Source organism: Lactuca saligna, chromosome 8 (assembly GCF_052625555.1).
Source record: "Lactuca saligna cultivar CGN05327 chromosome 8, ASM5262555v1, whole genome shotgun sequence".
Lineage (NCBI taxonomy): Eukaryota > Viridiplantae > Streptophyta > Magnoliopsida > Asterales > Asteraceae > Lactuca > Lactuca saligna.
Genome location: NC_136424.1, coordinates 205,034,629 through 205,178,807, shown reverse-complemented (window position 1 = coordinate 205,178,807; position 144,179 = coordinate 205,034,629). Strand labels below are relative to the sequence as shown.

The following is a 144,179-nucleotide window of genomic DNA, read 5'->3' as shown; positions in this document are numbered from 1 at the left end:
CCGAAAAATCCATTTAACAGCAAGTAAATGAGAGAGTTTTGGATTAGCCTGATAGCGAGCACATTGACAGACCGCAAACATTACATCTGGGCGACTGGCAGTCAGATACATGAGTGATCCGATCATTGATCGATAATGCGTCTGATCTACGGATTCACCCTCAAGATCAGGGGTCAGTAGAGGTCTTTCCACCATGGGTGTAAGAGCAGGTTTCGCGTCTCGGAACCCGAACTTCTCTACTACATCATCCACGTACTTTGCTTGATGAATAAGGATTCTGGTTGAAGATTGTTGGACCTGAAGCCCCAGAAACATGGTCATTTCCCCAAGTGAACTCATCTCGAACCTCTTCTTCATCACTGCTTCGAATTCTTTGCAAAGTTGTTGGCTTGTCGACCCGAAAATAATGTCGTCCACATAAATTTGAACAAGAATTTGATCTGGACTGACATGTTTGAGGAATAAGGTTTGATCAATGGTGCCTCGGGAATAGCTGTGATTAAGCAAATGTTGAGTCAGAGTAGCATACCAAGCTCTAAGAGCTTGATGCAGTCCATACAGAGCTTTGTCTAACTTGTAGACATGGTTGGGAAGTTTTGAGTTAACGAAACCGGGTGGTTGATCAACGTAAATCTCCTCCTTGACCTTGTCGTACAAGAAAGCCATCTTGACATTCATTTGGTATACGGTGAAGTTCATATAGGAAGCATAAGCAAGGAAGATACGAATGACTTCCAAACGAGCGACCGGAGCATAAAGTTCCATATAATCAAGACCCTCAACTTGCCGAAAGCCGCGAACCATTAATCTCGCCCTGTTACGCACAATTACACCTGAGTCATCTTGTTTATTCCAAAAGACCCATCGAGTGTCAAGAGATTTCTTTCCTTTTGGCAACTCCACTAACTTCCAAACCCCGAGCTTCTCGAATTGATTAAGTTCATCATGCATGGCATAAACCCAGCTGGGCTCATTCAGAGCCATTTTGGCAGATTTGGGCTCTACCTAAGAAATGAAGCAAGAGTAGAGGCATGTGTTAACATCCCCACTCTGACTTCTCGTTTGAACGCCGTCGCCCAGCTGGACAATGACATTTTCTATTGGATGGTCGCGCTGAATGCGTGCAGGGATCTGGTAGCTGATATCATTGATAGAGACTGGAAGAGTAGGAATGTTGACCACTCCATCATTTGTTGTATGATCCATAGTAGATGAACAAGGTTCATTTGGAGGATCTACTACAAACTCTTCAGCAATGCATTCTGGAAAGAGAAGTTCCATCAGATTTGAAGTTACAACGGAAGTCTCTTGGTTCATGAACTGTCTTTCCACCGGAGATAGAGGAGTAGCAGCAGCATCAGGAGAAGGTTGTGGAGGAGAAGACTCAGAAGATACATTATGAATAGATGGCATCATTGGAGGATCGGAAGAAACCAGTGGTGGTCGGTAGACAACTTCGTCTTCTTTATCTTCAATAATGATCTTCGAATATGACGTAGACCCTTCTTCATTATCTGAGGACACATTAAATGATTTGAAAAGAGAAGTGTAGTCAAATAGCCAATCGGGACCCACTCTTGCACCGGTCTCATTTTCTTCGAGCCAACGAATATTGAAAGATTCTACAATCTGTTTTGTCTTCTTGTTGTAAACCCTGTAAGCAGTTCGAGTAGCGTATCCAACAAAGTAATAGTCATCAGCTTTTGCATTGAATTTGGGGTTGGATTCCAAGTGAAGAAGGGTATAAGGGCAGCCAAATACTCGGAAATGATTGACAAATGGCTTGTGTCCATATAGAATTCCGTACAGTGTTTTCATGTCGGCTTTGTTGATTAGCACACGATTATGAACGTAGCACACGGTGTTAATCGCCTCTGCCCAGAAGAACACAGAAAGCTTGGAGTCACAGAGCATCGTCCTTGTGGCGTCTTTTAGAGTTTGATTCCAACATTCAGCAACCCCGTTTTGTTGAGGTGTTCGAACGGAAATAAACTGACGTACAATCCCTTTCTCAGCGCAAAAATGGTTAAGAACAATGTTTTTGAATTCTGTTCCATTATCAGTACGCAGTGCTTTCACTCGATTGTTGGTCTGATTTTCGATCATTACAATGAATCTTTTGATGAGGTCAGCGATCCCAGCTTTGCTGGACAGAAAGAAGACCCAAGTGAACCGAGAGTAATCATCTATCACAACGAGACAATATGAGTTGCGATTTAAGCTGAGAACATTAACCGGACCAAATAAATGTTGGGTTATGAGCATTCTAACACTCCTAAGTGTACATGCAACCCTAAATACCTTGGATCTATGTTTTCTCTATTATACATGCAAATAAGAACATCCAAGGTATTATCCTAATCTAGCATACAAAACAATGAATGTAACAAGATAGAATACATACCTCTTTGATGTAGGAAGTCTTCATGAAGCTTGAGTGCCTAGTGCCCCAAGTGTGACACCTCAAATGGTTCACACAACACCAAATACATTTGGAATAACTTGAGAGAATTCTACACTTCATGACAATCGACTAGCCCTTTCTTACCCTCTCTAGTGGCCGATTTTGTCAAGAATATGATCTTTATATAGTGTTACAATTAGGGTAAACCCTAATTGTCATGGCTTTCCATTTCCTTGGATCCATGGGTTCAAATACACCATGGAGCATCCATGGACCATCCTATGGGTTTTGGCCCAACTAGATAATCCATGGAGCATTAGCCCACTATACAAGTATGGATGATTTACACAATCAACCCATATATTTAATTAGTCTTCTTTTGATCACTTAATTAATCCTAGATTAATTCTTGATCAATACTAATTAAATAATCTTATTATTAATATACTAGAACTTATAATATATTAATAACCATAAGTGTCTTATTTCTCTCATTATAGTCTTATCCAAATGCATGATGCCATGCAACCCAAATGGACCATGCCGGGTTGGGTCAAGTCTTACCAATTATAGTTATGGACTTAGAAATTAATCCAACAGTCTCCCACTTGGATAAGTCTAAAACTAATATTGTGTATGACTTCAGGAACCGACTGGAAATCGTAGCTCTCAAAAGCTTCTGTCGAACTCTTGACCTTGTAGATGAACTCTGAACTTTGTCAATGACTTGTCCATTAGATAAGGGATCATATATTCCTCCATTCTAGATATCATATGGACTGAGACATGGATTATAATCATTATCTCTGTCCATTTGTTGTTTCCCGATTTCCGATTTATGACGACTGAGTAATTAAACAAATCAAATCAGTCCTGGCCTGGCCGAGCACTTCCATTTGTCATCATCAAATCATCGAGGGGCCCACAGATATCGCTTTTATCCCGAAGGTATAAGGAATGGATAAACTTCGACTCATATGGCTTGTTCTACTACTTGTTGAATCATACACAAAGACACGTTTTATAGCACCGAGTTACCAAATGCGTTTTCGTGCAATCAATGTACTATCAACTCATAGTCACAACTCATATCTCTAGGTTTGAAGAATATAAGATATTATCGTATCATGATCACTCATGATAAAATCCATGAAGTGATTCCAATGAGCACGGGTTGAATCCAATACTCAGAACTTATGAGCACTCATGAGTGTTGTAGCCCTTTGTCCAACACCTTAGACCTCTACAAGCCAACCCATGACAGTCTTAATTCATATCTACTTCCAACATATGACCGACTGTGGATGGTTTGAATAACTTAGTCATTCCGGAAGGATAACCCAGTTTATTCGGGAAGTCAAAACATGCAAAGTGAAACACAATAATAATTGAATCCAATATGGTATCAAAACCTATGAACATAAATAAAACACCTTTTATTTATCACCATATGATTACACATTATTCATTGTATACTGTTTCAGCTATCAACTTTATTCTTGAATTTAAAACAATATCCCATGCTCCAAGCATGTACACTATGTTTTCTAAACACTAGTCATGCCATACACCAAGTATGCATACTATGTTTGTCTATGATCTTTACTTTGTGAACTAGATCCATTGAACCTAACTTCAATGATTCTATTTTCACACTGCCAAATCCTTAGTGCAAATACAAGAATTCCAAATTCATGTCATTTACTGAAATCTGTTAGATTCTAAACTTATATGCATTGATCCTCTTGTAATGATTATGCATAAAGTCAGAAAGACTTGACAACAACCATTACAGAGCATTCCAAAGGAGATCAGCTCCTTAGAAACATCCTTCTTGCGTTAAGTTTCCTAATCTTAAACAGATTGAAAATTCTAACTTTGAAACATTTCCAGATTCCATTTTGACTATCACTTCTGAACAAGAGTTGCCTCCTTACAGATTATGTCAATATGGTCGTTCCAGAATTATCACTATACTTCCAACTGTCCTTGAGCAACCAATCTTTGGTAAACCTTAGATTGTCCTCGACAATTATTTAATCCTTTTAGTCATATCCAATTCTAAACCTTTTCCCTTCTTAATGCCCCAGGCATTTGGAAAATTTTATAATGGATGACTATAGCACATGTAATCGATCCTATATCCGAAGCATATGGGACACGATTCATGATGTCTCATATAAAGACTAAACCAGTCTTTTGCTATAACATTTCCATTTCTATTTGCCAAGTTCTCATAATTCAGATTATGAAAAGGGATGCCATAATCATAATCGAATTTTAGAACGCAAATAATGGACCCACATATAGAATTTCCTTATGTTGAGTCATTCCAACATGAAATTCATATATATACCCTTGACTAAATACGATTAAAACCTCAATCTAAGCTTTTAGATTTGAGATGAAGTATAATTTCCTCTCCCTTAATTATAGCAAAACAACCCTTTCCCAATTGAAACTTTTGTTTGCTATAATTAACATTGCTAGCTTGCAATACTTATCATAATTATCATGCTCCCACAAACATGATGATTATTAGCATAACACTTATGCGCCCACTAGCTTTGACATGTACTCAGAAATCAGCTGACTTTCTTACCAAAGTTCAGATTTCTGATACTAGATTGTTTTGATAAAACTTTATCAAAAACATACACCTTACCTTAGATAGCACACTTGTGTGTCTAAACAATTATGAAGAGGGATGCCGTAATCATAATGGTTAGACCTTTTTGCCACTTCTCACAAGTCCAGGTTAGTGTGCCGGTAAACCACACACGCTCCACTAACGACTTTGAGAATGCAAATATCACAATTGCTATCTAACTAAAATCTACTTAGTGAAAGTGTTTCCTCACCATCATTTTCATGAATCGGAGAGAAACCTTATGACACTTAGATTTAATGGTGTATGTGTTCTTATCCATGTGAATTTTCAAAACTATAGTCACAAGACAAGGATAATGACAAATCCAAACTCGTATGGACTGAACTCAATCTTAACTTCTTGCCACCTGGCAACTTAAGGGCCTGCCATTGCTTCCAAGTTGTTGTGCAAAAAATTGAGAACTATAAGAACTCATATGCAAAGTCAACTTTAACTGGAATGGGCACAAAATATGTCAACACGATAGTTTATAAACCTCAAGTCGTGTGCTAGAGAAGAACTCTAGGTTCTATTCTTGATTAGTTCTTGAGACTTTCAAGACCTTTAAGACTCCGACTGTCCTCTTAACCTATAAGACTCCCTTGTCAAACATCCAAGAGATAGTTCGGATTCTAATCAAGACAAACACTTCACACAATTGGCCTTAGTTGGTCTTTGTTTTATCTAAAATATCACACCTTACCAATTTCAAATGTACAAGAGTAGATAACTTTTACTCTTACATTTGACTTGTGTTTTTAAACCTTCTCTAAGACATGTCACTCAAATTACAATCTTGGATTATGACTCTAAGACTTGTATTGGAACGAAGTATGACTCATCTTCTTGATTTAACCACTTCAACAATTCAAGTTCCTCTTCTTTCCTTAGAGAACTAATTTTGATATGGTTTCTTAATCATTAAGATGATCACAAAATTGATACTAAAGTACTCACCCATCTTTTCAGATTTGAGAAACTTTTATCCTTCTGCCTAATTTGATTCTTCTTATTCGCTCTTCCATACATTGGAACCTTTTCCAATATCTCAGAGTTACACTTAAGCTTGTAAGTATAATCATATTTACTGAGCTTTAGTAAATTATGACGAATAGTCTTATCAATCTTTTGTGGTGGACTTAATCAGTGCACATGACTATGTACTCGATCCCTTAGTCCATTACTTGACTCGCACATCCATGTGAATAAGTAATTAGTCTTAATTTTCCAATACTTGAAAGTTCTCATTCATCATGTTATACAACTTGCATGATTCCAAGTTTCGGTCTAATTGTAACTTGGGTGATGACAATCTTTCCTTATTTGGTAAATTTAGACATTACCACAAATGAAATAATCAATTTCATATTTCCACTCTTGCTATTAATGGAATCATATAAGAAACAATTTTCCCTCAAATGCCATTGTAAGGACATTTTAAAATAAATAAAATCAAAAAAAATTCTTTTATTTTAAAACTTTGCGGAAAAACTTATCCTTACAATCCATATGAAAACCTGTTGTTATCTATTCCTAAGCAATATCTCATAACTCCTAAGAAGTAGCTCAAGAATCCGATCTTCAAACTACGTGATAGAAATCCATTTATGCGATCAGATTCAGCATATTCTTTCTTTAAATTTCTTCACTTTTCTTTGATTCTTAAAACATTACCATGTGACCCAGTCACATCATGTATCAGGAATCTCAGAATAGAAACTTAACAGAGTTAGATAGTGGACTTTACCTGAAGTAGAGTCAAACTTATTGACTTTAACGTCCTTATGTAAATTTAGTAGCTTCGCAACCAATGCTCCTTCCTTTGGCAATATAAACATATGGACCCTTTGATAATGGTACACGGGATTATCACAGACTTAGCTTTTCTCTTTACCATTTGGTCAACCAAATTGACTATGGCCGATCCCTTTCCATAGGGAAGGGAATGCTTTTCTGGATTTCCTGGTCACTATTGTCAATGTCCATCAAGTTTTCAGGAAGTTGATATTAACAAATAGATAAGATCATTAAGGGTCTTGTCATAGTCTGTTTCATAGGTGTTCCAAAAGAACTCACTATGTGACTTAGAAAGTGATTGAACCACCAACTTTCTCAAGACTTTGAGACCCAACTCTCCCGGCTTGTCAATATGTGACTACATCTCCAAGATGTGACCACACCTAGACCTTTACTTGCCAATAGGGCTCGAGTGACCTTAAACTTTTCAAGAACTTGTGGGTTAGGGAGAATAATTGGAGGAGGTGAAAGAAGTACGATTTCCATGGGACATCATCTTCATTTAGGAAAGCTTGTTTCAAGAGATTTGGAAAGATCATAAATGTCTAAACCAGACATCTTTTGGGAGATATTTAAGATAGTGGATTTAAAGTCCTTAATATTACACCCAATATGAAATATTAAGGCTAGGACCCAACAAACTATTTTATAACTTAGAAGAGGGATGCCGTAATCCAAGCTATAAAATATTTGAAGGTAGGTGAATGACGATTCACCAATTTCCACCAAGATAAACGAAATGTATTATTAGGTTTTAATTGGTTTTGAAACTCCTAGATCTTTGAGATTCATTGAACTGTTCAATGGCATGTTTCAATCTCGAGTGTGCCCTTCAGGTTTTGTGACTGGGATGCCGAGGATCACAAAACAAGGTGTGAAGTAACCATGCAAATTACTTGGTACCCTTAAGTGTTTACCCCTCAATCGATGTGCCGGTTAACCACACACGCTCCATCGATACTATGATAAACATTAAGTTACCCTTTTCCTACCTTGTTAAATACCAGTTAGTGTGTCGGTTAACCACACACGCTCCACTAACCGACTAAAACAAAGTGCAAAGTGTAATTTCATGGATTAGCACCTTATTCACATTTTCCTAAGTAACTAATATTGGGTATTATTAAGAGTTTAGTTACTTAGTATTTATCATTAATACTTTTAATGAAGGGAGAATTATAGTCCTGTCAAACCCGTTCGGCTAACGACCCTCCACCAGTCAAGCAAGCGGTGGGTGAGAGTGGACACCCATTAATTTGCCATTTTATAGGCAACAACCTTATACCCACCTTATAGACCGACTTCGTGAATGAGGCGTACTAGCGGTAAGACTGACTTTACTCTTATACATATATATATATATATATATATATATATATATATATATATATATATATATATTATTAACTTATAATATTATAAAGTATAAGGGTTGAATTTTAAATTTTAAAATTCTAAGGGCTAACTTGGAATTAAAGTATTCATAAGAGAAAACTTTACAAATTCCAAAACTTGAGGGCAAGTTTTGAAACTATTCAAAACTAATTAATTCCATAACTTATGTGTTTAATGTAGTTTTAATCCAAAAACTCTTCAAGTTCCATAACTTGAGGACAAGTTATGGAAGACTTTAAACTAATAAAAGAATTAACTTTTCTTTATTTTATAACTTATGGAATTAATTAAGGTTACACTTTTTTTATTTATTTATTATTTAATGAAGAGACTCTTGGTCCTCCATAACTTGAGGACAAGTTATGGAGTCATAAAACCATTTAATTAGAACTAGACTCTTCATTTTTGTAACCTTTGCCAACTTTTATGAGTTTTATGAAACTTAAATGTGACTTTTCATATAACTTGAGGACAAGTTACAAAAACACATTTTAGAATCAACTCTTAGATTAATTTGGATTGAAAACAACTATTTCACTCAACTTTTCTATTAATCTAAGCAACTCATAAGAACAAGATAATTCAAATCAAACTTTTTCATGTAATTAGTCTAAGCCTTAAACTAATACAAAAGATGAATCTATTGACAATTATCTTTGAAATTGGATTAGCATGAACATTACCATATCAAAAACAAGTTTATAAGTCCAAAAACATCTTAAGGTAATGTTCCTAGTCCAATTCCAACCAAAAAAGTCGAATTTATGCTGTCTGGGGGTCCAACTCGTCGAGTGCACGAACCAACTCGGCGAGTTGGATGCTTTTTTCCTTGGACTCGGCGAGTCCATTCATGGACTCGGCGAGTCTGCTGGGCAAACAGCATCAAAACTCGATTTTTCAGCTCCATTTGCAAGTATAACAAGAAAAAAAAACCAGGTTCTGATACCACTGTTGGGTTATGAGCATTCTAACACTCCTAAGTGTACATGCAACCCTAAATACCTTAGATCTATGTTTTCTCTATTATACATGCAAATAAGAACTTCCAAGGTATTATCCTAATCTAGCATACAAAACAATGAATGTAACAAGATAGAATACATACCTCTTTGATGTAGGAAGTCTTCATGAAGCTTGAGTGCCTAGTGCCCCAAGTGTGACACTCAAATGGTTCACACAACACCAAATACATTTGGAATAACTTGAGATAATTCTACACTTCATGACAATCGGCTAGCCCTTTCTTACTCTCTCTAGTGGCCGATTTTGTCAAGAATAAGATCTTTATATAGTGTTACAATTAGGGTAAACCCTAATTGTCACGACTTTCCATTTCCTTGGATCCATGGGTTCAAATACACCATGGAGAATCCATGGACCATCCTATGGGTTTTGGCCCAACTAGATAATTCATGAAGCATTAGCCCACTATACAAGTATGGATGATTTACACAATCAACCCATATATTTAATTAGTCTTCTTTTGATCACTTAATTAATCCTAGATTAATTCTTGATCAATACTAATTAAATAATCTTATTATTCTTATTATTAATATACTAGAACTTATAATATATTAATAACCATAAGTGTCTTATTTCTCTCATTATAGTCTTATCCAAATGCATGATGCCATGCAACCTAAATGGACCATGCCGAGTCAAGTCAAGTCTTACCAATTATAGTTATGGACTTAGACATTAATCCAACAATAAATCCATATGTAACAACTCGAGCACTTGATTTATGGAGTTTATCTGCTTTGGAAAATGTGGTTTCCGATGATGCTTTCCCTGAGCGCAGGAAACACAATTTTCAAATGTAATGAAATCTCTGACAGGTAGCCCTCGGACCAGTTCGTTCTTCGCAATCCGATTCAAGTTCTTTGCATTCGCATGACTGAGACGACGATGCCACAACATCGCATTTTGTTCAGAAGCTTTGGAGAAGACACAAGTGACTTCGTCAGGGATATTGCTATTCATGTCTATAATGTAGGCATTCCTATCCCGCTTAGATCTTACAAGAATCCAGTCTTCAGGGATAACAATACCAGGCTTTAAGATCAGACACTCCTTATCTGTGAAATGAGTGGAGTAACCCTTGTCGCAAATCTGGGATACACTCAGCAAGCTGTGTTTTAGTTCAGGAGCAAAGTTAACATTCTCAAAATTCAGCACCCCATTTGTGAAGGTTCCTTTTTGAGTAATTTTTTTGCCCTCTCCGCCCGCAAAGGAAACATATCCTCCATTAAAAGTTTGAATGTCATGCAATTGGGATATGTCTCCGGTCATGTGCCGGGAACATTCGTTGTCGACATACCAAGGTCTGGCGACATTCCTCCATAACTTTCCCTACACGATGAGCGGAATTATTTAGTTTTGGGTACCCAGGTCATCACAATCCTAGGTTGAACCTTTCCTTTCACAGATTTTTCATTTGATTCTTTCTTTTCTTTTGATTTAGAGGCGAATGATGACTGATCTGAAATCGATTTTGAAGATGATTTGGTATCCACTGAAAGTTAGGTTTTGAAAATTTGTTAGTTTGCTTCGAGATGATGGATTTTCTGCTTGAAGAATTTGAAGATCCAATCCTGCTTGTTGACAAATTTAACTTAGGCTTAGCCTGAGTTAATTTTGGCAAACTCCTATTGTTTTTACGGAAAACATGTTTATTCTTTTGAAACTTTGTCATTTTCTTGTTTGATTTTGTGTTCAAGTCACCATTTTGAGAACGAATTCTGGGGGTTTTCCTAGTTAAAGATCATCCCCGAAATTAATTCTCCCCTCTTTCTGTTGTATAAGAAACAAACATTCAGTTCATACAATTTCTTGCAATGTGTCCAGCAGTGCCATAATTAAAACATATTTGTTTACTATCAATGGTTTTGGCACTGCTGTTGACAGATTTATTCTTCCCTTTTCATTTTTAACACTTCCACACTTGCAAGATCCATCACAGGATTTTGAAGCAGATGTGGAAGGTGTAGAGACATTCAAATCAGATTTATCAGTTTGATCAGAAACAACACCATTATCAACAAAATTATCAAACTGAAATAAAACACCACCAGACACAAAAACATTGGCATTTGTTTTTGACACAGACTCATTACAGAAATTAACACCAGACTTAGACACAGGATTATTTGACTCAAAAGTTTCAGCTTCATGATCCCCCTGAACTATTGATATATATGCACTTAAGGTAGAAGCATTAGTATGCAAACTCTCATTATTAGACAGTATTGACTGCTCAGAAGCTAAATTTCCATATACCATGTGGGGTTCTCTGTCAATTTCTTCTTGAGACAGAGGAATAGCAGTATAGTTGCGATTGAAGGGAGGAGGGACACTCTCAAATCCTAATCCAACTTTTATTTGATTTCCATGAGTGATATCTCTCCAATGTGATTGTCCTTCGATCAGTTTTGCAATCCTTTCACTTGACCGATCGTATTTTTTGAAATTAAATTCAACTTTTTCAAAACAATTTTTTAATGTGTCAAGTTTCCCGGTTACAGCAGCAAATTTTCTTTTGAGATGATCATAGTTCTCACATTTGTTGTTGTAATCCTCTTGCAATTTTTTAAAATCTTTTGTTTTATTTTCTAATTGAGTTTGTAAGGGATTTTGATTTTTCCTAAGAGTATATCCCTCATATTTCAAGTCCTCATTCTCTCTCTTTATTATCTCAATTTGATCTCTGAAAAATTTAACAATTTTAATGCAAGATTGAGAACAACCGAATTCACTAACCTCAGATTTGACCGGTTCCGGAGTGGTTTGTACCATGAATGCAAATTGCAAATTCATCATCTCCTCTTCTGGATCTGCATTCATTTTTCCTTCATCTTCATCCTTGACTTGAGCAAAATTTTCCTTTTCAGGTCCCGAAATGTTTAGAGCCTGAACTTGATCTTCCCAGCTAAACGATTGGGCCACGATTGCCATATTTGCAGATTGATTGTTTAAAGATGATCCTTCGTTGTTGTTGTGAACATAAGTCACTGGCACCATGGTTCTTTCAGAGTTCTCTCATCGATTGGTTTTGGGCATTCCCTTGCAAAGTGTCCTGGTTCATGATAGTTGTAACAACGTAACTTTCCTTTACTAAATCTCATCTTCTTTTCAGAATTTACACCCCAGTTGTTATTTCCAGTCTTCTTTGAGAATTTTTTATCCCTAAATACTGCCATTGCCTTTTGCCAAGTAATATCCATCTCTTCGACATCTTCTGGGTGAATTTGGTCGAGATTAGTGAATGAAAGTTGTGGAGAAAGTTCTCCGGCAACAAAGGCATTGTAGCAGTTCTCTAACCCGATAGCTAGAGCCACATTTTCCTCTTTTCACTTGCAGATGAACTTTGAGAGCCAATTCTGTGAGATTGAACTGAAACACCTGTGGAAGAACCAACACCAGAACCTACTTGAGATATGTTTTGAAATTGAGGGACTTGAGTTTGTTGCATTTGAGGTATGTTGTATGGTATGGTTTGATGGGTTGCATAAGGTTGAGCTTGAGGAATGTTAGCTTGAGAATTTTGATGAGTGGTAAAGCTTGAAAAAGCAGTGTTGTTGTTTTGAATTCCATGATTAGCTGTAGAGTACGAGTTGACATGGTTGATTTCTCTTTGTTTATCATCAAGATCGCAAGCTTTGATGATTGCCATTGTTTCAACTAAGCTCAATCGGTTTAGATCTTTTGTCTTTTTAATCACTGAGACATTCATGTTCCATGATTTTGGAAGAGAATTTAGCAGCTTTTTGTTGATTTCGGACCTAGTAACCATCACACCTGCGGAGCTCATTTCAGTGGTTAGTGTGATAAATCTTTGCAGTTGAATTTCCAATGTTTCCCCCAAGACGTAATTAAACATGTTGAATTTCTGTCGGAGCATGTCTTGTCGGCTTTGATTCATGTCTTCATTTCCTTCGTAAACTTCTATGAGCGCTTCCCACAATGCTTTTGCTGACGTGTATTCACGAAATCCTTGTGCAATTTCAGGAGATACAGCCATTGTGAGTGTAGCGAGTACCTTTTCTTGTTCTTCAACTCTTTCAAAGTCATCATCAGTGTAGTTTTCAATCTGTTTGTCAATTACAGTGCCATCTTCTAGAGTGGATGTAATCCGAATCAGTCCTCTTAAAATATTTCTCCAAATTTTGAAATCTTTCATCTTGATGTATTTCTCAATTTGATATTTTCATTCAGGAAATCCTTCAGCTGACAACAATTTGGGAATATGAGTAGTAGTTCCCATAATTGCATCCAAATCCTGATGAGCAATCAATCTTTGAGATTCCATTTTGACAAGCTTTAAGTGATTATTACCACTCACAAGGTATAACCGCACACAAATTCTTACTTAACTGCACAATTGACTTCAACCGTACACAATAGCAAATTAGTTGTAACCGCACACACTAACATCAAAATAGTTGTAACCGCACACACTAACAGCAAAATAGTTGTAACCGCACACACTAACAGCAAACAAGATTTAATCAGCAAACTCAACCGCAAACCCAACCGTACACCTTTAGCAGCACACTCAGCCGTACACTCTCAACAACAAACAATTTTTTAGAGTGCAACTGTACACGATACGCTCCACCACACACTCTTGGTAGCAAACCTTCAAACTGTGGACCATACACCGTTAAACAGTGAGCTGCACACCTTCAGCAGTGAACCGCAGACCTTCAACAGTGAACCGCACACCTTCAAACAGTTAACCGCACACTCCAATACACATGATTTGCTCAGATTTTAATAAAATTTGATTTCAGACTATTGGAAACTTTTAAACTCACGAATCAAATAGCAGTTCTTTGATCATAAACACTTAAAAAAACAGTGAAATTTTGCACCCTCACACTTCAAAATACTTCAATTGATACCAAATTGGCTCTAATACCAATTGTTAGTCCCCAAATTATGGATCCAATTCTATAAACAATGAAGTAATGATAATCAAAATAGAGTGTAGAAGGAGTAGAGGTAGTGCAAGTGAAATAACATCAAGCATGGACACACCTATAGCTCATAAATGTCAAGTACACTTTGAAAGTAAACACACAGACATCACTGTTCAGCAACCAGTACAATCTAACACAATTCAGCAACTATAAATAGTATCCCCACCAGCACACGAGTGTGCAGCCGCACACACATGTGCGGCTGCACACATACAAGTTCAATTTAAAACACTGCTATACAACCACTAACATCCTGATTAGATCTATACAAAATTTATGCCTAGCTCAAACCACATAATTATGGACCTTCAATGAGGGGGGTAGAGTGCATTCGATGAACATACAATCCAGTCTCCTCGGATTAGTATAATTCATTAACACTTACAGATTATGAGTATGCTAGTGTATTCCACAAGACTAGGTTTAGTTAATGGTCATTCGGGAACTTAACAACTTCTTGATAAAGACATACCATTTTTCGCGATCTAAAAAGGAGGGGGAATACTAATATAGTACTCATGTACGTAAGATGTATCCCATCGGTCATTAATGTCATCAAACAGAGTTCTACTCTATGTTCCCATCTCACACATACTCTTAATATGATGCTACTTGTCACACCCCACTAAAGTGAAAACACAAGGTACAACAATATAATGGGTCTCATTGCAAAAGTTAAAGGACAACACCAACCATAGTATTAAAAAGCATTGTAATTTTTTACAATAAGTTTTAAACAATTTGTAAAAACGAAATCACAATAGATTCGAAATACAACACATGCATAATGCTTCTACAAGTGATGGGTCTCTAGGTGCCACTTACTAGATGATTCCTGAAAAAGCATGTAAAATGAGGGTCAACTATGGAAATAGTTGATGAGTTCACAAGTTTATAACATAACATCATTTAAAATCATGGAAGCCTAAATATTGATAAAGGTTTCCATAACATAAGTACATTAAGATTGTCTCTCTGCAAATAAATAGAATCATTCTTAGATCTAATTAACTCCTTTTCCTTCTGCTCGATCCACATTCTTCATTCCTCACTCTTTGAAGAAATCCTGCTAATTTGATCAGTTAGGTTAGAATTTGTGACATGAGTTTAGGTGAGACTGCTACTTATGCTAGAGAATTTTGACTTTAAATTATTTAATTTCTTTTCATAATTATTAGCAGGTATTTTTAGAGAAACAAGAATGTCTTGTACCTTTTTGATCAACTCATCACATTCGTTGATCTATGCACTAGCGGGTTTGGCAGCAAAACATCTGTTCTCTCGTTCTCTTTCTTCTTCAACTCCTCCATCAGTTGTGTATCCTCTCATCTGGGATACGCCCTCAGTTACTACAAAACATCTTCCCGTTGCATGTTCTGCTTTCGCTAGCATAACTTTTCTGTGAGTAGGCTTCCTCACTTCATCATCCTCAGAATCTTTGGACCAGACCTCCACGCCACCGAATTCATCACTGTTATTTGCACCCTGCACAATTAAAGCATTCATGGTAGAGTTATTAACAGCAGACTTTCTTTTCTTTATTTCCTCCAATCTTCTTAGGAGGCTCGCTTCTTCATCTTCTTTGTTCGTCTTTTCTTCTTTCTTTCTCAGCATACAATCTTTAGCAAAATGATTTTTGCCTCCACAGTAATGACAGTCAAATCCTGAGTCTCCTCCAGCTTTAGCTTCCTTCTTTGACTCTTCGGTCTTTGACCCCATCTTCGGTTCCTCCTTGATCCTTTCGGCGCTATAACTTCCCTGCCAGTTTCGGTTCTTGTTGGATGGGAATTTCTTCTTAATGAATTTTCTGGGATTCGACACCATCATGGCGTATTCTTCACCAGTTAGATCAAAATCAGCAAGATCTATTTCCTCTTCTTCTTCAACCGAGCTCTTTCCTTTGGAGACAAGAGCTAAAGAACCCAGAGCCAAGACCACATTCGTTTCCTTTGATAAAGAATTCTCATGTGATTTTAAAATACCCACCAGTTTTTCCAGAGAGTAAGACTTGAACTGTTCATGAGCCTTGACTGTTGACACAACAGCCATCCATTCAGATCTAAGGCCATTCATGAAAGTGACCTTTTGTTCAATTACCTTCTTTCAATTCCATGCTTTAGCATCTTACTCAAAAGATGAATAAAGCAATCGAAAGTCTGAACAAAGTTTTTCTTCAGGCTTCTGCTTAAATTCACCAAACTCAGATAACAAGAGAGTTTGGATAGAGTGTTCCAGATCTTCATCTGTGGAATATAATTCCTTCAATCTATCCCAGATCTCCTTAGCTGTAGAACAAGAACTCACCAAACGAAACATATCCGATTGTAAAGAAAACATTATCATCCGTAGAGCTTTGATGTTGCACTAAAACTTCTCTTTTTCATCCCGAGGAATGTCTTTGACGTCATTAACAAGCTGATTGTATTCTTTCTGTGTTTTAACAATCTTTGATGTGCTTGAGTGAGCGAATGGGCCTGAAGTGATTGCTTCCCAGATTAGATATCTGTTGTCCTTCGATCCAATCACATAGTCTTCAAAGTGATGCGTCCAAACTTCATAGTCTTTTGTATACAAGATTGGTATTCTTGTTGTAGACCATATGCTGTTGGAAATATTGATCGGATTGGTTTGTGAATCATCCATGGACATTGTAAATACTTTTGATCGATAACCTGTAAAAGATCAAACTTGTAATATTTCATTAGGGTTAGATTAACAATTAATGAGATACATCAATAAGGAGTGACGGCTCAATAAATATCAATCAATGCGGAATTAAAACACTATGAACTTCTTCGACAGAAGAGGTGTGTATGGATTACACAGTCTCCCGCTCTGATACCAATTGATGAGTTCAAAAACTCTTAGATCGATTAGATCTTTCACAAGTACGATAAAAGTAATTAAACAGTTTAAGAGGAATACGAGAAAGAACACAAAATAGAATCAAACTTATGCTTATGATTCAAAACTGAGTCACGCCTCAGCAGAGCTCGATGAAGAACTTTCGCTGTAGAGGCGAGCTAGGGTTTATAGAGAATATGAAATAAAACAATAATAGTGATAACTCTCTAAGTCTGCATGCATGCAGCTTAAATACTAAACCCTAATACAAAATAATGCACGGCTGGACAGGCCCATTACCGGCATTCAAACTAGACAATGGACCGAGCCCATGACGCAATCCAATAGACTTAACATTTACCATAATTGTGACACTATATAAAGATCATATTCTTCGGAAAAATCAGCCACTAGATTATGTGTGAAAGGGCTAGCCAATTTTCATGAAGTATGTATATTCTCTCAAGTTATTCTAAGTGTATTTGCTGTTGTGTGAACCATTTGAGGTGTCACACTTGGGGCACTAGGCACTCAAGCTTCATGAACACATTTTACATCAAAGAGGTATGTAATTCTAACCTGATATATTCATATGAATCAATGTTATTATGCTAGTTAGGATGAATACCTTGGAAAGTTCATATTTGCATGTATAATAGAGAAAACATAGATCCAAGGTATTTAGGGTTGCATGTACACTTAGGAGTGTTAGAATGCTTAAAACTCAACAGTGGTATCAGAGCCTAGGCTTGTTTTCTTGTTATACTTGCTTAAACTGCTTAAAAATCGAATTTTGGTGTTGTCTGCACAACAGACTCGCCGAGTCCACTGATGGACTCGCCGAGTACAAGGAAAAAACATCCAACTCACCGAGTTTGTTCATGCACTCGACGAGTTGGATCCCCTGACAGCATATATTTGACTGTTTTGGCTGGAATTGGACTAGGAACATTACTTTAAGTTGTTTTTGGACTTATAAACTTATTTTTGATGTGGTAATGTTCATACTAATCCAATTTCAAAGATAATTGTCAATAGATTCATGTTTTGTATTAGTTTAAGTGTTATGCTAATTACATGAAAAAGTTTGATTCCAATTATCTTGTTCATATGAGTTGCTTAGATTAATAGAAAATGTTGATTGATTAAGTGTCTTTGATCCATTTTAATCTAAGAATTGATTCTATAATGTGTTTGTGTAACTTGTCCTCAAGTTACATGAAAAGTCACATTAAAGTTTCTTAAAACTCATAAAAGTTGGCAATGGTTACAATATGAAGAGTCTTCTCCTAATTAAATGGTTTTATGACTCCATAACTTGTCCTCAAGTTATGGAGGTTCAAGAGTCACTTCATTAAATCATTAAAATGTGTAACCTTAATTAGTTTCATAAGTTACAAAAGAAGAAAAGCTACATTCTTTAATAGTTTAAAGTCTTCCATAACTTGTCCTCAAGTTATGGAACTTGAAGAGTTTTAACTAAAACTACTTTAAACTCATAAGTTATGGAATTAATTAGTTTTGAATAGTTTCAAAACTTGCCCTCGAGTTTTGGAATTTGAAAAGTTTTCTTTCATGAATACTTTAATTCCAAGTTTAGCCCTTAGAATTTTAAAAGTTAAAATTCAAACCTTATACTTTATAATATTATAAGTTAATTATATATATATATATATATATATATATATATATGTATGTATGTATAAGAGTAAAGTTAGTCTTACCGTTAGTAGGCCTCATTCACGAAGCTGGTCTATAAGGGGGTATAAGGTTACTGCCTATAAAATGGCAGTTGGGTGTCCACTCTCACTGTAGCACCTAGTTCCTGGTATGTATTCTTGATTATTAACTCTCCTTATGTATTACATTTTAACCTTGGACTCAGCGAGTTGAAGGACTAACTCGCCGAGTAGAAGTAGGTCCAGACTCGAGTTCAACTCTGGCTACTCGGTGAGTAGGGTCGTGGGACTCGGCGAGTAGACCCTATATGGACTAAAACCCTAACCTGGGTGTTTGCACCCTATTTAAACGATCTAACCCAGCCTCCACAACCCCTAGCACTCCCAGAGATCTGTAGAACGAAACCCTAGCCCCTTTGTGTCCTTGTGGGTGATTTTTAGCATTTTGAAGGTGGTTTGGAGCTTGGGAGAAGAAGGAGAAGGTTGAAGAGTGCAAGAAGGGAAGAAGATCCAGAATATACTCTGTGAAGGGCTTCTATTCAAGTAGAAAAGTTCCTACCTTGACCTTTAGTTCATGGAACCCCCCTTTCTTGTCCCTAAAAAGAGGTTTTAAGCCTTAAGAACCTAAATCTTTATGTGTTTATGGTTAATGTTCTGCAAGGACTTTGGATTTGGACCTTTAAGACATCCTAGTAGCATAAAGTCTCTGTGGTTGAGGTGATTGAGGTCCCTATTGAGTGTAGGACCTCTTAAAGAGCTTGGAATTGCATGTTTAAGCTCATTGGGCCATGCATGCACGTAAAGTTTGCAACTTTACGTGGTAAACATGCCCTCGGACCATAGATCTGTGGTTTTGAAGCATTGCATGTCTCGAATCTGGCCTATTTGGGAAATGGGTCGAGGAACTCGGCGAGTCCCAAAATGGTACTCGGCGAGTTCTATGAAGATGGTCTTAGACTCGGTGAGTTGGATGAACAACTCGGCGAGTCCTATGAAGATTGGCTGGAGCTCGCCGAGCTGTTCTTCAAACTCGGCGAGTCGGTACTCAAGTCAGCCCCATAATCCTGAGTGGTGAGTCAAGGGTGACTCGGTGAGTGGGGTGAGGTACTTGGCGAGTGGGACCGGATTAGTAAGGGAAGGACTCGGCGAGTTGCTCGTGGACTCGGCGAGTCCAGTCAACTGGAAGTTGACTTTGACTTGGATTTCGACCTGGTCGAGGGTAAAAGGGTCATTTTACCCTAAGAACATCTAGCAGTGTTTGACTGATCGTTTTGTGGGATTTATAGCCAGAGGGCGTCCAGAGCAGCAGCAGTAGACAGTCAATTTCTGATCAGTTCAGCAGCTACTTTCGAGGTGAGTTACCTTCCAGTAGCAGTGGGTCTAAGGCCACAATGCCGACCCACCAGTAGGAGATGTATGATAGATGATTGTCTTTGTGATATCATCTAGGTTTGCTACTACCTGATAGCATGATATGATATATGTGATAGTAGTAGAGTTCGGTTGTAGGGCCGAAGGGTAGTCAGACACCCCAGATACGTCTGACAGTATGTGATTATATGTTTGCATGCTAGCTTGTTATGTTATATGCGATAGTGGTAGTAGGAGGGGACCAATCCACGAGTTCGGTTGCTAGGACCGAAGGGTAGTTCAGGCACCCCATATATGTCTGATAATATGTTATGTTATGATATATGTGATAATAGCAGTAGGGGTGAAATAGTCCCCGAGGTTCAGTCGTCAGGATCGAAGGGTAGTCAGCACCCCAGAATGGCCTGACATGGGTAGTCAGCACCCCAGAATGGCTTGACACGGGTAGGTCGGCACCCCAGAATGGCCGTACCGGGTAGGTCGGGCACCCCAGAAATGCCTGGCAATATGTGTGATATGTGATTGTTTGGTATGCGATATGATGGGGGAACTCACTAAGTTTCGTGCTTACAGTGTTCAGTTTTGGTTTCAGGTACCTCTTCTTCGAATGGGGAAGGAGCTCGCGCGGTAGCAGCACATCACACACACGCTTTGTATTTCGCACTATGAGATCTTCCTGGGGATTTGTACTCTGACTTTATTATGTTTTTATAACTGGTTTCCAAACACGTACATCTTATATGAAATGTTATGATTGGTGAATGTTTGATCTTAATGTTTTGCTAAGTGTGTGTATTTAAAAATGAAATTTTTGGCTCATATTTTTGGGGTGTTACACTCACCCACCGCTTCCTTGACCAGTGGAGGGTCGTTTGCCGAACGGGTAGGACAAGGAATATAATTCTCACTTCATTAAAAGTATTAATGATAAATACTAAGTAACTAAACATTTATAAATTCCCAATCTTAGTTACTTAGGAAAAATGTGAATAAGGTGTTAATCCATGAAATGACACTTTGCACTTTGTTTAAGTCGTTAGTGGAGCATGTGTGGTTAACCGGCACACTAACCGAGACTTAACAAGGTAGACAAATGGTAACTTAATATTTATCATAGTATCGGTGGAGCGTGTGTGGTTAACCGGCACATCGATTAAGGGGTAAATATTAAGGGTACCAAGTATATTTGCATGGTTACTTCACACCTTGGTTTGTGATCCTCGGCATCCCAGTCACAAAACCTAAAGGGCACACTCGAGATTGAAACATGCCATTGAAAAGTTCAATGAATCTCAAAAGATCTAGGAGTTTCAAATCTAAGTAAAACCTAATTAAATTATTTTGTTTTTCATGGTGGAAATTGGTGAATCGTCATTTGCCTACCTTCAAATATTCTATAGCTTATATTACGACATCCCTCTTCCAAGTTATAAAATAGTTTGCAGGGTCCTAGCCTTAATATTTCATATTGGGTGTTATATTAAGGACTTTAGATCAACTATCTTGAATATCACCCAAAAGATGTCTAGTTCAGACATCTATGATCCTCCCAAATCTCTTGGAACTTCACTTCCTCCACCTCCTCCAATTATTCTCCGTATCCCACAAGTTCAAGGTCACTCAAGCCCTATTGGCAAGGCAAGGTCTAGGTGTGCTCACATCTTGGAGATGAAGTCACATATTTACAAGCCGGGAGAGTTGGGTGTCAAAGTCTTGAGAAAGTTGGATGTCCAATAACTTTCTAAGTCACATAGTGAGTTTCGTTGGGACTCCTATGAAACAAACTATGACAAGACCCTTAATGATCTTATCTAGTTGCTTGGTGCTACTGAATCAGCAATGATTTGGTGGGCTAGTAAAGCAAATTTGCTAATATCAACTTCCAAAAACTTTATGGACATTAACAATGATGACACTAGAAATCCAGAAAAAGCATTCTCTTCCCAATGGAAAGGGATCGGCAATAGTCAACTCGGTTGACCAAATGGTAAAGAGAAAAGCTAAGTCTGTGATAGTCTCGCGTACCATTACCAAAGGGTCCATATGGTTCTATTGCCAAAAGGAAAGGGCATTGGTTGCGAAGTTGCCAATTTTACCTAAGGATTTTAAAGTCAATAAGTTTGACCCTACTTTAGGTAAAGTCCACTATCTAACTCTGCTAAGTTTCTATTCTGAGATTCTTGATACATGATGTGACTGGGTCACATGTTGATGCTTTTAAGAATCAAAGAAAAGTGAAGAAACTTAAAGAAATAATATGCTGAATCTGATCGCGTAGATGGATTTCTATCGCATAGTTTGAAGATCAGATTCTTGAGCTACTTCTTAGGAGTTATGATATATTGCTTAGGAATCGATAACAACAAAGTTTTCATGTGCTTTTGCATTGTAAGGAAAGTTTTTCCGCAAAGTTTTTAAAATAAAAGGAAAATTTTTGATTTTATTTATTTTAAAATATCCTTACAATGGCATTTGAGGAAAAAAAATTGTTGCTTATATGATTCCATTAATAGCAAGAGTGGAAATATGAAATTGATTCTTTCATTTGTGGTAACGTCTAAATTTACCAAATAAGGAAAGATCCTCATCACCTAAGTTTCAATTGGACCGAAACTTGGAATCATGCAAGTTGTATAGCATGATGAATGAGAATTTATCATCTTTGGAAAATTAAGATTAGTTCCTTGTTCACATGTATATGTGAGTCAAGTGAAGGACTAAGGGATTGAGTATACATTCTTGTGCACTGTCCAAAGTCCACCACAAAAGATGGACAAGACTATTCATCATGATTTACTAAGTCTAGTAAATATGGTTATACTTACAGGCCTAAGTATAATTTTGAAGCATTGAAAAGATTTCAATGTATGGCAGAACGAATGAGAAGAATCAAATTAGGCAGAATGATAAAAGTTTCTCAAATTTGAAAAGATGGGAGAGTACTATAGTATCATGTTATATGATCATCTTAATGATTAAGAGACCTTATTACAATTCATCCTCTAAGTGCGTTCTGATAGCTAAGAAGAGGAGCTATGAATTGTTGAAGTGATTAAATCAAAAAGATGATTCATACTTCGTTCCAAAAACAATTCTTAGAGTTATACTCTAAGATTGTAACTTGAGTGAAATGTCTTAACGAAGGTTTAAAACACTTGTCAAATGTAAGAGTAAAACCAAAGGGCTTGTAGCCTAGCGGTATCCGGTGTTGCCCTCCCTCCTTGAGGTTGAGGGTTCAAGTCTCGTCGTGGACATAGGTGGATTTAAGATGTAGTTTAGGAGTAGGTTACATTTGCCGTTTCAAAAAAAAATGTAAGAGTAAAAGTTTTCTACTCTTGTACATTTGAAATTGGTAAGTTGTGATGTTTTGGATAAAACAAAGACCAACTAAGGCCAATTGTGTGAAGTGTTTGTCTTGATTAGAATCCACACTATCTCTTGAATATCTGAAAAGAAAGTCTTATATGTCAAGAGGACAGTAGGAGTCTTAAAGGTCTTGAAAGTGTCAAGAACTAATCAAGAATAAAACATGAAGTTCTTCACTAGCACACGACTTGAGGTTTATAACCTATCGTTTTGACATATTTTGTGCCCATTCCAATTAAAGTTGGCTTTGCATATGAGTTCTTAGAGTTCTCAATTGGTTGCACAACAACTTGGAAGCAATGGCAGGCCCTTGAACTCCCAGATAGAAAGAAATTAAAATTGAGTTCAGTCCATATGAGTTTGGATTTGTCATTATCCTTGTCTTGTGACTATGGTTTTGATAATTCCAAAGGATAAGAACACATACACCATTAAATCTAAGTGTCATAGGTTTCTCTCTGATTCATGAAAATGATGGTGAGGAAACAGTTTCACTAAGTAGATTTTAGCTAGATAGCAATTGTGATATTTGCATTCTCAAAGTCGTTAGTGGAGCGTGTGTGCTTAACCGGCACACTAAAATGGACTTGTGAGAAGTGGCAAAGGTCTAAACAATCGAGACTATGATTACGACATCCCTTTTCATAGTTCTAAAATTGTTTAGACACACCTGTGAGCTATCTAAGAAAAAGGTGTGTGATTTTGATAAAGTCTTATCAAGGCAATCTAGTATCAGAAATCTGAACTTTGGTAAGAAAGTCAATAAAGTATTGATTTCTAGAAGTCCAGGTGATTTCTGAGTACATGTCAAAGCTAGTGGGAGCATAAGTGTTAATCATCATGTTAGTGGGAGCACGATAATTATGATAAGTATTGCAAGTTAGCAATGTTAATTATAAAAAACAAAGGTTTCAATTGGGAAAAAGTTATTTTGCTATAATTAAGGGAGAGGAAATTATACTTCATCTCAAATCTATAAGCTTAGATTGTGAGATTTTAATCAAATTTAGTCAAGTATATATATGAATGTTATGTTGGAATGGCTCAACATAAGAAAATTATATATATGGGTCCATTATTTGCGTTCTAAAATTCGATTATGATTATGGCATCGCTTTTCATAATCTGAATTATGAGAACTTGGCAAATTGAAATGGAAATATTATAGCAAAATACTGGTTTAGTCTTTATGTGAAACATCATGAATCGTGTCCCATATGCTTCGGATACAAGATCGATTACATGTGCTATAATATTTGTCCTTTCTAAATTTTCCAAATGCCCGGGGCATTAACAGGGAAAAGGTCTAGAATTGGATATGACTAAAATGATTAAGCAATTCTCGAGGACAATCTAAGGTTTACCAAAGATTGGTTGCTCAGGGATAGTTGGAAGTATACTGTTAATTTTTAGAAGGACCATATTGACATATTATGAAAAGAGGCAACTCTTGTTCAGAAGTGATAGTCAAAATGGAAATATAGGAAGGTACAAGTTATCTTTGTAAGATTAGGAAACTTGATGCAAGAAGAATGCTCAAAGGCAATGGACTTTGAATATGAGACTTCGGTTCCATGGAGTTGATCTCCATTGGGATACTCTGTAATGTTATGTTAACAAGTCTTTGTGACTTTATGCATAATCGTTACAAGAGGACCAATGCATATAAGTTTAAAATCTAATAGATTTCGATAAATGATAAGGATTTGGAATTCTTACATTTACAATTAGGATTTGGGAGTGTGAAATTAGAATCATGGTTCAATTGGTTTATTTCACAAAGTAAGGATCATAGACAAACATAGAGTGCATACTTGGCTTATGGCAAAGCTATTGTTTAGAAAAACATAGTGTACATGCTCGCAGCGTGGGAAAACTATTGTTTTAATTCAAGAATAGAGTTGATAGCTGAAATAGTATGCAATGAATAATGTGTAATCATATGGTGATAAATAAATGTGTTTTTATTTATATTCATAATTCTGAGACCATATTGGATTTAATTATTCCACACCGTAAATTTCAAAAACAATTTTTCATTAAAAAAATAATCGTTAATTCTTAAAAACACTTTTCTTAAAATCCCAATCGTAATCGAATTACAAAACATAACTCCATTTTCACTTGCATAATAAACCAGGATCCTCAAAACATGACTTTTTATCTGGTGTGTACAATCGAGCCGTTGTCGTCCCGTGATCCTGAGAGAAACCTAAAACACATAACACAAAACACTGTAAGCACAAAGCTTAGTGATTTCCCCAAAATACCACACATAACACATATTAGCCACTCGAGGCTATAACTCTGTGGGTCCGTGGACCCTACTCTATGAACCTTCTGGTTCTAACTCTGTGAACCTTCCGGTTCTAACTCTGGAACCTTCCGGTTCTAACTCTGTAAATATGCACAGCATAAATCACATAGAAATAATGCAGTACAACACATAACATACATAACATACAAATACTCTGTCACATAACTCTGGTTACCTACTCAAGGTAAAGTATAGTGAGAAGACTCACCTCGGATATCTCAGTAAATCTCTGACTCGATAACTCTGATCTAGCCCCTGGCTAATCACATGAAATAAATATGCTAATTAATACAACTCTCAGGCTAGGCTAATCTCTTTCTCTCAATACATCCTCTAGGAAGGGTAAAAGGCTATCCTACCCTTCCAATGACTCTAAAGTCCAAACATTGACTAACCCCTAAAAGTCAACGAAGTCAACGGTCAACCTTGACCAAACTCGCAGAGTGCGACTGTGATTCGGCGAGTCCACACGAGCTCTTTACTCTCCTAGTCCTCATTGGACTCACTGAGTCAACCTCAACCCTGCAAATCAGCACTGATCACAATCTGTGAAATGTCTCGACCTAACTCGCTGAGTCCGGCGTGGACTCGCCGAGTCCCTACGAGACCTGATTCCTCTGTATCCCTTCTGACTGACCGAGTCACTCACCCAACTCGGTTACCCAACCCCTGGTTCAAAAAAACGGAACAAACACGCTCCAACTCGTCGAGTCTGCTAATGGACTCGGCGAGTGCATCCCATGCATAACCCCAAACGACCTTCTGAGGTCATATTTGTTCCACTAGCTCATAGATCCAGTCTTTCCAAACTTATTTATCATGTAAAGTTTATGTCTTGGTGCTCATATCACACCTATTGACTCATAAATGGTGTTTTAACCTCACACATAATGATCCCAAACCAAAACCTCCATAGACTCATATAAAGCTTGGACAAAGAGGCACTCTGGACCTCCATGGGTCCAAATCCAGAACCTAACTCGCCTAAGGGACCATGGGAGCACTAGATCTAGTCACAAAAGGGCTCAATAAGCCCTAAATCAACATGAACATCACCTCAACAGAAAATGTTTCGAAAATAGTACCTCAAACGTGATGTTCTGGACCTCAGATCTTTAGGAAGTTAACCCTCTTGCTTCCTCTTGGCTATAGCTTCCTTTCCCTTGCTAGAAAACACTTCCAAGGTCGACAATGGCTCCTTCTCTCACTCCAAACGCTCAAGTTCACTAGGGTTTCGCTCTGGGGGGGCTGGTGAGCCCAAATGACGGCCATAAGGCCCTTTAAATAGGCCCCAAACCCGAGAAATTAGGGTTTCATTAAACAGCACGGACTCGCCGAGTCGACCAATGCGACTCGTCGAGTCTGGTCAATAATCCGGGTGAGAAATCGCGTCTCTACTCGGCGAGTTTACGCACCAACTCGTCGAGTTCTTCCACAAAACTCAAAATAAAATGAATAAATATAACACCTGAAATTCTGGATGTCACAATTCTCTCCCACTTGAATCTGACTTCGCCCTCGAAGTCTCATCCCTGAAATAGCTCCAGATGCTGCTCCCGCATCTCACGCTCTGGCTCCCAGGTCAACTCGGATCCTCTCTGATGTTCCCACTGAACCTGTACCACGGGCACCTCCTTGTTCCTCAGAACCTTGATCTTCCGATCCAAAATCGCAACTGGTCTCTCCGCGTAGTTCAGGCTTGCATCCACCTGAATATCCTCTAGTGGCACTACCGCCGACTCGTCGGCTATACACTTCCTCAACTGAGACACGTGGAAGGTATTATGAATCCGCTCCGACTCCGCAGGTAGCTCCAAGCGATAAGCTACCCTGCCCACCCTCGCGATCACTCTGAACGGCCCAATATACCGGGGCCCTAGCTTGCCCCTCTTCCTGAATCGAATCACTCCTTTCCAAGGAGATACCTTCAGGAGAACATAGTCACCGACCTGGAACTCAAGGTCGGATCATCATCTATCCGCATAACTCTTCTGGCGGCTCTGAGCAGTCAACAATCTCTGCCTGACCTGTTGTATCTGCTCTTTTGTCTAAAGCACAATCTCTGTGCTACCCATCACTCGTTGCCCTACCTCTCCCCAACAAATGGGAGTCCGACACCTCCTCCCATACAACAGCTCAAAGGGTGGCATACCAATGCTTGAATGATGGCTGTTGTATAGGAAAACGCATCCAATAGAAAAATGTGTGTCGCAAATCTCTCCGAAATCTAATACACATGCCCGAAGCATGTCCTCGAGCGTCTGAATCATCCGCACGCCTTGAAGTGTCCTCAGACATCACCATGATAAACTCTAGCTCATTTCTCATATCCCACTTCGATATTGAGCACCAAGTTAACGTTTGACTCCACAGCTGAACCTCCAAAGATCACCTATAACATGATCCAAAATATCTCACGAGCTTCCTCCCCGTGACCATTATCCCGGCTCAGTGACTCACAAGTCACGAAATTCTCTTTTCCTCATATGAAAAACACAATCCAACCGAGGATCGACTCAACTCTGACCTCTAGTTCTGCCCTTGGTTCAACCATTAGGCTCCAAAAAAAAAAAACTCTCTACTAAGGCTACTCAAGCCCAAAACTCTTCTGCATCTTACCCTGATCGGGGAACATTCCAACATCACACTCTCTTGTCGTCTAGTGAGTATTACGGCTCCTCGTAATAACACGACAGCCTCTGACTAGTAAGTACTACGGCTTCCCATAGTACCACGACTCCCTCTCTCTGACTTGTGAGTACTACGGCTCCCCGTAGCATCACAACACCCTCTCACTAGTGAATACTATGGCTCCCCGTAGCTTCACCCCTACTCTCGTTCTCATCCCAACAACACACTACGCCCACTAACTCATGCTACATAGACTATCATAGATAGATATACACACTTGCCCCACATATGCATCACAAACTCCGACGGCAACCGCCATAACAAAATACCTACCCCTACGAAGATCCATTTTCTTAAATAATCCCTCTTGATGCTAATACCCGAAGGGTTCCCACTGGAACTGAAAACACATGATACACCACTAGTCGTCCCAACTCAAGATTCTAAATAACTCCGAAATCGGAACATTAAACCCGATCACCACAGAACACCGTTACAGAACATCGCGATGTCCTGCCTTAACCACTGATCTCCTACTCCCAGCACCATATAGATACAACAACACATTTCCTCTGAATTCCATAAATAATTCCTCATTTTTTCCAATGCGCAACTTCGGTGTATCCAATTACTCAATTAGAACACGAGAGAATGCTAACGCTATGGAATACGCTGATAATTCTTCGAAACCCTTTTCTTACCGCTCAAAATCCAAGCAAGAATACGCATACCGACCCGGGAGTTGGCTGCTCAATCATTCTCTACCTACTTGCAACGACACTGACCACTACCAGGTTCCTGACCATTAACCACCTGCCATGGAGACATTCATCCTTCTCAAACAAGTACTTCCTACATTAGCTCACTCTGACCCTTTCCTCGATCACCAATAACTTTGGTCTCGTGAATTCTTACCGCAGATCTCTATAGCACTTATAACCGTTCTTGAAAAATCTCTATTTTCTTCCATACGGTACCCGGTTCTCCCCCACCCAGGGTTCGAACCATCACCAATTGGCACACAACCATCCCACAAACTATTTTCACAAGCAAAATCGCACCTGCCCCTGGAAAGTGCTACGCAACGCCCGATAATCCCCTTTAAGGAAATCAATCATTCTCATATACTCTAAACCTCAGATGAAATCCTCAAGAACTTCTCGTCACAACTGCCTCTAGTCGTTCCAAGTCTTGTACCAATCCAATACCAAACAACTCAACTGTCCAATAACATCACTGGCTCATAGACTGAACCACGAAATCATCATGCTCCCCTACCTCGACTCATCAACCAACGTTCCAACACATGGATCATCCCAAAAACAGGGACCCACTCCCATATTCAATACCCAAAATAGATAGAAAACCATTGCACTGATAAAGTCGACTGGACTCCCCACTGATACCACTACAATACGCCCTACTATACTCAAATAGGTGTAACGTGGTCCTCGTCTATCTCAGTCCCAACTGACTATCTGCTCATGATAAATCACTGCCTCGCTGCAGACAGGCTACCTGATACTCAGGTGGAAAATCATCATTAATGACAACCTGCAGGGTTTACCCCCAAACCCAAAACTTAAACATCATGCTCCCCATGTTTCGCACACGAACATAAATAGCACCACCCAGGTCATAGAAGGTGGCATCTCCTCTATCGGCTGATTGCTCACCTCAGACCGAAATTCTCCCCTCCCTCTGACTCCTTACCAAGATACTCTGAAAGGCTCTCGACCTCCCTCTCAAGGGACGCCTCTTCGAACTCGATCATGACCGGATAATCCGGAGAACCACAAGCATCATTCACTACGAACCATGGTACTCATCCCATGACATCCCTTTTCAATATGCTCCGGTGTATGGTACCCAAACCATAGCATCACTCCTCCATCTGTTCCAATGTATGGTACTCGAACCAATACATCACTCCTCCATCCGCTCTGATGTATGGTACCCGAACCATAACATCACTCCTCAATTCGTTCTGATGTATGGTACTCGAACCATAACATCACTCCTCAATCTGCTCCGATGTAAGGTACTCGAACCATAACTCCTCAATCCGCTCCGATGTATGGTACTCGAACCATAACATCACTCCTCAATCTGCTCCGATGTATGGTACTCGAACCATAACATCACTCCTCAATCTGCTCTGATGTATGGTACTCGAACCATAACATAACTCCTCAATCCGCTCCGATGTATGGTACTCGAACCATAACATCACTCCTCCATCTGCTCTGATGTATGGTACTCGAACCATAACATAACTCCTCAATCCGCTCCGATGTATGGTACTCGAACCATAACATCACTCCTCAATCTGCTCCAATGTATGGTACTCGAACCATAACATAACTCCTCAATCCGCTCCTTAGAACCTTCAGAATACTCCCTATATCAAGTATGGGTCCTCTACTTTCAGTAGTACGGGCCCATACTACCTGCCACATCTACCCATACTTTCCACACGGACTATCCCAGAGCTCCTAAGTAGCTGCTCAACCTTCTCGTTCACTAATTCCATCACGCGTGCTCGCTCCTCAGCGAAATGCTCCACTCCACCAGCGTACTCATCTGGCTCAGGTCACTCCCACTTCTTCGCCATCAGCTGTTGAAGAGCTCCTAATGATGCCAGTCATCTACCTCCTGAATATTGTCATATTCACTTGGTATCTAACTCCCATCATTGAGAGTTCCACAAAAGCACGAAGCAAGCAGGATTCGTGCATCGAAGAATACATAGAGCTCACTCTGGATGATAACTCCGCTTGCTCTGTTCATTCTCAAGGTACCACCGAATTCTGCAACTCTGCCCCTCGCGGGTTCTAACTATTCTTCGATAAACACCACAATAATCATCTAGGCGTCTCTCCTAGATTACTCCTTTACTCAAATCCCCTAAAAGGATTCCAACTGAATACTCTCACTCATACTCAAAAGCACATCACATATAACAGCAACTCCTAGACTAAGACATCACAAATTAGGCCACTCTATTCCTAAGATATGAAATACCTAGCCTGTCTCTAGCATGCATAATATCTTATAAAATGTATCATAAATATCTCATAACACAAAAGCAAGAGTATTTTGGGAAATCACCGTTCGGTCTCTGGCTGATTGTACACACTGCTCTTTCTTGCTTCCTCTTTGAACTCTTATTCACTTTTAGAAAATAATTTCTTTTGAAAACTTTTCGTACTTCCTCAGCTTGAGTCCAGATTTACTCGAAGGTGCATCCGAATCCCTCAAACCAAGGCTCTGATACCAACTTGTAACACCGTAAATTTCAAAAACAATTTTTCATTAAAAAAATAATTGTTAATTCTTAAAAAAACTTTTCTTAAAATCCCAATCGTAATCGAATTACAAAACATAACTCCATTTTCACTTGCATAATAAACCAGGATCCTCAAAACATGACTTTTTCTCTGGTGTGTACAATTGAGTCGTTGCCATCTCGTGATCCTGAGAGAAACCTGAAACACATAACACAGAACACTGTAAGCACAAAGCTTACTGAGTTCCCCAAAATACCACACATAACACATATTAGCCACTCGAGGCTATAACTCTGTGGGTCCGTGGACCCTAATCTGTGAACCTTCTGGTTCTAACTCTGTGAACCTTCCGGTTCTAACTCTGTAAATATGCACATCATAAATCACATACAAATAATGCAGTACAACACATAACATACATAGAATACAAATACTCTATCACATAACTCTGGTTACCTACTCAAGGTAAAGTATAGTGAGAAGACTCACCTCGGATATCTCAGTAAATCTCTGACTCGGTAACTCTGATCTAGCCCCTACCTAATCACATTAAATAAATACTCTAATTAATACAACTCTCAGGCTAGGCTAATTTCTTTCTCTCAATACATCCTCTAGGAAGGGTAAACGGCTATCCTACCCTTCCGATGACTCTAAAGTCCAAACATTGACTAACCCCTAAAAGTCAACGAAGTCAACGGTCAACCTTGACCAAACTCGCCGAGTGCGACTGTGAATCGGCGAGTCCACACGTGCTCTTTACTCTCCTAGTCCTCATTGGACTCACTGAGTCAACCTCAACCCTGCAAATCAGCACTGATCACAATCTGTGAAATGTCTCGACCTAACTCGTCGAGTCCAGCGTGGACTCGCCGAGTCCCTACAAGGACCTGATTCCTCTGAATCCCTTCCGACTCACCGAGTCACTCACCCAACTCGGTTACCCAACCCCTGGTTCGAAAACATGGAACAACTCGCTCCAACTCATCGAGACTGCCAATGGACTCGGCGAGTGCATCCCATGCATAACCCCAAACGACCTTCTGAGGTCAGATTTGTTCCACTAGCTCATAGATCCAGTCTTTCCAAACTTATTTATCATGTAAAGTTTATGTCTTGGCGCTCATATCACACCTATTGACTCATAAATGGTGTTTTAACCTCAAACACAATGATCCCAAACCAAAACCTCCATAGACTCATATAAAGCTTGGACAAAGAGGCACTCTGGACCTCCATGGGTCCAAATCCAGAACCTAACTCGCCTAAGGGACCATGGGAGCACTAGATCTAGTCACAAAAGGGCTCAATAAGCCCTAAATCAACATGAACATCACCTCAACAGAAAATGTTTCGACAATAGTACCTCAAACGTGATGTTCTGGACCTCAGATCTTCAGGAAGTTAACCCTCTTGCTTCCTCTTGGCTATAACTTCCTTTCCCTTTCTAGACAACACCTCCAAGGTCGACAATGGCTCCTTCTCTCACTCCAAACGCTCAAGTTCACTAGGGTTTCGCTCTGGGGGGCTGGTGAGCACAAATGACGGCCGTAAGGCCCTTTAAATAGGCCCCAAACCCGAGAAATTAGGGTTTCATTAAACAGCGCGGACTCGCCGAGTCCACCAATGCGACTCGTCAAGTCCGGTCAATAATCCGGGTGAGAAATTGCATCTCTACTCGGACAGTATCCGCACCAACTCGCCGAGTTCTTCCACAAAACTCAAATAAAATGAATAAATATAATACCTGAAATTCCGGATGTCACACTTGTGTTTCATTTTACATGTTTTGACTTCCAGAATAACTAGGTCGTTCTTCCTGAATGACTAAGTTATTCAAATTATCCATAGTCGGTCATATGTTGGAAGTAGATATGAATCAAGACTGTCATGGGTTGGGCTTGTAGAGGTCTAAGATGTTGGACAGGGTGATGCTACAACACTCATGAGTGCTCATAAGTTCTGAGTATTGGGTTTAACCCACACTCATTGGAATCACTTCGTGGATTTTATCACGAGTGATCATGAGATGATAATATCTTATATTTTTTCAAACCTAGAGATATGAGTTGTTACTATGAATTGGTTGTACATTGATTGCACGAAAAACGAATTGGTAACTCGACGTTATAAAACGTGCCTTTGTGTATGATTCAACAAGTATTAGAACAAGCCATATGAGTCGAAGTTTATCCATTCCTTTTACCTTCGGGATAAAAGCGATATCTGTGACAACCCGATATTTTAACAACATATAAACGACCTAAAAAGTCAAGTATTGTAACCACGTTAGTTGTAATAAAATTTACTTCGAAAATAAAATATCCAAAAATCGCTAATTAAATTACCTTTTATGATAGATGTCATTAAACCATGATCGTACGTAAAAAGAACGCTCAAATCCGACTTCGTATAAGAATGTTAGAAAATTTTCAAGTTCGGCTTAACGGCAGACGACTAAAAACTCGAATCAGAGATCGAGCGACTTTTGAACGGAATGACCTAAACGAGAATCGAAGGTCTCATCAATGGTATTTCATCGGTAAAAAGTCTGGCAAAAACCGACGTCAGATAAAGGAGTTATGAATTTCTAAAGAAATTTTCTTACCGCGACCTTTTAATAATAAATAATAAAAATAATTTCGCAATTTGCCGACGGAATCTAAACGAAAGTTGTAGAGTATGGTCTCACCTTCGCGGGGATATAAAGAACGTCAAAAACGAAGTTCGTATGAAGAAGATATGAATTTTTGAAGTTTATTAAATAATTTATATATAAATTTAATTCAAAAACTCGGTATTATCCGAAGGGGGAGTCAGCGTGCTCATCCGAGTTACGCGCCGCGTAACCCCGTACGCCCCGCGTACGCGAGGCCTTGGTTTCAGTTCGTCCACGTCGTCCCTATGCGAGCCTGCCCGACCCATCCCATCCGAAGCGAGGCAGTCGAGGACTCGGTCACGCATGACGCACGAGTACGCCCCGTGTACGCTCGTACGCCCCGCGTACCGAGGCTTCTCAGACCCCTATAAATAGAGATGCGAGGGTTCAGGGAAAAACACCCCATCTCTCTCATTTCTCTCACGATCTTGCCTCGATTTCCGTGCCCGCACTACCCCGAAGCCCCGATCACTTTGCTCGAGTCCCGAAGGTCGTTCGTGCCCCCGAGATTCCCGAGAATCCTGAGGAAATCCACTTTTGCAAGCCGAAATTATGTCCGGTTTTTCATCTCGCAACCTCCGATCTTACAAGTGAGTTCATACCCCTATAATTCACGTTTTTAAATGTTTTATGAGTACTTTTACATGCTTTTAAGGGGGGGGGGGGGGAATACAAGTAAAACACTCGGTTATTATCGGGTGTTATATAAACTTTCACTTTACGCGTTTTATCAAAGGAATCATATGTGATTTGAAACTATCAAAGGAAATCTTTCATATGCAAAGTATAACACGACAACATTTTATCTTTTGAAATGAGAAACGATTTAGGTATTTATATAAATCAGATACTTTGCTTATATTACATTCGGTGTGTCGGTTTTGGCACTACAAACTCTACACTTTTCATAACAAGTGAACATTTTCACTAAGGGTTTATTTAACAAATGAAACACACTTTTAGGAAACTATAATAGGTATAGTTTTACGAGAATACTACGAACTTTACATATATGGAAATACTATTTTGATAAGTTACTTTCATATACAATAACGAACGAACATTTTCACACGTAAATCTGTTTTATACTAAGTTTTGTGAGACATTAACTTCACGTACGTTCGAGTACACATTTCAAGTCCTGTATTATATACTAGAATCCCTTGGAGGGGGAGCATGGTGTTTGTGTATTCTATACGGGCTTGACAACCCGCACCCTGATTGTTAGCTACAGTCCACCTTTTGGGGTGACAAACGTTAGAACATTCCAACGCCTGAAGAACGTTGTGTATAGGCATTCCTTGTCAATAGCATGGTTATAAAACTCACATGGGGTATTAAAAACACAATGATTTACGAGGTTTTTCAGACAAATTGAAATCTTTATACTTACATACATTTACTAGAAACAAGCATTTGTCCTGAAAGAAGGTTACAATTATACTAGTAGAAAATATAGGATTTTCTAGGAATATGCAAACAAAGAACAAAAACATTTCATTTCATACAAACATTGTCATTAAATACTTAGGAAACTCACCAGCTTAAATGTTGATCTACTCTTTCAAAACTACTTGTATGTCCCAGGGATTCAGTAATTACAGGTAACAAACGGATTTTGGAGAAGGGACGTTGCGGCGCCAGTTTAATTTCATATTTTGACATCATAATGTAATTGATTTTGAACATGTATACTTTTAAACAATGTAAACTTTCAATTATATATATGATGGTTGTATTGTTTTCTTACTATGTATTCATTTGTTATGTTACCACATGAAGTCATCCGCCCCCGAACGTTTCCGTCGTTCCGGTTTGGGGGTGTGACAGATTGGTATCAGAGCAATGTTTATAGTGAACTAAGTATATCGAATCTCATAAGATATACAAACTATAAATGCTTAGGGACTCAAAGTCTCTGACAAAAGTTTTTGTACCTAAAATTCTTATTTCACATAAATAGATTATTTTAGGTTATAAAAATCCGAAATACATGCATACAACGACACATTTTTATGATAAGAACTATACAAAAAGTATTAAGACAAGTTGGACACTATGATTAGTTCCCGAGATATGTAATCAAATTTGGGACGAATATAGCCTGATCAACTATGTTTATCCGAAATTTGACTAACGTATGTCAAGGAATGATCGTAGTGAGCAATAAGTCAAAACTTAACAAAATAGACACTAGTATCTAACGTACAATTTAAATACTATAGGAGTATTTGGTGCATACACTAGATTAATTAGTATTACATGTCTCAAGTTTTGTTCAAATCTTATAACCCTATTCTTGTATAGTCAAATGGCTGGATTTCACCCGAATGGAGATCCCTACTACCCACAACAAGGAAACAGAGGATGGATTGAAGAGGATCCGGAGGAGGACGAAGAGCCCATTGAGTTGGATGGAGGGGATGACTCCGGGACAGACTCGGAACCGGAAATAATCAACCCTCCACCCATTAGGAGGAACTTCCTAGGACCGACTCTCGTTTGGGGAAGTCACCTCGTCCACTGGAGCCAACAACAAGGGATACGCTCTCCCTACGGAATGTGTCGAGACTTCTACGACATCAAGGACGGAGGTTCAGCCGACCGAGCACTTCCAGCAATGGTAGGTAAACTAGCCAACCAGACCTACCAATCGGGGGTTCAAGCAAACCGAATCCGAGAGGTCAACGTGGAAGTACAAGTCCACGCAGCCAATATCCGCCGCCTGGATATGTTGCAGAACGACATCCACCTCCGCGCCGAAGCATTCCAAGCACAAATGAATGCAGCCTTGGCAGAGTTGAGGGAACAACAAGCCGCCTTCGATAGGCATCTTATGGAGTCGAAGCAATCAGATGCGAAATCGAGCTCCAAGTGCAACACACGTCGCAAGTAGTACTTGCGAAAACCTCAAATTTTGTTATAAGATAGGACTTCGGCTAAAAGTTTTTACTTCCTTTAAATTCATGTAATCGGAGACCCGTTTAAGGGTCAAATTTTCGTGATAGTTGTATCATCTATTATATTAATATAATTCGCACGCTATTACTACTATGTTGAGTATCGTGTCTAATCTTTAAAATATTATGGAAAAACCATACGCTTGTTCATATATTCGGATTTACGAATAACCTTCGCTCTTCTATCTGTGAAACTCATACTATTATCTGTTGTTGAACTATAGCAATTTAGTTCATGAGACACATTCATTATTCATTTATTCTTATCCATATCATCATCTTTTAAATGTATAGTTAAAGATGCCTCCACGCAGGAATCCCAGACGTAACCCTAACAACGAAACACCGATACCACCACTACCTCCACCTCCTCAATTTGATGTTGTCATGTTCCAGGCAGCAGTCACTGCAGTTGTGGCAGCTGCCATGTCACAGATCAATACTCATGTTACTACGGGTTCAGGATTTGGCATACATCCTTCCAACCATGGCGATAGTCATGGGCAACCCCGGGAGTGCACCTATAAAGACTTTACGAATGCTAAGCCTCGGATGTTTAATGGAACGGGTGGTGTGATGGTTTTAAGACAGTGGATTGAAAGAATGGAATTAGTGTTTGAAATCTGCTCCTGCCCCGAGCACAGCAAAGTCAAGTTTGCAACTTACATGTTTACTGATAGGGCTTTAACTTGGTGGAATGGCCACGTTAAGGTACTTACCCTAATAGTGGCAAACTCGATAAGCTGGGAGAGCTTGAAAATCATGTTGATGAGGGAGTACTATCCACGAGGAGAGATTCAAAAGCTCGAGCACGAACTCTGGACTCTGGGAATGATTGGTACCGACATAGCAACTTATACCAATAGATTATGCGAGTTGGCAATCCTTTGCCCGGATATGATTGCTCCCGAGAGCAAGAAAATAGAGCGATACATTTAGGGACCGTCGCCCCAAATCCAGTCAAGTGTGTTAGCTTCCAAACCTGACACCTTTGAAAGTGCCAAGGAGCTGGCACAATCGCTTATTGATTACGGAAATCATCAACACTCAGCAACTTCTGCACCAGAACCACACAAGGGAAACAACAATAACAGCAACAACAACAAGAGAGGATGGAATAAGGGGAAGGGTGGATCTTCCCAAGAATCCTCGAAGAAACAACAACTGGTTGTCGTGAACATTGCGATGGTACCTACTACCGTTCCTACAAGTCTCTACCCAACAAAGCCTTATGTAGGCAACCTCCCAAAGTGTACCAAGTGCAATTACCACCACCACGGACCATGTCAGGAAATGCAGTGCTCTAACTGCAACAGAAAGGGGCACACTGCCCGTTTCTGCAAGGCCTCCGCAAAACCGATCACTCAAGTTGCCAGTGCTGGTGTAGGCCAAGCCTGCTACGGTTGTGGCGAGGTGGGCCACTACAAAAGAAACTGCCCAAAGGCAGCAAATACCAGCGGAGTGGGATGGGTATTAGCTATCGGTCACGAGGAAGCCGTAGCTGATCCTACAGTAGTTGCTGGTACGTTTCTTCTCGATAATTCATATGCATGCATCCTATTCGATAGCGGAGCGGAGAGAAGCTTTGTGAGCCAAAGCTTTATTCACTTACTTAAACGTAAACCTAGCATGTTAAAAGAATCATTCACTGTAGAAATGGCAAATGGGAAAACGGAAAACACTATTTGCATATACATGGGTTGTACATTAACTTTAGACGGTCACTCTTTCCCAATCAACCTTATGCCAGTCCAAATAAAAAGTTTCGACGTTATAGTTGGCATGGACTGGTTAAGTCCTCTTCGTGCCAACATCATGTGCTTTGAAAAAGCCGTTCGTCTAAATCTCCCTAACCACGAAACAATAGTGATCTATGGCGACAAATCAAGTACAAACCTTCGCATCATTTCGTGCATCCAAACTCGAAAGTGTTTGCGGAAGGATTATCAGGCATTTCTTGCACACATCATCGATATGAGTCGGGAGGTAAAAGATATAAACAACATCTCGGAGGTACGGGATTTCCCCGATATCTTCCCAGAAGAACTACCGGGATTACCACCACAACGCCAAGTCGAGTTTAGAATCGACTTAATTCCAGGGGCTACCCCTGTAGCAAAATTGCCATATCGTCTGGCACCAACAGAGATGCAAGAACTTTCCAGTCAGCTTAACGAACTTCACCAAAAAGGATTCATCAAACCAAGTTTCTCACCTTGGGGAGCACCGGTCTTGTTTGTAAAGAAGAAAGACGGATCGTTCCGGATGTGCATCGACTACCGAGAGCTGAACAAACTCACTGTCAAGAATCGTTACCCTCTACCCCACATTGACGACCTATTTGATCAACTTCAAGGAGCGAGCTACTTCTCAAAAACAGATCTACGATCCAGATATCACCAATTACGAGTGCTAGAAGAAGACGTTCCCAAGACAGCCTTCCGAACCCGTTATGGACACTACGAATTTGTAGTGATGCTGTTCGGATTAACCAACGCACCAGCAGTATTCATGAATCTAATGAATAGAGTGTGTCGTCCCTACTTGGATCAATTTGTCATTATATTCATTGATGATATACTTATCTACTCCCGAAGTAAGGAAGAACATAGTCAACACCTACGGAAGGTCTTAGAAACACTACGATCAGAGAAGCTCTATGCGAAGTTCTCTAAATATGAATTTTGGATTCGAAGAGTCGAATTCTTGGGCCACGTTGTTAGCGAAAAAGGGATACACGTGGACCCCTCCAAAATTAAGGCCATTAAGAACTGGTCGGCACTAAAGACACCCACTGAGATTCGTCAATTTCTAGGTCTAGCTGGTTACTATCGCCGATTCATAAAGAACTTCTCTAGCATCGCGAAACCTCTTACTACGTTAACCCAGAAAGGCGTGGTCTTTGACTGGGAAACAAAACAAGAAAAGGCGTTCCAAACTCTGAAACAAGCCTTATGCACCGCACCAATACTATCCCTCCCCGAAGGGATAGAGGATTTTGTAGTGTATTGCGATGCATCGAATCAAGGGCTTGGTTGTGTTCTTATACAACGAGGGAATGTTATTGCTTATGCCTCCCGTCAGCTTAAAACACACGAAATAACTATACAACACACGGTCCAGAGTTGGGAGCAGTGGTATTTGCTTTGAAGATCTGGAGACACTACCTGTACAGAAAAAAGAGTACTATTTACACCGACCACAAGAGCCTTCAACACATTTTCAATTAGAAGGAGCTCAACATGCGACAACGACGATGGGTCGAGTTACTCAATGATTACGAATGCGAGATTCGTTATCATCCTGGCAAGGCCAATGTAGTAGCTGACGCCCTCAGTCGAAAAGAATACACTGGTCGGAGAGTCAAATATCTGAATATGACCATCCATTCCCACTTATCCACACAAATTAAAGAGGCTCAACTGGAAGCTTTACAACCCGAGCATGTGACGGGTGAATCCCTGAGAGGAATGGAAAAGAATCTAGAAGTCAAGGGTTGCGGAGCCTATTATCTCATGGACCGTATCTGGACCCCAAGACATGGTGGTTTCAGGGATGTGGTCATGACTGAAGCGCACAACACGAGGTATTCCGTTCACCCGGGTTCAGATAAAATGTATTTGGATCTTAAGAAACTGTACTGGTGGCCTAACATGAAAGCAGAGATTGCTACCTTTGTAAGTAAATGTCTTACTTGCGCTAAGGTTAAGGTCGAATACCAGAAACCATCAGGATTACTACAACAAACAGAGATACCAGAATGGAAATGGGAACGGATCACTATGGATTTCATAACCAAGTTGCCCAAGACAACGGGTGGACTTGATACCATATGGGTCATCGTCGACAGATTAACCAAATCCGCGCATTTTCTGCCAATCAAGGAGACTGACAAGATGGAAAGGCTTACAAGAACTTACATAAGGGAAATAGTAAGATTGCATGGGGTTCTGATGTCCATTATCTCCGATAGAGATAGTAGATTTACATCAAGGTTCTGGCAGTCACTACAAAGTTCCCTAGGGACTAGATTGGACATGAGTACGGCCTACCATCCACAAACAGACGGGCAAAGTGAGAGAACGATACAAACTTTGGAGGATATGCTAAGAGCCTGTGTGATTGAATTTGGAAAGGCATGGGATATCCACTTACCTCTTGTCGAATTCTCATACAACAATAGTTATCATACGAGCATAAAGGCTGCTCCATTCGAAGCCCTCAATGGCCACAAGTGCAGATCCCCTCTGTGCTGGACCGAAGTTGGCGACACACAATTAGCTAAAGGACGAGATACTGAAAGCACTCTCACCGGTCCGGAAATCATACGAGAAACAACAGAGAAGATCGTTCAGATTCGTGAACGGTTGAAAGCATCTAGAGACCGACAAAAAAGCTACGCTGATCAATGGAGAAAACCTTTGGAATTCCAAGTAGGAGACCGTGTCCTATTGAAAGTCTTGCCATGGAAAGGCTTGATACGCTTTGGAAAGCATGGAAAGCTAAACCCAAGGTACATAGGGCCTTTCGAGATTCTCGCCAGAATCAGCCCTGTAGCCTACAAACTTAATCTACCACGTGAACTTAGTAACATACACCCAACCTTCCACGTATCGAATTTGAAAAAGTGTCTGGCCGATGAGACTCTTGTTATCCCACTCGACGAGATCGAGATCAACGAGAGCCTCAACTTTGTGGAAGAACTGGTAGAAATCATGGACCGAGAGGTCAAACAAACAAAACAAAGTCGCATACCCATCGTGAAAGTCCGCTGGAACGCAAAGCGAGGACCTGAATTCACATGGGAACGCGAGGATTAGATGAAACAAAAGTACCCCGCATCTTTTTCTCTGATTCACTTGTATCTTTCTTGCTTTAAATTTCGGGACGAAATTCCCTATAACGGGGGGATGATGTGACAACCCGATATTTCAACTACATATAAACGACCTAAAAAGTCAAGTATTGTAACCACATTAATTGTAATAAAATTTACTTCGAAAATAAAATATACAAAAATCGCTAATTAAATTACCTTTTATGATAGATGTCATTAAACCATGATCGTACGTAAAAAGAACGCTCAAATCCGACTTCGTATAAGAAAGTTAGGAAATTTTCAAGTTCGGCTTAACAGCAGACAACTAAAAACTCGAATCAGAGATCGAGCGACTTTTGAACGGAATGACCTAAACGAGAATCGAAGGTCTCATCAATGGTATTTCAACGGTAAAAAGTCTGGCAAAAACCGATATCAGATAAAGGAGTTATGAATTTCTAAAGAAATTTTCTTACCGCGACCTTTTAATAATAAATAATAAAAATAATTTCGGAATTTGCCGATGGAATCTAAACGAAAGTTGTAGAGTATGGTCTCACCTTCGCGGGGATATAAAGAACGTCGAAAACGGAGTTCGTATGAAGAAGATATGAATTTTTGATGTTTATTAAATAATTTATATATAAATTTAATTCAAAAATCCGGTATTATCCGAAGGGGGAGTCAGCGTGCTCATCCGAGTTATGCGCCGCGTAACCCCGTACGCCCCGCATACGCGAGGCCTTGGTCTCGGTTCGTCCACGTCGCCCCTATGCGAGCCTGCCCGACCCGTCCCATCCAAAGCAAGGCAGTCGAGGACTCGGTCACGCATGATGCACGAGTACGCCCCGCGTACCGAGGCTTCTCAAACCCCTATAAATAGAGATGCGAGGGTTCCGGGAAAAACACCCCATCTCTCTCATTTCTCTCACGATCTTGCCTTGATTTCCGTGCCCGCACTACCCCGAAGCCCCGATCACTTTGCTCGAGTCCCGAAGGTCGTTCGTGCCCCCGAGATTCCCGAGAATCCCGAGGAAATCCACTTTTGCAAGCCGAAATTATGTCCGGTTTTTCATCTCGCAACCTCCGATCTTACAAGTGAGTTCATACCCCTATAATTCACGTTTTTAAATGTTTTATGAGTACTTTTACATGCTTTTAAGGGGGGGGGGGGGGGAATACAAGTAAAACACTCGGTTATTATCGGGTGTTATATAAACTTTCACTTTACGCGTTTTATCAAAGGAATCATATGTGATTTGAAACTATCAAAGGAAATCTTTCATATGCAAAGTATAACACGACAACATTTTATCTTTTGAAATGAGAAACGATTTAGGTATTCATATAAATCAGATACTTTGCTTATATTACATTCGGTGTGTCGGTTTTGGCACTACAAACTCTACACTTTTCATAACAAGTGAACATTTTCACTAAGGGTTTATTTAACAAATGAAACACACTTTTAGGAAACTATAATAGGTATAGTTTTACGAGAATACTACGAACTTTACATATATGGAAATACTATTTCGATAAGCTACTTTCATATACAATAACGAACGAACATTTTCACACGTAAATCTGTTTTATACTAAGTTTTGTGAGACATTAACTTCACGTACGTTCGAGTACACATTTCAAGTCCTGTATTATATACCAGAATCCCTTGGAGGGGGAGCATGGTGTTTGTGTATTCTATACAGGCTTGACAACCCGCGCCCTGATTGTTAGCTACAGTCCACCTTTTGGGGTGACAAACGTTAGAACATTCCAACGCCTGAAGAACGTTGTGTATAGGCATTCCTTGTCAATAGCATGGTTATAAAACTCACATGGGGTATTAAAAACACAATGATTTACGAGGTTTTTCAGACAAATTGAAATCTTTATACTTACATACATTTACTAGAAACAAGCATTTGTCCTGAAAGAAGGTTACAATTATACTAGTAGAAAATATAGGATTTTCTAGGAATATGCAAACAAAGAACAAAAACATTTCATTTCATACAAAAATTGTCATTAAATACTTAGGAAACTCACCAGCTTAAATGTTGATCTACTCTTTCAAAACTACTTGTATGTCCCAGGGATTCAGTAATTACAGGTAACAAACGGATTTTGGAGAAGGGACGTTGCGGCGCCAGTTTAATTTCATATTTTGACATCATACTGTAATTGATTTTGAACATGTATACTTTTAAACAATGTAAACTTTCAATTATATATATGATGGTTGTATTGTTTTCTTTACTATGTATTCATTTGTTACGTTACCACATGAAGTCATCCGCCCCCGAACGTTTCCGCCGTTCCGGTTTGGGGGTGTGACAATATCTGTGGGCCCCTCGATGATTTAATGATGATACATGTGAGTGCTTGGCCAAGCCAGGAATGATTTGATTTGTTCAATAAGTCAGTCATCATGAATCGGAAATCGGGAAACAACAAATGGACAGAGAGAATGATTTATAATCCAAGTCTCAGTCCATATGATATCTATAATGGAGGAATATATGATTCCTTATCTAATGGATAACTCATTGACAAAGGTCAGAGATCATCGACAAGGTCAGAGTTCGATAGAAACTTTTGAGAGCTACGATTACCATTCGGTTCTTAAAGTTATACTTGCAATAATAGTTTTAGACTTATCCAAGTGGGAGACTATTGGATTAATGTCTAAGTCCATAACTATATTTGGTAAGACTTAACCCGACCCGACATGGTCCATTTGGGTTGCATGTCATCATGCATTTGGATATACTAAAATGAGAGAAATAACACTTAAGGTTTGTTAATATATTATAAGTTCTAATATATTAATAAGATTATTTAATTAGTATTGATCAAAAAATAATTAAGTGATCAAAAGAAGACTAATTAAATATATGGGTTGATTGTGTAAATCATCCATACTTGTATAGTGGGCTAATGCTCCATGGATTGTCAAGTTGGGCTAAAACCCATAGGATGCTCCGTGGTGTATTTGAACCCATGGATCCAAGGAAATGGAAAGCCATGACAATTAGGGTTTACCCTAATTGTGACACTATATAAAGATCATATTCTTGGGAAAAATCGGCCACTAGAGTATGTGTGAAAGGGCTAGCCAATTTTCATGAAGTGTGTATATTCTCTCAAGTTATTCCAAGTGTATTTGGTGTTGTGTGAACTATTTGAGGTGTCACACTTGCGGCACTAGGCTTTCAAGCTTCATTAAGACATTCTACATCAAAGAGGTATGTAATTCTAACTTGAGATATTCATATGAATCAATGTTATTATGCTAGTTAGGATGAATACCTTGGAAAGTTCATATTTGCATGTATAATAGAGAAAACATAGATCCAAGGTATTTAGGGTTGCATGTACACTTAGGAGTGTTAGAATGCTCAAAACCCAACACATTTATGGTCCTTTTCATACGTTTTCATAGTCCAGTCATCATCCTTTTTCCATTTACTTATTAAAAGTTTCCAAGGGCACTTACTGCTTTCACCTACTTCCACTGCACTTTTCTTTTTTACTTGGTCCTCCTTTTTTACCTGTTTGACTAGGTCCACATTTATGTTCCTTTGAATTGGCCCACCTTTCCCAAAAGTCTCAAGTATCCTCATATCTGGTATTGTTCCTTTACATACTACCCTGACCCTATTTTTATCATTCTTGACAATATCCAATTCTCTTATTGTCTCTATCACATGTAAGTAAATTCTGTCTTTTGCTTCTTGAGAACTTGAGAATCTTTGAAGTATATAGAAAGGGTCACTCACTTGAGCTGCATCATTTATCTGTGCCCTTTCTGCAGCCTGAATTTTATTTCTTCTTGTACTCATTTGCCCTTCATCAGATGATGACTCAGATTGTAGAACATCAGTGTTGATCACCTCCATCTCCTCATCAGACATTACTACATTCTCTATTGTAATAGGGGCATCACCAACCCACTCCAAAGTATCATCAATGTTGAGGTAGAAATCATGCATGTCCACCTCAGGATCATCCAACAAGTTATCCTCATCCACAATGAAATCACTATCCTCACTATCTGTTGATTCTCCACTACCCTCACTATCACTAGATTCACCTAGGGCTTCACTAAAGGTTTCCATAATAGGGGGTTCCATGTTTCGTTCTCTTACAGATTCAACTTCAATAGGGGATTCCATTATAGGGGTGAAATATGTGCAACATCAATATGACTTTATCACTACCCAACACAAACAACCCAAAATCTAAATCCCCTTACACTTGTTTTAAGTGATAATACATAACCTTAACTTCTTCAACGCAACCCAAATCTTCCATCATATCATCAATGTCGTGAAAAAAGAACAAATCACTGTCGATCAAGTCCACACATTTTTGTTTTCCCTTGATGTATTTTCTCCCAGGAAATTTGGTAAACTCTCCTCCATAGTGCAACGTATACTAAAAACAGTTGGATTCCCACCTTCACAAGAAAAAAAACAACAAGATTTTCAAAATCAGAGACAAAGTGATCAAGAACAGAGCATAAAATGGTTGGCTTTCCTTACCGTAACTTGCTTCCAAGTCGATTTTATCCATTTGTGGTCGTATTTGCCACCCACTCCTCTTCACTCTTGACGGAAAACTAGGGTTTTTGTGAGACGAGAAAGGTTTTGATCGGGGACTAGGCATGCAACGTTTGGGTGAACTGGATATGGCACCATACACAGTTAATGATATACACGCGACATGAAATGACAAAAATACCCCTGCATGCAGGGCACGTGGGGCACCCAAACGGAGAAATCTAACGTTTAACAACAATAAAGACTGGGTGGGTAGTATTCAAATGCATGAGGGACGGTCCAAGTTAATTTTCAAAAATAGGGACTGAACGTGTAATTTGACACTTGTCCTAGGGACGATTCGTGTAATTTACTCTAATTAAAAAAAAAAAAAAAAAATAGTTGCAGTATGGTGAAAGAGCACACGCGCCTCACGCACTTCCCCTCGCCCCCAGTTCACTGTATTCCTAACCCAAACACGTTTTTCTTGGTTCCCTCCTCGCATGACCACCAACAGACTCCTCACTAGGCGACCTCCTCCGTATAACCCGATCAACGTCGCTGCTTTACTAACCGAAGAGTTTCTTCATTTCTACCATCGTATAGGATTTTCCGCTCGGCTTGTCAAGAATTGAGGTGCTCTTTCATCTCTAATCCCCAATTGTGTGTTTTGCCACCATTGTTTACCGCTTGTTTCTGCAAGAGATAGGAGAATTTTGTTTTTCTTATCTGTATATTTCTGTTGTCATCGAGTGAACTTCACAACCTCGAAATATTAAGAATTTGTTTTTCCCCAAATATACGTATGGCTTGGTGAATTTGAGGTAAACCCTAGCTGATTATACAATGAATTGGTTTCGAAATGCTTTGTGGTCACTTACGATTGAAAAGTTTGTAATGCGATATGGTTTCCCTTGCATTGAAAAGTCTGTCAATATTACCATTACTTAACCTAATTCATGCTTCAAAGCTTGATGATTGCCATGAAACACTATCAAGCATTTGAAATTAAAGTGAGATTCGGGAAAAACCTATTAACTTCTGAAAGAAGAACATCTATTTCCCTTTTATTTTCTTATTCTGAACATGTGATCAAATACATGCATCCGAATGAGCATCAATCAGTGCTTAACTTTCTGTTCTTATTTCATTCAGACATGTCAACCGGTGATAATCATCTTGACCAAGGAAATGAAAAAAATCCAAGTAGTAAGGTACGCTCAAAAGCTATTGTGTGGGAATTCTTTGAGAAGATTAAAGGGGACGATGGGTTACAAAAAACAAGGTGCACAAACTGTAACAAAGTCTACAATTGTGCTCCAAAATCAGGAACATCAACAATGAGAAGACACTTACGCAAGTGTTCTCCACAACCCTTAACCCAATTAAGCCCTGAAGCCATCCAATTGTCCAACACCAATGGAGATAACGCTGAGCTGGCGAATGAGGGTAGTGCAAAGAAGAAACTGAAGTATGTTATTGAGGACATTCATTTGAAAACAGATAGGGAGTTAATGGAGTTTATTTGGATGAATAAGCGAAATATTGGACTCCTTGAGCAAAAGGTGCCTGATAAAGCTATAGCTATAAAGCAAGCTATTAAGTGCTATGAAGATGAAGTTAATCGCAGGGCAAAACCTCAGTCTCCTAAGGTTCTTTTTCTATTCACTTGATAACAATTCTTTTCTCTTTCTTGCTTCTTAAAGGTTTCACTTCACTTTTCCAGGAGAATAGTCCAGGTGTCACCAATACAGTCACAGTTAAAATTGAAGTGGATGATCATCTTGTTGCTCAATATGAGAATCCTGTTGAAAACATGACTACAGAGACACAAGCAGATGTGAATCAGGTATCTTTTTTTGAATTCAAATGTTTCTATCAGACATCTCGTCTGCACAAAAGACGTAAATACCCTCTCCTTATCCGCATCATAATTTTGACTTTCCTCCATCAGAGAACGAGTCCACATTTGGAAAATGGAAAAATACCTTCAAAAGTTGTAGCCGATGATCAATCTGTTCCTGAAAATGGGATTTTTGATGGGAACACAACCGAAGAAAAGCTTCAGATTGTAGCTATAAATGGAGATGAGAATCAGGTATTTTGTGTTTATTTATATCAGATAGTTTATGATTGTGAACTTTCGTTCCATTGTTATTTTTTCTTTTCTTTTCTCTACTATTTTCACAGGCATCCGAACAACAACACAACGAATTAAGAAAAGTTTCATCTGTGCTCTCTTTACTAACTTCACCAAATAGTTCCTACATTCCTCAAAACAACGCCCTCGATGAAAAAACCGAACAAGCGAAACAATCCCTCATCCAACTCCTCGAAAAAGACTTCAAAACCCTAGTCGGATCTCCCGATGAACAAACCCTAAAATCTTGCATCAAAATCTTAATCAAAAGCCTCCACAAGCTTCCAAAGTTCCAAGCCCGAGTCATCGAAACTCTCAACTCACAATTCGAATCCGCGTGCGAAAATTGGTCCACGTGGAATAAAGTTATCGAAGAAAGTATGGCGTTTGAGATGAAGGAAGGTGGTAATCTTGTGGTTTTGGAAGAATGGCAAGAGAAAGATTTGGAAGTTGAATCGAAGATATTGAAAGTGGATGCGGATATTGAGAGGTTGAAAGCGGAGTTGCGGGAAAAGGAGTTGACCCGAGAGGGTTTGGTCAAACGGAAGTTTGATTTGTTTAATGAAACTAAGATTTCGATTGGTGAGGCGAAGAAGATTCTTCAAGAGATGGTTTCTGTGAAGGTGCGGAGTGATGTTGCGGTTGATAACATTAAAGATCTTAATACCAAATGGGAACGAATTCGGGAAAATTTCTTGTTTAAATGAATTTAAAGTATGAATTGGTTATTGTTTGTTATTCTAGAGTTATTGCTTGTTTAGTTTGTTGAGAGCATGTCTAGTGTTAATTATATCAAGAATACAACCCTCATACCTCTTTTGATTCATTGATATTGAATCAATCGAAGGCACTTTTAACACATGTTCATTTGTTTTCATATTATTATCTGGTACAAAATAATCCTAAGTTGGTTCTTATAAACCATGATCAAAGTGATCTAGTAATCATCACCTACGAGTTGAAAATAAAAAAACCGTTTAATATTTGAATCACAAAGTCTTTAACTTCCATATCTAAAATTAAATCAACACTATAAAATTGCTTGCGAAAATTGTTTGATAATTGATTCTCTGCAAAAAAACAATGTGTTTGCTTATAATCTAACGTGTTGAAACTGTATAGTGGGTGTAATGTTAATTGGTGTTGATTATCTTTTGTGGGGTCTATATTACTTGATCGATATTTAAACTCAGCGTTGCTTATGCTAATGTTCTATAGTTCGAGTATATTTTTAATTTATGAGTGTTCGTTGATGTTTTTCTTTGCTGATTCAAAAATTGGGCCCTAGATTATGATAAATGTTTGATGTTTGACTCCTTCAATTCCTGCAACTAATTCATTGTTGTGAGATTATAAATTTGTTTGGGTTAATATTTGTCTTGCAACAAGTTCAAATTTGGTTGTAAATACTGTGGGTTGTTGATATAGTTGGATGCTTAGCCGTAAATCAAAGGTTCAATTATAATATTCTGTTGCAATCTTTTGTAAAATTCTATTATACATGGACCATTTATGTTGCAATTTTCTGCCACGAGGATAATTTCTCTAATTTTCTCTACATATGACCTTTTTCTGTAAAATTCTGTTACTTAAGATGCACTTTGGTTGCAATTTTCGGCCATATGGATCATTTTTACATTTGCCTTGGACCATTTATGTAATTGTTTTTTGGACAAGGACTTTTTCTACAAAATTTTATTAGATAGGGACCATTTTTGTTGCAATTTTCTACCTTAGGAACCATTTCCACAATTGTTCAGGGACCATTTTTATGCCACAATTATTTAAGGACCTGTTCTGTAATTGTTTTCTGTTTATGGACATTTTATGCAAAATTATATTACATAGCGACAATTTCTAGTGTAATATTCCGTCACAGGGACCATTTTTCTAAATTATTTTTGCATAATGACCTTTGTAAAATTTCCATCAAACGTATCTTTGTATAAAATTAATTTCCACTGCAGTGTTAGCAAATCGAGGACATGTAGAACGGGAGAAATTGGGAGAAGTCATCTTCGTCTTAATTCGGAAAAGAAAATCGTCGATCCTCAATCAAGGTAACTTAATTCTCCTCAAAATTCTTTAGCAATGCTCGATCCTTCATTCACAGCAAGTTTTTTGAAAGGTAATGCGAAACCCTAGGTGTCTACTGTATGAAGCGGTTGGGTTTTGTTTTGTTTTGTTTAGTTTGATTTGATTATTTTGCTATTGATGTTGTGAAACCGTGAATTTTCTTAGACCTATATTTTATTTATCATATTAGCCCATGGGTTTCAATGTTTTACCGGATTGTATGTCTTCAGATTTGTGCATATCAACTGTTTGATAAAATGCTTGAACCAAAATATATACCTATTTACCTTGTTTTATGTGTAACATCTTCAAACCTAGATATTTAGGATCTTTCAGTAGTTTCTTCTTTATTTTCCACCGAATCTAAGATGATGCTTCGATAAACTTGTTGCAGTTTTTTGGTGACATTTGAAGAAACACCACGCGGTTTTTACCTATCAAAAAGCAATGAATGAACACACCGATGACATCTCAACTGATGAAACCACCCAACGGAAGCATGCCGCCATGATCGACCGCCTATCCAACCTCCACCAGGCCCGTATTTCCACCAAAACCAACTCAAAAGACCCGACTTTTGAATCCACCCAATCATTTCTCACCACCTTCACAAACTCCAAACAATCAATCGAATCCTCCCTCACTCAAATCCAACAAACCCCAAACCAAGATCCCAATTCCGACCTCGAAAGAATCTCCAATTCCATTTCCGACCTCGAAAAACTAGTCGCTGAAAACTCCTACTTTTTACCCCCATACGAAGTCCGCTCATCTCTCAAAACCATCTCCGACCTCAAACAAACCCTCGATTCCGTCACCTCTAAAGTCAAACCACGAAAAAAATTCTCCTTCAAAAACAAACCCTCCAAGAAATCGGAATCGGAACCGGAACCAAAACCAAAACCAGAATCGGAATCAGAACCCGAACACAAGACAAGCTACACGATCAACGATTCACCGGGGTTTCGTGGCACGGAAAACGCGATTCTAACAAAGGAATTTACCGGATCTGAGATTCGGGAATTCGTGCTTTCGGATTTGACCAATTGTGAGGTGAAGTTAAAGGGTCGTTTCCGGACATTGTTTATAAACCGGGTCCGGAATTGTAAAATTTACGTGGGCCCGGTGTCGGGTTCGATATTGATTGAGGAAGCGGAGGGGTGTTTGTTTGTGTTGGCATCACATCAAATTAGGGTTCATGAGGCTAAATTGACTGATTTTTATCTTCAGTGTAGAAGTCGTCCGATAATCGAACGGAGTTGTGGGGTCCGATTTGGACCTTACAGGTTGTGTTATGATGGGATTGAAACTGATCTCAAGGAGTCTAATTTGTATGAGGATACAGGGAATTGGGCAAATGTGGATGATTTTCAGTGGTTGAGAGCTATTCAGTCTCCAAATTGGTCGATTTTGCCTGAAAGTGAACGGATTGATATGGTTAAGATTTGAATTTTGTTGTTTGCATATTTTTATTTCATTATTTGTGTTGGTTTTGATGTTTTTACCCAAACATAAACTTATATGTTTCACCAAGTTTTGAACATTTGTTCTGTTTTGTTGATAAACGACTTTTTTTTTTTTTGGTTATAATAAGGTTGTTCAATGTTGAGTTTAAGAATAAGAAAAACAAAGCATCTTCAAACTATGAATCATGGAAAACGACATCAATACTGCATTTGTCAACAGACTAAACAACCTTTGTACCTTTGAGACTTTTAGTTGTGCAAAACTTTGCAATTTTTATCTATATCCAATATGTATAAAATGCACTACATCTAGTTCTTTCTTGTCATGATCTATGTAGCAAATGGTGTTGTAAGTAAATTACTAATAATTCTATACGAATCCATGCACAATGACACCATAGTTGATATGAAGATGACATATAATTGGTTGTAACTTGTAAGATATATATATCTTGATGAAACTATTGTAATACAAAGTGGAGAAAAACCATAATAATTGGCATTGCAGCATACAAACAAAAACAACAAAAAGCAGATGACGATTCTTGATTTCTTGTACGTATTGTAGGTGAAATGAAGCTCCATGAACACTCGTAAACTTCTCAAATTTCATGAATTGCCCAAGTGAAAACTCACAACGCCTTCTAGATTCTAATATGCAATCTGCAGCAAAGTCTTAAAATCATAATGCAAAAAATCATTGAATTGGGGGAAAATTAGAGAATGAATGTTTACCAAGTTAGCCACTCGAATTGGGTCGTGGTGACCCGATAGATCTGGACCGATTTATTCCCACCGGATCAACCTCAGATCCCCTCCTTAATCTCTCATACCCACCGCCGGATTTTGGTCTTTCTTCTTCCTTCGGAGATTCAAATGACACTTGACGGAGATTCAACCGGGAACCAGATCCGTTTTGCTTATCCTCCCGTCCGACAAAACCAGGACGAAGATGCGGCGGAACAAATTTATTCGTTTTCGGCGACACCGGCAAGTTCTTATTCTGTCCGCCGGGAGAGGCCAAGGGGGAAAGTGGTGGACCGGTCCCGGTTCGGCCGAGGGGTCGGAGGGAAATGGAATCCTCCGGATCCGGTTGCTGAACGGCAGCTACGGGGGAGGGTTGTGGAGGTGGAATGACGGATTTGGGAGAAGGGAGGTTCAGGACAAGCATGTTGCCATGGATGCGTGAATTTGAGAGAATGGTTTTGTTACCTGGAGTGGCGGTGGTTGTCGATGATGAAGACCGGCGATGGTTGTTGACGGTGGAGGTTGTTTTGTTTTCATAGATGTCGTTGAAGTTAATAGCGGTGTACTTATTGGCTCTTGCCATCCACAACCACCGTACTCCGCCGCAGAACAACCGTGGATTAGAAGAGAGAGAGAAGAAAGACGATTTCTTATGATAAAGCGTGCCGGACGGAGTTCTAATCGCCGGGAAGGTTTTTTTAGATCAGGAGACGTGGGAGTGGGGACCGGCGGTGGTCGCGTGGTGGAATAGACATAGGTCGTTTGCTAATGTGGGACCCACACATTTGATTCCTTTCCACTAAAGTTTGTTAAATATTTCAATTAGTGACACAATGATCTCAAAGTTGTAGTATGGCCACGGAAGTTTCTGAAATTTGTTGTTTGCCCATGTAACTATGAAGGTCTTTTAATACTAGTTCGTTTGGCTCGATTTTGATTCAAAATTGAATGGAATTCGTTTTTTTAAGTCCCAAAAATCGATCATGAGATCACTTTTTTGGTACTTAACAATGCATTAACATAAAAGATGATAACTTATAATATAGTTTTAGACTAAATTTTAAAATTGGTCCTTGTGGTTTTGAAAAGGTTTTACTTTAAGGATAACTATCGAAAATATTACGCCATTGGCACCTATGCTTTCAAAACATTGTCCAGCTGATCATCTTGTCTAACTTTGACATAGATAGGACGCTAAGTATAAGAAAAAAAAAATACCAAAATACCTATAATTTTATCTTTTACATTACTTCATTATTTTACAAACTACAACAAAATTTACTAGAAACATATCTGCATCTGCATTTCATCATCACTTACTCGCTCTCACCCTCTGAATCAACCCACCACCCCCACCCCCCCCCCCCCCCCCCCAAAAAAAATAAATAACAATAAACCATACAAACCAGTTGTTCAAAACTGGTCAAAGCGAATATATTATTTAAACATCAGAGTATAAATCACAAATAGCCAATGCGAAAACTCTGTGGGATGCGCTATAGGCACGGCGATCCATTCCCTTTTATATCAGAAGTATCTGAAACAATAAACATAAAACCGTAACCACAAAGCTTAGTGAGTTTCCCAAAATACCACATACCATAAATATCATTGGGCCTAGCCCTAGGATATATTCCAACCCAACATACAATTATGGGCCCAACCATAGGGTTTCTTTTAACCCATCATATACTCATGGGCCCAATCCTAGGGTTTATTTCAAACTGAACATACAACAATAGGCCCAACCATGGGGTTTATTTCAACCCAATAATACAAACATGCAAGAGTCACAAAGACAACTAGTGTAACATCCCAAAAATTCATGACCATAAATTTCATTTTTAAACCATTAAATAAACCATAGTTATTAAAATCATTCCAACGAAAACATAAGTTATAGTATTCCAAACATCAAATCAGAGTATCATATAAAAACATTAGAGTAAACATCCCAAGCTAAACATCATGGTGTGTGCAATACAATCATCTTGAGCACTTCTCTTTGCAACTGGAAATACCTGAAACCAAAACTGAAAACCGTAAGCAAAAGCTTAGTGAGCTCCCCATACTACCACCTACCATACATACAATCACACATACTGGCCCCCCGCCCCTTCATTGGGACGCGCCCAACATCGAACAGTGACCGGCATCAGGCCCTGCCTGGCATCGAGCCCCGCTCGGTATACACATATGTTTCTCCCAGGCCCCGCGTGTTATTGGGCCCTGCCTGCTATATACATACAAACAATATCATATAATCATGCTAGCATATAAAGAATCATAGATAGTACTACATGTTGCAATCCTAAGGTCTCGCCTATCATGGGCCACGCCCTACTCTACTAATGATGAGATATGGAACCCCGTCCACACTCAATTAGTGATGGGATACAGGACCCAGCCCACACTCACCTTCCTACCAGGCACATACAAGTATCACATAGACAACAAGTATAACTAAACATGCACATATTCATCGGGTACCTCCCGACATCGAACCGTAGTCCGAAAACATACATATAAACATTCATCGGGCCTCGCCCGACATCGGATCGTAATCCGAAAAGCATACAAATATTCCTCGTGCATCGCCCGACATTGGGCCGTAATTCAGAGACATACAAATACTGACACATGCAAGAATCACGAAGACATCAAGCATACCAACATTCCTCGGATACCGCCCGACATCGGATCGTAATCCGGAAACACATAAACATAAATACGGGTCGATATTAGTGCCTTCAACCCATTCAAACAGGAGGAAACTCACCTTGCGAAGCTGGATCTCACGGATAATCCTCTGGCTACTAGCTGGTAGATTCCCAAACTGTTGATCTCTCTACTCCCCGAGTTACTAATCATCATATAAACTAGTTAAGTTAGGGATTCTCATAACTTAACCATAAGTCCTTACTGAGGTAAAAGACCATTCTACCCCTCACATACTCTTGTCCCAAAATGAACTCCACTCAACTCTTGGCCTAACAAGATAAACATTCCTACAAGGCCCAATATATGGCCCAATTCCCAATTGGGCCCAATACCTTCACACGGGCCTTAACCTAAGGCCCAATAATGTTTCTCTAGTCCAAAGGTTCAATTCCATATGGCCCATTAAGGCCCAAAGTAGCAAATTCCAATTAATGGCCCAAACCGGATTACGCGGAGAGTACTCAGATATGCACAGCGCGCCAGCGCGTACAAAGGTATGTGACTTGTTGGCTGCACGTATCAGGTCGTACGCCCAACGTACTCCCCTGTTAAGCTCTTTTTTCTATTAAGCACTTAATGCTTCAAACCAAGGGACCAAATCACAGATCTGAGCTCTACTTATCGTCTAAACCCATAAAGTCACTGACTTGGTGACTTTTCATCCCCCACATAAGCCCAAACTCCAAAAATAGCATTCTACTTCCATGAAAATGGTCTTAACTCTTGCATGAACCCATTAAGACCTTCAAGATGGCAACTTTCTATCTTGTTGACTCAAATAGCACCAAGGGTTACAACCATAAGCCTAGAAACGTATTTGGAACCATAAAGCTCCATTTAGGGAAACAAAAAAGTCCAAAAACCCAATACAAGAGATCTAAGAGAAAAACAATCAAGTTCAGAACTTTATACCTTATATGAATCGCAAATGTTGATAAGGTTCTGGATCAATAATCCTTTGCTCCTTTGATGATGCTTCAACAATGGCCATCTTCCTTCAAAACACCAAAATGCACTCCAAAATGATCTTCTAAGCTCAAAACACACCAAAAAGGGATTAGGGTTTTGTAGTAGCTGCTTTAGGGTGAAAGGGAGGCTGGCCATTGAGGCATAATGCTCCTTATATAGTGCCAAACCCTAAAATTAAGGTTTTGGTCTGAATGGAGTACGCCCGAGGTACTCACAAACCACCCGCGACCAAATGACCTTGTACGCTGGACATAACCCAGCCTACATTGGGCATACCCATCCAAACACGTGCATGCATGGGATTGCCTTGCCATAAATCTTCATTTGGGACTAAAATTGTCAATAACTTCAAAGTTTCATATCTTCCTCATCCGAGGTCCGTTTCCAATGAAACTTATATCCACGAAAAGGTGGCAAGAATCCCTACACTCCTAACAACATGCCCAAGCCTTAAAAGCATCCAAATAAGTCCCAAAACTCATAAAAGACCAAAATGTCAAATTACGACTATACCCCTTGGCTTCTGAAGACACAATCAACACTTTGATCATGTATACCCTAACACCCACATCCGAAATGGGAAAAATCCTTCCCTTCCAAGGACCTAACCCTTATGACAACTGATGATTAGGATGCAACCCCTAGCAACGAAGCACTTCCAAAACTGGGTGTTACAACTCTCCCCCGCTAAAATTATATTTCGTCATCGAAATTGCTCCTTACTAACAATCCAAACTAAAAACCACAATCTGGAGACATCCAACCTTTAGTCTCCGAAAGAAACCACTTTTACCTCCCCGAAACTAGAAATCTACATTGGTCTGACTTCTTGACAGACCACCCACATTGAGCCTTACCATGCTTAATCCTTCTCGAATGACTGACCAAAGCACACTTCCAATCCTGATTATCTCAATGCTACCATCAGGAACAAAATCACTGACCGCAATGACTGTAGAATACTTATACTTGACAGAAGACTCGGATAATCCTTCAAGTAGAAGATTCATCCTTGCAACGGTTAGTCTCGGAAGAGAGCTGTGCAACATGGTCAAACCAATTACTCTGAGATTATTTAATCCAATTGTAAGTGTCTTAGTACTTTCGATCCACAAGTTACTCTACACATGGTCTTACCGCTGATTACCAATCCGAACACATCCAAAGCCGAGCACTCACGCGGTCTAACATCCTGATTGAACTCGTGTCCCGTTGGGAATTCCCAACCTGATTCCCAACACCAGCTAACAAACACCAAGAACACGCGAACCCAACGTTGGGAAGTTTCCCAAACTCCTAACTCACACACTCCTCGACCCAACCAGCCACTTGGGCCATCTTCCTCCCTAGCGGAAATGCGAACTCATCCTAGTTTCACATCTACTTTTGTTCCTGGATACCTGAACGATTCTCCCCCCACTTTGATTCAGCAAACATCTTACAACACAAAAGACTAGAAGGATCCCCAATCCTTCTTACCATCCAATGATTAACCTGCTGGAAACCAACGGTTACAACCGTTAGTGTTCTATAATTAACCAACACTAAAGAAGTACAACTCTTGAAGACTAACGAAACACCCCGGGCTCTAATCACACTTGCTACAGCTACCGCATCCTAGGAACCCACTATATAAGGAGATGATCGTGCACCACTACTCTAAGTTTCATGGTATGCAGATAGCATATAAGTCGAACATAAGTAGAAAATATGACTCTAATATACACTTAATCATATCAATGCATGACAATAACAATAAAATCATAAATAAAAACGGATAAGAAGGCAAAAGTTACTTACCTGCAACATCGGAAGCTGCTCGTGTCTCCTCTATATTCAGCTGGAAAGCCCTATTCCTCGCCGCAGGCGCCTCCGCCCAACCCTGACGGTCGTCGGTGATCCTCAATGTCGCAGGGGTAGGTGTCATAACATGTCCGACTATAACCAAACTCGGACATTGGGCCTTCTTGTGGCCCTGTTGAATGCAATGAAACATAAATCAAGTCTGATCCCTGGGTGATGGTAGCAGTACAATCCCTGCTATAATGACCGATGAAAACACACTTGAAGTAGCCAGAATCACCACCACTTTCACTCCTACATGCACCCTCGTGTGTCCTGCCTCACTTGCACAACGTCTACAATCCTGCTAACACCTAAATCTAGAATCTGATACCTTGAGCCTCTTGTCCGATCCCACGTATGTCTGGACCCCGTCTGGCTTTCTCTTTCTTACCGCCTCCGACCTGATCTCCCTCTCGCAGGCTCGAGAGATCATATCCTACAACGTTTTATAGAAGGATTGACTCACAAACTGCCTGATGTCGCTCCTCAACATCTCGTAATATCGGGCCTTCTTCATCTCCTTGTCCACCACATATTGCGGAACAAGAAGGGCCCTCTCCCTAAATATAGTGGTGATCTCAGCCACCATCTCCATAGTCTACTGGAGGCCCGTGAACTTCCGTGTTAGCTATTGCACCTTAATTATTAGTGCAAACTCGGCCCTGAACCTGGATGAGAAGTCATTCCATGTCATCGCATCAATAGCGACATCGTCTACAATAGCATGCATAACCTCCTCCCACCAATCACGTGCTCTATCCTTCAGAAGACAAGAGGCGAGTCGGACCTTGTCTCCCTCGGGACACCGCTAATACAAAAAGCATTGGCAACATCTGCCAACCACCAATTACTAGCAATGGGGTCCTTAGCCCCATGATAGTTTGGAGCTCCACAAGCTCTGAACTCCCGGAATGTCAACATGCGTACCCCTATCATGGTTGTCATCTCAATTCGGAACGCACTCAACCTCTCATCAAGAATCTCCAAGATACCCTCTTTGATTGTACCGAAGATTATCGGAGTCTGGTCAATCATACTGCGTGTAATCTCAGCTGAAATAAACTCTCTCATCTGATCATCAAGCTGCCCTACTCCACAACCCGAGCCTGATCCTTCGCCCATACCAGAACTGCCAAATGGTCTAGTACGTAATGTCACATGCTGCAACATATCACAACCATCAGAATACTCATCACTATCGAGGGATCACACACACACTACAAGTTTCTTGGCTTTATCTCAACCCTCCTAGAATCGAGTACGCATCCTATGCTTTCAGTAGTATGGGCCCGTACTACCTTCCACATCTATCTGTACTTTCCTCAAGAGTTGCCTTGACTCTACCAAGTCCCTTTCACTACTACTGCTCTCAGCTCTATTCTCACCCTAGGCTTGCCCCAGGTTAATCTCCAACCCACTCTCTGCCATCATCTACATAAGAAGTACTTGCTACCTCTCCCTAACTAGCTCGCAAATACCATTACATATTACTAAGATGAGATAATTCTTCGAATGAGAGGTCTCTCCCTACAACAGTTAGACTCAAACGAGAGATGCGAAATAAGGCTAAACCTAACCTTCTGAAATTCTTTAGTCCTCGTAATATGTAACTTAACATATTCATTTACAAGTTAGTTAAATATAACTTGAACTCCTAAAAGCACAAATCAAGCAGCATACGAGCATCGAGTAAGCATAACCAAGCATATCTTAATCATGCCATTATATCACTGACTAATCAGTACTAGCATACATTTCAATAAGCTCATACAATAGGCATACAAGGCATCCTTCCTAGATCCTTAGCCCTAATCTAGCATGTAGTTCACATATTCACAAGTCATATCATAACATAAACATGTATGGGTAATTTTGGAGAACTTACTTGAGCTCGGCTGATTTCATGCACCACACCCTTTTCTCTTTTTGAAATCCTTTTTATAAAAAAATGATTTTCTTTTGAAAATTTTCATACCAAGTCCTCAGTTTAAGTTCAGACACACGCTATAGTACGCCTGAATCCCTCAAACCAAGGCTACGATACCAACTGGTAACATCCCAAAAATCCATGACCGAAAATTTCATTTTTAAACCGTTAAATAAACCATAGTTATTAAAATCATTCAATAAAAAACATAAGTCATAGTATTCCAAACATCAAATCAGAGTATCATATCACAACATTCGAGTGAAAATCCCAGACTAAACATCATGGTGTGTACAATGCAGTTATCCCGAGCTCTTCTCTTTGCAACTAGAAGTACCTGAAACCAATACTGAAAATCATAAGCACGAAGCTTAGTGAGCTCCCAATACTACCACATACCATACACATAATCACATTTACTAGGCTCCCTCCCCTTTATCGGACCCCGCCCGGCATCGGATAATATCCAGCATCAGGCCCCGCCTGTTACTGGGCCATGCCCGCTTTACACATACAAAAAATATCATATAACCATGCTAGTGATGGGTTTTAAGCACTACAACATTCCTATGGTGTACATGCAACCCTAATGCTTTGGATCTATGTTTTTCTCAAGTTATACATGAAAATCAAATTATCCAAAGCATGAAACCTAACTAGCATACAATTTTTTGGAATTTGTAACATAAAATTAAGTTAGAAGAATACCTTTTTTTGTTGCTTGTAGATCTTGACCTTCAAGAGCCTAGTGCCTCAAATGGATCACAAACACCAAGTAGCAAGTTAGAAGAATATGATAGAGGTTAGGAGGCTCAAAAAATTGGCTAGGGTATTCTCTTGGAAGCAAGTGGCCGATTTTTTAAGTCCTAGGGGTTCCTTATATAGCCGAGCTTCTAGGGTTTCAGTTAAAACCCAAATATGACTGCTTAAGCCTTAAGAAGCCCAGTAGATCCTTCCAGAAGCTATCATATGGACAAAATCTATGTGGGTTACACATATAATTCGTCAATTCCTTCCACAAGGAGCCAAAAGCCCAACTTGCAACTATTAGATAACTGCAATACCAGTCCCCTTAATTAAATTAGTCTCTTTTGATCACTAGATTAATTTCTGATCAGTACTAATTAAATAATATGATTTCTCAATTAATATATTATTCTTATAATATATTAATAAATCACAATTAACCTCTTTCTCGATTATTCTTCCAATCAAGTTGCTATGGTGAAGGGAACCCAAAAAGACCATGTCACTATCGGGTCAAGTACATACCAATTATAGTGATGGGCTTAGACACCTAATCCAACAGTCTCCCACTTGGATAAGTCTAATAACTATAATTACAAGTACGACTTCAAAATCCAATTAGCAATCGGAGCTCTTAAAAGTCGCTATCGAACTCTGACCTAGTCAATAATGTGCCCTTTAGATAAGGGATCATGTAGTCCTCCATTTTCAAGATATCATGTGGACAAAGACATGGAATAAAGTCACTCATTGCCCAACAGGTTGTTTCCCGATTTTTGATTTGTTTGACATATAACTAATTGAACACGTCAATTCAGTCCTGATCGGGCCCGACACATAAGTCAACACAAAATCATTGAGTGGCCCAAGATATTGCTTTTAATCCTCTTAGGATAAAAGGAACATATAAACTTTGACTTATATGCTCATACTATTTACTTATTAAATCGTACATAACAATACACTTTATAACATCAAGTTACTAATGCGTTTACGCACTATCAATGCATAACCAATTTGTAAACAACAACTCATATATCTCGGTTTAAATACTATACGATATAATCGTCTCACAATCACTCATGATAAATTCCATGAAGTGATTCATATAAGCGTGGGTTTAATCCAATACTCAAATCTTATTTCAAGAGCACTCATGAACATTGCAGCAAACCTTTGTTATGTCTAAATCTTAGACAATCTACAAAACAATTCATGACAGTCTAAATAACTATTACAAGTTTCTAATAACTATCTAATCACTAAAACTAATATCATCCTTCAGACCAATGCTCCTTGCATGTTGTAAGTGCGTAACCCTGCTCAGACCATTTGTGATGGGATCTGCTGGGTTCTCTTCTGACGATACTCTCTTTACTACGAGGAGTCCCTCTTCTACCGGATGTCTGATGAAGTGGTATTTTCTGTCGATGTGCCTAAATCTCCCATGATCCCTCGATTCCTTGGTCAAGGCAACTGCTCCTTCGTTATCACAAAAAATCTCCATAGGCTCCTTTATGGATGGTACAACTCCGAGGTCTCCGATGAACTTCTTCAACCATATCGCCTCCTTCGATGCTTCGCTCGCTGCTATGTACTCTGATTCGCACGTTGAATAAGCTACAATCTCCTGCTTGGAACTTTTCTAAGTCTCTGCTTCTCCATTCAGTGTAATTACCCAACCCAACTGAGAGTGGAAGTTATATATGTTGGTCTGAAAACTTTTCCAAGCCACTGCTCCTCCATTCAGGGTAATTACCCAGCCCGATTGAGAAAGAATTTTGGGACGAAATTCCCTCTATCGGGGGGATGATGTGACAACTCGATACTTTCCAAAGTCAACAAAATTCAATACCGTTAAATAAAATTTCGAATTTTATATTTTTCCATTAAGTTCGTAAGGGTTATAAAACCATTTTAAATATATAAATAAAATTTATATAAGTTTTGGAACCAAAAACACTCGAAAAATTAGGTTTTCCCTCGAAAAACAACAAAACTCGTTCAGGTGTGCGTTTTCAGCCGAAAACCCTCAGGCTGAAAACGAATCTCGGTCGAGAACCCCTCTCCGGCCGAAAACCCAACTGGTATAAAGGTTTTTCCTCCGAAAACCCTTCATTTTTCACTCTTTTCATCCGAAAACTCTTCCATTTCTCTCCTAATGATCATCCAAGAATACTCTCATCTTTAAGAAGGAACCTTCAAATCTTCATATTTTTCCTCATGAACACCAAGAACACCAAGAACAACCTTCATATCTTCAAGGAGACGAAAACATCAGCATAACTGAACACTTGATTTCAGCCGAAAGCCAATTCTCGGCCAAAAATAGTTTCCGACCGAAAACCCACTTGAACCGAGAATCTTGTTCTCAGGTTGATCACACACGTTTCACTCCCTCGACCTGGGATTCCTTGATCATATCCAACAATGGAGAGATCACCGTCATTCTCATACAAATGTTCCCAACCGGAGAACCTGCCACCTTGCGGCTCAAGGCATCGGTCACCACGTTGGCCTTCCATGGATGATATAGGATCTCACAATCATAATCCTTCAATACATCCAACCACCTTCTCTGTCGCATGTTGAGGCTCTGCTGGTCCATCAAATATTTCAAGCTCTTGTGATCAGTATAGATGGTGTACCTCACTCCGTACAGGTAGTGCCTCCAAATCTTTAAGGCAAACACCAAATCCCCCCAATTCCAGGTCGTGAGTGGGGTAATTCGCCTCATGAGGCTTCAACTGCCTCGAGACGTAGGCTATCACATGCCCCCTTTGCATCAGTACCGTACCTAACCCTAAAATCGATGTGTCACAGTACACTACCAAATCGTTTAACCCCTCAAGTAGTACTAGGATCGGAGCCTCGCATAACCTCCGTATCAGGGTCTCAAAGGACAACTGTTAATCTGCACCCCACCGAAATGTCACATTCTTTTTGGTCAAGTGGGTCAGTGGCAAAACAATCTTGGAGAAATCCTAGATAAATCTCCGATAATAGCCCGCTAAATCCAAAAGCTACGAACCTCAAACTCATTCTTTGGTAATTCCCACGGCATCACTGCCTCAACCTTGGCTGGGTCAACCAAAATTCCCTTCTGGTTGATGATGTGCCCTAAAAACTGTACCTCTCGCAGCCAAAAATCACACTTGGAGAATTGGCATACATCCTCTCCGCCTACAGGGTCTCTAATACCTCTCTCAGATGCTGCTCATGAAGCTCTGTGGTCTTAGAATAGACCAAGATATCATCAATAAAGATGATCATTAACTGATCCAACATCGGTCTACATACCCTATTCATGAGATCCATGAATGTTGCTGGGGCATTGGTGAGCCCAAACGGCATCACCACAAATTCTTAATGCCCATACTGAGTCTTGAAAGTTGTCTTCATTATGTCCTCCTCTCGAATCCTCATCTGATGATAACCTGACTGGAGGTTAATCTTGGAGAACCAAGATGGACCCTGTAGCTGATCGAACAAATTGTCGATCCTCAATAACGGATAACGGTTCTTCACTGTTAGTTTGTTCATCTCTCGGTAATCAATGCAAATCCTATGCGGTCCATCCTTCTTTTTCAGGAAAAGGATCGGAGCTCCCCACAGGGAACTGCTCGGATGGATGAACCCTCGGTTTAGTAGCTCCTGAAGTTGCGTAGATAACTCCCGCGTCTCGGGTGGTGCCAACAGGTATGGTGCCTTTGCTATCGGAGCGTCACCCGGTGCCAAATCAATACGAAACTCCACCTACTTCTCCGGAGGTACTCCTGGTAACGCTTTGGGAAAGTCATCCTGAAATTCCTATACAACCGGCACACTACCCACACCCATCGTGGTCGATATCCCGTACAACCCTGCTACAAAAATCTCCTAGCTCTCGCACCTGAACAAAGGTTCGGTCGCTACGAGGCCCTCTCACCATGAATAACTACTTCTCCCCCACTTGGGGTTCAAATCCTTACCAATTGGTGCTCGCAATCGATCATGGACCCATTGGCCCCCAACCAATCCATTCCGACAATCACTTTCAACCCTTGCAACGGTATCAGGACTAAATAAACGTGAAACCTCTCTCCAAGAGCATTCAGTACATAGTCCTGATACACCCTTTCCGAACTCACGGTGTGATCGTCCGCAATCTCTACCTCAAGCGGGGAATCTAAAGTTCCTAATGCATCCCAAAACTTCTTGCTTAGCGCAAGAGACACAAATGATCAGGTAGCCCCCCGAATTGAACAAAATGTGAGCAGACATACCATTGACCAAAAAGGTCCCTATACATGAGCACATAACATACATAAACAACACAGTAAATCTAGAGCATGGAGATTAAAATACATATCAGCCACAACATCTGGTGCTGCAGGAGCTTCCACTGTAGTCAACTAGAAAGCACGACTCTTCACCGTTGGAGCTTCCGCCTTAGTATGGCGGCCATCGGTAATCCTCATTGTGGCAGGCGTAGGAGCTGCCATTGCTCCTCCCCCTCACTGTAACCTCGGGCAATCGGCTCATTTATGGCCGGTCTGGTTGCAATGAAAGCAAATCAAAGCTTTCTTGGGGTAATCCCTGCTCAAGTGGCCCTGCTGGCCACATGCATAACATCTCGATCTTGTCATTCGACAAGGTCCACTGTGCGGATTGCCACACTTGGCACACCGGCCCCGCCCCTGCTGGCCCCTAGTAGATGAATCCGAGGTCTTAGGCTTTTTAGCTTGACCCACCGCTGCCTGCGCCTGCTCCGGATTTTGCTTGGTGCGGAAGTCTAACTCCATCTCCCGTTCCCGGGCCTTCTCCACCATCTCATTCAGGGTTTTGCACCTAGTAAAGCTCACAAACTCCTGGATATCATCCCTCAACATGGAATGATATCTCATCCTCTGTATATCCTCATTGGTAGCATACTGTGGAATCAATAATGCTCACTCACGAAACTTGGCGGTGATCTCCACCATAGTCTCGGTGGTCTGTTGGAGTTCCTGAAACTCCCTCACCATCCTCTGCACCTCAATGGCTGGTGCAAATTCCAAATCAAATCGCTGGAAAAACTCGCCCCATGTCATCTCAGCCACACCAAATGCTCCTACCTGGCTAGTAACCTCGCCCCACCAATCTCGAGCCCTGTCTCTCAGCATGCAAGAAGTAAATCACCCCTCTATCGCATCTGGGCAAGAAATCGTGCACTGGCCATTCTCAATAACCACCACCCATCATCGACTAACAATAGGGTCCCTGACCCTGAAAAACTCTGGCTCCCCACACGCCTTGAACTCCCAAAATGAAGGATTTCGGGCCCCAACCTGACCCGCAACAATCTCGGCTCTGAATAACTTGAGCCTCTCCTCCATAATCTTCATCATACCCTCCTTGACCACTCCAAATATCATTGGGTTAGCATCAAGGATTCCCCTGGTAACCTCTATTGCAATGAGCTCTCGCAGGCTCTCATCGATGGGCTCGATCATGTCACCTGACCCGGCCCCGGATCTAGATCTTGATCCTGATCCCCCTTCTCCAAATCGTGGCACCACCATACTGGACTGTAATACCATAAACCATAATGACTAGGATACCCATATAGGGGGATCTCTCCACTCCAGTCCTCCTCAGAGCTCCAAGGTCTCACATTGGTTCGGGTACATGTCCTATGCTTTCAGTAGTACGAGCCCAATACTACCTTCCACACCTACCTGTACCTTCCCCAAGGCTCCAGCTGACAACTCTAATTAGTCCCAAGCCAATCATGTCCCACAAACTACCACGTGCCTCAAATCCGAGGTGATCCTAAGATTTTCTCTACCCATATCAATACCACCAATCATAACATGTTGCCTTATGCATGCAAATTATATATAGATAAGGATCAAACAGACTTTCGAATAAAGGATTCTACCCTAGGACCACAACCAGACAAGGAACAAGAATAAGGCCAAATCAATCATTCTAAGTCTATAAGCTCCTAACCATATACAATTTTAAAAGCTTACACATAGAAAGTTCCATACGATCATCAAAGCTCAAATATCAGTATAACATGGCTAACACATTGGGGAACTACTTACATGGCTCGATTGATCACGCGCGTTGCACTCTCATCTTTTCCTTTCTTTAAAAGCTTTTTATTTTATATTTGAAAACAAATTTACCATTTCCTTATTTTGAGTCCTGACACCCCCGATAATGTGCCTGAATCCCTTAAACCAAAGCTCTGATACCAACTTGTAATGACCCAAAAATCAAGGGTAAAATTTTTTATTTTTAAATAGTAAAAACACTTTTCGATAAACCATGAAATCTAATTACAATTGTTTTCAAATTAAAATCCATAATAATATTATTTCGAACATCAGAGGGTCCCATCCAAATGCCTGAGAGAGTGTACGTTGCATCATCAAGCCTTGCCTTTGCCCTTGGGCTCAGATGTACCTAAAACAAATCCACAAACTGTAAGCCAATGCTTAGTGAGTCCCCCAGAGCATACCCCACACACAATCCACATCATACATTTCATGCTAGCTATAAGAGTTATCTCTACCACATACATTATCTACAGAAGCTATCTCTACCACATAAGCTTGCATAAGGATGCCATGGGTGCCCCGATGGTCTTACACTCATGTGTCATGGGCCCACCCCATGGTATTTTCCCTGCCGGAAGGCCATAGGCACCCCCATGGTCTTACATCCATGTGTCATGGGCCCACCCCATGGTCTTTTCCTTGCGCATAACAATTATAGCTAGAAATATACAAAATATATCTAACTATCGTACCACATATCTCTACACATATCTCTACCACATGGCTCTACTAACACATATACCATAATCACACAATTGGCCGGCCTTGGTGCCTTAGACCCATTGGTATGGTGAGAAAACTCACCTCTCGAATACTGAACTGATAAGCTGAAGTCAGATATATCCCGCGCGCTGCTCCTTCTCAACTGCCTATAATCATCAAGTGATTAACTTAACACAATCCCATAAATACCCTCATGTTAACCCTAGTCAAAGTCAAGATCCACGGTCCATGTTAACCTTTACTCGTCGAGTTCATCCAGCAACTCGTCGAGTTCCCTGAGTAATTCTTCCACTCGCCTAGTTACCTATGTAACTCGTCGAGTCCCCGAAAACTCATGAACCCTGAACTGAAAACCCATCCAGTCGAAAACCCTCCTCAGGCCGAAAACCAATATGGCTGAAAACCCTGTTTTCCACTGAAAACATCCTGGATCCTGAAAACGGGACAAACCCCCTTGATTCGCCGAGTCAGATAAGGAAATCGACAAGTTCCTTCAGTCTTGTCATTTTCAGTCCTTCTCAGTGGGGTCTAAGGTCCAAAATTCTAGATCCAAGCTCCCTTAGTGCAGATGCCACGTAAAGTTGCAAACTTTATGTGCATGCATGTAACATCCGAATTTTCAGGTACATTATTTATTCATTCATTTTTGGAGATTTTGGGAGGGACTCGGTGAGTTGATGCTTAGACTTGCCGAGTAGTGTCGATATTTTCCATCCAAGTTAATGACCGGACTCGGCGAGTCGACTATTGGACTCGACGAGTCCATGCTGTTTAATGAAACCCTAATTTTTAGGGTTTGAGACCTATTTAAAGGCCCTTATGGCCTCCATTTGTGGCTACCAGTTGATAGAGAGAGACCCCAGCGTGTGTGAGCATTTTGAGAGAGAAAGGAAGCCATTTTTGATCCTTGTGTGGGTGATTTTGCAAGAAGAAGGTGACCAAAGCAAGAGGAAACTGAAGAGCGTTCTAATCTATGGATTTCAGAGCTTAAGGACTTCATCTTGAGGTATATTTTCGATCCTTCTTCAGTTTTGGGTGTTAATCCTTGAGAGTTAGGGTTTCTAGCCAATTTAAAGTATGATTGTTAGTGCAATTGGTCCCTTCTTGTGTTGAGGCTGCGGATCTGGATCCAAAGAGGTCCAGAGAGCCATTGGGTCTTTGCATGGGTATCAAGATCCAAACTTTAAGTGTTTTTATTGCTTTAGGAGGCCAGATCTATGAGTTTGAGGAACGAATCTGACCTCAGGAGCTCATTTGAGCTCGAGCATGGCATGAACTTGCCGAGTACCAAGAGTAGACTCGACGAGTAGGGTTAGGGTTTCCCCATAGTTCACTCAGTGAGTACTTGCCGAGTTGGGGGAATGATTTAGTGAGTCAGAAGGAATTAGAGGACTGGAGTTCAAGGCAAAACTCATCGAGTTCATAATGGGACTCGGCGATTTGAGTCGGGGTGGCCCTACGATTCATGCCAGGTGTAACCCGTCGAGCAGGGGAAAGACTCGATGTGTCATGTGGGACTAGAGGGATAGTGGACACGCGCAGACTCGCCGAGTCACCCAAGTGCACTCGGCGAGTCGGGTCAAAGTCTGACCGTTGACTTTGTTGACTTTGAGGGTTTGGTCAAAAATGGGGTCTTTGTGTCAAGAGAGGGTTGAGTCTAGTCTCGAGAGTTATATTTATGAGGATATTTTACTTTATGTGATTAGGCGGAGGCTAGACCATATTTCCACCGAGTCGGAGATTTACCGAGACATCTGAGGTGAGTCTTCTCACTATACTTATTTAGAGTGGTAACATAGTTATGTGCTAGTATATTGCTGACTTATGTGCAAGTGTATTTGTATGCTATTTATGTGTGTGATAGTGATATGTGATATGCATGATTCAGAGTTTCCAGAGATAGGACCAGTGGGTCCATAGAGTTAAGGCTAGAGAGCCCACAGAGAGTTGGGATTGGAGGGTCCCACTGAGACACACTGACCAGAGGGTCAGCAGAGTTATAGCCTTGAGTGGCTAATATATATGTTAGAGTGGTATTTTGGGGAACTCACTAAGCTTTATGCTTATAGTGTTATGTGTTATGTGTTTCAGGTACCAGTGATGATCGCGGGAAGGAGCCGGCATGAATTGTACACACACATGGGATTTTATGTATTTTGATCTTGGGAAATGTTTTGTGAAACAAATATATGATACAATGAGATTTTATTAATAAATCTGTTTGGAAAATGTGTTTTGAAAATGTGAAAAATTGTTTTAATTTTTACGGTGTTACAAGTTGGTATCAGAGCCTTGGTTTGAGGTATTCGGATGCATTTTCGGGCGTATCTGAACTCAAACTGAGGATTTAGGAAAAAATTTGATAACAAAACAATTTTAAAAAGAGTTATGATAAAAACAGAGCAGAGCCATGTGTACGATCAGCCAGCGCCCGAACGGTGATTTCCCAAAATACCCTTGTAATAAGTGTTAAGAGATATATTATGTTATATAATGAGCTATATTATGCATGCTAGAGTAGACTAGGTATCCTTATTAGGACTAGAGTGGCCTGATATATGATGCCTTAGTCTAGGAGCTTTGCTGCTAGGGATGCTTGAGAGTGTTTAGATAGCAGCGAAGAGCTTATGAAAGATCAGCTAGTGTGATTTAAGAGAGTAGAGTGCTTGAATTTGGGACTCTGGGAGGAGGACTTGGGATGAATGCTGACACGATGTGGTCGGTAGTATTGGGCCCATACTACCGAAGGCACCGGATCAGTGCGCAACCCAAGTAAGAATCCTTAGGGTACCAGAGATCAAGCAGGATTGGGATATCGAGTGTGTGTACACCCGAGCGAGTCTCTAATACCTTGTGTTGTATTTCAGGGAGGCATCATGGTGGGGACGCACCATAGACCAGGGACTAGTGGAGGGGGTGTGAGCGATGAGGAGCTCCACCAGATGATTCATGATGAGGTGGCTTCTACCATCCGCACTGAGATTCCAGAGATGTTTGGGTCTATCAAGACCACCCTGATAGAGACATTTGATGAGACATACGTTGCTCTTTCTGATGCTGTTGTTATTGCGGCAACTGCAGCTGTAGCTGCGGCTTGACCGCAGGGTGGTGATGCATTGCTATTCCGGGAGTTCAGCAACACAAAACCACCAGAGTTTATTGGGACCTAGAACCCGATTGCAGTGATGAGGTGGATTTCATACATCAAGGGGTGTTTCTTCACCTGCTCATCTCTAGAGCATTTGAGAGTCCGGTTCGCGTTGAACCAACTTCACTTGGGAGCGAAAGAATGGTGGAAGTTTGTGACGACGCATTATTCGCCTGCTGACTTGCTGCAGTAACTTGGGAGAGATTCATTGCTATGTTCCGAGACCAGGTAGAGAGGGAGCGTTTGGACCAGGAGTTTCTGACCCTCAAGTAGGGTACTGAGTCTGTCACAGTGATTATGAGGATGTTCCATAAGCGAGCGATGTTCTGCCCAGAGCACGTATCCTCCAAGCAGGCACCATATGAGCCAATATCTGAGCATTTTGAGGAGGGATATACAGGAGTTTGTGGCGAACTCGATGTACCGAACATTTTCTAAGCTTCAGGCAAATGCACGGAAGAGGGAGATAGAGCTGGAGACCCAGGCCAGGGAGGAGGCTGAGTCTCAGCGGAGGGATCGGCGACCGACGCAGTCTCAACCGGCAGCCAAGAGGGCCAAGCCCATTGATTCAAGATCTGGGAGTCAGAAGGGTCGCACTTTTGGCAAGTGCGGAAAGAGCCACGACAAGGTGTGCAGAGCGGGGTCTTGCTACAAATGTGGAAAGGAGGGGTATATGGCCAAGGATTGCCCCAAGGGGTTTGCCAGCATGTTTTCACTGCAACCAGACCGGACACCGCAAGGCAGAGTGTCCACAATTGTGAGGGACAGCCCAGGAAGCATCTCAGGGATCTGCCCCTACTTCTATCAGAGCTACTGAGAGCTGCCAGTGAAGGCTGAGGCACCGAAGGCGCGAGGGAGAGCCTTTCAGTTGACCGCGGAGGAGGTCCACGCAGCGCCCGATGTTGTGGCTGGTATGTACTCTTTCAAGTATTTATTTTGATGTTTGAGATATTGTGTTTATATTATGTTATGCGTAGGTACTTTTCTTGTGAGTTCTGTACCTGCTTTGGTGTTATTTGATTCGGGTGCTAGTCGGTCTTTTGTATCTTTGGCTTTCTGTCAGCACATCTGTATTAGTCAAGAGGCGTTGAGTTGACCTCTGAGAGTTTCCATAGTTGACAAGAGGGCGATGTATGCCCCCAAGGTGATCCGAGGGTGTGTACTCGAGATTTTCGGCGTTGAGTTTATGATTGATTTAATTCATATTGCGATGAGATATGTCTGTGTCATTGTGGGTATGGAATGGTTGAGCAAATTTGGAGCGGTTATCGACTGCGAGAGACAATTGGTGACCATACGAGACCTTAGTGGGGTAGTTTTTACGGTGTACGGAGAGGGTACACAATCTGGGTCAACATTTTGTTCGGCTGCTAGAGCGAGACAGAGTCTACATCAGGGATGTAGTGGGTTTGTGGCGAATGTGTTGGATACGAGGGTTGATTCAGGGAGGCCGAGGGCAGTTGATGAGGTTCCGATAGTGCATGAGTTCCCAGACGTTTTCCCGAAGGAGTTACCGGGCGTGCCTCCTGAGAGGCAGGTAGAGTTTCATATCGATTTGGTACCGAGGGCGGCACCTATCGCCAAGGCGCCCTATCGCCTTGCACCTCCAGAGATGCAGGAGTTATCCTCGCAGCTTCAGGAGCTGCTGGGGAAGGGGTTTATTTGGCCAAGTAGTTCGTCGTGGGGAGCTCCTACCCTCTTTGTCAAGAAAAAGGATGGTTCACACCAGATGTGCATTGATTACCGGGAGTTGAACAAGTTGACGGTCAAGAATTGATACCCGTTGCCAAGGATCGATGATTTGTTCGATCAGTTGCAGGGAGCATCTTGGTTCTCCAAGATTGACTTGAGGTCTGGATATCACCAGATGAGGGTACAAGAGGAGGATATCCATAAGACAACATTCGGGACTCATTACGGACATTATGAGTTCGTGGTGATGCCTTTCGGGCTCACCAATGCACCGGCGGCGTTCATGGATCTCATGAACAGAGTGTGCAGGCCGATGTTGGACTGCTCGGTGATCGTGTTCATCAACGATATATTGGTGTATTCGAAATTCAGAGAGTAGCATGAGGAGCATTTGAGGGAGATCCTTGGAGTTTTGAGATCGGAGAGGCTTTACGCCAAATTCTCCAAGTGTGATTTCTGGTTATGACAGGTCCAATTCCTTGGGCACCTCGTTAACCAGAATGGGATATTGGTCGATCCGGCCAAGATTGAGACAATGTTAAGTTGGGAGGTGCCGAGACCCCCCACCGAGATCAGGAGTTTCTTAGGATTGGCAGGCTATTACCGGAGATTTATCAGGGATTTCTCCAAGATCGTTGTGCCACTCACCAAGTTGACCCGGAAGGGTGTTGCATTTTCATGGGGGCTAGAGCAGCAGGCCTCCTTTGAGACACTTCGCCAGAAACTATGAGAAGCCCCTGTGTTAGCCCTTCCGGAGGGGATAGAGGACTTCGTAGTGTATTGTGACGCGTCGATATCTGGGTAGGGAGCGGTGCTGATGCAGAGGGGGCATGTGATAGCATACGCATCGAGGCAGCTAAAGCCTCATGAGAAGAGGTATCCCACCCACGATCTGGAGTTGGGGGCAGTGGTGTTCGCCCTCAAGATCTATCATCACTATCTGTATGGGGTTCGGTGTACCATATACACGGACCATAAGAGCTTGAAGTATTTAATGGATCAGCCTAGTCTGAACATGCTACAGAGGAGATGGTTGGATGTGGTGAAGGATTACGATTGTGAGATCCTGTACCACCTGGGCAAGGCTAACGTTGTAGCCGATGCCTTGAGTCGTAGGGTGGAGGTCACCCCGATATAGATTGTTTGTATGAGGCTGACAGTGATGACCCCAATATTTGACGCCATTCGAGAGGCCCAGGTTGAGGCCGTGAGACCAGAGAACCGTAAGAGGGAGCGGGTTATCGGGCAGGTATCAGAGTTCTTCACCGACAACCGAGGGCTTATGACCTTTCAGGGACGGATTTGGGTGATGTTTGTGGGTGGAATGCGCACCATCTTGTATGGGAGGAGGTGTCGGACTCCCATTTGCTGGGGTGAGGTCGGTCAGCATGTGATGGTAGTACAGAGATAGTACTTCAGACGACTGAGCAGATTTAGTAGGTCCGGCAGAGGTTACTAAAGGCTCAGAGTCGTTAGAAGAGCTACGCAGACAGGCGTCGCTCGGAGCTCGAGTTCCAAGTTGTTGACTTCGTACTCCTGAAGGTATCTTCTTGGAAAGGTGTGATCCGATTCAGGAAGAGAGGCAAGTTGGGGCCTCGGTATATTGGCCCTTTCGGGGTGACCGCCAGGATGGGCAGGGTAGCGTACCGCTTGGAGCTACCTGAGGAGTTGAGTCAAATTCACGATACCTTCCATGTGTCTCAGTTGAGAAAGTGCATTACTGATGAGTCGGCAGTGGTTCCAGTAGAGGACATTCAGGTGGATGCAAGCCTGAGCTATGTTGAGAGGCCGATCGCGATTCGGAATAGAAGGATCTAGACTTTGAGAAACAAGGTGGTGCCATTGGTTCAGAACCAGTGGCAACATTGGAAGGGTTTCGAGATGACCTGGGAGCCGGAGTTGGAGATGCACGAGCAGCATCTAGAGTTATTTGTGGAAAGAGACTTCGAGGGAGAAGTCCGATTCTAGTGGGGGAGAATTGTAACATCCGGATTTTCAAGTACATTATTTATTCATTCATTTTTGGAGATTTTGGGAGGGACTCGGCGAGTTGATGCTTACACTCGCCGAGTAGTGTCGCGATTTTCCATCCGGGTTAATGACCGAACTCAGCGAGTCGACTATGGACTCGACGAGTCCATGCTGTTTAATGAAACCCTAATTTCCTGGGTTTGAGACCTATTTAAAGGCCCTTATGGCCTTCATTTGCGGCTACCAGTTGATAGATAGAGATCCCAGAGTGTGTGAGCGTTTTTAGAGAGAAAGGAAGCCATTTTTGATCCTTGTGTGGGTGATTTTGCAAGAAGAAGGTGACTAAGGCAAGAGGAAACTGAAGAGGGTGCTAATCTGTGGATTTTAGAGCTTAAGGACTTCATCTTGAGGTATATTTTCGATCCTTCTTTAGTTTTGGGTCTTAATCCTTGAGAGTTAGTGTAACAACCGAAAAATCCAACCAATTTAAATTTTTCAAAAACAACCCGATTTCATTAAATTATTACAAAAAGGTTTCCAATACAAATCATTTAGAGTATTCCTAGAATCTCATTGCTACAAAATCATGAGGAGCGGTACGATCACGCCTTCGCCTTGCCACAGTCTCCTGAAGAACCTGAAAAACATTAAACCACAACTATAAGCCCGAAAGCTTAGTGAGATACCCCCAAAATATCAACCACATATACCATACACATATCACTCTATCTCATAACGAATCACAGAACAGCCATGCATATCGGGTCTACTGTGGGATTGGTCCGCCTTGCAGGGCCTTCAGTCCACCTGGTCCACCCTCCATGTCCAATCATGTCCGTGGAGTCTGCAGTGTGGTTGGTCCACCCGCACTGGGCCTTCAACTCACCTGGTCCACTCTCTGAGTCTATAGTACGACTGGTCCGCCCGCATCAGGCCTTCCGTCGGCCTAGTCCACTCTCCGAGCCTCGGCACGTCTGGTCCGCCCTCGTGGGGCCTACAGCCTATCCGGACCGCTCGCTGGGCCTTTGGAATAACCAGTCCGCCCTGGGTATCTTGGCCTACAGCACAAAGCAGGACCCGCCTCAACCCAACTCCAGTCCAAACAACCATGTGCACATAAACATACAATCACATAACAATTCATATTCAAGCAAACCGATCTAGCAGATCATATAACACAACATACTCTAACAGGATACCGACCTAACCGGTCACTAGCATAGCATCATCCTATCCACCAGGATACCGACCTTAACCAGGTCTCTAACGAATAACATCCTAACTACCATGATGCAAACATATCAAAACAATAACATAACAACAGATACCCAGATCTCAATCCGATAAAAGGGCCGGCCTTGGTGCCTTAGACCCTATTGATATAGTGAGGATAACTCACCTCGAAACTGTCGGCTGAAAGGATAAGATCCCACTGCTCCGAACTCCGACACGAACTCCTCCACTGAACACCAAAACACTCAACTCAATATATACCCTTATTTACCAAAATACCCCTAGAAGACAACTGGTCAACCCTTGGACAGGGTCAAAGTCAACACCTGACTGACTCTACTCGCCGAGTCAACCCGATGACTCGTCGAGTCCCCAAGCTCAGAACTTCCCTCAATCTGCGACCTGACTCGCCGAGTCACCCCGAGACTCGCCGAGTCCAACAACTCTGAGTCCACTCGCACCCAACTCACCGAGTCATCCCTTGACTCACCGATTCTCGACTCAACCAGAAAATATTGGGACTCTTCGACAAGAATCTCCGAGTCCAAGAACAGACTCGCCGAGTCTAAGGCTATCTTCAACCTACTCGCCGAGTTGTTCATCCAACTCGTCGAGTTCCAGCTCATCTTCAAGCAACTCGTCGAGTCCACCCTTGTAACTCGCCGAGTATCACCGGTCTGAATCTATACAGAAGCATTCCAGGCCATGCAATTGATCCAAAAAATAGATCTAGCCTCCTACAACCCATCCATCACGTAAAGTGGCAAACTTTACGTGAATCCAAAGAGACTAGGCCTTTTTACTCTAGGGTTTGGGGTTTGGGACAAGATAGCTCCATCAACAACACAAGAACAGGGACTTTAATGCTCTTAAGACCTTCTCCACCTCAGATCTATCCTCCAAACTCAAGATGCCACAAATCTAAGTTTCCCACACAACCCAAAAATGAAGAATCTAGAAGAACACAGCCCAAGAACGAGATATTACCTCAAAAGAATGCCCCAACTGCAATAAAACTCGAATCCAAGCAAAGCCCTTTGATCCAAGCCTCTTCCCCTTCAAGATTTCTTCAACAAACACCTCTCCAAGCTCCAAATGCACTCCAATCTTCCACAATCACGCTTTCTAGGGTTTCTGGACTTCAAGGGGGATCAAAGAGGCTGGGGAGAGGATATAATGTTCTTTATATAGGGATCAACCCTGAGAATTAGGGTTTTCTCCACTCAGCACCTACTCGCCGAGTCCATCTTTGGACTCGCCGAGTAGGCCACTTGACACGCGACCAAAGTCGCGACCCTACTCGCCGATTCCATCCATGGACTCGCCGAGTTGCCCTCCAAAACGTACACTTTTAGTCCTTCAACTCTACTCTTGCTATTCCGGGATGTTACAGTTAGGGTTTCTAGCCAATTTAAAGTATGATTGTTAGTGTAATTGGTCCCTTCTTGTGTTGAGGTTGCGGATCTGGATCCAAAGAGGTCCAGAGATCTAAGCCCCTTAATCTTTATGGGGTGTCATTGGGTTATATGAGCTTAGGGTGGCATATTGAGGCCATTTCTTCAAAAAGAGCCATTGGGTCTTTGCATGGGTATCAAGATCCAAACTTTAAGTGTTTTTATTGCTTTAGGAGGCCAGATCTATGAGTTTGAGGAACGAATCTGACCTCAGGAGCTCATTTGAGCTCGAGCATGGCATGAACTTACCGAGTACCAAGAGTAGACTCGACGAGTAGGGTTAGGGTTTCCCCATAGTTCACTCAGTGAGTACTTGCCGAGTTGGGGAATGATTCAGTGAGTCAGAAGGAATTAGAGGACTGGAGTTCAAGGCAAAACTCATCGAGTTCATAATGGGACTCGGCGATTTGAGTCGGGGTGGCCCTGCGATTCATGCCAGGTGTAACCCGTCAAGCAGGGGAAAGACTCGATGTGTCATGTGGGACTAGAGGGATAGTGGACACGCGCAGACTCGCCGAGTGACCCAAGTGCACTCGGCGAGTCGGGTCAAAGTCTGACCGTTGACTTTGTTGACTTTGAGGGTTTGGTTAAAAATGAGGTCTTTGTGTCAAGAGAGGGTTGAGTCTAGTCTCGAGAGTTATATTTATGAGGATATTTTACTTTATGTGATTAGGCGGAGGCTAGACCATATTTCCACCGAGTCGGAGATTTACCGAGACATCTGAGGTGAGTCTTCTCACTATACTTATTTAGAGTGGTAACAGAGTTATGTGCTAGTATATTGCTGACTTATGTGCCAGTGTATTTGTATGCTATTTATGTGTGTGATAGTGATATGTGATATGCATGATTAAGAGTTTCCAGAGATAGGACCAGTGGGTCCATAGAGTTAAGGCTAGAGAGCCCACAGAGAGTTGGGATTGGAGGGTCCCACTGAGACACACTGACCAGAGGGTCAGCAGAGCTATAGCCTTGAGTGACTAGAGTACATGGGGAGTGGAGGGTCCCATGGCTATATCTTCAAAACTTGGCTTCTTTCAAGGTTTTTGTGCATGGGGAGTGACTAGAGTACATAAAGCAAGCAACTTTACGTCATTAAGGACCTAAAGGGGTCCAGAACTAGAACCATATCCTAGTGATAGGTCCAGATCGAAGTTTTCTTTGATTTTGCCCCAAAGATGGTCACTTTCTTGGAAGATAAGAGATCTAAGAACCTACAGCTCAAGGTGACGACTTTTTAACTTGAAATGATGGCCAATGCAGAGTAGATACCGGATCTACTGCTTCCTTTCTTGTTCCTTCTTCCGACTTTCTTCTCCAACACACCAAGTTTGCTCAAACAAGCTCTTTTTCTCACTCAAGGAGGGTTTACGGCCGGAAACATAGTTCTATGGGTAGTAAGGTGCTAAGGGAGGTCACAAGGGCAGGTTATGTTCTTTAAATAGGGTGCAAACCCTTAAAAATTAGGGTTTCTCTTAACAGCTCCTATTCGCCGAGTCAGGCCTTATGACTCGTCGATTAGGTCCCGATCCCGCTTCCCTCCATAACTAAAGCCTCTAGTTGACGAGTTGAACCCCCAACTCGCTAAGTCCTTGCAACAAAACTCTAAAACTTAATAACTCAAGTAATACCTGGAACAGGTGTTACAACCGATACGGCAAGATAGATGCTCCAGTGGTGAGGAGTTGAGCCTTCCAATTGACCGACGTGGAGTCGTGTGCCGCACCGAATTTGGTGACAGGATCGGTCCATGTGAACGGTATCCCAGTTCAGGTGTTATTTGAATTGGGAGCTACCCGATCATTTGTATCTCTTGCACTCAGGAAGAGGTTTGTTGAGTCTTCGGGCATGTTGAATTCCCTTTAGAGGTCGAGATTGATGACGACCGTTCCGTCTAGGAGTCAGAGGTTTATATAGATTGTGTCTTGAGGAATTATGACGAGTAGTATCTCGTGGAATTGGTTCCTATCCCTTTGAGGGGGAACAAGGTTATCATAGGCATGGATTGGTTGAGCCCTTATTGGCGGTGATCAACTGTGCACAACAACTGGTACTTGTTAGGACCCCAAGTGGGGGAGAGTTAGTGATTTAGGGCGAGAGGCCGCAACATGGGCCAACAATGTGTTCAGCAACGATGGCTAGATGCTACCTCTAGCAAGGAAGAGCAAGTTATGTCGCCTATGATATGGATACCCAGGAGAAGGTTAAGGCGACTGTCGATGATGTACCACTAGTGCGGGAGTATCTGGATGTATTCTCGGAGGATTTTCCTGGGTCACCTCCAGAGAGATAGGTGGAGTTTAGGATTGACCCGACTCTAGGCGCGGCTCTGATAGCTAAAGCCCCATATCGGTTGGCTCTTCCCGAGATACAGGTTTTGTCTACACAACTGCAGGAGCAGTTAGACAAGGGAGTTATTAGACCGAGTAGTTCACCCTGGGGAGCCGCGATTCTATTTGTGAAGAAGAAGGACGGATCTCACCGAATGTGTACAGACTATCGGGAGTTGAATAAGGTAACGGTGAAGAACTGTTACCTACACCCGAGGATTGATGACCTCTTCGACCAGCTACAAGGCGCATCTTGGTTTTCTAAGATCGATTTGCGTTCAGTCTACCATCAGATGAGGGTCAGAGACAAGGATGTACAGAAGACTACCTTCCAGACTCGTTATGATCATTACGAGTTCGTGGTGATGCCCTTTGGGCTCACCAATGCTCCTGTCGTGTTCATGGATCTCATGAACCGCATCTACAGACCGATGCTGGATCAGTCTGTGATAGTTTTTGTTGATGACATATTTGTTTACTCCAAGACGCAGGAGAAGCACGAGGAGCACTTGCGAGAGGTGTTGGGTACCCTAAGGATGGAGAGCTTGTATGCTAATCTCTCCAAGTGTGAGTTCTGGTTGCGTGAGGTGCAGTTCTTGGGACACCTTGTCAACTAGAATGATATTTTGGTCGACCCGACCAAGGTGGAGGCCGTGATGAGATGGGAGGTTCCGAAGTCTCCATCCGAGATTCGGAGTTTCCTCGGGTTAGCAAGCTATTATCGGAGATTCATACAAGATTTCTCCAAGATAGCGGTACCACTGACCCGAATGACGAAGAAGGTTGTTGTAATTTGTTGGGGGCCTAAGCAGCAAGCAACATTTGACACCTTGAGACAGAGATTGTGTGAGGCGTCGATCTTATCCGTGCTAGAGGGAATTGAGGACTTTGTAGTGTACTATGATGCATCCATTTCGGGATTGGCCGCATTGTTGATGCAGAGGGGGCACGTCATTGCCTACGCCTCGAGGCAGATGAAGCCTCACAAGGTGAAGTACCTGATGCACGATATAGAGTTGGGGGCAGTTGTTTTTGACTTCAAGATTTGGCGGCATTACCTCTATGGGGTTCGTTGTACCATTTACACGGACCACACGAGCTTGAGGTACCTCATGGACCAACCGAATCTGAACATGAGGTAGCGTCAGTGGTTAGATGTGTTGAAGGATTACGACTGTGAGATCCTTTATAACCGGGGGAAGGTCAACGTTGTAGCTGATGCACTTAGCCGCAAGGCAGCCCCGATCAGAGACATCTTCTTGACGATGACAGTAGTGAATCCACTTTTGGAGTGGATCCGGGAGTCCAGGTGGCCTCATTTGACTATGAAGACCATGGGCTGCTGACCCTGCATCTGAGGGTCTGGGTTCCTTACTGGGGCAGAGTACGCCAGGTACTAATGGAAGAGGCCCACAAGTCCAGATTTTCCATCAATCCCGGGGCAACGAAGATGTATAGAGATCTTCACCCTGATTATCAATGGCCTTGCATGAAGCGGGACATATCTTGGTACGTGGAGTGGTGCTTGACCTACGGGAAGGTTAAGGCTGAGCACCAGTGGCATCATGGAAAGACACATCCGTTGGATATCCCTATATGGAAATAAGAGGATATTAATATGGATTTCATCACAAAACTTCCTAGGACCGCATGGGGAATGGATTCTATGTGGGTCATCGTGGATCGGTTGACGAAGAGTGCCTATTTTATTTCGATCTAGGAGAGCAATTCGGCCGAGAAGTTAGCCGACATCTACATCAGAGAGGTAGTAGCTTGACACGGAGTGCCAGTTTCCGTGATTTTCTGACCGAGATGTGCAATTTACTTCCAGATTCTGGAAGAAATTTCATGATGAGTTGGGTACTCGTCTGCACTTTAGCATGACTTTTCACCCGCAGACGGATGGTAGAGTGAGCGGACCATCCAGACTTTGGAGGATATGTTGCGGGCATGTATCTTAGACTTTGGTGGTAGCTGGGATACCTACCTTCCCTTGGCAGAGTTTTGCTATAATAATAGGTACTATGCCAGTATCGACCGACCTCCCTTAGAGATGCTCTATGGGAGGAAGTGCAGAACCCCGATATGTTGGGGTAAGGTTGGAGAGGGTCATAGGGAGTACCGAAGTGGTACTATAGATGATGGAGAGGATCTAGCAGGTCTGGAGTAGACTCCAGATGGTCCAGAGTCAACAAAAGAGTTACGTCGACAGACCCCGATCGGACCTGGAATTGCAGATCAGGGATATGGTCCTTCTGAAGGTGTCACCTTGGAAAGGTGTCATCGCTTTAGAAAGTGGGGCAAGTTGGGCCCTAGGTATATCGGGCATTTCAGGGTTATAGCTCGGCTAGGCGAGGTGGTGTATAGGCTGGATCTGCCAACTGTGCTTAGTCAGACCCACAACCCCTTTCACGTCTCCCAACGTTGGAAGTGCTTGGTAGATTACTCTGTGGGTGGTGCCCCTAGAGGATAGTTAGGTGGAGGACAACCTAAACTACATTGATCGACCATTAGCCATCCTCGACAGCAAGATGAAGGATCTGAGGAACAAGAGGGTAGAGTTAGTAAAGGTGAAATGACAATACCACAAGGGATCATAATGGACTTAGGAGCCGGAGGATGAAATGAGGGAGCACTACCCAGAGCTATTCCCATATGCAGCAGACTTCGAGGGCGAAGTCTAACATATGTGGGGGAGATTTGTAACGCTAGGTTCCTAGTATGTATTTTAAATAAGATTTATTTATTTTGTTCAGGAACTCGATGAGTTAGATGCCCCAAACTCATCAAGTAGGAATAGAAATTTGGGATGTAGGATTTGAATCCTACTCGACAAGTTGAGAGTCTCGATTCGACGAGTAGGGGTTCCAGAATGAAACCCTAATTTTAGGGTTTTGCATCCTATTTAAGCACCTTAAACTCCCAAGGGTTAGCCTCATTTCAACCTCTGTCACCCCAAAACCTAGCCACGAAACCCTAATCCACCTTTGAGTGTTTTTGAGCCATTCTTGTGTGTTCTTGGTGCGTTATTGAGGTTTTGAAGAAGAAGAGACTTGAGGAAGGAGCAAGGAAGTGAAGGAGAAGAGTAGATCCAGAAGTAGAGCATCATTTTTGGTTCACCTGAGGTATAAATCTCTTACCTAGCTTATTGAGTGTTTAGATCTAGTTTTAGGGTTTTTTCTCCATGTTTTGGCTCAATAGTGGTGGTCTTTGGGATTTGGATTTCCCCTATGGAAAGAACCTTCATATCTAGAGCCTTTGAGAGAATCCATGGCATAAAGGTGACAACTTTATGGCCATGGGAGTCCCATCCAACTTGTGAACCACCTTTTAGGGTCTTTTGAGCTAAATAACCCATGCATGGACATAAGGTTAGCAACTTTATGTGATATATCGACCCTAGGGGACCAGATCTATGGCTTGGAAGCATTGAGCTTAACAAAAAAGTGACTTAATGGATATAGACTAAGGGGAACTCGACGAGTTGTTCATGCAACTCGACAAGTTGGATCTGGCCCCAACCTTTTCTGGTTACTGAGCAAACTAAGTGAGTCTAGAAGATGATTCTGTGAGTTGGCCAAGTTTTTGGGGTTTTGAAGATTGGAGGACTTTACGAGTCCAAGGAAAGACTCGACGACTTGAAGCGAAAAGTCCCGATCCTGTCATAAGGAAGAACTCGATGAGTTAGAGGGTAACGCGACGAATTGGATCGCGAGTTCGGGGTTCTCTGATTATGGAACTCGGCGAGTTGATGGACTAACTCGACGAGTTGATTCAACCAGATGTTGACTTTGACCAATGTTGACCCTTAAAAGGGTATGAGCGTGAAACGGTAATTAAACGGAAATGCTTGTGTAGGAGTTTGAGTGAGGTAGATTTCAGAGCTGATGATAGTTCAGTTACTTCACATCATTTGAGGCAAGTTACCTTCCAGTGGAAGTGGGTCGAAGGCACCAACGTCGGCCCACTAGTAGCTGATTATAGTTGAGATGATTGTCTTTGTGATAATTATCTGGTATGCCAATATCTGTTATGCTTTATGTGCTAGTATGCTATGATAATATGTGATAGTGGTAGGAGGGGTAGGATAGTCCCCGATTACCAATTGAAAGAGACCAAATGAGTAGGATGACACCTAGATATGCTAGGCAGGTTACCGGTTGAAAGAGACCGAAGGGGTAGGCCGACACCCAGATATACTGGGCAGGTTACTAGTTGAAAGAGATCGAAGGGGTAAGCCAACACCCATATATGCTAGGTAGTAGGAGAATTGTATGTATATGCTAGGATGTTACGTGGTAGTGGTAGGGGTGAAATAGTCCCCGTATACCGATTAAAAGAGACCGAAGGGGTAAGCCAACACCCAAATATGTTAGGCAGCTACCGATTGAAAGAGACCGAAGGGGGGTAGGCCAGCACCCAGGTATGCTATACAGGTTACCAGTTAAAAGAGACCGAAGGGGTAAGGCAACACCCAGATATGCTAGGCAGTATGTTATTGTATGCTATGTGGTATGATGGGGGAACTCACTAAGCTTTGTGCTTGCGGTTTTTACTTTTGGTTTCAGGTACTTACTCTTCAAAGGGAAATGAGTCGGCTTGACTGCAGCGCATCACACATGATTTTTCCGCACTATGGATTCTTGGGATTTTGTGCTCTAACATTATTGTGTTATGACATATTTTGATTATGGATACACTGGTTTGATATGAGTAGCACTATGATGTTTTCAGACAAATGTTTTATAATTATTAAATAAAAATGAAATTTTTGGTCCTTGATTTTGAAATGTTACATTTAGGTTCATTTAAGGTCATATTAATTTTGTGAGATCGTGAGACACAATCTAAAAATAATTTTAAAATGTCAAATAAAATGAAAAATCCAAAAATTCTTTTTTTAATTATTATTTTAAAATTTAAAAGATAAATAAAAATTATTGTTTTTTTAAGTACATAAAATATTCTAATAGAACATTACACTTTAAATATTTTAATGTGATTTTTAGAATGTTAGAATATTTTAGTATATTACTAGATTTGTCAGATATGAAAAATGTTCTAGTACAATATTCTAATATTTTACTAGAATATTTCACAAATATTTCAATAAAACTATAATTTTTTTATTATATATATATATATATATATATATATATATATATATATATATATATATATATATATATTGATAAAAATGATGAAAATAATATTTTTAAAAACAATTCGAAATTTTTTAATTATTTTGCATTTTAAAAATATTTTTTTAATTTACAAAATGAATGTCTAGAATTACTTTCTTAAATAACTAAAATGATCAGTACAGAATCAATCCTACAGGCACAAAATGATAGTTAGAACACAATAACCTAACCCAATATATATATATATATATATATATATATATATATATATATATATATATATATATATATATATATATATATATATATACATACACACACGTTCATTTAAGACCATGCTAATTTTATGAAACCGTGAGACCAAGTTTAAAAATAATTTTAAAATACAAAAAAAAAATCCAAAAATTCTTTTTTTAGTTATTATTTTCGGAACTTTAATTACCTAAAAAAAATAAAAAAAATTATCGGTTTTTTGAAAAAAATTGTAAAATATTATAATAGAATATTACACCGTAAGTATTCTAATGTGATTTTTAGAATACTAGAATATTCTACTAGATTTGTCAAATATATAGAATATATTATAATATTCTACTAGAATATGTAAAAAAAAATTATTTTATTTTATTTTAGTTTTATTATTTTTTTTATTTTGGAAAATATAAATTCTAAAAAATAATATTTGAATTTTTTTTTTCAAAAATTTTCAATTATTTTTTTTTAAATATTTTTTGATCTACTAAATGAGTGACTATGATTACGTTTCACTGTCTCACAAACTAGATCCGTCTCATATGTACCTAACTATATATATATATATATATATATATATATATATATATATATATATATATATATATATATATATATATATATATATATTCAGGTTAATTTGAGACCAAATCTAAAAATAATTTTGTAAAACCGTGAGATCAAATCTAAAAATAGTTTTAAAATGCAAAATAAATGGAAAAATCAAAAAATTATTTTTTTAAATATTATTTTCGGAACTTGAATTAACTAAAAAAAATAAAAAAAATAAAAAAAATCCTGTTTTTTTTAAAAAATACGTGAAATATTCTAAATAGAATATTACACTGACATATTCTAAAAAATAATTTTAAAATGCAAAATAAATGGAAAAATCTAAAAATTCTTTTTTTAAGTATTATTTTCGGAACTTGAATTAACTAAAAAAAAAAAAAAAAATTCTATTTTTTTTTTTGAAAAATACATGAAATATTCTAAATAGAATATTACACTGTACATATTGTAAAAATAATTTTAAAATGCAAAATAAATGGAAAAATCAAAAAATTCTTTTTTTAAATATTATTTTCGGAACTTGAATTAACTAAAAAATTAAAATAAAAAAATACGTCTTACGTTCTCACAAAATTAGGCTGTTTCAAATGAACCTAATATATATATATATATATATATATATATATATATATATATATATATATATATATATATATATATATATATATCCGTTAAATAATACTATTATAAAATATTTACAGTTGTAATTGACTAACATATATTAAAGCTGAATATTATTTTAAACGATTTATGCCTAAATTCACATGGTGCAAGTTGAAAGAAAGAAAATAGAAATATAGTCTCCATTATCTTGAAGCCATAATACATGACAGCCTAACAACACCTTCACAGTTCACATATTCTTCTTGTTCTGTTCCTATCATAAAAGCCAACCCATTCCAACACATTCTCACTACCCCTACCCTCATATATCTCCTCCTCTACCCGCATCGCCACAGCCACCGCCACCACCACCACCACCACCACCATAGTCATGGCTGCTCCTCTCATTCTCTTGTCACTTACCCACCTCTTGTTCCTCCTCCCGTCAACTCTTTCTCAAACACCATCTGCTCCTGCTCCAGGCCCCGCCGGACCAATTAACCTCACGGCAATCCTCGTCCAAGGAGGCCAATACTCCGCCTTCCTCCGCCTCCTCAACCAAACCCAGGTCCTCACCCAACTCCCTAACCAGCTCAACAACTCCAACCAGGGCATGACCCTTCTCGCACCCACCGATAACGCCTTCCAAAACCTCCCTTCCGGCACCTTGAACGGCCTCAGTGAAGACAAGAAAGTGAAGCTTGTACTGTACCATGTCCTCCCAAAGTATTACAGCTTAGAAGATCTTGTCACCGTCAGTAACCCTGTTCCGACGCAGGCTGGTGGAAGCAAGGGGAGTTTGGGTTTGAACTTTAGTGGTAGGGCTAATTCAAACCAAGTCAATGTGTCCTCCGGAGTTGTTGATACTCAGATTACTAATGCATTGAGACAGCAGTTTCCGTTTGCTGTTTACTCTGTTGACCAAGTTTTGATACCATCGGAGTTCAGCGAAGCTCCGGCGCCTGAGAGTGAGAGTGGTCCTTCTTCTTCACCACCGGTGGCCGGGAAGCCTGCTAAAGCGCCGAGTGGTGCGGAAGATGGAGATGGAACATCTCCGGCGAATAATGGAGGAGGAAGGACTGTGGATGTGGGGGTTGGTTTGGTTGGAGGTGTTGTGCTGTTTTGCATGGCGTTTTTATAAAGCTGAGGCATTTGTTATATATCGACATTCATGTTGTTTCCTTGATCATTTTGCATATGTTGCTTCATTTATTTGATATTTTGTTGTAATCATTGATAAATAATATGTTGTTTTGAATGATCAAAACCATTAACAACTTTTATTGATCGTTTTAGACTTTGCTCAAATGTTTGACTAAAAAAACTCATCCAAATTCCGATCGTATTTTCCGATTAACTACAGTTTAAATTTATCAAATGGCCTCTAATTGGTCCACCGGTATAGACGTTGTCTTCTATCTTGAGGTGGAACATTCAAGTCTCAATGTGGTATATAGATGAAAGTGTACATTTCAAAAAACAAAACAAAACAAACTACAATTTAGTTTCTTTACATCAAAACAAAAGATATTTACCAGTTGTTATGATATCATAACGATTTAAAATACTTAAGCAATGGTTCATCAAATTGACTTTCATTATTTTATATTAAGCTTATTTGTATATATTTTGAGCTTATTGTGATCATACCAATTAAAAACAACAATTGTTTTCTTACAAAAACACGTGGGCAACAAGTAATTTGGGCGATTACTTCACATTTTTTATTGTTTTTTTGCACATGATTTCACCTTGTTTGAATACATATTCATAAGCTACTGATCATGGATATAACTATTCATTAAAATACATTAACTTGTTGTCTAATTCGTGATATTAATCATTTTGTCGACATGAAAAAAGTTATTAAAAAACCAAAATAGTAAAAAAGAAATAATCCACTTGAAGAAACCTTGTCGTCTATTGGAAAAAAGAAAATCGCATCCGATACAATTATTATATAAAAACTACAGTTTCTTAACTGCTCTACAGTTTCAAATTTTATTTAAATAGCTTTTGATCCAATAGTATGCATTTAATGTCAACGGTTCGTAGCATATTACAAAGAGAATCACCGATGCTTAAGCCTCTAAAGAAATATATAAAATGTTGACCACATATATAGGAACAGGGTATTTGTGATTTGTGAAATGCAAACAAACAACCTCCCACTGTTCCAAGTTTTATGTTGTTGTTGTTGTTGTTTTCTCACATTTATCGCGAACCATTTCATAATTGTGCTTCTAATTGTGCCTCTTTAGTTTTTGAGCTTCTAGTGTGTTTATATTAGGTTTGGAGCTTAATGTCAACTAATGATGAAGTAATAGACTCTTATGAAATCTTAATTAAATTTAAATGAGTTTCGTAGGTGAAATTACCAATGTTAAGATTATGCTTCACTGAAGTTTCTAGTTGAGTTTTTGGAACTTCTACTTATTTAATCTCTAATTTAAGTGTGTCAATCTTCATGTTTATCATGTCATTGTCAAAGGGTTATCATTAGAGTTATTAATGATCATTATGAGTTTAAAAGTCTGCAGTAACAATTTATATAACACTGGGACCATCAATAAAGTACATTAACTATAATGGAAAAAGTCCATGTTTTAGATGAAATATAGGTTTCCCACAAACCAAGGGTTTTTCATATGTAAAACACATGGGTTGTGTGGTACCCTATCTTCCTCAAATCTTTGTCTTTCGGTGTTGGAATTGCTTTCTGCCACATTCATTGTTACTCTCGTGATAAATAATGAATGTTTTAGGGTTAAGATGACATAGGAAAGTTTAGCAACTATAATTTACTTAATAAGGGGAACAAACAAAATATACTTATCTATAATTATAAATGTACGGGTGAATATTAAGTTCCTTATATTTGTGGGAGATGATGTAAGACCTTGTGAACAATTATCCCCTACATAAAGAGGTACTTTATCTCTGTATTCCTTATTTAAAATACTATATGTATACTTTCTTGATTATTATATGTATCATGTGTAGCATTCTTTGCATTTAAATGCTTTCATGATTTGGTTCCTAGGTGAATATGTCCTTTTTATGATAAAAGGATATGTTGAGAATGAGTTTTTAAATAGGGATTTATTTTAAGAAATTTTGAGATGTTTTTATTGTATTTGGAATTTGAAAGCACGATCATGTGTAGTCATTATTTTGGGTGGGTTGAGACATTTATATTTATATGAGACTTGGATATCCTATACGAATATATTAATCACTTTTACTCTTGGTACTCTTACTTGTGTGTCACTTAAGTGAGGGAATTTGACTTGGTGAGTTGTAGTTGACTTGGGGGTTGGGTGGTTTGTGGTATTTCATATATTGAGTTTATTTATATTGTTTGAATTGTTGATGTTTTGTTGAATGTTATTATTACGATTAACATTGTACTTTGATTTACAAATTGTTTTTCCCAAATTTGATTTTGATTATTTCATGAGTTTTGATGAGGTTTGAGTTTATGCATTTGTATATAATTTTTTGTATATTTATATATTATCTATATAATGTTTAATCTTACGATTTACACGAGACTTACTATCCCAACCTACTACGTAGATATACATTCCAAGTTAGTAGCAGACAATGATTAACATGACGATAGAGAAGTCTAAGGACATTTTAGAAGACATTATTATATAAGATATTGTTTAAATTATATCACTATCCTTTGATTTGAATGTTACACTCTCACATTTTAATAAAATTATTTTAAAATTTAAGTTTTGGAACTGTATTTCCGTAATTGTAGACTTTGAAAATATTTGAAAATGATTCTAAAATTGTTATTTTAAATATCTCAAACAAGGGGGATTTCAAATAACTTAAACAATATTCTGTTGGCCCTCCGTAAGGAGCGAAATTGATATCATTAACAAAAGGAAGTACCTCTCAGCAATAAGTATCCTCATATGTAGCAACATTATCATCACATATACACTTATAATTTTCTAGAGATACATATTCAATATGTTGCACAGATGTAACACCTATTTTTCATAACATATATTACTGTTTAAGAATGGATAGAAGATAGTGGAAGAAAGTGATAGACTACTTTGAGACGATTCCATGAATATAAAACTCATCGAAAACAGAGTTAGTATGAGAAGGTTATTGTTGTTCAAAGTTAAGATGAAAGTGCGTTGTTATTTTGAGAAATTCAATAAAATTCAAAGTTAAAGGGTCAATAGCATCTCTTCGCGGTGATGCTTAGTACTCTCTGCAGCACGGATATGAAGTGAGTCATGAGGACATGTGTTAGTTAGAGAACGACACATGGCGAAACGGTGAAAAAAAAAGTGGCAAGACTGGGGGGCCCTTTATCACTGTGACACGATGCGACCATATATATATATATATATATATATATATATATATATATATATATATATATATATATATACTTTCCATTTGTGTCATTTGGAGAGTTTTGGCACACGCAATCGGAAAAGAGGCTTTGGAGGTGGTTTCAGAGACTTATTAATGTATAGTAGTACCAATGTACTGGGGTACGGGGGTTGATTTATGAGACGAGCCGAGGTATTTTTACCTTGTAATTTTGTAATTATGTTTACATAAGTATTTTGTAGTGGGTTGTTAGACCCCAAGTGTTACGGGATTTCATAATACGATGTTATTACGAACCCGATGTTTGTTGAATGTTAATTTGGTCAATAAGGGTTATACACCCTAATTTACCAAGATTTATCGATTTGGGTTAACGACTTATGGGGTTGATTCGTTAGGTGATTGTATTGGAAATTTTACTAGTTTGGTCACAAATGGTTATCGAGTCTAGTTAGTGATCAGGGAATTGATCACTATGGTTGATATAGTGATAAGTTGAGACAAGTTCTAATGAACTTGCTATATTGTCCACATAGGTCTGGACAAGTGATGGATTAGAGAACGGTAAAGAATTGAGGCTGCAATTATAGTTAGTCTTCACTAACTAACTAGGTGAGTAACCTCACTTCTCGCCTAGATATATATTATCTAGACACGTGTTTATATTTTATTCCGTTGATTACGTGTTAAATACAATATTATGATTATTGTTTATTGTTATGTTTAGGTTTGGAACCTGTAAGGTTATATTTGGTTTAGAATTACGTTAACTATTATAGCGGATTATTGCTATATGAAATAATTAACGGGCTTATTAGCCATAGTATTAGAATCAATTAATCATGATAGTCTCGGTGACTGATATTATTGGTACTCTTAGTGTTGTAAATGTGATTGTATGAGAATTGATTATTATCGGTATGTTTAATGTTGTAAATGTCATTGTATGAGAATTAACTATTATCGGTAGGCTTAGTGCTGAAACACCTTTGTATGGGAAGTGATTAGATTGTTATACTTGGTACTGCAATTACCGTTATAGGAATGAATAAGTATTGTGGTGGCCTATGTCATTGTAATACCACCGTATTGAAATTAGAGTACTACGGATAAGTACAAATTGATGGCAAACTTAGTGTCTGTAACACCATGCTTGTAAATTAATATTGGATAATGATTAGAGTTACTGGTTTATGATGGTAGCCTTGGTGGCTGTAATATCATTATTGGTGGAATTGTATATCAATGGCAACCTTGGTAGCAGTAATGTTATACTTGTGTGTTATTATTATTGGTTTATGATGGTAGCCTTGATGGATGTAATATCTTCATTTGTGGAATTGCAACACAATGTTTATGATTTATAAAAAAAAATTAGGTGTACTTTGTATTAAAAGTCTGGGCGTTACAACAGATGTTTCATATACATAATGTTTATGAACGCTTAGAGACAAATACACCTCCTTGACTATTAATCCCCACAAGTCATTGATTACAATATCTTTTTCCACTATATCAGTTTTTCCCGTAGCCTCTTCTATTACACGAGTTTCCACCAATAATTGATCAATTCACTCAAGTACACTGATTCATCAAAGCCTCTTCCAGTTAAGCATCACCACCAGCTACTAGATACATATGTGTTGAGTTTTATTCAAATAGTCTAATTATAGTGTCAAAAATGATGTGATTAGAAGCGTAAACAATTTTAAATTTGAATAAACTAAAACCATTTTACCTACCAAATATCATTTTGCAAATCTTAGGAAGATTAAAACAACCGTATGAAGGAAAGAGTTTACAACCGTTGAAGACTTTGGTTTCCTTTGGAAATTAGGAAGTTAATAAAGATAACATTAAACTCCAAAGAAGACGCTCTCTATAATGTATCCACCAAACAGTAATCAACCACCAAAGATACTTGTCTTCACTTGTATATTAGTTGTTGTTAAGCCTTAGAAGTATATACCAAATACACCTTCAAATGATAAGCAATGAATAACCTTTAATATAGCATAAAATGCAAGACATTGATGAGAGAAAGAGAGCTAAATGCTCCAGGCATTTAGAGAAAAAGGAGAGGGATAATTCTTGGAAAAAACTAGCTATTTGCAAGTCTATACTCTCTTTTATATATTAACACATATAAGGAAAGGACCATACCTTTATTAAGTGTGAAACAATGGTTATGTAATAAGGTATGGGTTATCTATGCACCCTTACCGAGACTGTCATATAGATGGATTTTCATTGACTCCAGTCATAGCTCCCCAAACAACCAATGATCTGGATAAGAATGAATCGTTATATAAACATGCACAAAGTTTAAAAAATAATTATTTATTAATATTTCAATACAAAAAAATGATATTAATGAATGTAATTTCAATAAAACTAATAATATATCCTATCCACATCCCACCAAAGAACCATAATGTCGGGGTATGTAGCTATCCCAGACATAAATGCCCTCCAATCATTACCATCTTCTAGAAGATGGCAAACAAAAAGATTTGGAGATATTATGGTATACCGGTCAGCTTCAAAATGTCTCTCCTTCAGCAGTCTAATCCAAATCGTGATATGTTGTGAAGGTTATGGTACTTTTGTTATAAATTAATAAATAAAAAATCACTTATAAGCATAAATTTATAAATACTTACTGCTTCATCTAACCAGCCGTTATGTGTATGCTCAAAGAACGCGCTCCAAAATTCTCTATCTAATATCAAATTGTAGAATCTGTGTTGCATATTATACGCATGAAAAAAAATAATTTTATAACACAACCTCACTGTCTGCTATGTAAGTTTGCAGGCGCAAAACTAAAAAGTCATGAGCAACACCGAATACTGGAGGAAGAGGAGGAGGAGGGGGTGTTGATTTGGTATCAATCTTCTTCTTTGCTCTTCGCTTTAGCTTTGGTGTCATGTGTAACTAAAGCATTTGTCAAACATTTATATCATTATTATATGAATAGTTGATATAAAAAAATTTATTTCCATATTAGCTTTTAATGTATACCTGTGTGAAAGGAGTACATATAAATTTTGATGGATTACGAAGCCAAGGTCTATCGGGTGTAGCTTCATTATCATCAAAGTGATTTGTAGTCCCTACAATTATTACCTCGTCATCTAACACTTACATTCATACATTATAATTATTAATAAAATATAAATATTTATTAACAAATTATATCATAAATATAAGGTATAATAACATTTTCATCTTCACTATCAACCAAATCCAAAACATCCTCATCGAACTGATTTGTACTCCGCTCCCATTCGTCTAACACCTCTTCATCCAACACCTACATTAATACTTTATAATTATTAATAAAATATACATATTTATTAACAAATTATATCATAAATATAAGGTATCTTAACATTTTCAACTTCATTATCATCAAAAACATCATCATCGAAATGATTTCTAGTATACCCCCTGCATCTAAAACCTACATTAATACCTTTAAATTATTAATAAAATATACATATTTATTAACAAATTATATCATAAATATAGGGTATTACTAACCTTTTCATCAAAAGAATAATTTTTTTGAAACTTTGTCGGTTCATCAAAATTTATGTTGTTCCATATACTTTCGTCATTCACTTCTTCCACGGTCACCTCGGTGTGTTGTCGGTTCAAATACACCTCTTGTTCGAGTGCAATTAACCGATTTATCAACTCTTCTAAACCTTGTTTCCTATTTTGTCTTGCTCTAGCTTGGGTTTAACCACTAGACGATATACTACACGAAGATTCGTCTTGCCTCCTAAAATGATTCCGTATTGGGGATGGAACTGAAGGCGATTCACCATACACATACTCTTGACATGATATATAATAAGAAGATCTTCGCTGCTCATCGCTCATTGTCATGTTATGTCTTAGTCTTCATCCTTCCTAAAACAAATTAACATTTATACAATTTTAGTAAAGGTTCAAACAAAATATTTAAATAAAAAAAAATATACAAACCTTTATCACATCGAAAATCTTGTTCACATCAACCCATTTTAATTTTTTTTGTTGCACTCCAACGCTTCCTCCGAGGTGTATCTTTGTTTCTACGTAACACATAACCACCTCGAACAGATGGAACCATCTCATAAATCTATATCTATAATTTTACTAGTTATATTAATAATAATTATTAACAACTAACATACTTGTTATATATATATATATATATATATATATATATATATATATACTAGCAGTGTACCCGCGCAAAGCGGCGGGGTGTGTAAATTCTTTCGGTGATATGTTTCCTCTACAAAAATGTTATGTTACAAAAGAAAGTACATGTCGAAGACAATATAATCAAACTATGGTGTTTTTTTGTTACATGATACATCAAATAACCGATAAAAACAAATTGGTCAAGACGACATAAAATATGAAATGTTTAAGTCATTCAAACAAAAATAAAGAATTTTAAGAATACACAAAATATGAAAATTTGTAATAACACATTACTAATTATATATTATTAATCGTGCAACACTTCTTTATACACCACATTTGATGTATAAACTTCATCACCTTCTAAATTTTCGTTAGGCTTCACTAATACTTTTGTGTCCCTAGCAGAAACAATATTATGTAAAAAAAAACTTAAAGTTTGTCTTATTTATGATTTTATTAATAACTTTGGACTTTTATGCTATAAATTTGGATATGACGGCTAGTTTTTTTTTCACTATCGTCGATTAGTTTCAATAGATGATTAGCTTTCTTTCCGCAGACGTCAAATATATTTATTTTAGTGAATACTTTCCTTTTAGCAATGATTATCTCCCTTATTTTTAATATGAATGTCATCAAATCAAATGAAAGTCTTAAACTTTTATATATTTAGCTTAGTCTTTTCATTATTTTAACATCATAATATCAATGTTAAATGCTATATATATATATATATATATATATATATATATATATATATATATATATATATATAGGGAAAAGTGAATATACCCTTAAGGGTATATGTGACAATCGTCAATCCTGAGTCAAGTCAAGTCATCAAGTCAAACCGGTCAACTCGATTAAACCTTGTGTATTAGGGTTTGTGTTATGTTCATACTGTATAACTTGTTGTATTAATGGGAAAACATCACTTGAGAAAAGTCTTGTGTTAAAATTTCCTAAGCCCTAGTGCTAATCAATGAACTAAACTGATAAAAACCATGTTGCATACTCATCGGGAGTGTGTGGGATCCTTAATCATGACTTAACGGGGCTCAAGAACCTTGCATTGCGGAGCCAAACACTCACAAATGCCACACTTGAAATCTCTATCAAATATCTCTTGGAATGAGAAATCTCTCCAAGAATGTCAAATCTCTCCCAAATCTCTCCAAGTATGTGAAATCTCTCTCAAATATCTCTTTGTATGAGAAATCTCTCCAAGAATGGCAAATCTCTCCAAGTATGTGAAATCTCTCCCAAATCTCTCCAAGTATGTGAAATCTCTCTCAAAAGTTCCCGTAACTTTTTAGAATCATTCGGGTCATTCCGACCCTTAACCGGGTCAAAAACGGCTTAAAACGGGGCGAAAACGAGAAAAATAGGCTTTAGGAACCGAAACCAAGAAGAGAGGCCTCTTAGGACCAGAACCGAGCCTCTGTTGGCTGAGGCATGCGAGACCGAGCCTCGGTCTCTGCCCCTCTCGGTCTCTCTTCTGGTCGCTCGGTCTCTGCCTTCTCACTCTTGGTCTCTCTTCTGGTCGCTCGGTCTCTGCCTTCTCACTCTCTGTCTCTTCCGGTCGCTCGGTCTCTGCCTTCTCACTCTCGGTCTCTCTTCTGGTCGCTCGGTCTCTGCCTTCTCACTCTCTGTCTCTTCTGGTCGCTCGGTCTCTGCCTTCTCACTCTCTGTCTCTTCTGGTCGCTCGGTCTCTATCTCTTCCCTTCTCTTCTCTCGGTCTCTGTCCTCTCGCCTCTCTACTCCTTCTCTCCTCTTTGTCTCCTCGCGCACTCTCTGTTCCCTCTTCACCCCTCTCGGTTCCTACCCTCTCTCTTCCCTCCTCTCGGTTTCTGCCTTCCCTCCTCTCGGTTTCAGCATCAGAAGGCCGAACCTCGGCCAGATTTCAGAAATTTGTCACTTTTAGCCCATTTTTGATATTTTTAACATTTTAAGCCCGTTTTTCGTGATTTTTAAAGCGGGATTTTCTCCAGAAATTATATTTTAACATAATAAACCCTAAATATTCATAATTTAAACATATTTTAATAGAAATCATTATCTAAATGATAAAAATCTAATGGGGGATTTATTTAAGGTGGAGTGTTGACTTTGCCTTAACTTATATCACAAGCAACCACCCCACACCCACTCTATGACCAGCTATACCTCCCCACCTTACCTATGTCACTTCAATCTCCCTTACACTCAAATTACACTCATTCCCACGTTTTTAGAGCTGGAACAAGCATCCACTCTCCTCATTTTCTCTCATTTGCTCTCATTCCACTAAGTAACAAACACCACTTTTCTCTCAAATTTTTTTCTACACAAATTTCGAGATTCAAGGCTGATTTCAAGTGTTCTTCCACTCTTAGTAAGTAAAAATTCATCCTCCCTATTATTATTTCACTTCATTCTACTCAAATCTTTGATTGCTTATACAAACTCCATAACTATAATGTTAGATTCTCGAAAATCTTCAAGGCATCTCCAAGTGTTCTTGAATTAAACACTTCCATTCTTCAACAATCATCTACTGAAATCACTTAAGGTGAGTTCATACCCCTACATTTTCATGTTTTCTCAAATTTTCAGGGGGGAATACAAGTTAAGACACCAAGAACATAACTAAATTTTTCTAACAGCCTTCATCAGAAAAGTTCAACTCCATTCACGGACTGTTTTGGGCATCTTAAACATTTTTGTTTTCAAAACTTTACAAGGTGCAAATAGTTCAAGTTCTTAGCTTTAAGATGGCTACTTGCACATCTCCATACGATTTTTCTACAATTTATGGTGATTTTTACAAAACTGCCTATCATTTCAAACAACAATCCGGACCAGTCTGTGATTTTGGATTTATTCACCCAAGTTGGAGGTCCTTAAAAATCGTGATAACAATTATGAGTAAACTAGACACATTTTTTTAACTCTCAGAATTTACGGATTTAGTTTTCGACCTCGTATGATTTTTCTATGATTTTTCCAAAACAGGGCAGAATGGCTAAAGTTAGCCAACAACATGTAAATATCATAACACTTTGTAATATGTTGAGCAAAGTGTATAATCATAAGTTCTAATTATTGAATGTGTTTCTTTGTTAGTTTATCATCATGAACTGAAACTAAGTCATTCATAATAAATATTATTCATTCATTTTAGAACACGTATATTAAACTATAAAGGTTTAGTTTGATAAGTTCATAACACTAATACATTTTCATAAAAGAGTTTCTACATATTATTTCAAACTCACGACATTTCTACTAAGTAAGGATGATTTCTTATACATTTTGGTCTTTGGTTATAAGGTTACATTTTACGAATTTCAAGGAAAATATCGGATTTTTATGAAACAAACGCGACATTTACATGTGAAAGAGTTTTATAATAAAAGCTTATGAACTCACCAACCTTTGTATTGACACTTTTCAAACAACTTGTATTCTCAGGAAAACACTAAACAGGTAATCAAGTGCTTTTGAGGATGGGACGTTAAGGCGTCAAACTTTTCATATTTTGTCAACATATTGTAATTGATTTTGAACCATGTAATTCATACAAGTGATGTAACTTTTTCAATTATATATATGTTGGTTGTGTTTGCTTAAATTACTATTGAAATTGTGGTTATGATACTATACATGAAGTCCTCCACCCCCGGACGTTTCCGCCATCCTTGGTTTGGGGGTGTGACAGATTGGTATTAGAGCGCGGTTTATAGTGAATTAAGTATGTTAAACCACATAAGATATACAAACTATAAACACATTTGGGACTAAAAGTCTCTGATTCTTAAAATGCTTTAACGAGCTGTACTTTTAGAAAACAAATAATTTCTTGTTTTAAAGTATACTTACACGCATTCTATTCTAGCATGGTGTCATAACTTAGGAGAACATAAATTGAAAGAGGAGGAGTCGAACATTATTAGTACGCCTTAGCATGTGTAATCAGTTCTGGGAGGGATATAGCCTGATCAACTATATTCGTCCAAGAAGTAACTTACGCACACTAAGGAATAGTCGTAATGAGCAACAAATCTGATAACCTAACTACAGTCCATAAAGAACACGCTAAGAACCAAATATAAACATTTAAAAATACTATAGGAGTATTTGTACGTTTCTATAGCGCCAGGTTATTATTTTCCGATATGTGCTTCTTAATCCCCGTTTCTCGTGCAGACGACATGGCAGGATTTCATATACCCGGGGACCCATATTTTCCCAATCAGGGAAACGCGGGATGGATCGATGATGAGCCCGAAGAGGATCCCGAGGAGGATCCCGAAGATGAGCCCGAGGAGGATCCTGAAGAGGATCCCGAGGAGGAACCCGAGGGGGGAGACGAACAAGAAGAAGAAGAAGACGAACAAGAAGAAGAAGAAGACGAACAAGAGGAAGAAGAGGAAGATGATGAGATAGTCATGTTTGGGAACGAAGTGGAGGAACCACCAGAAGTATTCAACCCTCCCTACATCGCGAGGGTACCCGCACACCGTTTTGGATACAACGGACCTGAACCCTCTTGGGTAACAACGATCGAAAGATGGAGCCGACAACAACGACAGCGGTCATCATATGGATACCAACGAGGTTACTATGATCTCACTCATGGTGGACCGGCTGACAGAGCTCTCCTCGTCACGATACAGCGAATAGCAAGTATGGATGATCGTGGTAGGACGACGACCGATCAGGTCCGGGAGTTAAGCGTCATCGTACAGTTTACTACTGATCGTACCAGAGACCTGGAACAAGACTCCCACCACAGAGACCAACTCATTCAAGACCTTCTCGCTGCTCAAGCAGAAACAAGAGAGTATCGGGAAAGATACATGGCACTCGAAGAGAGAATGGTTGCAGCCGAATGGAGATTGGCGGAACTACAGGGCGCATCGACATCATCGCAGCCTCCGTCAAAGAAGGGTCGCAGTGATTAGAACTCGTTACTATTCTCACGTCTTGGTAGTAAAATTTTATGAGTACGCGTTGGTGCTACTCTTTGTATGTAGGTCGACCCTGCGACTAAGTGATTACACTATTCAAAGGGCTTTTGTAATGCCAAAACTATCTTTTGTAACGATGTAATGTAGACCCTTATGTGGTCAAACTTTTCCCTCTAAACGTTATGTACTAAATGTTATCAATGAAAATTGGCATGCGTTTTATTTATTGAATGTTTGGCACTAGACATCATAACCTGATCACACAAACAGTTTACGAATATTAAAGTTTTGATAAAATACAAGAGGGATGAAACCAGTAACACTCGACTCATTATCACTATTGAAGTCTTACCGACTGGTCATTTTTTTATGACAGAACCATGCCACCAAGGAGAAGACCAAGGCCTTCCGACAACACAGTGCCGCCTCCACCACCACCTCCGCAGTTTGATCCTGCAATGTTCCAGGCTGCAGTAACGGCAGCCGTGGAGGCAGCAATGTCGCAAATGGGAACCAATGGTTCTGGATATGGAGCTACCAATTCCATTCATGGGGACAGCACGGGGCGTACGAGGGAGTGCTCTTACAAAGACTTCACTAATGGCAAACCCGACCCTTTCAATGGAAGCGGGGGCGTCATCACGCTGGTGCAATGGTTCGAAAGGACCGAGGCAGTTTTCGAAATCTGCGCTTGTCCCGAAGCGAGCAAGGTCAAGTATGCTGCATTCACTTTCACTGGAAAAGCACTTACTTGGTGGAATGGCCGAGTTAAATCACTTACTCCTGCAGTAGCTAACGCAATCAGCTGGGAGGATTTAAAAGCCTTAATGTTAAAGGAATATTGCCCGAGGGGCGAAATACAAAAACTTGAAGAAGAACTTTGGAACCTTAGAATGACAGGCACTGATCTTGAAGCTTATACTGCCCGTTTCAACGACCTATCACTTCTCTGTCCAACAATGGTCACTCCAGAAGAGAAGAAGGTGGAACGATACCTCTGGGGGCTGTCATCTCAGATTCAAGATAGTGTATTGGCCTCGAAACCCACTACCTTTGAGAGTGCCAAGGAATTAGCACAACAACTTATAGATCACAGGGCTAGCCGTGGTACCGTGATAACCACCACCGACCGAACAAAAGGAGGAAACAACAAGAGGAAGTTCTAGGGCAATAAAAAGAAACAACCAATGCAGGACCCCGCCAAAAAGCAACAGATTGTTGCTGTCCGTGCCGCCACTACTGCTGTCACTCCAGCGCCGTCGAAACAGTACACGGGAACTCTTCCCAAGTGCAACAAGTGTAACTACCACCATAACAGTGCTTGTCGAGAGTTACACTGCAATAACTGCAACAAGAAGGGACACACTGCACGAATCTGTAGAGTGACTACCCAACCCGCCGCTCAAGTCGCTACGACTGCCAACACCGGAGCAAGCCAAACCTGCTATGGATGTGGTGAAACGGGACACTTCAAGAGGAACTGCCCCAAGGTACGAGCCCCTAATACTGGGGGTGTAGGGAGAGTCCTAACTTTAGGGTAGGGAGAAGCAGTCAAGGATCCCTCTATGGTTACTGGTACGTTCCTCCTCAATAACTCTTATGCATGCGTACTTTTCGATAGTGGGGCAGAAAGAAGTTTCATAAGTCACCAATTCAAACATATACTTAAGCAAAATTCCCAGCCACTAGAAGATTCTTACGTCGTAGAAATGGCAAATGGAAAGGTTGAGCGCGCTAATGATATTTACATAGGGTGTACTCTCACTCTAGACAACCATTTGTTCAAAATTGACCTTATGCCGGTCACCATAAAAAGTTTCGACATAATCATTGGTATGGATTGGTTAAGCCTTCATCGTGCCGACATTCTATGTTACGAAAGGGCCGTCCGCCTCAATCTGCCGAATGGCAACATTCCCACTGTTTATGGCAATAAACCTAGTGCGAACCTACAAATCATCTCTTGTGTTAAAACCCAAAAGTACCTCCGAAAGCAATACCATGCATTCTTAGCCCACATCGTAGACAAGAAACAGGAGGTGAAGGACATCAAAGAAATTCCAGAAGTATGCAACTTCCCTGATGTATTCCCAGACGATCTGCCAGGTGTACTACTCGCACGACAAGTCGAATTTCGGATCGACTTAATCCCAGGAGCTACCCCCGTCGCCAGGGCTCCATATCGCTTAGCACCGGTAGAAATGCAAGAACTATCCAGCCAGTTGAATGAACTATTGAGCAAAGGGTTCATCAGGCCAAGCTTCTCGCCTTGGGGAGCACCAGTCTTATTTGTAAAGAAGAAGGATGGGTCTTTTCGCATGTGCATAGACTACCGAGAACTAAACAAACTCACTATCAAGAACCGTTATCCCCTAGCCCGAATCGATGACCTCTTCGACCAGCTCCAAGGAGCCAGCTACTTTTCAAAAATCGACCTGAGGTCGGGCTATCATCAACTACGAGTTCAGGAAGAGGATATCCCCAAGACGGCATTCAGAACTCGCTATGGGCACTATGAATTTGTAGTGATGCCATTCGGGTTAACAAACGCGCCTGCGGTGTTCATGGATTTGATGAATCGAGTGTGTCGACCCTTCTTGGATAAATTCGTCATCGTATTCATCGACGATATCTTGGTCTATTCGAGAAGCGAAGAAGAGCACAGACAACACCTACGACTAGTTCTGGAGATTTTAAGAACCGAGAAGCTTTACGCTAAGTTCTCAAAGTGTGAATTTTGGCTCCGTGAAGTAGGATTCCTTGGTCACGTAGTAAGCAAGGAAGGAATACATGTGGATCCCTCAAAGATCAAAGCAATCGAAGATTGGTCAACACCTACAACGCCAACAGAAATCCGACAATTTTTGGGACTCGCAGGCTACTATCGAAGATTCATACAAAACTTCTCCAAGATCGCTAAGCCTCTCACCACCTTAACTCAGAAAGGTGTGGTGTTCGAATGGGAAGATAAACAAGAAGCCGCCTTCCAGACACTAAAGCAAGCCCTATGCAGCGCACCAGTCTTGTCTCTTCCAGAAGGAACCGATGATTTTGTGGTGTATTGCGATGCTTCGAATCAAGGCCTCGGCTGTGTGCTCATGCAAAGGGGAAAAGTCATTGCTTATGCATCAAGGCAACTGAAGACACATGAAGTTAATTATACAACCCACGACCTTGAACTGGGAGCGGTGGTGTTCGCCCTGAAGATCTGGAGGCACTACCTCTACGACACCAAGTGCACCATCTTCACTGATCACAAAAGTCTTTGGCACATTCTAAATCAGAAAGAACTTAACATGCGCCAAAGAAGATGGGTGGAATTACTGAATGACTACGAATGTGAAATTCGCTACCACCCGGGCAAGGCCAATGTAGTAGCCGATGCCTTAAGCAGGAAAGAATACTCGGGTCGCCGAGTAAAATCCCTAGCCATGACCATCCACTCCCAACTGGCCACCCAGATCAAGGATGCCCAATTAGAAGCCTTGAAACCAGAAAATGTGGCAAGCGAAGCACTAAGGGGGATGGACAAGAACTTGGAAGTCAAAGGGGATGGAACTCGTTATCTCATGAATCGAATCTGGACACCGAAGTTCGGTGGGTACCGAGACGTTGTAATGAACGAGGCCCACAAGACTCGATACTCCATTCACCCTGGGTCAGATAAGATGTATCTAGACCTCAAAAGGTTATACTGGTGGCCAAATATGAAGGCTGAAATTGCTACTTATGTGAGCAAGTGCCTCACTTGCGCCAAGGTCAAGGTAGAATATCAGAAACCATCAGGACTACTTCAACAACCGGATATACCCGAGTGGAAGTGGGAGCGAATAACCATGGACTTCATAACCAAACTGCCTAAGACATCAGGTGGGATGGATACCATATGGGTTGTTGTGGACATATTGACCAAGTCCGCGCACTTTCTGCCAATAAAGGAAACAGACAAGATGGAGAAGTTAACCAGGACGTACATTAGAGAGATCATGCGACTGCATGGTGTGCCAACATCCATTATCTCTGATCGAGATAGTAGATTCACCTCGTGATTCTGGCAGTCCCTACAGAAGTCTCTGGGAACTAGGCTTGACATGAGTACAACCTACCATCCACAAAATGACGGACAAAGCGAGAGAACCATCCAGACATTGGAAGACATGCTGAGAGCCTGTGTGATAGATTTTGGTAAGGCATGGGATACCCATCTGCCGCTTATCGAATTCTCTTATAATAAAAGCTATCACACTAGCATTGGAGTCGCTCCATTCGAAGCTCTCGACGGTCGCAAGTGTAGATCACCTCTGTGTTGGGCCGAAGTCGGGGATACTCAGCTAGCCAGAGGGCAAATCCCTGATAGCACCCTTACTGGGCCTGAAATCATAAGGGAAACCACAGAAAAGATCATTCAGATTCGGGAAAGACTGAAAGCGTCTCGTGATCGACAAAAGAGTTACGCGGATAAGCGATGCAAACCTTTAGAATTCCAGGTCGGAGACCGGGTACTACTCAAAGTTTCCCCCTGGAAAGGGATGATACGTTTCGGTAAACGAGGGAAACTAAACCCAAGGTACATCGGTCCTTTCGAAATCCTTTCTAGGATTGGTCCTGTGGCGTACAAACTCCGACTACCACAAGAACTTAGTAATGTACACCCTACCTTCCACGTATCCAACTTAAAGAAGTGTCTGTCTGAAGAGACACTCGTAATACCGCTCGACGAAATCGAAGTTAACGAAAATCTCCACTTTGTGGAGGAACCCATCGAGATCATGGATTGAGAGATCAAGAGAACAAAACATAGTCGCATTCCCATAGTGAAGGTTCGTTGGAACGCGAAACGAGGGCCTGAGTTTACCTGGGAACGCGAAGATCAAATGAAGCAAAAGTATCCGCATCTTTTTCCAAACCCTTGAAGTCCCAGCCGAATTTAAATTTCGGGACGAAATTCCCTCTAACGGGGGGATGATGTGACAATCGTCAATCTTGAGTCAAGTCAAGTCATCAAGTCAAACCGGTCAACTCGATTAAACCTTGTGTATTAGGGTTTGTGTTATGTTCATACTGTATAACTTGCTGTATTAATGGGAAAACATCACTTGGGAAAAGTCTTGTGTTAAAATTTCCTAAGCCCTAGTGCTAATCAATGAACTAAACTGATAAAAACCATGTTACATACTCATCGGGAGTGTGTGGGATCCTTAATCATGACTTAACGGGGCTCAAGAACCTTGCATTGCGGAGCCAAACACTCACAAATGCCACACTTGAAATCTCTATCAAATATCTCTTGGAATGAGAAATCTCTCCAAGAATGTCAAATCTCTCCAAGTATGTGAAATCTCTCTCAAATATCTCTTTGTATGAGAAATCTCTCCAAGAATGTGAAATCTCTCCCAAATCTCTCCAAGTATGTGAAATCTCTCCCAAATCTCTCTCAAAAGTTCCCGTAACTTTTTAGAATCATTCGGGTCATTCCGACCCTTAACCGGGTCAAAAACGGCTTAAAACGGGGCGAAAACGAGAAAAATAGGCTTTAGGAACCGAAACCAAGAAGAGAGGCCTCCTAGGACTAGAACCGAGCCTCTGTTGGCTGAGGCATGCGAGACCGAGCCTCGGTCTCTGCCCCTCTCGGTCTCTCTTCTGGTCGCTCGGTCTCTGCCTTCTCACTCTCTGTCTCTTCTGGTCGCTCGGTCTCTGCCTTCTCACTCTCTGTCTCTTCTGGTCGCTCGGTCTCTGCCTTCTCACTCTCTATCTCTTTTGGTCGCTCGGTCTCTGTCTCTTCCCTTCTCTTCTCTCGGTCTCTGTCCTCTCGCCTCTCTGCTCCTTCTCTCCTCTTTGTCTCCTCGCGCACTCTCTGTTCCCTCTTCACCCCTCTCGGTTCCTACCCTCTCTCTTCCCTCCTCTCGGTTTCAGCATCAGAAGGCCGAACCTCGACCAGATTTCAGAAATTTGTCACTTTTAGCCCATTTTTGATATTTTTAACATTTTAAGCCCGTTTTTCGTGATTTTTAAAGCGGGATTTTCTCCAGAAATTATATTTTAACATAATAAACCCTAAATATTCATAATTTAAACATATTTTAATAGAAATCATTATCTAAATGATAAAAATCTAATGGGGGATTTATTTAAGGTGGAGTGTTGACTTTGCCTTAACTTATATCACAAGCAACCACCCCACACCCACTCTATGACCAGCCATACCTCCCCACCTTACCTATGTCACTTCAATCTCCCTTACACTCAAATTACACTCATTCCCACGTTTTTAGAGCTGGAACAAACATCCACTCTCCTCATTTTCTCTCATTTGCTCTCATTCCACTAAGTAACAAACACCACTTTTCTCTCAAATTTTTTTCTACACAAATTTCGAGATTCAAGGCTGATTTCAAGTGTTCTTCCACTCTTAGTAAGTAAAAATTCATCCTCCCTATTATTATTTCACTTCATTCTACTCAAATCTTTGATTGCTTACACAAACTCCATAACTATAATGTTAGATTCTCGAAAATCTTCAAGGCATCTCCAAGTGTTCTTGAATTAAACACTTCCATTCTTCAACAATTATCTACTGAAATCACTTAAGGTGAGTTCATACCCCTACATTTTCATGTTTTCTCAAGTTTTCAGGGGGGGAATACAAGTTAAGACACCAAGAACATAACTAAATTTTTCTAACAGCCTTCATCAGAAAAGTTCAACTCCATTCACGGACTGTTTTGGGCATCCTAAACATTTTTGTTTTCAAAACTGTACAAGGTGCAAATAGTTCAAGTTCTTAGCTTTAAGATGGCTACTTGCACATCTCCATACGGTTTTTCTACAATTTATGGTGATTTTTACAAAACTGTCTATCATTTCAAACAACAATCCGGACCAGTCTGTGATTTTGGACTTATTCACCCAAGTTTGAGGTCCTTAAAAATTGTGATAAAAATTATGAGTACACTAGACACATTTTGTTAACTCTCAGAATTTACGGATCTAGTTTTCGACCTCGTATGATTTTTCTATGATTTTTCCAAAACAGGGCAGAATGGCTAAAGTTAGCCAACAGCATGTAAATATCATAACACTTTGTAATATGTTGAGCAAAGTGTATAATCATAAGTTCTAATTATTGAATGTGTTTCTTTGTTAGTTTATCATCATGAACTGAAACTAAGTCATTCATAATAAATATTATTCATTCATTTTAGAACACGTATATTAAACTATAAAGGTTTAGTTTGACAAGTTCATAACACTAATACATTTTCATAAAAGAGTTTCTACATATTACATACATTTTAGATAAACTATAATAGGTATAGTTTATGATACATCACTCAACACACTCGTACAAAAAGGGTACATTCATACAAGAAAGATTTATATTCACACACATTTCACGTAAACTTGTTAACCTATATAGTGAGACTCTCTATCTCTCTCCCCGTACGTCCGAGTGCGGGATATAATTCCTGGTAGTTATAATCAGAATCTCCTTGAGGGAGAACGTGATACTTGTATATAGATCTATATTAGGTTTGACACCCCACACCTTGATGCTAGCTACAGTGGGACCTGCAGGTCTACGGGTGACAAATGTCATTTCATTTTCGCGGCGCCTGAGAAACGTTGTGGCAGGTTCACATAGTCACAGTATGATTATAGCGACTCACCTAGGGAGATAACAATTCATAAAGTTTACGGGATTTCATAAAACCGAAGTAGGTTTTAGGTTGATTTAAAAATTTACTTTCCATATCATTTCGAACTCACGACATTTCTACTAAGTAAGGATGATTTCTTATACATTTTGGTCTTTGGTTATAAGGTTACATTTTACGAATTTCAAGGAAAATATTGGATTTTTCTGAAACAAACGCGACATTTACATGTGAAAGACTTCTACTAAGTTTTATAATAAAAGCTTATGAACTCACCAACCTTTGTGTTGACACTTTTCAAACAACTTGTATTCTCAGGAAAACACTAAACAGGTAATCAAGTGCTTTTGAGGATGGGACGTTAAGGCGTCAAACTTTTCATATTTTGTCAACATATTGTAATTGATTTTGAACCATGTAATTCATACAAGTGATGTAACTTTTTCAATTATATATATGTTGGTTGTGTTTGCTTAAATTACTATTGAAATTGTGGTTATGATACTATACATGAAGTCCTCCACCCCGAACGTTTCCGCCATCCTTGGTTTGGGGGTGTGACAATATATAAGCTTAGGTACCCAAACACATCATAATACATCATTTTCTTTGATATATTTATTATAATGTTCTTAAACTTCAACCTTAACTTGATTTACTTTCAAGATATTCGAAATTTCACTATTATCTTTCTCTTGAATCACATCTTTTTCCCGAACATCTACTAGGCTATATATATTGTAGTTGAAAATGAAAATTATGTAAGAGGAACATAAATGTGTAATTTACAAAAATCTTGGAAGTACATCAAGTTAGAAGTTAAATTATAAGAACATTAGATAATTAAAATGTATTATATGATACAAAACGACTTAATATGGTGTGTTTGGGTACCTAAGCTTATATACCCTTAAGGGTATATTCACTTTTTCCATATATATATATATATATATATATATATATATATATATATATATATATATATATATATATATATATATATATATACACATTCTCAGTTTAATTTCAGCAACTAAATTGTCTGTTTTATTTCAAAAAAAAATATTAGTTAGTTATAATTTCTTTTGCGGACGGTGAATAATTTTCTTTCGAAGAATCATCTATTTTTGTGAATTATTTGGCCATTCGTAAAAATATCATATCTCAAATGAATATACAATAAATAGTCAAATATGATTTATAATTAAGATTAATATTTATTAGTTACGTGTTGGTGTTAGTTTTATTAGGTGGAGAAAATAAGTGTAATAATAATAATAATAATAATAATAATAATAATAATAATAATAATAATAATAATAATAAAGACGTCAGAAAGCGGTGTCATAGAACCGACGGTTAGGGATAGTGGAAGACGGGAGATGAAGTCATTTTCTGTTCCTGGACGGTGAGCTTTATAGCAGGGGAGGGAACAAATAGGTATACGCGATGGGAGAGATATTTGAATTAACATGCTAAATTTAAGGATATCTAAAATGGCTCAAAATTTGAATGAATCCGGGATTTGAGGGAACCAAATCAAATTGTTGAGAAATATAAGGAGATTTGATGAGAAATATTTGAATTCAAAACGTGGTTAAAATTTAATATTATTTTATTAATGGTTACTTGTATTATCAGCTTCATCATTTGGACGTCTTAAAAAATATTATTATTATAATCAATCTATTTTTAGAAATAGTTAGATTTCTTTTATAAGATAGTAAATATATATATATATATATATATATATATATATATATATATATATATATATATATATATATATATATATATACCCTGAATGGCACTGTAAATCCTGACACCGGGTATTTGAAAGATTGACGAGGCTCAGGTAGTGATAAATATTTATTGATTTTGTTCAACGTATCCTCAAGATCATCGTAGGTGAACCCCCACAAGTAATTACGCAAGCAAAACTACAATATAGAACTTTTAATTAGTTAAAACATTATCATAGAAAATATAAAACTTTAAATTCGACAAATAAGACCTCTTCCACCCATCCAAGTTCTCAGTCAAAACAGATTAGTCTTGTGACACACGTTCGTTTGCTTCTTTCCCCTAAAACCCTCTACACAAAACTTATATGTCATCATCGTCGGTAGCAGCTAAAAATGACTGATTTAAAATGAAACTTTTCAAATCATAGATTTTCACTGAACTATTTGTGGTTCGGAAATAGACGTTCCGGTAATAAACATTTTTTTTAATACTAATCTTTTTCCTATTATCAAACAAAACTTTCTGGGGCAATAAACCATTTTAGTATTTCCAACTTTAAAATACAACTACTTTATGCCATCTGGAGATATTACTACGTTTGGTTGTAACTGGTGAAGAAACATTTTATGAAATAGCAACCCGACCCCTTGTAAGCGAGGGACGTCCAACAAATAACCAAACATAGTGTTTCTAAATGTTTCTCATCGCACACCATGCAATACTTCAAATGCTTGCCATATGTTAAATCCATATCCTTTTAGATTAACCACAACTTTAACATTTAGATTTCTAGAATCATGTTGAAATACAACAAAATGTTAGAAGGGTAAAAAACATTAAAGAAAAGTAAGTTGTTATTTGTAACTATAATAAATATTAAAAATATTGTCAAAAAAACATTTTATTATAACAAAAAAAGAAATTATCTACATTAGAAACTATTATATTTACACAATTAGAAAATAAACAATATGCGTATTTATAACCTCATCCAAATTGCATCGTATAATATGTTTTTTGAGAAATAAACCGAATGTATATAAACCATGACAAGTAAACCGATTGTATATAAACAATATTTCTAAAATACAAATATAAACATATTTATAACATCAAAAATTGAATTGTTATAACATAATAATACATCAAAATGCATTTTTATAACATAAACTATATATACAACCTCCCAAATACAAATGTACAACATCATGAAACAGCAAAAATCATTTTTATATCAAAAAATCATATTATTACAATATAGTAACACATTTATATAACATATTAACCCAAAAATACCAAATATAACCTCACAATGCACGATTTACACATTATGCATTTGTACAATCATAGATCCAATTATGAAATGCTATCAAAACCTCAATACTACTTATCAAATCTTGTAAACATCAAATATAACATATAGATCTAAGAAAACCGGATGGTCAACACCTTAGATTTTTTTTTTTTTTTTTCATAATTTTTCCCAATAAATCGTAAATAAACAAAGCCTAAAATTTGACAAATGATGATTAAAACACAAAATGAATAAATATCTTCGAAATTATTCATGAAATCGTCCATAGTACACACACACACACACAGAGAGAGAGAGAGAGAGAGAGAGAGAGAGAGAGAGAGAGAGAGAGAGAGAGAGAGAAATGTAAGAAAAAAATTACGTTTTTATACTCTGAAAAATGGAAAATCACAGATGGACTTAAAATTGCAGGTGGACGGAGTCCATCTGCGAACATACAAGCCGCTAAAATACATATGTGTTTTAGCAACTTATACGTTCGTAGATGGACAAGTAAAATCACAGATAAACTCAACGATATTGATGACTATTTTTGTAATTTGAGTTTTTTTTAGATATTTTCTACAAAATAATTAAATGATTAAAATATTTTTATAATTTTCTCGTGTTTTTATAACATATGATTTTTTTTGGTATTAATTAATAAGCAATTTTGGTAGGTCTCAAACATTTTCGAGGTCTAGCCCACAAAATTAGTGGTTATTTGATGAAAACTTGTAATTTTTATAAAAATCTTAACAAATTTACTTAAATTTGCTATTTTATCATATTTTTATTGTAAGTATATGTTAAAAAATAAAAAAAATATATCACTCTTAATCTTAAAGTGACCAAAATAGAAATGATAAAAAAAAAAAAAAGAATTTTAAAGAGATTATAAACTCCAAAAGTTTGGTGTGAAAATGATAAATGAAAAATGAAAAATGAAAAAAGAAAAATGAAAAAAATCACTCAGGTCGGACAAAACTTGGAGGGCACTTTACCACGACTGACATCACCGCCAAAACCCTCGACACCCGTTAACCCCCTCCAAAGTCATCCCTTCCTCCTCTCCCACCGCTCATTCGCCGCCATACCACCGGGAGTTCCCGTTTTGACACACCTTGAATCTCTAATAAAGGTACAATACGTTCCCGTTTCTGTATATATTTGTTTGATTTTGAAAGCCTAAAACCCCTTTCAGCACATACCTGTTCAAAATTTATAACGTATCTATGTGCCGGTTGCTCTCAAAGTTTGAGATCAGTTGATTTTATTTCACGAATTGTTGATTACATTTTTCTATCAAGTTTTTCAACTCGTGATTTTAGCTTATGAGTTCGTCATCAGTTTAAACTCTGAACACACATTATAAATTAGTATTTGCATTCCTGGTGATTCAAGCAAGTTTTTGATGCGCCTGAGACCTGTAAATCGTTCTTCTAAGTGTAAAAATTACTCGAGCACATGTAACCTCATAATTTGTTGTATGTTTCAGCTTTTTGCAAACTGTCTTGTTAGTTCTAGAGGTTAAACCTATTGCATTTTAGATTAACCACATGTATTATTTGGCGAATTAAACAAACATCAGCCTTCAGTTTATAGCATTTGAGATCATACATTATGTAGTTACCAATATACTTTTGTTAGTGGACTGATGTGTTGTATCTTGGACTTCAATGGCAGCAGGGAAGATGAATCTGAACAATGTGAAGGTACCCAGGATGCCTAATGGTGGTGCAGCTTCTGCATTGGTAAAGTTTGGAGCTGTTATTGGTATTGGATTATATGCAGCTGGGAACAGTTTGTACAATGTTGAAGGAGGGCATCGAGCAATTGTCTTCAACCGTATTGTTGGTGTCAAAGATAAGGTTTTTTTTTCCACATAATTCTCTTATTCTGCTTCTTTATGTTTTTATCTCCTTAACAAAGTTATTTTGGTTCTTGTATGTGTATCTTTTAGCCACTAATTACCACCTTGTAAGCCTTATCCTATCATTGCATATGCCAACTTATGAAAATTTGTTGCTTCATATCTTAATAATTTCAATTGCTACTAAATGTTTGATAAATAGGTTTACCCAGAAGGGACCCACATCATGATCCCTTGGTTTGAAAGGCCAATCATTTATGATGTTCGTGCACGACCCCATCTTGTAGAAAGCAATTCTGGTAGCCGTGATCTTCAAATGGTATCTCTCTTTAATTTTAATTTTTAATTTTAAAAAATATTATAGATATAGTTTGGATGAGATATGTTGGTTTTTTGAAGGTGAAAATAGGGCTTAGAGTTCTTACGAGACCTGTTGCTGATGAATTACCTTCTGTGTATCGAAGTCTTGGTGAGAATTACAATGAGAGAGTTCTCCCTTCAATCATTCATGAAACTTTGAAAGCTGTGGTGGCTCAGTATAATGCTAGCCAACTCATCACCCAGAGAGAGGTATTAACTATTAATATTATTTCCAACTTATTTTAGGCCATTTACTTAATGGAAAATAGCACAAAAGTCACTAAGTTTACATCAATATTCTAATTTGACACTTTTTTTTGTCTCAAATTTGACACTTTGTTTTTCAATTTGTTACAATTCTGACTACTTGACCGGTCAACCTGACGTGGCATGATGATGTGTCAGTTTTGATGATGTGGCATTTTGGTATGATATGCTGACGTGTCAAAATTGAAAAAAATGTTACAAAAAACACTATTTTGACACTAAGTTAAATTTTTTTTTTTCAATTTTGACACTAAGTTTTCATGTTTTTCAATTTTAAATTTCAAATTTGTAAAATATGGTTATAATATAACTAATACATATTTATACCTAACATTATGCTTTGAACGAAAAAAAAACCTTGTATTTATACAAAAATGTTGTTTTTAAATGAAAAAAATGTATTTATACGGTTTCAAATGTTAAAAAAAAAAATTATACGGTTTCAAATGGAAAATGGTCAACATTGAACAAAATTGGAAAAAATGATGCTCCAATTTGGAACAAAAAATTGGAATGTCAAAATTGAAAAAAGTCAAAACTTTATATCTTTTGTGAAAAAATTTTCAAATTTTGACACGCCAGCATACTACTCCATCAAAACTGATCCGTCATCATGCCACATCCACCAGTTTGACCGGTGAGGTTGCCAAAATTGTAACAAATTGGAAAACAAAGTGTCAAATTTGAGACAAAAAAAAACCACAGTGTCAAATTAGAATTTTGGTGTAAACTTAGTGACTTTTTCCCTTTATTTAATTTAATATATAGATAAAACCAAATAAATAAATGTTGTTTCTTGTTGTGGTATAGGCTGTTAGTAGGGAAATAAGGAAAATACTAACAGAAAGGGCAGCCAATTTCAACATTGCACTTGATGACGTGTCAATAACAAGTCTTACTTTTGGGAGAGAGTTTACAGCTGCCATTGAAGCAAAACAAGTCGCTGCACAGGAAGCTGAGAGGGCTAAGTTTGTGGTGGAGAAGGCTGAGCAAGATAAGAGAAGTGCAATCATCAGAGCTCAGGTAATAATCAACATTAAATTTACTATTATATTATTAATTATTATATTATTAAATCACAATTCTAAAACAAAAAAACCATTCAAGAACACAGAAAAAAAAAAGGTTAATTGGTTTGATCAAAACAGAAAATTGTTAGTTGGCTAAAAAGGGCCAAAAGCTATGTCATATTTATTCAGCGAAAAATATGATGGTTTTTTATTATATGGTTGAATAAAAGCTAATTTATTACAAGCATTAACTCATGCAGCTAACATGTATGTTAATGTTAGTTGACCTTTGAAATCTCAAATGAGTTGTTTTTTTGACTTGGAAGTTTGAAAAGCATTTTCTATTGATTATAGAAAAGTCAAATCTCTATTATTAAAATGATGAAATATAGCAAAAATTAAAATGATGAAATGTACATTTTGTGTTTTTGTATCTTTTAAAAATATCAAAACTCGATAAAATGGTGAAATTTTTTTTTTTTTTTTTTTTTTCTTCCACACGTATGTTTAAGCATCTAGAAGGAAATTGGAAATGAGCACTAAAAGGAATCTTTCGATCTGAAAACTGAAACTAAAAAGTGAAGGTTGACTTTCAAAAGTCCAACGTGGGCTCTTGGCATTGACATTTTGCTTATCTGCTCAACTAAGGATATAATTTCCTTTTTTATTTTATTTTAAGTTCATTTACATTGTCTGGATAAAATGTTGTATGGACAAATAATAGTTTAAAAATCAGTCACGTACGCAAATTTGAAATTTCTAGTAAATAGTTATGACTTAAAAAAAGTCAATGTCTATATATTTATTAATTAAAAAATAAAAAAAGAAAGTACACCTAACGTAACACATGGGTTTACTTTGTTGCATTAATGTATTATTATTAATAGGGAGAAGCAAAAAGTGCCCAACTGATTGGTCAAGCGATTGCCAACAATCCCGCATTTATAACACTCAGAAAAATCGAAGCTGCTAGAGAAATAGCAACAACAATGGCTAATTCATCCAACAAAGTCCTTTTAAACGCCGATAATCTTTTGCTAAATCTTCAAGAAATGAGCCTCGAAAAAAAATAATTAACATTCGTTTTCAAAACGAGAAATGATTTTGTAATGGAAGTGGGATGGCTACTAAAAAGCATAAAAAGTTGTGGGTGCTATTTGATCTTCAAGATATTGGATATTTTTCTATATTAACTACCTCTTTGGTCATGTCTTTATTGGGTGTTTTTTTTTTCCCTCTTGTTATGCGCAACAAAGAAGCTTCTATTGTCGGGATAAACTTGTAATTTTGGTTTGTGCATTGGAGAATGTTTGTAAAGATAGCTTTTATTGATGTGACAAAGTAAATATGTTTTAGAAGAGGCCAACAATTGTAAGTGACCTTAAAAAAGCTACATCTTTATCTTTTAATGGATTTAGAGAACCGTGTATTGTTCTATAACTAGAAAAAAAACCCGGGTTTCACCCTATGTCAGTTTTATCGTATTTTATTTTTATTTTTTTACGTATGTTTGTAGTCTTACTTTTTTTTTTTTTTTTTTTTACGATTAAGATGTATTTCAAAAATGTGTATAAGTGGGACAAAAGTAAGTGAAATAGATTTTCACAACAATAATATGTTGATAATAATTTTGGATTGAAGTCGTCATGCTCTTTTTCAATGGATCTTGGATTTCTTTCATTGTCATTGTTGTAGAGTGTGGTGTGAGTCAGCTTTTTCATTCCATTCTTTTATGTAAAAGTGGTCCAATATGAACAACTTTTGCTGTCAAAATGCTATATTAAACATAGCAAAATGATATATATATATATATATATATATATATATATATATATATATATATATATATATATATATATATATATATATATATATGGTTGAGATCGGGTGAGAACTCAGTTTACCGGGAACCCGAGAACTAAAAGTGGAGCGTTGGATTAAAAGTAATTCATTAAAGACATGATCATCATCTTACCAATCTCATTTAATGTTTATTTTTTTTTTATGTTACTTAATATATTAATATTTAATATAAATGTCTACAAATTAACAAAATAACTCAAAATTTCGGCTTTATTTAAAAAAAAAAATAATTTTTGATTTTTTTTTTTTTAAAAAAATGGAGATTTTTTAATTTTTTTTTTTCAAAAAACATGAATTTAAAAAAAAAATAAAAAAAAATATTTTTGTAAAAAACCACATCATTTTTCCAAAAAAAAAAAAACTGCATTTTTTCTAGAAAAAAAACTATTTTTTTTTCAAAAAAACTGCATTTTTTTCCAAAAAAGCTGCAGTTTTTTCAAAAAAAAAAAGTGCGATATTTATAAAAAAATACAATTTTTTTTTCAAAACTGCATTTTTTTTAACAAAAAAAATCAACGTTTTAGGTACATATATATACATATTTTTTCAAATTCATATATGAATATTCCTTATACTATAATATTCATAAGTAAATTATAAAAAAATCTCATTTTTATTAATCAATCTATAAACATAAATACTACAAGCATTTTATTCGATACAAAATAAAATATAAAAAAACTATAATGATTCACAATGTTATCATTTCTTCATATCACTATTTTTATATTTTCTTCAATTTATCACTTTTCACTTCTTCAATATTTTCCACAAATTCTTCAAAATCTATAAGAAAAAAAAATGATTAATGCAAGAACACTTACAAAAATGCACATGTATAAATCATGTAAGATTCACATGTGAATATATAATATGATATTCACATGTGATTGTATCTTTTAAGATTCAAATGTGAATTCACAAGAAATTTTTTGAAAGTAATTAACGAAGAACACTCACACAAAATGCATATATAGACGTAATTCATATGTGATTCACTTGTGATTTACATGTGAATCATATGTGATTTACTTGTAATTTACATGTTAATCACATGTAATTCATATGTTATTTACATGTGATATATATATATATATATATATATATATATATATATATATATATATATATATATATGTGTGTGTGTGTGTGTATGTGTGTGTGTGTGCGTGTATGTGTGAATTACATATGATTTATATGTGAATTACATGTGATTTACACGTGAATCACATGTGATTAATATGTGAATCACATGTGATTTACATGTAAATCAAATTTCATTTACATGTGAATCAAATATAATTAATATGTGAATCACATGTGATTAATATGGGAATCACATGTGATTTTCATGTGATTAACATATGAATGTGTGTATATATACATAATTCATATGTAATTCACTTGTGATTTACATGTGATTAATATGTGAAACACATGTGATTTACTTGTGAATCACATGTAATTCACATGAAAATATATAAATCACATCCAAATTAATATAATGAATATTATATATGGCAAAAAAGATAATAGTTGAGACTACACACCTAGAATCCAAATTAATGTGAAGGGATCCAAATACAATTCATAATGCAACTATAGGAGAACATAAAACTTTTCTATAAAAAATCATTAAAAAAAACTAAGAACTATAAAATTAATTGAGACTACACACCTGGAATCCAAATTGATGAAGCATTGCATTGACATCAGGCTTTTTTAGCATTTCCAGAATATCAAGAATAACCTTCAAACAACTGATATGAATAAGGCTTCAAATAAGAATATTACAACAACAACAAAAGCCAAAAGAAAGCATAATATAAGATTTGATAACTTACTCTTCTTCACTGCATTTAAGTCTGTGATCTGTAGATAGATAATATAAGGCTTCAAACAATTGACATCATTATTTTCTTTGGTGGGCAGTGGCGATTAGAGATAAGCCGAATCATGTCCACTCTGGTAATTAATTTAAAAATTATCAAATACTACATTAGGACTAAAAAAAGAAAGCATAATATAAGATTTGATAACTTACTCTTCTTCACTGCATTCAAGTCTGTGATCAGCAGATAGATAATATAAGTCTCTTTCTGCAGACTCAAGTATGCAACGTGAATCACCAACAGAAGCTACAATTATGACTGATCCTTCAACAATAACAAAGGTCATAGTTGTTCCTGATAATTGAACTGAATTCATAACAATCCATAAGTACCAAATTTGAATTCCTACTCATGTTTAGATGAATCAGAAAATCAGAAAACAAAAATGCGAGGTAGCAACCAAAAATCATAAGACTAAGTGGCAACAAGAAATGACAAGTGAGAAGTATAGATTACCGTAGGTGGAGTGCGGAGATGAAATCAGGTCATCGTTCGTGGAGATGAAATCAGGTCGTCGATTTAATGAAGCAACATCGGTAAGCGAAAGTTGTTCGTATACCTCATGTCAGTTCGAAGTGATCAACAGATTCGATTGGAAGATCATTTCTAGATCAGACGAATCGATAGAACAACAAATGTGGGATTTGATTTAGTAAATGGGGTGGATATGTGAATAAGTCAACATAGATGAGACGGAGACACGAACCGGTTGTCGGAGATGCTAATCGATCATCAGAACTCGGTCACTAAATCTATTCTCTTCTGAATAACTAAATCGATTGATTGTAGGCAGTGGAGTTAACGAATGAATCAACTTCGTTGATGATATAGAGATTAACGATTGTGGATCAGAAATATTCATTGATCGACGATAGATGAAGCGGTGGTCGATGGAGGGTGGTAGGAGGTGGTCGATGGAAAAGGAAGATATGTGCAGATGATGTGAAAGATGTGAGAGAGTGTGAGATTAATTTATGGATTTTAGATTAATTTGTAATTTATATTTTATTGGTTTTTGATTGGATATTTTTTATACCGAATTTACCCCCAGGTTTCATTGATAAAAACCTGAGATGCCATTAAACTCATTTATAATTACAAATATGCCACTTTTAATCTAAAACATCAAATTATTAGATCTAACGTTCCACCTTTAGTTCTCGGATTCTCAGGATACTTTGACTTCTCAAATTATCCTTCCTCTCTCTCTCTCTCTCTCTATATATATATATATATATATATATATATATATATATATATATATATATATATATATATATATATATATATAAAATTTATTTTTGTAGTTAAATTAGACAAAATATGGAAGTTCACCATTTAATTTTTACTTTGATGATGAACTTCATGACGGTCTAATTTTTTTCCATGTTTACATATTCTGATGTTTCTTTGATTCTTTTTCTTGTTTGCTGTTTCTATTTTATGTGTGTATAATTTTTTGAGGAAAGTAGGATCGTATACAAGAATTGAAGGTGGAGGTACCAAATCCACAAAACTAGATGTTTCTTGAAACCTTTATGGCTACCAGTAGAGAATATCGAAGCTGGGGGACCAAAAGTGCCAACTCTACAAACTAATGTGATAAAAAGTTGAGGGACCGAAAGTGGCAAAGTGATGAAACTTTTGTGGCAAAACTTTACGGATTATTTTTGTAATTTTTTTAAACACATGAACCATTTCTGTAACATTGCACAATAACCTTTTCTATAAATTACGGGTGGAATTTTTGTAATTTATTTTCTACACAAGAGCCAAATCGGCCAACATACAAAAATATTAATCATAGAGAATGCATTTTTTTTTAATTTTTTTTTATAATAAAAACCTCATAGGGACCTTTTCTATAAATTATAAATTTATAGGAACTAAATGTGTTAATAATGAAAACATTTGTGGCAAAAATCTGAATTGCATAAGTTTATAATTTCTAAGGACTAAATGTGTTGATATTGAAAATATTTGTGGCAAAATTTTGAAAAGCATAAAGTTTACTATTCCTAAAGCCTTTATGCATTAATTTTATGATTGGTTTGTGGTATGCAAAATATCTCATTTTGAGGACTTTCAAGGAAAACGTCACACCATTAGTCTATGTGGTTTGCAAAATTACATGAAAGATCCTCCTGCAATTAATAATTTTTTAGTTGTTAAATTTTAATGAAAAAAACAATTGTGCCCTTGTACCAAATTTGGAATATACTACAAACCTCAAGGACCATTTGCGTAATTTTTGAAATTTGAAATTATATATATATATATATATATATATATATATATATATATATATATATATATATATATATATATATATATATATATATATATATAATTTCAACACTTTGACAAATTTTTTAATTTTTTTCACATTTTATTTATTATTTTTATTTTATAGTTTTAGTTATTTATGATTTTTTAATATTTCTATTTATTTTTTATTCAAGTAAATAAATCTAAATTCTATAAACCATATCGAAACTGTTATTTTATTTTTTTTATTTTTCTTATTTGTGAATTGAAACGTCAATGTTTTTTTTTTTTAAATAATTTTATGCTGGTACAGTTCATGGTTTTTTTACTTGAATGCTCCATAGTTAATATAATTAGCAACTTTATGCTTGTATTTATCATTATCATTATCATTATTTAACCTTTTGTTATATATATATATATATATATATATATATATATATATATATATATATATATATATATATATATAGTTATTTATTATTATTTTATTGTTTTTATTTATTTTGAATCAAATAATAAAAATAGAAAAACAAAAAAAAAAACAAAACTCAAACACCAAAAGCGTAATATACTATAATATATTTATACATTTTACACTTTTCATCATTTTTTGGTTTTTTTTTGTATTTTTTTAAAACTTCGTATTATTTTATTAATTTTCTTTTGTATTTTTTACTTTTTTCTTATTTTTCTTATTTTCGTTGTTTCGTTTTGCTTTTCATCAATTTGATTAAAAAAATTTGATCTTTTTCTAAAAGTGTAAAGTGTATGAATATATTAGAGTATATTACAATTTTGGTGTTTGAGTTTTTTTTGGTTTTCTATTTTTCTTAATAATTTTGGTTATTTATGGTTTTTGTAATTTTTTTTTATTCGAGTAAATAAAAAAGTTAATTTTATTTTCTTTATTTGTATTTGTAAATATAAGTTTCATTTCTCAAATGAAAATAAAAAAATTACAAAATCCATAAATAACCAAAATTATAAAAAAAGAAATAGAAAAAAAAAACTCAAACACCAAAATTGTAATATACTCTAATATATTCGTATATTTTATACTTTTTGAAAAAGGTCAAAAAAAGTTATGAAATTGATGAAAAATACGATGAAAAAAATTAAAAATAGGAAAAATTAAAAAAATAATACGAAAAATATTAAAAAAATAATATGAATTTTTTATTTTAAAAAAACAAGAAAAAACCAAAAAAGATGAAAAGTGTAAAATGTATTAATATATTAGAGTATATTACAATTTTAGCGTTTGAGTTTTTTTTTCATTTCTTGAATCAAAATAAATAAAAACTATAGAGAACTAATAAATAACTAAAATTATTGTAACGCCATGTTTCGAATTGTTTCCCATTGCGGGGTAGTAATCAAGGAGTGAGTATTAGCAGACTTAGAACCTTTGAAGTATTGAGTTTGGGCTCATTTGGAGGTGGATGATATAGTATGGATGATCCGGGTATTCGGATTGTGTTTTGTGTAACAGCCCAAATTTTCGATAAATTTTTTCATTTTTAAGTAACGAACTCATTTCCATAACATATAAAATTGCAATCACATGTGTTTTCAAAATCCATAACAATTAGACAATTTATTTATAATATCAGAGTGTCCCCAATAAAATGTGAGAGAGTGCATGCCGCGCCATCACATCGGGCTCTTGCCCTTAGATCCCGAAGTACCTGAAACAACCAACAAAATATAAGTTAACGCTTAGTGAGTTCCCCATAACATGCCCCACACAATCCACAAAATCACATAAACCATATCAGCCATATAAGCTACATAAGCCATGCATATAAACATATAAGGATGCCATGGAAACCCTCCAAGGTCTTACACCGGGTGCCACTGGAACCCCCACGTGGTTTTAACCCCCTGCCATGAGAACCCCCACATGGTCTTAACTACCTGCCATGGGAACCCCTATATGGTCTTAACTACCTACTATGGGAACCCCTACATGGTCTTCCTAACTACAGAAATGTCACATAAGCTAAACATGCAAACAACTAGGATGTCATGGAAACCCTCGAAGGTCTTACACTGAATGCCATGGGAACCACCGCATGGTCTTAGTCCACAACCACGGGACCCCCCGGGGTCTTCCACGCGAGTATAACAAGTACAACTAGCATATCACATATCACATAATCAAACTAGCATTCCACATAGCAAATAATGGGCCAGCCTTGGTGCCTTCGACCCATTGGTATGGTGAGGAGACTCACCTCAAATGCAAACTATTAGCTAAGTAGGTCAACCTCCGAGTATCAGCTCTGCCACCTCTCTAATCATAAAAGACTCCTTAGATACAACTCAACCCTTCAACCCTTAAAAGTCAACTTTGGTCAAGGTTAAAGTCAACGCTCCGATTTGACCTAACTTATCGAGTTATCCCTATAACACATCAAGTCCATCCCAAAGCTAGAATTGCGATGTTGCGATCCAACTCATCGAGTGTGACAACCCGAAATTTCTATTTGTACAAACCCTACAGTCAAGCACTTCAATTAAAAGTCAAACTTATTTTTGCTAAATTTTAGCTCGGGTTAGAGTCCGTTCGGGTGATTTAATCTTAATTCTTCAAAAGAACGAACGAGAGGAAGTACCTTCTAGGGTTTATAGGGCATCAATCAAGCATTTAACACCATAACATGGTGTTTACGGCCAAACTTTGGGAGTTTGGGCTGTAAACTCCCTTATGGTCGTGAACTCATGCTTAAAGCATGACTTTACACCCTTTTCCTCATTACTTCCATTTTCAAGTCAAGAATCCTTCATTTCTCTCTCAAGTATCCTCACATCTTCCTTCTAATCTTCCAAAAATGTAAGTATTTCTTCTCTTGATTTGTTGTTATAACACTTCATCTAGTGGTTATACATGATTTCAACCATAAAATCTTCTCTTTTTCATAGATCTTCAAGTGTTCTTCAAAACACCAAGAACACACACTAGTGTTCTTGGACCTTAAACACCCTTACAAGCTTCTATATTGTAAGTACTCTTGTCTTAGCTTGTTTTATACTTGAATAACCTAGTTTACACCTTATTAACATTAAGAAAACAAGATCAACAAGGTGTTTACGGCCAAGGAACCTCCTTGGGCCGTAAACCCTAGTTAAGGGTGAAAATGAACCCTAATCCTTTCCAAAGCCTTGGGATCAAGTCTAGAACACTTCCAACATGATCTATAGACCTTAAAATTTGAATTGGTACAAAATTCCATGAGTTTGCGGCCGTAAACTCATGGAGAAATGGTCCTTGGTCCGTAAACTCATATAGTTATTACCATATGGGCCATAAGCTCCAAAGAGAGGCCCTACACCCCTTTATATGCAACCCTTTGTGGTTTAACACATTAGTACAAGTGTTTCCTAGTCCCAAAGGTTGTTCCATTACATAATTAGTTGTTATAAACAGTAATTGTAAGCATATATGTGTCATTATATGTTAAATACGATCCGTGTGTGCTCAAGTCTTCACTTGACACTTAGTATCCTTTACCGATCTTACATTCGCATCGCTTACTTCAGGTGAGTTCATACCCCTTAACTTATCTTTTAAATGATTTTATAAGGGGGGGGGGGGGGGGGCGGATATACAAGTAGAAAACATGCTAGTTATATAATAAATCACATGTGATTTATAACTGTGTTTCAAACAAGGATCTCATATACTTCAAACTGTATTTCAAAACAAACTACTTTTAAATCGTTTTATAAACTGATATCAAGTCATTAGTTATTTATTGTTCAAAACTCTTTAAATGTATTAAAAAACCTCTTTTTAACTTATATACTGTCAAAATGCATGCCTATATATGTATAGTTATATACATAATGTTTAAAGGACTTAGGACTGCTAGCTCACTTTATTTCCTTTTCCTTGTTTGAAAGTGGACTTAGGGTATCGGCTCGTTGTCCGAAGGTCATCTACATATTAGATATATATTATGTATACATATGTTGACATAAAAGTTCTATTCAACTAGTTCAGTACCTTTGGGTAGCAAAGGTATACATTCATCTATTCATATACATAACTTACTAGTAAACTATAATAAGTATAGTTTAGGAGAATTCTATCATATACAAGTACTATAACAGAGAATACTATAACAGAGAATACTATAATAGAGAATACTAGATAGAGAATACTATAATAGAGAATACTATACATACAATACTACTACTATAACAATTATACTATAACAAGATTCAGAGATAACATAATGTGAGATACTAATTCATGACACATAAACCATTTCGTTATGTCACGTTTTGTAACCAGAATCTCCTGGAGGGAGAGCATGAGTTTGCGTATAGATCTATACTGGATTGACTATCCTACACATTTGTTGTTCGCTACAGTGGGATTTTGCAAGTCTACGGGTGCCAAATGTCATTTCTTCCGACGTCTTTCATCTTCGTGTTATAGTCAGATTAGTATGGTAACAATCATATCACATTTTGCCTTAATTAAACCATTGGTTCTAAGGTAGTTATTACTTCAGTGATTAACTATAAATAATACTGCAGTGCATATTTACATTTTCCCACTATATTCAAATTGTTATCTTCTCACATAAAGTGTAATATAAAACTATATTTTGGTAATGATAGTCATACTTAGGAAAGCCATTCACTTTTACAAAGGAACAAACATATAAAATAGTCGGGTCTTGGTAGAAGACTATTTTTTATACTAGTAGAAAATATAGGATTTTGTAGGAGTTTCAAACATATACAAACATTTACATTTTTCAATTACAAACATTTTCATTAAACTTATACAAAAATTGACACTCAATACTTATGAACTCACAATCTTAAATGGTGATATACGCTTTCAAAATAACTTGTATTCTCAGGTCACCAGTAGACAGGTACCGATGATAATGTTTTGAGAAGACGGAGCATCTTCAAGACTCGTCTTTTATTTTGATTATTCATTTTTGGTGTCTTATTACTATTAAAGAACACACTTGTATGAAATTATACTATTAATGCAATGGATGATGTTTCTGCTTATTTACTACTTTGCATTGTTATGATACTGTACATGACGTCCTCCGACCTAGAACGTTTCCACCGTTCTTGGCTTTGGGGTGTGATAGATTGGTATCACAGCATTGTTTATAGTGAATCGAGTATATCAACCCCTAAAAGATATACAAACTATAAACACAAAGAGATTAAAATACTTTGACCAGGATTTTATACTTTTAAGTACTAAAATACTTAACTAGACGTATACATAATTACATACCTACATACTTACTATAGAACAGTGTCATACTAGAACATAACAAAAGTATTACGATTGTTGAACATCACAAGTGAGCTCAGGGATGTATGGTCAGTTCTGGGAGTGACATAGCCTGATCAACTATGTTGTGCCGAAAAGTGATTAGCATATGCCGAGAATGGTTGTGATGTATCAACAAGTCTAAGAACTTACCAACACTACTACAATGAGAACATTAGAACATAACATAAACTTAAAACACTATAGGAGTATTTTGTGTTACTATAATTACTTATTTGAGAACTAAACAGGTCTTTATTAGTAAGTCAATAGTTGCTAAGTGGATACGCTAAGGTTATATGTAACTAGGATGTCATAGACTTAGAATCTGTAACCTTTGCTTTACTCCCTGTTCCTTGTTTGATTGTGGGTTTAGAGTTAGGATCACTTATTCGAAGGCCTATTCTGTTTTGATTACCTATAACTGGTATGCACTATACAAGTGTTGAAGTAACTGAAAAAAGATCATCTTATAATTATCTAATTAGTATGTCTATTAATTATTTCTTATACCCCTTTTCTTGCGTAGATATCATGGTTGGATTTCATATCCCCGGAGACCCGTACTTCCAGAACGAAGGCTATGTCAGATGGCCTGAAGACGAGCCAGAAGATGAAAATCCAATCCCTTTGGATGATCATCATGCAGAAGGCTTCTCTGATGGTTCTGACTCCGAGCCAAAAGTCAACAACCTACCCCCTGTGGCTCCGGTCCCAAATCCTAACCCCCATCAGGCTTTTCAAGGCCCGACGCCTGCTTGGGTGGAATGAATAGAAACATGGGGCGAAGTGCAAAACCAGCCCATGCCATTCAATGGAGACTGAAGATTTTATGACATGAGTGAAGGAGGATCAACGGACAGAGTCTTACCAATCCTGGTCCGAAGGGTTGCCCAAAACGAAATCCAGGGCACGACAGCTCTCCAGCGCATCATGGAGGTTGGTGCAAATGCAAGAATGCATTCCATTCGCACCAGCCACCTAGACCATGCTCGGGAGAGGTCTGCAACGGACCACGAGGCCCTGCTACAAGCACTAGCTGAGACTCGGGCTGAAGTCATAGAGCTCCAGGTTCGCTAGAGGGCCTATGAACGACACCTTCTTGACGTGGAGCGTCAACTAGCAGACCTTAGGGTTTCCCCGAGGAATGTCCGCCGCTGTTAGAAGATGTCTAGCTCATCTTTTCTTTTGATTAAGGAATAGCCTTTTCTTATCTGTGCTCTATGAAGCACTTGTCTGTAAATTATTCCTGTCTTTCAAAACACTATCTAGTATACTAAACTGTCAAACATTTTTCCCTCATATGGTTTGATGTAAGACCTACAGCTACGTCATTTTTCCCGAACTCATTTACATCACTAATACCAGTAATATTGACAGTTTCTAACCTATTGGAAAGTCTATACTCTTGTGTTTTCAAACTCTATTGTTGTATCTCTATTCAACTCATAAAATGATTCTAATGTTTGGGCTATGGAGCGTTAGTCCATGGATCACTCTCATCATACTTTACAATTGATTCTTACTATCATCATCATTGCTATAAACTTTCAGTAAAAGATGGCACCTCACAAACGTCCTACCAAAGGCAGGCCGACAAATCAAACTCCACCACCACCACCTCCTCCACTAATCGAGACGACATCTTTTAATGCTGCAGTAGCTATGGCTGTGGCAATAGCCATGGCTTAATATCATTCTTCTGGTGCTAGCGGAGGTGGAACACTCGTTAATTCTACCCAAGGTGACATCGTCGTGCGCTCACGAGAGTGAACTTATAAAGACTTCACCAACTGTAAACCCCGAACCTTCAATGGGATCGGTGGAGTCATTGCGCTGTCGCAATGGTTCAAAAAAACGGAATCGATCTTTGAAATCTGCTCGTGTACTGAAGGAAGCAAGGTAAAATTTGCTGCATGCACCTTTAGTGATAGAGCCCTGACATGGTGGAATAGCCATGTCAAGTCACTAACTTTAATAGTGGCAAATGCTATGGGTTGGGAAGCTCTTAAACGACTGATGATTGAAGAATACTGCCCAAGGGGCGAGGTTCAACAGATGGAACAAGAACTCTGGAGTCTGACCATGAAAGGCTCCAACATAGTGTCTTACACTGCCAGATTCAGCGATCTGGTGGCGCTATTCCCCAATATGGTTCCCACTGAGGGGAAGAAGATTGAGAGGTACATTTGGGGGCTAGTGCCTCCATTTCAGGGGAATGTCTTAGCTTCAAAACCCTCTAATTTCGATGGTGCCAAGCGATTGGCACAATGACTCATTGATCATGGAGTCTCTACCCCGACAACGAGAATAACCCTAACTATCCCAGAACCCTCTAAAGTCGCTGACAACAAATGAATGTTCTGGGATAACAAGAAAGGAAAATCGGCGCAGAGCTCTGCCAAGAAGCAAAAAGTTGTGGCTTCTCAGGCCACGATTGTACCTGCTGCTACGGCGCCAAGGAAGCCGTATACCGGAAATTTTCCCTAGTGCAACAAATGCACTTTCCATCATAATGGTGCCTGTCGGGAAATGCAGTGCGCTAACTGCAATAGGAAAGGACGCACTGTTCGATTCTGCAAGGCTCCGGCGAGGCCAATTAACCAAGTCCCCGAAATTGTTGTGGGCCAGGATTGCTACAGTTGTGGCGAGGTTGTTCATTTCAAGAGAGACTGCCCGAAGGCATGGAATGCTGGCGGAGTGGGAAGAATTCTAGCGATAGGCCACGCGGAAGCCGTAGCTGATCCTATGATAGTTACTGGTAAGTTTCTCCTTGATAATTCATATGCTTGTATACTATTCGATAGCGGAGCAGAGAGAAACTTCGTAAGCCAGGAATTTGTTCGCTTACTTAAACAAAAACCACATGCACTAGAGGAATCATTCATTGTAGAAATGGAAAATGAGATAACGGAAAGTACTAACTGCATATACATAGGTTCTACTCTAACTCTAGATGGTCATTCTTTCCAAATAGACCTCATGCCGGTCTCAATTAAAAGTTTCGATTTCATAATTGGCATGGATTGGTTAATTCATCTTCGTGCCGACATCATGTGCTTTGAGAAAGCAATTCGTCTTAACCTCCCTAACAAAAAAACACTAGTTATCTACGACGATAAATCTAGTTTGAACCTTCGCATCATTTCGTGTATCCAAGCTCAGAAGTGCTTACGAAAGGAATATCATGCATTCCTTTCTCACATCGTCGATACGAGTCAAGAAGTGAAGGACATTCAGAACATTCCAGAAGTACGCGACTTTCCCGACATTTTTCCAGAAGAACTACTGGGATTACCACCGCAACACCAAGTCGAGTTCAGAATCGACCTATTGCCAGGGGCTACTCTAGTAGCTAAATTTCCATATCATCTAGCACCAGCAGAGTTGCAGGAACTTTCCAGTCAGCTTAACGAACTTCTCAAGAAAGGATTCATTAGGCCAAGCTTCTCACCATGGGGAGCACCGGTCTTGTTCATCAAGAAGAAAGATGGATCGTTCTGTATGTGCATCGACTATATGGAACTCAACAAACTTACTGTCAAGAATCACTATCCTCTACCCCGCATTGACGACTTATTTGATCAACTCCAAGAAGAAAACTACTTCTTGAAGATAGATCTACGTTCCGGGTATCACCAGTTACGAGTGTTAGAGGAGGATGTTACCAAGACAGCCTTCCGAACTCGTTATGGACACTACGAGTTTGTAGTGATGCCGTTCGGATTAGCCAACACACCAGCTATATTCATGGATCGAATGAATAGGATGTGCCTTCCTTACTTGGATCAGATCGTCATTGTCTTCATCGATGACATACTTATCTACTCTCAAAGTAAAGAGGAGCATAGTCAACACCTACGAAGAGTCTTAGAAACGTTACGATCGGAGAAGCTCTATGCGAAGTTCTCTAAATGCGAGTTTTAGATTTGAAGAGTCGAATTCTTGGGCCACGTTGTTAGTGGAGAGGGAATTCACGTGGACCCTTCCAAAATCAAGGCCATTGAGAACTGGTCAGCACCGAAGACACCGACAGAAATTCGTTAATTTCTAGGTCTCGCTGGCTATTATCGCAGGTTTATACATAACTTCTCTAGCATCGCTAAGCCTCTTACTACACTGACCCAGAAAGGCATGGCCTTTGACTGGGAAGAGAAACAAGAGAAGTCGTTCCAAACGCTGAAACGAGCCTTATGCACCGCACCGATTCTATCTCTCCCAGAAGGAATAAAAGACTTCATAGTCTACTGCGATGCATCGAATCAAGGGCTCGGTTGTGTTCTAATGCAAAGAGGTAAGGTCATTGCCTATGCCTTAAGACAGCTGAAGACACACGAGGTCAACTACACCACACATGATCTTGAGTTAGGAGCAGTTGTGTTTGCTCTGAAGATCTGGAGACAATATCTGTACGGTATGAAAAGCACTATCTTTACAGACCACAAGAGCCTTGAACACATCTTTGATCAGAAGGATCTCAACATGAGACAACGACGGTGGGTCGAGCTACTCAATGACTACGAATGCGAAATTCGATACTTTTGTTGTCGAGTCAAATCATTGACTATGAGTATCCATTCAAACTTATCCAAACAAATTAAGGAGGCTCAACTAGAAGCCATGAAACCTGAAAATGTGGCAGGTGAATCCTTGAGAGGAATGGATAAGAACTTGGAAATCAAGGGTCGTAGAGCCTTATATCTCATGGACCGGATTTGGACACCAAAACATGGTGGCTTTAGAGATTTGGTCATGACCGAAGCACACAACACTAGATATTTCATCCACCCAGGTTCGGATAAGATGTATCTGGATGTTAAAAAGTTATACTGGTGGCCTAACATAAAAGCAGAAATTGATACCTTCGTGAGTAAATGCCTTACTTGCGCAAAGGTTAAGGTCGAATACCAGAAACCATCAAGTTTACTACAACAACTAGAGATACCAGAATGGAAGTGGGAGCGAATCACTATGGACTTCATAACCAAGTTGCCCAAGATGACGGGTGGACTTGATACCATTTGGGTCATCGTCGACAGATTGACCAAATCCGTGCATTTTCTACCGATCAAAGAGACTGACAAGATGGAGAAACTAACGAGAACTTACATTAGAGAGATTGTACAACTCCATGGTGTTCTTATATCCATTATCTCCAATAGAGATAGTAGATTCACTTCAAGGTTCTGGCAGTCACTACAAAGTTCCCTAGGAACAAGGCTAGACATGAGTACAACCAACCATCCTCAGACCGACGGACAGAGTGAGAGAACCATCCAAACACTGGAAGATATGTTGCGAGCCTGTGTGATCAACTTTGGGAAGGCATGGGATACTCATCTACCACTTGTTGAGTTTTTCCTACAACAACAATTATCACACGAGCATCAAAGCTGCTCCATTTGAAGCCCTCTATGACCAGAAGTGCAAATCCCCTATGTACTGGGCTGAGGTGGGTAACACCTAGTTAGCTAAAGGACGAGTTCCTGATATTACTCTCACAGGTCCGGAAATCATACGGGAAATGACAGAGAAGATCGTTCAGATTCGGGAATGATTGAAAGCCTCTAGAGACCGTCAGAAAAGCTACGTAGATAAGCGAAGGAAACCTTTGGAATTCCAAGTGGGAGACTGAGTCCTTTTGAAAATCTCACCTTGGAAGGGCTTGATATGCTTCAGAAAGCGTGGAAAGCTAAATCCAAGATACGTAGGGCCTTTTGATATTCTCGCAAGAATCGGCCTTGTAGCTTACAAACTCAACGTACCGTGTGAACTCAGTAACGTACATTCTACTTTCCATGTCTCGAACTTGAAAAAGTGTCTGTGTGATAAGACTCTTGTAATCCCACTCGATGAGACCGAGATCAACGAGAGCCTCAACTTCGTGGAAGAACATTTAGAGATCATGGACCGAGAGGTCAAGCAAATGACGCAAAGTCGTATCCCGATAGTGAAGGTTCGCTGGAACGCCTAGCGAGGACCGAAATTCACTTGGGAGCGCGAGGATCAAATGAAACTGAAATATCCACATCTTTTTGCTTAGTTATTCGTAACTAGTTATTGCTTAAACTCTAATTTCGGGACGAAATTCCCTCTAACGGGGGGATGATGTGACAACCCGAAATTTGTATTTGTACAAACCCTACAGTCAAGCACTTCAATTAAAAGTCAAACTCATTTCTGCTAATTTTTAGCTCGGTTTAGAGTCCATTCGGGTGATTTAATTTTAATTCTTCAAACGAACGAACGAGAGGAAGTACCTTCTAGGGTTTATGCGGCATCAATCAAGGATTTAACACCATAACATGGTGTTTACGACCAAAGATTGGGAGTTTGGGCCGTAAACTCCCGTATGGCCGTGAACTCATGCTTAAAGCATGATTTTACACCCTTTTCCTCATTACTTCCATTTTCAAGTTAAGAATCCTTCATTTCTCTCTCAAGTATCATCACACCTTCCTTGCAATCTTCCAAAAATGTAAGTATTTCTTCTCTTGATCTTGTAACGCCCGTGTTTCTGGGCTAAAGCATTAATAATGGTGTAATAGTCCAGGTTAACCTTTGTAACTCATTTTGAAGTAATAAAGAGGAATTATGTGAATATTATGTGAATTATGTGCTTATTTACTTAATTATTATGATTTAATATAATTAATAATAAAAATAAGTGTTGAAAATAAATATTAGATAAAGCCGATACCTTTTAAGAATGTTGTAGTGGTCGAAACATGGATTCCGGAGATATAAAGAACGCCGAAATCCGAGTTATAATGAATAAGTTATGACTTATCGAAGTTTCGTGACGGAACCAACACGACACCGGGAAGCGTAAAAAGTGAATTTACAATAAAGTGCTTTTTAGACTTAGCAACCTAAATGAAATTCGTAGTGTTCGTTAAACCGAGAGCGTAGATAAAAACAACGCCCAAATCTGACTTTATATGATGAAGTTATGATTTTTTTCTATGTTTCAGCTTAGCAGTAGACAGCTAAAAACTCGAATTTTAGATCGAGTGATTTTTAGCCGACACAACCAAAATAAGAATCGAAGGCCTCGTCAATATTAGTATAACAGTAAAAATACTGACGAAAACGGACATCGGATAAAGAAGTTATGAATTTTTAACGGATTTTCCTGTCCCGGTCTCTTAAAAATAATAAAATTAAAAATTAATTCAAAATTAGCCAACGAAGTCTAAATAAAAGTGGTAGAATATATTCCCGCCTACGCGTGCATATAAAGAACGTCAAAAACGGAGCCCGTATGAGAAAGTTAGGGATTTTAGACGGTTTGGGTGCAATTTCCGTGAATTTCACATGGACTGGAGCCGGCCACATTACCCTCGCCTCGCTATTGACCCATGTTCGAAGCAGCTGCGTCATTCGAGTCGTGGCCCAGTCTGAGACCGACATGTATCGCATGTGTGGCGTGTCCGAAGCGATCCATGTCTCGCCTACCAGCCTCCGATCCGCCTTCGCATCCGAGCCACATCTCCCCTCCGATCTGAGCCTCGCAGTTGCTACGTGGCGTCTTCTTAGCCATTCGAACTTCGGTCTCGCACCCTATAAATGGGGGGGGGGGGGGGGTTGTGAGACTTGCCAGCTAGAATTAGAAATTTGCCACTTTTCACCCCTAAACTTATATTTTGACTTCCCCCAAAGCTCCGGAATCATTTCCAACACCCGAAACACGTCCCGAAGTGTCCGAAGACCCGGAAAAATTTATCTTTTCAGTTTCGAAGCTCCAACCTCATAGAGCCCAATTTTTCATTAAAGCCCCCGGTTTTATCATAATCGATCATTTTAAGAAACGAAGTGCTTCCCGATTATCATAAATCATGTGAGTGTATAGTCACTTTCATCTTACACATAGATATGAAGTATTTTATATAAGTACATGCTATGTGTATATATATTGATTGTTTATTTGATATGGTTGTTGAATGAATGTTTTATACAAGTTTTAAAATGATTTAATATATATATATATATATATATATATATATATATATATATATTATCTACAAATATGTTGGGTATAACATGGGTAGATAAAATAGTTGGTGTGTGATAAAATAATGAGAGGCCTCGATGTTGTTGTTGTTCCAGTCATCTAGCAGAGTATGGATGACGAACACAAACTTTTCTAGGCAGTCCAGTGGAACGCTAGCAGGCTCGCAACCTGTAGGTGTTTGTGGGCTTGATGTTCACCGGTGTACTCCATCCCCCTCATGGTTGCCTTATGAACATATATCGCTGATGAATCCCCTTAGCAGTAAAGTCCATCCTGATGATAAAATCCTTAGACTAGGTTCCTTGTATAGGTGTTTAGGGACGTAAAGTGAGGATAACGGGAATGGGTAATCAAGGTTATTGTTGGTTTGATGAAATTAATAACTTTATTGTTGATCGATGTAATTAATAAATTTATTACTATTTGTGGGTTGAAAACCCTATATGCTCACGAGGCTCCTAAGCCTGACCCATTCAGCTTTCTATTTTACAGGTAGTGGATCAAGAGGATAATTTGGATGATGATGAGGGATTTTTGGATTATAGGCCAGTAGTTGTAAATAACCATTGTAAGGCTTATAATGCACTGTTTATGCTTTTGATCTGTATCGAACATGACATCCCGAGTCTTTTTAATGAAATACAACTCTATGGAAATGCTTTGATGAATCTTTATCATATTTATTTTGGGAACAAATTTCGCAACACTTTTATGTAAAATGTTACTCTGATTTTCAAACAAGCATAAACAAAATCGGTCTTTTGTAGCCGTAAAAATGGGGATGTCACAGTTGGTATCAGAGCATTAGTTTAAGAGAACTAGGAATTTGTAGGATTTCTAGACTTAAACTTAGAATGCTAAGTGATGATTGTGAAATGAGTGTCTACCATATTTATGACACGAGCACTAGTATATTTTAGGAAATTTGCCTAAAATGATTTTATGTACTAATTGCTATATGTTTACCATATATGCCATTAATTGTTCGGATCTATGGTCTGTTGCCGACTGGATCTGGAAACCTTATGTGTGTAGGATTCTAAGCGTATGACTACGATATTAGAACTAGCATGTAAATGTTTCGGAGTCTATAGTGAATAAAGATCTAAATTCACCCTATTCGGTGTATAGATCAAGATGGCAAGAACCCGCAGTGGAGCTGAGAATGCAAATGGGAATAGGAATCAACCCCAAGTACTTGAGCAAGTACCAGTTGCAGGAGCTGCACCTGAGCCAATGACGATGGTTGGAGTACAAGCGATGATATAGATGATGTTGGATCGCCAAATGGAGGAGACAAGGCGATTACTGTAACATAATAGGGAAGAAACTACGATACCTGTTGAACAGCCCGAATTGAATGAAGGGCAATCAGAAGGAGGGAACTAGAGTGGGACTGTTGGTCAAGCCAACCCACTGATAGTTAGATGAAACAACCAGGATGGAGGAGGTGATGGATGTGGATGCAAATACAAAGATTTCATGGCATCCAAACCACCGTGTCTATCCAGAAGTCCAACACCGGTGGAAGTTATAAATTGGATCTCCGAAATGGAGACAATGTTTGAAAGTTGTAAGTGCAACAACAAACAGAAGACTGCACTTGCAATTCCTCTGTTAAAATCTGGTGTATTGAGCTGGTGGAAGTTACTAGCTAATTCGATGCCCAAGGGAGAATCTAGCAAGATGTCTTGGGAAGAATTTGTGGTATAACTGAAATTGCAATACTGATCTGAGCTGGATCTTCTGGAAATCAATAACGAGCTTCAGAATTTGAAGAAAGGAAAAATGAGCGTTACTGAATACGCTGCTAGTTTCACAGAAAAGATGAAGCTTATTCCATACTTAGTTCCAACTGAACTCTCTAAGGTCAATAAGTTTGCACATGGTTTACCAGTGGATTTTGGTCCAATGGTTAAGGATGAAACCGCATTGAAAGCTGCCATTTGGGCTGCTAAGAATGTTGAGACCCAAATCAGGGAGAAGGGTCTGGAGAGGATAGATGTTGGTGAGAAGAGGAAGTTTGAGGGACCTTCGAGGTCCAACAAGAAAAGTAAATTCTCGAAGTCTGGTTCGAGAGGAGAAGGAGGAAAAGCAAAATGGTGCGACAAGTGTAAGAAGAAGCATGATGGGAAATGTGGTGAGGAGGTTACATGCTTTAAATGTGGAAAGCCTAGGCACTATGCCAATGAATGCACCCTCATCAAGAAATTTTTCTATGGGTGTGGTGAGGAAGGGCACGTCTCGAGGGACTGCCCAAAGAAGAAAGGGGAATCAAGGCCTAATCTCCCACCAAAGCCAAAAGCCAGAGCCTTCCAAATGAGACTTGAAGCTGTGAAAGAGGAAGTGGATGTCGCTTCAGGTACTTTTCTCGTAAACGAATTTCCTGCCTAAATTTTGTTTGATTCCAGAGCCAACTACTCCTTTATTTCGCATGAATTTGGTAGAAAATTGCTTGGCCTGTTGATAGACCAGATAATGCTTTAATAGCCAAGGTTGCTAGTGGCAAGTTTATACCTGTTAGCTATCGCATGAAAAACATCTTCATAGACTTGAATGGGAATAAGTTCCACGAGGAATTATTTCCTATTGAATTAAATGGTTTTGACATCGTGCTAGGAATGGATTGGCTTAGTGCCAATGATGCCGAAATATTGTGTAGGAAGAAGATAGTAAAAGTAAAGCCGCTAAGGAAAGAGTCATTTATGGTGTATGGGGACAACCACAAAGTGAGTTCTGGAATCATTTCCACAATGAAATATAGAAAGTGTTTGACCAAGAGATGTACATCATATATAGCGTTTGTGATTGATGCTAAAAAGGAAAAGAAGGAGGTGCAGGAGATACCAGTGGTGTGTGACTTTCCGGAAGTCTTTCCCGAAGATCTTCCCGGATTACCCCCTGATAGAGACCTGTTACCAGGAACAACACCGATAGAAAAAGCACCATACCAATTAGCACCAATGGAGATGAAGGAGCTTATGACGCAACTTCAGGAGTTATTGGACAAAGGTTTCATTAGTCCTAGTTCAACGCCCTGGGGAGCTCCGGTGTTATTCGTAAAGAAGAAACATGGGAGCATGAGAATGTGTATAGATTACAGAGAGCTGAACAAGGCAACAATAAAGAACAAGTACCCGTTGCCAAGGATTGATGATCTATTTGATCAGTTGAAAGGTTCGAGTTATTTCTCAAAGATCGATCTAAGATCAGGATATCATCAGCTAAAGGTGAGAGAGCAGGATATTGAGAAGACTGCTTTCAGAACAAGATATGGACACTATGAGTTTTTGGTTATGTCATTTGGACTAACTAATGCTCCAGCATCCTTCATGGATTTGATGAATAGGATTTGTAAACCATTCCTCGATAAATCTATGATAGTGTTCATAGATGACATTCTGATTTACTCGAAAAGCCAGGAAGAGCATGGCAAACACTTGCGAGAAGTGTTTGAAGTATTGAAATAGGAGAAGCTGTATGCTAAGTTCTCCAAATGTGATTTTTGGATTCAGGAAGTCCAATTCTTGGGTCATGTGGTTAACCAAGATGGAATAATGGTTGATCCAGCAAAGATTGAAGCTGTAATGAAGTGGGAACAACCAAAAAGTCCCACGGAGATTCGAAGCTTTTTGGGATTAGCTGGATATTACCAAAGGTTTATCCAAGGGTTTTCTTTGATTGCTACTCCATTGACAGCTTTGACCCACAAAGGAGCTACTTATACCTGGAGTGATAAGCACAAAGAACCATTCGAGTTGCTAAAGAAGAAATTATGTGAAGCACCAATTCTTTCTTTGCCGGAAGGAGTTGAAGACTTTGCTGTTTATAGTGATGCATCTGGAGTTGGGTTAGGTTGTGTTCTAACCTAATGGGATAAGGTGATAGCATACACATCAAGACAACTGAAACAACACGAAAAGAACTACCCCATTGATGATTTGGAGTTGGAAGCGGTAGTATTCGCTCTAAATATATGGAGACATTATCTTTATGGCACAAAGTGCAAAATGTTCACTGATCATAAGAGTCTCCAATATCTCTTTAATCAAAAGGAATTGAATATGAGACAATGACGCTGGCTGGAACTTCTTAAGGACTACGACTGTGCGATAGTTTACCACCCCGGTAAAGCCAATGTTGTCGTAAATGCTCTCGTTCGGAAGGTAAACCTTGAAAAGAAAAGGCCAAGAGCATAGAGAATTGAAGTTGTCTCAACAATTGTGGAGAGTATAAAGAAAGCTCAGGAAGAAGCTTCAAAGAATAATGACCGAATAGGAGAACGTTCGGGCAAAATGTTAGTGTTCGGTTTAAACAGTCAAGGAATGAAGGTATTCCAAGATCAAATTTGGATACCTAAGACATGATGAATAAGAGATCTTCTGATGGAAGAAGCTCACAAGACCATGTACTCGATTCATCCTGGTAGCACTACAATGTATAGGGATATGAAACCCTACTATTGGTGGCCGACGATGAAGCTCGATGTTGCAAAGTATGTGGCCGAGTGTGTGACATGTGCAAGAGTTAAAACATAACATCAGAAACCGTATGAGAGTTTAGAACCTTTACCTGTACCCATGGGTAAATGGGAAGACATCACTATGGATTTTGTGACTAAACTACCCAGAATGAAGAATGGTCACGACATGATTTGGGTGGTCATTGATTGGTTTACGAAAAGTGCACACTTCATAGAAGCCAATGAGAAATGGTCTATGGATAAACTTGATAATGCTTACATGAAGGAGATAGTAAGACTTCACGGTGTGCCTTTAACTATTGTATCAGATCGTGATAGTCATTTCACGTTGAGGTTTTGAAGAAGTCTACAAGAGGAATTGGGTATAAAATTGTGTCTAAGTACATCTTACCATCCGCAAATCGATGGTAAGAGCGAACAAACAATTCAAACGTTGGAGGATATGCTACGAGCATGTACCCTGGAATTCCAAGGTAATTGGGATGAACATTTACGTTTGGTAGAATTTTCCTGTAATAATAGTTTCCACTCAAGCATCAAGATGGCACCTTACCAAGCTTTGTATGGATAAAAATGTCGAACGCCATCGTTGTCACACCCCAAAACCATGAACGGCGGAAACGTTCTGGGGCGGAGGACGTCATGTACAGTATCACAAAAATGAAAAGTAGTAAACAAGCAACAACATCATCCATTGCATTAATAATATAATTTTAATACAAGTGTGTTCTGTCAAATTATAATAGACACTAAATCATAAATCAAAATGAAAGATGAGTCTTGAACAAACTCCATCTTCTCTAAACCTTGCATCGATACCTGTCTATTGATGACCTGAGGATATAAGTAATTTTGAAAGCGAGTATCATCTTTGAAGCTGGTGAGATCATAAGTATTTTAGTGTCTTAATTTGTATGTAAGAATTTGTATGTATATGAATTGTAAGTATTGAAAATGTATGTAAAACAACTGTAAACGTTTGAAAAATTCTAGGAATCCCTATGATTCCTACTATTATAATAGGGAGTCTTCTACCAAGACTTAACTGATCTATATGTAGCCTTCTACCAAGGCATCTAGTGTCTGTGTGTGTCTCTTGTAAGAGTGTGTATTTTCCCGAGTATAACTATCATTAACCAAAAATAAAGTTTCTACATTTCCGTGCGTCGTGTGTATGTTCACGAAGTGAATGTAAAAGGGAAAATGAAATAGTACTATGGTGTAGTGCCGAACTATAAACATACCAATTACCTTAAGTCTAGGGTAATTCTTCTAAGTACTGTAGCATTTGTAATAAATAGCTACATCGGTACTCAACTGCCTTATTTGAGGCATAAGGTATAATGTGATGTCTAGATACTAGACTATACGCTCCCCTGTCAAAGGGATTTTGAGACCTACCCACGACCCCTGCATGTATGCAAGCCATGAGCATCCACATTACTATGATCATGTATACTCGATATAACTATCACAATTGCGTTGTGATTCATCGGTATAGTTAGATCCTAAACTGGTTCCATGCTATAGCACCTACTGACGTCTGTTATATGTATATGTAAGTGTACTCATGTAAGTGTGATCATGTAAACATATCTATGTAATAGTATAGTAATGTATTGTAATGTGCTAGCCGTAATGTATGCTCTTTCTATCTAGCAAGTATAGTAATGTACTGTAGTGTTCTAGCTGTAATGTATGCTCTCTTTATCTAGCAAGTATAGTAATTTACTGTAATGTTCTAGCTGTAATGTATGCTCTCTCTATCTAGCAAGTATAGTAATGTACTGTAATGTTATAGAAAGTATTGAATCATGAATGAACTGACTCATTGTATGATATCGCGTTCTAGTAATAGTTATAGAATCTTCCTAAACTACCCATATGGTAGTTTACTAGTAATCTAACTGGTACGTATGGACATGGATGTATACCCTTGCTACCCAAGGGCATTGGAATGAACTTGAAGGAACTTTATGACTATATATGTACACATGATATATAACTAATATTTAAACGACCTTCGGACGGGTACCCGATATCCCACCAGACCACATCCAAATCGAGGAAAAGGAAATAAGGTGGATAGCCTTCCTAAGTAGTTTAAACATTTCTTATATAATTATACATATAGAGGCATGAAATTTATAAGATAAAAACATAAAATAAGTTTTGTAAAACCTTAGAACATAATTATTATCTAAGAAAAGATCGACATGATGTCAATCTATAAAACGGTCTGAAGGCATGGGTTTGATAAAACAGTTTAGTATAAAGAAAAATTTGTTTGAAACATAATTGTAAATAAGTTTGAAATGTAACATACAGAGTAAAATGTACAGTGTAATAAGGAGTTTCAAACACATGAAGTGTTTATGAAAAACATTTGAAGGAAACTGTTTGGTAAAACGGCTAATGATTAGTAAATCATTTGAATGCTGCTTATTAATCACATGTGATTGATATAATAAGTAGCATGATTCTACTTGTATCCCCCCCATAAAGTATTTAAAAACACTTAAAACATTGATTAAGGGGTATGAACTCACATGTAGCAAGTGGATCGGAAGGAAGTGTCGGATAAGTGCTTGGTGTCAAGTGAAGACTTAGACACGCACAAAGATCCTAATAACACATAAGGATGTATGTATATAAAAAATTAGTCTTTAAACAACTAATAAACAAATTCACGACACTATAAGGGATGACAAACACTTTGTATAAGTGTTATAAGTGCTAAGGAGTGCATGTAAGTGTTGTAGGGAAAGGCTAGTATGATTGGGGTTCAAGGAACACTCTTAAAATGAGTTTACTCCCTAAGGACCAACACCCGTTGAGTTTACAGTCATAAACTCTTAAGTTTACGGTCGTAAACTCCTAACCTTTTGACCATTTGTTGGTTTGAAGTCTTCTAAGCTATTCCAAGTATTCCTACTTCATGATTTGGCCTTTAGAAGGGACTAGGGCATCAAAAACACTCTTTGGAGGAGTTTATGGCCTCATCGACTTTCCCTTTGGGTTTACTACCGTAAACCCTCATGGAGAAGGGTATTTCCATGTTTTCAAGTGCTTGACACAATTAGGTAAATGTATAACTAGTTTCTACTCCTAAGTAAGGAAAATGACCAACTTAATCACACTTTAGGGTGTTTACGGTTTTGGGAGATCCCCAAACCGTAAACACCTATAATTGTTGGTCTTTGATGTTTTTCAAGGCTTAAGAACAATAAGGAAGGGTTTAAACTTGTCAGGGATGGTTTATACATCAACTAGGACTTAGATTAGGGACCTAGGCATACTTTGGTGCCATTTATGGTGTTTACGGCCCAAGAACATTCTTGGACCGTGAACACCTCTAATCTTGTGTTCTTGACATATCTTCTTGATGTTTAAATGTAATACTAGCTGAATAACACTCAAGGATGGAAGTACTTACTATTAGAAGGCTTGATTTGAGCTAAAAGGCCAAGAACACTTAGTGTGTGTTCTTGGTGTTTTGGAAAAACTAGTCAAAACACATAAATGAATGGATTAAAGGATGTAAAATCACTAGATTAAGTGATATACTAACATGAAAGGCTAGAAACACTTACTAGATTGAAGATTTTGAATAAAAACTTGGATGATACTTGAGAGGATATGTTGGAGTTTACTCTTTTGACATTTGGGGAGTAAACACAAATGACTAACTTTTTGGGGAGTAAACTCATACATAGGTATGAGTTCACGGTTTTGGGTGATTTCTCAACCCAAAACATAAAAGTTTGGTCAGGTGTTTCTAATACGCGAAGTGTTTGCAGTTTTTAAAATTCAAAACCCGAGACGGCACTTTCTTTCGCCTGTTCGTTTAAAAATAATATTAAAATAATCAAACAAACTTTATATTTCTTAAAAATAAGAAATAATGACATTGACTTATGACACGAAGTGGTTGACTTTTAGGGTTTGACGGAATGGAAATTTCGGGTTGTCACATCATCCCCCTGTTAAAGGGAATTTCATCCTGAAATTAGAATTTAGATAAGGAAGTAGGTATGAATGATCGAGTCGTGAGGTGGAAACTTCCTAATCGATGGGTTCTAGCGCTCCTAAGTGAAATCGGGTTCTCGGTTGGTATCCTAACGAACCTTCACTAAGTGGCACCGGCGTTGCTTTGTCTGCTTGACCTCTCGGCCGAGGGTCACTACAGTTCTAATACGAAGGCGAGGATCTCGACAAGTGAACTTACAAGAGTCCTACCGGAATGGTATGGTTTCACGATCGAGACGCGAAGAGTAGAACGTACGTTACTGAGTTCGTGGAGTAGATCTAGTCTGCGAGGTACAGGACCGATTCTTGGTAAGAATCTCAGAGGTCCTATCTATATTGGATTTAGCTTTCCACGCTTTACGAAGCGTAATAAGCCATTCCCATAGTGAGATTCCCTAAAGAATTTGGTCTCTCACTTGGAATTCCAAAGGTTCTTTCTCTTGCTAAACTTCCCAGTCAAGGGCCACCCCTTGTTGGGTCAAAGTCGAAAGGGTTTCTGTAATTTGCGAGGAGTTCTGAATGAACTATGAAAGTAGGTCTGTAAGACCTAGAATTTGGCGAATGTCTGTCGGCATCTCTGGTGTCGACAAATTCTCAACGGTTTTGACAAATTGTAAGAGTACTCAAAATTTCCCACATCACTTACAGTGTGTCATAGAAATTTGACTCTTAAATTTCAAAACTCTTTCTTAGAGAACTTCGCGAAAAGTACATCTGAAGGTAATGTTTCCATGGGTTTCTTCTTACTACGAGGGTAGATAAGTAAGTCATTACATGGAGAAATGACAAACTGATCCAAGTAAGAAAGACGAACCCTATTCATTAAACTCATGAATACTATGGGCGTATTGGTCCTATCCGAAGGGTATCACTACGGACTCGAAGTGTCCGCATCGAGTTTGGAAGATAGTCTTCCTGACATCCTTCCTTAACACTCAAACTGGTGATATTCGGATATCAAATCCATTTCTGAAAGTAATTCTTTCCTTGCGTTGCTCAACCATTTCATTTATGCGAGGCAGAGATAACGATTTCTAATGAAAAATCTTGACGGAGTCCTCGATATCTGAGGTACATACGATGCAATCCGTCGATCTCTAGAAGAATAAGACCGGAGTTCTCCAGGGTGAGAAGCCTAGTCTTCTAATTTTATTTTTTTAGTTCGTTAAGTTGTTTGTATTGTTCTTGTATCTACGTAGGTGTTTAGACTGTAGGGAAATCTGTTTATAGAAGTCGTACTGGGTTCTAAGTTTGTTCACATGACGATGTGATTACTCGTAGGCTTGGGCAGTCTCCGTCCTAAAGTTCATATTTAGAATCCATAATTGGTTCAACGATCACAATTTCGTGTATACGAGTCGTATATAATTAATATTGAAAACGTAGTCGAATAACTAATTCTTCTTTAAGCTCATATCCCATTGAGGAAAAGAAGTTAAAGTGGAATCATCAATTCTAAACCTGTAGAACCTTGATTATATATCACCCTATGTATACATTCTTCAGCGATAGATTAACTGTATGGATCTTTGGATTGAACTTGACGTACTGTACGAGTGGTACTTTGTGGATTTCTTATGAAAACGAAAAGAACTATGAGGTACTCCCTGCATGAGTACTTCGGTGTTCTGATATGACGGCTTCGCTAGAAAGACGATTTCGAAGAAGGAGACGTACGTATGAAGCTAGTATGGTGTGGATCACATTGAATCTAGTTGTATGATAATGTCAGAATCATACGGAAACTTAAAGACATTAGATTTGAACATAAGACGTTTATAGACAAAACACAACCGTGCAACCATGAACAGAGTTACAGTACTTTAGATTTACTACAAGACTATTGTTGCGAATAGGGTATACTACAAAAGACAAGTATACGCAGCACGAGCATCCTTATACAGACAGGATCTCGCAAAAGGTAAGACTCTAGTTGCACTAGTTCTGGATAGTTTATAAGTCTGTTACAGCGAAACGCCTAAATTACATTAACATGGGTTCCGGAGCAGGTTCTCC

The 144,179-nt window shown here is 38.6% G+C and overlaps 5 protein-coding genes across 6 annotated transcripts; 4 read left to right on the top strand and 1 right to left on the bottom strand.

Annotated features, from left to right (window-relative positions):
* The first annotated feature begins 47,150 nt into the window (after positions 1-47,150).
* Positions 47,151-49,732, top strand: LOC145012297 (uncharacterized). Its single transcript, XM_078971089.1, has 5 exons — positions 47,151-47,346; positions 47,866-48,362; positions 48,437-48,559; positions 48,665-48,808; positions 48,901-49,732. The coding sequence occupies exons 2-5, from the start codon at positions 47,868-47,870 to the stop codon at positions 49,555-49,557; spliced, it is 1,419 nt and encodes a 472-aa protein (XP_078827215.1). The 5' UTR covers positions 47,151-47,346; positions 47,866-47,867; the 3' UTR covers positions 49,558-49,732.
* A 1,045-nt stretch (positions 49,733-50,777) lies between these two features.
* POR (C-CAP/cofactor C-like domain-containing protein) lies at positions 50,778-52,469 on the top strand. Its single transcript, XM_078967809.1, has 2 exons — positions 50,778-50,910; positions 51,321-52,469. The coding sequence occupies exon 2, from the start codon at positions 51,374-51,376 to the stop codon at positions 52,373-52,375; it is 1,002 nt and encodes a 333-aa protein (XP_078823935.1). The 5' UTR covers positions 50,778-50,910; positions 51,321-51,373; the 3' UTR covers positions 52,376-52,469.
* Positions 52,470-52,815: 346 nt separating this feature from the next.
* Positions 52,816-53,895, bottom strand: LOC145009141 (proteophosphoglycan-like protein). Its single transcript, XM_078967810.1, has 2 exons — positions 53,128-53,895; positions 52,816-53,055 (listed from the first exon to the last, which is right to left on the bottom strand). Exon 1 carries the CDS (start codon positions 53,720-53,722, stop codon positions 53,132-53,134), a length of 591 nt encoding a protein of 196 aa, XP_078823936.1. The 5' UTR covers positions 53,723-53,895; the 3' UTR covers positions 52,816-53,055; positions 53,128-53,131.
* Positions 53,896-86,783: 32,888 nt separating this feature from the next.
* LOC145012285 (fasciclin-like arabinogalactan protein 9) lies at positions 86,784-87,843 on the top strand. The gene has a single exon (XM_078971080.1). It carries the CDS (start codon positions 86,952-86,954, stop codon positions 87,699-87,701), a length of 750 nt encoding a protein of 249 aa, XP_078827206.1. The 5' UTR covers positions 86,784-86,951; the 3' UTR covers positions 87,702-87,843.
* A 23,919-nt stretch (positions 87,844-111,762) lies between these two features.
* Positions 111,763-115,652, top strand: LOC145012400 (prohibitin-1, mitochondrial). Of its 2 annotated transcripts, none has more exons than XM_078971200.1 (6): positions 111,763-111,925; positions 112,474-112,655; positions 112,860-112,976; positions 113,057-113,227; positions 114,095-114,307; positions 115,182-115,652. In XM_078971200.1, exons 2-6 carry the CDS (start codon positions 112,479-112,481, stop codon positions 115,365-115,367), a joined length of 864 nt encoding a protein of 287 aa, XP_078827326.1. In that variant the 5' UTR covers positions 111,763-111,925; positions 112,474-112,478; the 3' UTR covers positions 115,368-115,652. The 2 variants fall into 2 exon arrangements, with proteins under 2 accessions (XP_078827326.1, XP_078827325.1); XM_078971199.1 differs by having other exon boundaries at positions 112,471-112,655.
* Positions 115,653-144,179: the final 28,527 nt, after the last annotated feature.

Bases quoted from the DNA above. Each gene is read 5' to 3' on its own strand.
- LOC145009141 (XM_078967810.1), bottom strand. From the start codon at position 53,722: ATGGCAAGAGCCAATAAGTACACCGCTATTAACTTCAACGACATCTAT.
- LOC145012400 (XM_078971200.1), top strand. From the start codon at position 112,479: ATGAATCTGAACAATGTGAAGGTACCCAGGATGCCTAATGGTGGTGCA. The intron at 112,656-112,859 runs GTTTTTTTTTCC...TTTGATAAATAG, and splicing joins TTGTTGGTGTCAAAGATAAG to GTTTACCCAGAAGGGACCCA. The intron at 114,308-115,181 runs GTAATAATCAAC...TATTATTAATAG, and splicing joins GTGCAATCATCAGAGCTCAG to GGAGAAGCAAAAAGTGCCCA.
- POR (XM_078967809.1), top strand. From the start codon at position 51,374: ATGAATGAACACACCGATGACATCTCAACTGATGAAACCACCCAACGG.
- LOC145012297 (XM_078971089.1), top strand. From the start codon at position 47,868: ATGTCAACCGGTGATAATCATCTTGACCAAGGAAATGAAAAAAATCCA. The intron at 48,363-48,436 runs GTTCTTTTTCTA...TCACTTTTCCAG, and splicing joins CAAAACCTCAGTCTCCTAAG to GAGAATAGTCCAGGTGTCAC. The intron at 48,560-48,664 runs GTATCTTTTTTT...TTCCTCCATCAG, and splicing joins CACAAGCAGATGTGAATCAG to AGAACGAGTCCACATTTGGA.
- LOC145012285 (XM_078971080.1), top strand. From the start codon at position 86,952: ATGGCTGCTCCTCTCATTCTCTTGTCACTTACCCACCTCTTGTTCCTC.